Raw genomic sequence first — 114,475 nt, 5'->3', positions numbered from 1 at the left:
CTATGAGATCCATTTCCTTTGGTGTGGGCTGGGGACCTGTTGTGTCTGTTCAGTTTGTCACCCCAGAGTGCTCTGAGGGCTTGTGCTCTGTCACCTGATGTCAGCCACGCTATGTCTCTCCAATTGGCTCCAGAAATAATGGTAAAAATCAGATTATCGAAACCTTCCACGTGCTCTTGTGTGTTCTTTGTGCTGCAGGGTTTGGTGGGGATGGCCTGGGCTTGTGGGACTCTGTGGCCTCTCTCAGGGGTCATTTCCTGAGATCAAGATGATTTTCTTCCCTTGTTTTTTCATCTGTGCATCTTTTCTAAGAGCTCCCTGTGCAGGCACTGCCCCTCTTGCACTGAGAGTGTCTGTGGGATGAGCAACATTTGTTCACAAACACACCCTGGAGAATTCCCTGCTCAGAGAGGAAGAGCTGAGTCCTGTGGTCCTGCCTGAGAATTCTGGCTCATCCCAGAAAATCAGGAATCCCTGGGCTTTTATCCTGCTGCTGAGGTTGTGCATGGACACCAGAAACACCTGAGAATTCTGGCTGATGCCAAAAATGAGGGTGACTCCCTGGGCTTTAACCCTGCTGGGAGGCTGTGCATGGGCACCAAAAATACCTGAGAATTCTACTCATCCCAAACAATCAGGGTGCATCCCTGGGCTTTCATCCTGCTGCTGAGGCTGTGTGTGGACACCACAAATGCCTGCAAAGAGCCCCAAAAATTGTAATTTACACATCAGTCACTGGTTTTCATCCTTTTTTTTTACAGCCCTTCTCACCCCAGTGTGTTGATTTAGGGTCACTTCAGGCTGGAAGTCAACCTTTAAAAAGCCAGATCATATCCTGAATTACTGGGAAATACTGGCTTGTTTTCCCTTCTGAATCCATGGTGTCTCTGGAGAGAATATTTCCCTGGGAAATCAGCCACCTTACGGTTAATGTTTCAACAGAAATGCCTTCCTAGGACCAATTCAGTGATGAAACTGAATGTAAAAATAATCTCATTTAGACCACAGCCTGAGTGACCCACATTCACCTCGGCCACAGAAACCAGGCTGCTCCTTTCAGCCAAGGATGGAAGGATTTGGTGTCTGGAGTGAGGCAGGAGGAAACTGGCTGTGCTCAGAGCGTGCAGGTATCAGTGAGGGTGTGCACAATCCTGCTGTGCCCATCCCAGTGTGAGTGAGGGTGTGCACAATCCTGCTCATCCCAGTGTGAGTGAGGGTGTGCACAATCCTGCTCATCCCATCCCAGTGTGAGTGAGGGTGTGCACAATCCTGCTGTGCCCATCCCAGTGTGAGTGAGGGTGTGCACAATCCTGCTCATCCCGTCCCAGTGTGAGTGAGGGTGTGCACAATCCTGCTCTGCCCATCCCAGTGTGAGTGAGGGTGTGCACAATCCTGCTGTGCCCATCCCAGTGTCAGTGAGGGTGTGCACAATCCTGCCCATCCCAGTGTGAGTGAGGGTGTGCACAATCCTGCTGTGCCCATCCCAGTGTGAGTGAGGGTGTGCACAATCCTGCTCTGCCCATCCCAGTGTCAGTGAGGGTGTGCACATTGCTGCTCCTTCCCATCCCGGTGGGAGGTGAGATGTGTCTGTAGGTGATGCTCGGCAGTAGGAAGGAAATCCAGGTCGTTTCCAAATCTTCCTCGGATTTTATTCCAACTCCTCATCTCCTGATTTAGCTGTTTCCCTCCGTGCCCTGGGCATGGATCTCTCTCCCGGGCTGGGAGTGCTGTCGGTCGGTGCCGATGGATGTGGGAAGGGCTGGGCAGGGCCTGGGGCTCGGCTGGAGGGGCCCGGTGGGCTCCGAGGGCGCTGCTTGCCCAGGGCATCCCCCAAGGAACGGACCTTAAATCCCATCTAGTGCCACCCCTGCCATGGCAGGGACACTCCCACCATCCCAGGCTGCTCCAAGCCTGGCCTTGGGCACTGCCAGGGATCCAGGGGCAGCCCCAGCTGCTCTGGGAAGTCCCAACGTCCCATCCATCCCTGCCCTCTGGCACTGGGAGCCATTCCCTGGCTCCTGTCCCTCCATGCCTTGTTCCCAGTCCCTCTCCAGCTGTCCTGGAGCCCCGGACCCTTCCCCTCTCCCGGTGAGCATCCCCAGCTCTCTCCCAGCGCTCAGCGGGGCTCCGGGCTCGCTCCCCGCCTGGAACCGTGCTGGAACCGTGCCGGGGCCGGGCTCCGGGCTCGCCCCTCCGCTGGAACCGTGCCGGGGCCGGGCTCCGGAGGTTTTGCCGTCCCAGCCCCGCCCCGGGGCCGCCCCCCGCCCGCCGCCCCCTCCCCAGCGCGCTCCGCCCCGGCGGCGGCTCCGCTGCGCCCGGAGAGCGCCCGGGAGCGCGGGGAGCTGCGGGAGCGGAGCCATGGCCGCGGTGCGTGCGGGGCCGGGGTGGCGGGGCCGGGACAGGGACAGGGACACCTCCTTGATGCTTTGTCCCCGGGCAGGTGACGAGGGGCACCGCGACGCGCCGCAGCCGCCTCAAGCGCTCGGACGGCAGCACCACCTCCACCAGCTTCATCCTGCGGCAGGTCAGCGCCGGGGCTGGGCACAAACGGGGGGCTCGGGCACAAACGGGGGGCTCCGGGGCTCGGCGGGGCCGGACCCCGTGCGGAGCGCGGCGGTGCCGCTGCCCGGGGATGCTCCGGTTCCGGCTCCGGCACCGCTGGAGTTGCGGGCACGGCGGAGTTCGGGGCTGGGAGCGGCCCCGGAGCCCGGCTGCGGCCGGAGGAAAGCGCGGATCGTCCTCGCCTCGGGCTCCCGGCGGTGGCTGACCCGCTGGGCGTCTCCTCGTTATTCCCCGGGACACCGGGAGATGCTCTTGGCTTAGGGAATGGGAGCTGAGGTTTAGTGATCTCCTGACTTGAGGATTTCTGGAAGGGAAATGCTTTTAAGTGTGTCAAGAGCATCGGTATCTGAGGTTGGGCTGCTCAGAGCTGGTTGCACAGCAGCTCCGTGCACTGCAGGAGCACTGGTAGCCATCAGCGTGGAACCTCATGCTAACATTCCCCTTTTCATTCTCTGCTCCCCTTTTCCATCCCCGTTCCCAGTCTCCCACTCTGCCTGCCAGCTGTCCCTGCTCAGACACAGACTGGCATCCCGAGTCCCCTGGAGCATCACCCTCAGCTCAAACCCCTGTTTGCAGTAAATATTATCAGTTTCATTGCCAAGTCCAGCGTGTGCAGCACTGCCCAGAGCATGACCCTGCATCCCAGGTTGCCCAGGGACTCCAGAGGAATTGAAGGAGGCTCAGGGGAAGCAGAGCCGGGCCCTTGGCAGATCCAGGGACACTTGCCATGCGTGGCAGCGTGCTGTGCTCAGGCCATGGAGGTTGCCCTGTCACAGAGGGGGATTTAAATAACCCAGGGAGGTTTCATTTGCCTGCTGGCACCTCCTTGTCACAGCCCCGGCCCGGAGCAGCTGTTTGGGGCTGGCAGTCCCCGTTCCCAGAGTGACATGTGAGAGTCTCGGGATGAGTCTGACGTTCAGGGTGATGCGAGCCGTGCAGACTGGAGTTGAAGCAAGGATAAACGAGCAGAAAGGCAGTTTTGGGTTATGCTGGAGGGTTGAGGAGATGCTGCCGTGGGTGCTCCTGGGAGATGTCCTGGAGCAGCCCTCAGTCTGGCAGGGGAGCTGCTTCCAGAGGTGGATTTGTGATACCCGGGAATTCGGGGTTGGTGGTTCGGGCAGAGGGTCCTTGGCGTCACCTGGTGTCCAAGGCAGCAGGAATGACCTGGAATTTTGGAAGCCAGGCCTTTGTCTGGTTTGGGGGGACTCACTTCCCTCCTGACCCCATGGGGGTCATTTCCCCATCCACACTGGATGGGCCCTTCCAGTTAAGAGCAGGAAAATCAGGTGATGGGATGTTTTCCCTGTCCTTTACCCTCCCACAGGGAAGTTCTCCCTCATAACAATCAGGCTCTGCAAGCACAAGTGGAACAGAAAGTCCCACCAGCAGGGATCAGCTTCAGGCAGCACTGTGGTGCTTGTAGGTCTGATTTAAAAACAAATGGGAATTCTGTCAGTGGGATCTGTAATCAGTGTCCCAGAGGAGTTTAAATCTTTTGTACATCTTGTATACATGAAAAACTGAGCACCAGCTTCTCCCCAAACCCATAGTACCTATGGAAATGACATCCTTGGTTTCCTTCTGTGCCAGGAGAGAAGCAGCTCCCTGGGATTTGAACTCATTACTCGACTTTTCATTATGTTGCATTTAATTTCTGGTTTCGATCCGTTGCTCAATCTAATTTAGGAAGGGAATAACGTTTGGAGGAGCTTTTGGATTTGCATTTTTTTTTGTCCACACTGTGTGGTGGGAAGCAGGGAGGGTCTGTGGGGTGTGTGTGTGTCCACAAGGACAGAGCTCCCAGCTCCAGCCTGTCTGTGTGGGGAGCCAGCAGTGCCCTCTCTGCTGGGGGAGATGCTGCTCTGGAGGGCCCAGGGGGACTCCTGTATTGCCAGGAACAGCCAGGGGTGTGCTGGGAATCAGTGGGATGATGTTTGAACACCCTTAAAGGCAGTGGGGTCCCTGATGTCCTGGAGTGACTCCTGATGCAGATTCCCAGCTGTGCCAAATCCAAGGCTGGCAGCAGAGCTGGCACTGAAGGGGTCAAGTGTGGCCTTTGAGCAAGGAATGGGTGCACAGAACTGTTCCTCTGACGTGGCAGGTGCTGCTCAATTAGAGCCAAGAACCCCCTTAAGGGACAGGAGTCAATTATTAGACACTAATTAGGGCAGCTGGAAACATGTGCTTGTGATTCCACACAATGCTGGCATCAGAACTCCTCCTTGTGTTTTCTGGGGGTTTGTGACACAGGATTTGGGGTTTTCTCTTTGAATTGTGGCAGGATCAATTTATTCCCTGTGATTTCTGATGAGATTTCTTTCACTGACAAAAGCTGTGACCTGTGCAGGATAGCAGCAAGAGGTTGTGTCAGAGCATCCACCACTTCTTGGGATGCTGGGGTGGAAGTTCCCTTTCTCCTCCTCATTTTTCTCCTTCTCCTCCTCTCCAAATGTCTCTCAGAGGAATATTTACACATTTTGCTTTTTATTGGCCCAACTGTAGCCCTCATGCAGGGTCTCCCTTTGGAATGTTCTCCCTCACACCTCAGGGTCAGGAGGGGCTCAGGGAGCCGGGCCAGGGCTGCAGAATCCCTGAGGGACCCTGAGGGGCTGCAGAATCCCTGAGGGAGCCGGGCCGGGGCTGCAGAATCCCTGAGGGAGCCGGGCCGGGGCTGCAGAATCCCTGAGGGAGCCGGGCAGGGGCTGCAGAATCCCTGAGGGAGCCGGGCAGGGCTCACCTGGAGCACAGGAGGATCCCCAGGGATCTTTTCCCTCTCTGGAATTCCCTGCCAGGAGGGCACAGCCGGGGGGTCGGGCTCTGCTCGCAGGGAACAGGGACAGGAGCAGAGGGAACGGCCTCAGGCTGGCCCAGGGCAGCTCAGGGGGGATTTTGGGGCAATTCCTGCAGGAAAAGGTGCTCAGGTGGAGCCCCCATCCCTGCAGGGATTCCACAGCCCTGTGGATGTGGCACTGGGGACAGGGCAGTGGTGGGGATGGTTGAACTCAATGATTCCAGAGGATTTTTGGCCTTTGTAATCAAATCCCCTTGAAACATTGACAGGAATCAGTGGAAATCCTTCCCAGCTTGTGCCAGAGACTCCAAGTGAAGTCACTGAGTGTCCCTGAGCAGCCCAAGGACATTCAACTTCACACAAAACTATATTTAGATGTGCAGTTTATTTCTGGAACTTTTTGCTGCTTCTTTAGAGATAGTTGAGGTTAAAGCCAATTTTCTTTTGAGACTTAGTTACACCTGGTGCTGCATCTCTGGCAGCACTTGTGCTTCCCTTTTTTAAATGTAATTTTTCCTGTGTAATGTTGAGAGGAAGAGAAGAGCAGCATTTTGTGTTATTAGAGCAGCTCTCAGACTGTAACAACACTTCAAAGGTTGAGGACATTGTGACAAAAGAATTTAGAATATTTAAAAAGAGTTTTGTGGCCTTGTTTCCACAAGGCTCTGCTGGTCAGTGACCATTTCTGGATGAAATTTTCTGAATTCTTCCCAGAATTTTGCATTTTTTGGTCTCAAAATCCTTTTCCTCAGAGCATCACCTGGGGACTCTGGTCACCCCCGGAGCTGCTGGGAGCAGGGCCCATTCCAGGGGGAGCCTGCAGTGATCCAGGCATTCCTCAAAATCCAGCACTGATTAAATGGATAAAAATCGTGTCTGCAGAGGAACAGAGCAGAGGTTCAGTAATTTAGCTCAGGATGAGCTCAATCCTGCCATGAGTCATTAATTTCTAAAATACAGCTTACTGTCATGGAATGTGATTATTCCTTAGGCTGGGCTCTTATTTTCCTCTGTGCAGCACTCAGGAGCTGTTTAAGCATTTGACAGGTGAATAAAAGGCTGAGCCCTCTCTCCCCAGAGCAGCAGCCCTGGCATGGTTGTGCCTCATCCCTGCTGGAATCAGGGTGCTCAGCTCTCAGGGTGTGCCATTTGATGAAGAAACAGTGGATTTGGTGTGTAAAAGTCAAGATTTGACTTTGTAAATCCAAATATTTAGGTTGAATCAAAGAGGGGAATTAAGGCTTGCAGTGAAATGAGTGATCCCAGGGTGTCTTGATTGACTTTCCCTCAGGTTTATTCCCTCAGGTTTATTCCAGGTTTACTTCCCTCAGGTTTATTCCCTCAGGTTTATTCCAGGTTTATTTCCCTCAGGTTTATTCCCTCAGGTTTTCTCCTGCATTCAGCACCACAGAGTTCACAAAGGTTTTCCAAAAGGGCCTTGCTGCTTTGGGGGAAAGGATGTCACAGAATCATGGAATCCTGGAATGGTTTGGGTTCAAGGGACCTTAAATCCCCTCGCATCCCAGGTCCCTGCCACGGCAAGGACACCTCTCCCTGTCCCTGGGTGCTCCCAGCCCAGTGTCCAGCCTGGCCTGGCACACTTGGCCCCGTTGTTCTGTCAGTCCTCACAATGGCCCGAGGCCAATTCCAGGTGATTTTTGGGGCTGGTTTGCTCCCTGCAGGGCTGCACTGGGACAATCCATGGCAGGAATTCCCTGTGAAGGACTGGGGAGCTCCCATGGCATTGTCCCCTGGCAGCTGCAGAGGAACCGTCCCACCAAGGGGCAGGGCTGGGATTTGGGATGGCTGCAGTGACCTCGGGCAGGAAATCCTGGAAAATGAGGAGTCAGCCCTGCTTCCCTACACTGCCAGTGTGGAAGGTGCAGGTGGGCCCAAGGCCATGCAGAGGACATCCCTCCATCAGCTCCTGCAGGGTGCTGCCCGTGTGGATGGGGTCAGAGCCATGGGATGCCCAGGTGGGACCTTGCCCAGGGTTTCTGGAAGGAAATGGAAGCACTTGGAGCGTGTCCTTTGTGGGGCTGGGTCAGGATGGATTTTGGGCAAGGCTTTTCCCCCAGAGGGTGCTGGCACTGCCCAGGTTCCCCAGGGAATGGGCACGTTCCCAACAGCTCCAGGAGCATTGGGACAGCACTCCAGGGGTGCCCAGGGTGGGATTTTGGGGTGTCTGTGCAGGACAAGGAGCTGGATCCATGATGCTGTGACTCCCTTCCCACTCAGGAGATTCTGTGACTCCATGAACCTTCACCAGGCTGAAATACCAGCAAATGAAATGGATTTTTCCTTTTGCTTTTAATTATAAAGCAAGGAGTAGGAAAATTGGCTTCTCTCCTGAGTTCTGTCATCACCAGGGCCGGCAGCCTTCTGCACATTCCTGTTTTCCTCTGGAATGCTGCGTGCCCGGGAATCTCCGTGGCACCGGGAGGTTTAATTGAATGTTTCTTCCTGCTCTAATTGAATCCCCAATTAAGCTCTCACTCGGGGCTCTGCTGGGAGGCGATCCTGTGTGTGCTGTGTTTGCAAGCACATCCCCACGGTTTTCCAGGGAAAACCCCCCAGCTGTTGGATTTTGGTCCGGTTTGGAGCCTCAGGGGTGACGTCCACGCCGAGGTGTCCAGGATGGTGCGGCTGCCGTGGAACTGGGGCACCATCCCTGCCCCAGCACGGGCAGCAGGGGAGGCCGGGGCTCGGCAGCAGCTCCCGGCGCTGGAGCTGGAATGGCAGCTGCTGGAATGGTGGGGCCGGGCGGGATGGATCCCTGGCGCTGGGATTGTGCCTCCCCAGCCGGGTCCGGCTCCCGGTGATGTGTGACCGCCTTACATCGCCATGGCGGCCGGGCTGGGCTTTGCACGGAGCCCAGAGTCACCCAGCAAAGCCGGGTATTGATAGAGAGCGGCGCGGGGACGGAGGGAAAATGGGATCTGGCTGCTCCTCACCCCAAATTCGGGGGATCTGGGAGGGATCCGTGCGGCTGTGGCGGCGGTGGGTGTTTGTTTACGTGGCTCTGTGCAGCGTGACCTATAAAATGAATTCCCTTTGGTGGAGCTGTGTTATCCCGGCGAGCATCTCCGTGCTTAGAGCAGCAGAACGGGAGCAGGATGTGAATGGGGGAGGCTCGAGAGGTGACAAGGACAAAATACCTGCACAGACAGGAAACGCAGGGATTAAAAATGTATAATATTAATAGAAATATATAAATATTCAAATATATAAATTTATAAATTATATAAAACATATTTCTATTTTTATCTATAAATATATATATATAGGGTATGAATGCACAATGGTCTTGATGTCCCCCTTCAGTATTTAATAGGCAAGAAATACCTTTACAAACATGTAAATATATACATATAAAAGCATATAAATATATTTTTTAAAAATATATAGGGCAAGAATACATAAGGCTCTTGCTGCCCCTCTTCAATATTTGATAGATAAGAATGAAAAAATACCTTTGCAAACATGTAAAAACATATATATGAGAGTAAATATATATATGGGCTATGAATGCACAATGCTCTTGCTGTCCCCTTCAGTATCTAATAGGAAAGAATTAAGAATACTTTTACAAACATGTAACTATATATTTTAAAATGTTATAAATATATATATATGTATAAATATATATCTATATATATAGATATTGAGATATATAGAGAGATATATATACATAGATATATAGGGTATGAATGCACAATGGTCTTGCTGTCCCCTTCAATATTTATTAGGAAATAATTAAAAAAATACCTTTACAAACATGTGAATATATATATATATATATATATATATAAGGTTATAAATATATATATGTGTAAATATCTATCTATATATACACATTGATATATATATATATATATATATATATAGATAAATATACATAGCTATATAGGGTACAAATGCATGATGCTCTTGCTGCTCTTGCTGTCTCCCTTCAGTATTTAATTGGAAAGAATTAAAAAATACCTTTACAAACATGTAAATATATACATTTAAAAGGTTATTTTAAAGATATAAAAAATAGAATTATAGTGTATGATGCTCTTGCTGTCCCCATTCCTGCAGGGAGGAGCCTGGAATTCAGGAATCCTGCCCGACCTGGCTCAGCCTGAGTTAAATCCAGGACTGGCGCTGCCAGGGCAGCCCCGTGCCCAGCTCCTCCTCCCAGTGCCCCCAGTCTGGATCTCAGGTTTTCCTTTCCCAGAGAGATGGGGCTGTGGTTTCTATGGACACCAGCGCAGCCATGGGCTCTGGAGGAAGCAGAGATGGTGATTATGGGGAACTCTGTGCTCAAATGTGTTCTGTTGCTCTGAAAGGAACTGAAACAGCTTTTTATCCTAAACCCCTTGGGTTCTGGGGGGCCCACAGAGCTGGAAAAAAGAGAATTCCTAAATTCCTTTCCTTTGGTTTCAGGGTTAGGAGGGGAAGCCTGATGTGAATAATCTTCCAAATTGGCTTTAAAAAATAATCAAGCAGAGCTCTAGGAAAATAAAATCTAAAAATTCTTGAGCCACTCACAGTGTTAAAAAGATCTGCTGTTAAAAGGGGTTTTGGCTGATTTGGCTGATAGTCAAGTGGGATAAAAAGAATCCCAGAATCCCAGACTGGTTTGGGTTGGAAGGGACTTTAAAGCTCATCCAGTTCCATCAGGGAATTGTCCCAGGCTGCTCCAAGCCCTGTCCAGCCTGACCTTGGGCACTGCCAGGGATGCAGGGGCAGCCCCAGCTGCTCTGGCAATCCCAGCCCAGCCAGCAATTCCCAATTCCCAGTGTCCCAGCTAAATATTTTGGTAATGACTGATGGATAATCTGACAACTGAGGTAATTTAGAGTGGGAATAAGAACGTGTCTTTCCTCTGTTGTTTGAATTTTTGGCTGCTGGTAATGAGGTCTCCAGATAAAAAGGGATTGGGAACAGCAAGGCCTTGCCTACCTTTCCCTTTCCCTCTAACAAAAATGGGAAACTTTCCTAAAGGACAGGGAGGGAGGTTGGAGATCCCTGCTGGCCCCATTCTCTGCCCTGGTACAAACCCTGTGGGTTTTGGGACCTTTTACACCTCACCCCTTCTGTGGGAGGTGCTGCTCCCTGGGGCTGTTGGGAATTGTGGTGCCAGCATTGCCGTGGTCCCTGGGCGTCCCTGAGTGTCCCTGGGTGTCCCTGGGTGTGCCTGGGTGTCCCTGAGTGTCCCTAAATGTCCCTGGGTGTCCCTGGGTGTCCCTAAATGTCCCTGGGTGTCCCTGAGTGTCCCTGGGTGTCCCTGGGTGTCCCTGAGTGTCCCTAAATGTCCCTGTGTGTCCCTGTGTGTCCCTAAATGTCCCTGTGTGTCCCTGGGTGTCCCTGGGTGTCCCTAAATGTCCCTGTGTGTCCCTGAGTGTCCCCAGTGTCCCCACTCCCAGCCCTGTCCCTGGGGAGGGGGGTGTGAAGCACTGGAAGGTTCTGGGGCAAACACACCCTGGTGGTTCCACCCCTCCCATTCCCACTGAACAATAAATCCTCAGCATTCCCTCTCCTGGACACTTCCATGATGAGCAGCACCTTTTCTTGTCCCAAATAAGGGATTTAACATCCTTGAGTGAAAGTCCCTGGAATCCTGGCAGTTCGCAGCGCTCAGCTCTGGGCTGTGCCACCTTTTCCTGCCAGGAATAAGCAGGCAGGAAACCATAAACTCCTCCTGGCTTTCCCTAGATCCCATTTCTCCTGAGGTCTGTGCTTTATTGGGGTCCCTCTCCAGGCTGTGCTTACCCAGGCACTCTTTTCCCAGCTTACATAATGCATCATTTCCCATTTATCCCTGCAGACAGCAGGAGCTGCCCCCCTGTCTCCACATCTCTGCAGGTTTCTGCACTTAATGCACTTTGATATCGCTGCAAAAATCACAGATCCCCAGCCAGGCAGGGCACTAAAAGAATTCCAGGCTGGAATTTTCCAAAAACCTTCTGAAAACACTCCTTTGGAAATCAAGACATTTCTTTTATTGGGATAATTATTGGGATTTGCTGGGTGACCTGAAGCAGCAGCAGCAGGAGAATCCCAGCCATGTCCTGGAGGAAGATCCCAGTGATGCTCCTCACCAGTGACTCCAGTGAACCTTGGCAACTACAGAGTTATGTGTCTGTTCCCAAAGAGAAATGTGGATTACAGGAGGATTTTCCAACCAAATCCCATTATTGATTTGGATTTGCATTTTGCTTGCCCAGGTTCTTGTGGTGAATTGCATTCTCCACTTCTGCCTCAGGGGCTTAGGGGACCTTCTCCTGGATGGGACCTTCTTGGGGACAACACTTGACATGTAAACGTTCGCTCCCATTTTTATGAACTGTTTTTGAAGCCTTTTATTCCCTCCACACTTCAAAGTTCACAGGTGGAATTTTTGTACCAGGAGTTCATGGGGTGTCCATTCCCTGGGTGATCTCTGAGCACTGGGAACTGATTTTCCCATTAGGAGATATTTCATAACCTGGTGAGTTTTTTATTCATCAGATGGAGATAAAAACACCCTCAGCCCTTGGCATTTCTTGGGCCTTAATGAGCAGTGGAGGTTAATGGCCCGAGATGGTGGAAGCCCAGGCAGGCACTCATCTTCCAGGAGCCTGCTGGCAATTGGGGCTGGAATATTCTCCTGCTGCTTTGGCTTTGAGCACCCTGGGCCAGCAGGAGCAGCTTCTGCTCCCTCTCCCTGCTCCCCTCATGGGGAGAAACGCTCCATCCCATGGGACAGAGCTCTGCTCTGCTGTGGATAAAGGCGATGTGTGACCTGGGGGTGGCACAGGGACAGCTGGGCTGGGTGGGAGGAGAGGGACTCCAGGAATTCCAAATGGAACCCAGCTCCTCGGAGGAGAAGGTGGTGTGGGAGATGCTTAGAAGTGAGAAATGAGCTGGGGTTAAGGGAGGTGAGGAAGAGGAGGTGAGGGGAGAGCGTGGGAAGGATCCTTGTGGGATGAGCCATGGAATTGTTAAGGTTGGAAAAGACCTTTGGGATCATCCAGTCCAACATCAGCCAGCAGCACCACTGAGCCGTGTCCCCAGGTGCCACCTCCAGGGATGGGGACCCCACACTGCCCTGGGCAGCCCATCGCAGGCCTTTACACCCTGTCCCTGAAAAATCTGATCCTAACATTTACCCTAAACCTCCCCCAGCCAACTGGGGCTGTTTCCTCTGCTGCAGCCCATGGCCCTGCTCCTCTTCCCTTTCCTCTTCCCTCTCCCTTCTCCTCCAGGAGCTCCCTCTGGCCTTGCCTTGGCTGTCTCCTTTCCACCAGTGCCTCTCTTTCCTCTGCACTGAATTTCAGCAGCTGCCTCATTACCCACTCTTGTACCAGACAAAAAGAGTGGGAAGAGGGGAAATCCCAAATTTTTACTATAGTAACTGGTTAAATTCGGATAAGGACGGCGTGTGGGGTTTTTTGTTGTTTTGTTGGGGGTTTTTTGTCTTGTTTTGGTTTTTTTTTTTTGTTATTGTTGTTGTTGTTTGTTTCTGTTTTTCCCGGGAATGTTGTTACTCTCTTTTGTTTCCCATTGTGTGTGCCACAGCTTGTGTTTGTCCCTTAGAGGTGACAGTGTTGGGACACTCCCTCCCCAGACCATGAGAGCTGCCCAGTGGACAGGGTGGCACATCAGCCCAGTGATGGGAACAGATTGAGGGATAAAAAAAAGAGCTCCCCAAAACCTGACAAAAAACAGGGGCAGGGAAAAAAGTGGGAGGAAGGAGGAGGGGGAAAAAGACCAAGAAAGGGGAGGTGGAATCTGTCTCTGGTTGGTGTGCAGAGTCTGTGAGCACAAAATGTGGGTAGTGGCCCTAAAAAGTGGGTGACTCTTTCATAACTCATCTTCTGTCACTTCATTCCCCCATTCTTGGGTGTTCTGGAAGGAAAATTGTCCCTTTTCCTTTAGGGAGCAGTTGGATGTGTCCTAGCCACACTCACTGCTCCTGGAGCAGCTTCCTCTCCTTCCATCTCTTTTTTTTTTCCTCTCTCTTTTCTTTCTGGTTTGGTCCTTTTCCTTTTCCTTTTCCTTTTCCTTTTCCTTTTCCTTTTCCTTTTCCTTTTCCTTTTCCTTTTCCTTTTCCTTTTCCTTTTCCTTTTCCTTTTCCTTTTCCTTTTCCTTTTCCTTTTCCTTTTCCTTTTTTTCCATTTCCTTTGTCCCTGCAGAGTTTGGGTGAGGATTGGTACAGAAAGTGGCCCCAGGGGGACAGCAGAAAGGCCACCAGGAGTCACCTGCTGCCTCCTGCCACACCATGCCCTCTCCATGGCACTCTGCACATCCAGCCTCTGCCCCTCTCCTTTTTCCAAGGGATTTTTTCAGGGATGTAGTTTATAGGGTTTCTGCAAGACACTGAGATTGTTTTGATTTTCCCTGTTCTCTCAGTGGCCAAACCTTCACAAAGGAAATTTCCTTGGCCCCAAAGCCCATCCAACCTGGCCTTGGGCTCTCCCAGGAGAGAAAAATGTTCTCTGGATTTATTTCATGCACTCAAGGACTCTCCTGCTCCAAACCATCCACAAGTGGTGGAGCAGCTCTCATGATAAATCTCTTGATATTTTAAACTTCTCCATGCCCTGGCTCCTCTCTGTGCTCAGTGCAGGTGATTTAGGAGATTTTTGTGGGTTTCTGTAACCTATGCTGATAAATAACTGAGAATCCCCCACAGCCTCTCAGCTTCCCCAGTTCCTGGCACCACAAGTCCAACTTGGAAACTTTCACCTGCAAACCTTTCCTCTTCCTTTTTTCACAGATGCCTCTGGTTCCTGTGATGGGAAAATGAGAGGCAGGAACACCAGGAGCTGGGGAATCACAAGCTGGTGTAATTTATGCAGGAGCAGTGTGGGGGAAATTGCAGCCCACTCCTGTTCCACATAAATTATGGATGTACTTCCTTGGAAATAGCTACGGAGGGGGTTCAGGGTTTTTTTGGCTAATGAATCATGCCCTGAATTTCTACAGTATCTACATTGACTCAAATGTCTCCTTTTGGCCCCACCTTTCTTTTTACATCATCTCTAAACTTTGGCTGAACTCCCAGCTCCGGATGCTTCTTTATTTTCCTCACAACAGACCCCTTCCTTGAGGAATTCTGGAGAATTTCCCCCTTCCTTGAGGAATTCTGGAGAATTTCCCCCTTCCTTGGAGAATTCTGAAGAATTTCCCCCTTTGGAAAAGGGGCTCCTGAGTTTGCTCCCAGAGCCTTCCATCTTATGGACTTTCCATCTTGTGCTTTGGAGATCTCTGAAGAGATCCCTCAGCTGGTTTTGAAGGGAATAAATTAGGGTTTAGGAAGGTGCAGTCTGCTCTTGTGTGCATACATTCATGGATTTAGAGCCTTTGGAGATGTGGCCTTCAAGCCAAGGCCTTGGGCAACAGGAAACCTTTGGAACTGAGCAGGGAAATAAAGGAATTGGGAAGATATTCCTGAAGGAGGTGAAGGATGCTGCTGCTCACCCTGCATTTGGGGGTGTAAAATACAGAAATAATATTGATATTTCTGCAAGCTGAGGGGGGATTTAGAGGAATGCTGTGTACAGCCCTAGGAATTGCCCATGAGGAATATCTGGGGAAGATACTGGAATATCATTGGAAGATATTGCTGAAGGATGCTGCTGCTCCCCCTGTATTTGGGGGTGTAGAATACAGATATAATATTGATATTGATATTGATATTGATATTTCTGCAAGCTGAGGGGGGATTTAGAGGAATGCTGAGTGCAGCCCTAGGAATTGTCCATGAGGAATATCTGGGGAAGATACTGGAATATCATTGGAAGATATTGCTGAAGAAAGTGAAGGATGCTGCTGTTCACCCTCCGTTTGGGGGTACAAAATACAGATTTGATATTGATATTGATATTGATATTTCTGCAAGCTGAGGGGGGATTTAGAGGAATGCCTAGGAATTATCCATGAGGAATATCTGGGCTGGGATCTGACCTCCTCCCCTGCAGCAGAGGGAACATCCAGGAGCTGCTGGGGAAGGGCTTTGGGGAGGGAGTGGAAGGTGAAGAGAAGGGGTTTGGAACAGGAGAAGAGGGAACAGCTTTGGACCTAAAATGAGCCTGCTCCAAGGATACAGAACGTGGTGGAAAGGAGGAGTGGAAGTGTGATTCTCATGGTAATAAAGGAGCGGGTGGAGCGGCGTAGGCACCACGGAGAGGGGTGGAATGAGGAGATGCAGGGGGGAGGATCGTGGAAATCAAACCCAGTCCTGGAAAACCATTTGGATTTTGCCATGGATGCAGCAGGCAGCATTTCGAGATGCTAAAGAGAGACACTGGGAACCTTTTATTGTCTTGTGTGTGGAGCCTGCCTGGGCTATATTTAACCCATCTCATGTGTGCTTTCATGAGGAATCTGTGCAGTTTCCCCCGGTTTATGTCATCTTTTAAGCACAATCATTCTGTTCTGGTGGAAGGTGTCGCTGCCCGTGGCAGCATGGAACAGGATGAGCTTCAAGGTCCTTGCAGTCCCGACCAGGCTGGGGTGTGACTCAGTGCCACATGCACTCCCTGCTTGGCAAATACCAGAGCACTTGGGTTCAGACCCTGGCCACATGCTAATGTAAAATATGCTAATGAGCAGCTAATGAGCGAGCGGGGAGGATGCTCTGCCTGAATTCCAGCATCATTTCCCCGGGGTTTGGGGAATTTCAGCTAAGTCTGGCTGGGAGAGGGGTGGCTCTGCCATCCACAGCAGTTCCAAGCTGTGCCTTTCTCCCATTCAGGTCTATTATTAGAACCTTTCCTTGGTACAGTGTATTTTAATAAAATCCCTGGGTTTTTTCCTATTCAGTTCTATTCTTAGAACACTTTCTTGGTAGGGTATATTTTAATACAAGCCCAAATCAAAATGCACTGTGCTGATGGTTTCTGGCTCCCCTGGCAGGACTGTGCCCCTGAACTGGTCCTGCTGTGTCCACCCACATGTTACTGCCTTGGAGGGGGTCAAACCCTTTGTTCCTGGAAAAGCCCTTTTTGGGTTGGACCTAAAATGCAACACTTTGCAGTGGGATGAGCTTGCACTATTCCTATGGAAGCAAAATACTGTGCAGAGAAAAAAACCCCAAATTTCGGAGCATGACTGGAAATCCATGACCATCTGGAGGGAGAAGCCTGCAGGGAGGTGTCCATGTGTCCATCGCAGATGTTCATCACCACTCCTGGCACAGCAGATCCCAAGGGATCCCAGGGATCTGCCTCCCTGGCTTCCACCCTGGCCCTGGCAGCTGTGGCTTGGTTTGAGCTTGAGGGGGTTCAGCTGGGCTTGGAGAGCATCTGGCACATCTCCAGTTTGCCCTGGGCGTCCCAGAATCCCAGAATGGGTTGGCTTGGAAGGGTTAAAACCCATCCTCATCCATCCCTCTGCCATGGGCAGGGACACCTCCCACTGTCCCAGGCTGCTCCAGCCTGGCCTTGGGCACTGCCAGGGATCCAGGGGCAGCCACAGCCCAGGAATTCCCAATTCCCAGTGTCCCACCCATCCCTGCCCTCTGGCACTGGGAGCCATTCCCTGGCGCCTGTCCCTCCATCCCTTGTCCCCAGTCCCTCTCAGCTCTCCTCCCCACATCCAGGAGAGCAGGCACAAATGTCCCTGTGTTTCCAGCAGGCACCCAGCAGTAATAGCAATCTTCCAAAATGTAAAGTTTTGACCAAAATAAATCATGTGTCTTCCCTGGAATGATGGCTGGGACCATTTGGGCTGTGGGAGCACAACCATGGGGGATGGTCCTGATCGTGGTTTGGACCCCGGTCCTGGTTTGGATCCTGCCCCTGGTCTGGATCCTGCCCTGGTTTGGATCCTGGTTCTGGTCTGGATCCTGCCCTGGTTTGGATCCTGGTTCTGGTTTGGATCAAGATCCTGGTTTGGATCCTAGTTTGGATCTCAGTCCTGGTTTGAATCAAGATCCTAGTTTGGATCCTGGTTCTGGTTTGGATCAGCTCCTGCTTTGGATCTTGCCCCCAGCCCTTCCCTGGTTGTGTTCCCTCCCTCAGCCTCTCAGATTTAATGCAGGATTCAAGCACAAACCCCTGAGCTGCAGTCTGACCCCCCAAATGCTGGTTTGGGCTCCAGAGGTGCTGGGTTTGGTGGGTTTTGCTGCTTTTTGTCTCCTGGGGCCCCAGAGGTGGTGCTGGGTCCCATGAACAGCAGATTGCTGCAGTTTGCTTGTGTTGCTGCTGTCTTGCTTGTTTTGTGAGTCCTTCCACCCTCGTGCCATCAAGTGAAGCATTTTGTAGGGACACACAACACTAAATTTCATGGGAATTAAATATCTGGTCCTAGAAAAAATAGGAAATATGTTTATAAGAATGTCAGACCACTGGGACATGTATTCACTTACACAGAAAGTCACTAGTTACCTTCTAAACGCCCATTTTTACAAGATTCTTCCTTATCCCTTAGTTTTCCTTCAGGCAGGAGGAACCTGGCAAATCCTGGCTCAGGTGGTGAGCCCAGGTTTTAAGAAGAATTTGTGGGAGTCTGCTCCTTGGTTCTGGTGCAGTGTCAGGATGAAGATCCTCTTGATTTACTACAAGGAGTTTCATGGCTGTCAAACACACAATTCCCATTTCTGTACAAGCTCAGATCCATAGGAAAATCCTTTTCCAAGAGAATTCCAGGCAGGAAAGCAATTAAAAAGAAGAATCCCGTGCCCGGTGTGCATCTCGGCTTAGGTGGCAGCAGGAGCTGTTTCTGGGATGGAACTCTGCAGTTCTGGTCCAAGCCACAGGATGGGGATGTTGGATTGAGGCTCGCTGGAGCATCCCAGTGTTCAGCACCGACTCCTCACCACTGTAAGTCCTTTTCACAATTTAAATGTGGGTTTGATATTTTTATATCTTTATGTTTTCTATTTTTCAAAGTCCTGAGCACCTCAGCTCAGGTACAAATACCACAAACACAATGTGACTGATTTCCAGGGTTGCTCCTGCTGGTTTCTGGGGAATAATTTGCATTGCTGGATGTCTGTGAGAAGCCTGGGTTATCCCAGGAGAGATGAGTTGGAGGTACAAGGAATGCTGCTTCCAGGAATTCCTGAATTTTTTTAGCCATGCTAAGACAACCATGATGCTCTCTCTTGCCTTAAATGTAAATTTGTAGAATCCCAGGATAATTTGAGTTGGAAGGGAGCTTAAAGCCCATCCCAATCCACCCATTCTGTGGGCAGAGACACTTCCCACTGTCCCAGGTGCTCCAATAACTTGTAACTTATCAATAACTGGTAACTTATCAATACCAGAGGCAGGTTGGATTTTTTTGTTGGTTTTTTTTTTGGTTGGGTGGGTGGGTATTTTCATTTCTCTCATTGACACTTTCTGTTAGGCAGGACTGGATGAGATATTGGGACATTGGGAAGGAATTCCTGGCTGGGCTGGCATTCCCAGAGCAGCTGGGGCTGCCCCTGGATCCCTGGCAGTGCCCAGGGCCAGGCTGGAGCACCCTGGGACAGTGGGAGTGTCCCTGTCATGGAATGAGTGGATTGGGATGGGATTGAAGCTCCCTTCCAACCCAAAATATTCCATGATTTTCTGATCCCTTATTCCCTTTTTTGTCCTTCTATTTACCCCACAAACCACCATTGTTTTGTTGTGATTGGCACAAAGCACTCATTAATTTCTCTCATCTCCTCACAGAGCTGTTGGTTTATAAGTTGCATAAAAAGTTGGTTTAATTTGCATAGAAATATTTTGTCCTGAGAGTAGAGGATGGGAATTCCAGCACTTTTTTTTCCAGGAAGAAGGTTCCATGTTGTCAGCCCAGAAATAACTGTAAATACCCACTGAGGTTGTGGTGGGTGCCCGGTGGCACTGCTGAGATTTGGGGTGATGTAAATTAAAAATTTTGGCTTTTTAATGATAAGATCTTGGATTTTCTTACAGATTAAACTTATAGAAAATAACTGGGCAAGGCAGCCAGATTTGGTAATGCAAATGACCCCATTTGTGCTGCTTTGACACCATAAAACTGTGAGAAATGTGATAAAATAAAAAGAGCACTCAGGAGGTGCAGTTTTCCCAGCTGACTGGCCCATCCCTTGATGTTCCATAGGGAAAGGTCTTTAATTGGGAAAATGAAGTTATTCCCCCACCCTGCCCTTAGGATTTCTCTGGGGAGAGGCCCCTGCCCTATTGTCTCCCTGAGAGCTGCAATAAGAGCATGTGGCTGTGTCTGAATCACAGCTTTTCCCCAAAAAACATCTTCCATCTCCAGCTGTCTACTCCATAATATTATATTTTATACTTATAAATAATATATTTATACTTATATAATTTTTATATTCTATTTTATATTATTTATCTTTATATATTCAATTTTTTTAATCCAAGTTTGTTTGGAAATGTTCACATGGAAGCCAGCAGAGGAAAAGGTCTCCCAAGGTCTTCTCTATGGTGACTTTATAGATTAATAATTAAGTAAATAAAATAAAATGCAAATAAAAATAAAATAAAATAAAATAAAATAAATAAAATTTAATAAATAAATAAAATAAATAATTTTTAAAATTAATTCATGATTTCTAATAAATCTCCTGGGAATGTGGGCTAGGCTGTCTACTCTCCTTGTCCCAGACTGGTGGAACTGGGAGTGCTGGGGGAGATTTCAGAGCTGGCTCAGCCTTTGGTTTGTCTTCTCAGAGCCCTAAAAATGTTCTGCTGATGTCAAATCTCTGCTCTCTCCCCCTCACGTCGTGGAGCACGGGAAAATCTGGGAAAAGCTCTAAAGATGGAATAATTCTGAGTCACTGAGACACTAATAAACACTCCCACACGCTGGCACAGCTCGGGTTTGGTTATCCTAAATAACCATAATTGCTGAAATTCGTCATATTTGGTGATTTTTGGGTTTGTTCACTAAATCAGGAGCTTCAGGAAAGCTCCAGCTCCTGAGTCAAGCTGGGAGAAATAGTAAGAGAATATTTATTTATTCCCTTTGCCCAGAATTGTGCAGCAATTATGACAAAACAAATTTATTCTGGGTTCTGCCGATTGCCATGGAAACCCACACGGAAAATAGCAGTGCAAGGCCACTTAGCAAGAGACATCCAGAGGGCTCATCCCTGATTAACTGATTCATGCTAGAGATTTGGGGAGAGAAACCCCTAAAATGGAGACATTGCCCTGGTTAGTGACAGCTCTGGTGGGACAGGGGGAATCCTCCAGGGAAGGCAGGAGATGCTCTGGCGCAGGGAGTCTCTCCTGGGACACCCAACCCTCTGATTGCACAACTGTGCCACAGGGTTTGGACTTTTCCAGCAGCAGTCAGTGAGGGAGGACAAGTGGCTGTGCCAGGCAGAATTCCCAGGTGGGAAGCGCAGGATGGTTTTGGGTGTTTCTGGAAGGCAGAGCCATCAGTGCTGTGCTGGAGCTGCAGTGTGGGGCTCTGGGAGCCTCTGGGATGGGGGCAGCTGGGAGGGTGTGATGGAATTTGGGAATGGATTTAGGGATTACCCTGGAATCATTAGGGTTGGAAAAGTTCTCGGAGATCACCAACTCCAACCATTCCCTCAGCACTGCCCTGTCCCCAGGTGTCACATCCACAGGGCTGTGAAATCCCTGCAGGGATGGGGACTCCACCTGAGCACCTTTTCCTGCAGGAATTGCCCCAAAATCCCCCCTGAGCTGCCCTGGGCCAGCCTGAGGCCGTTCCCTCTGCTCCTGTCCCTGTTCCCTGCGAGCAGAGCCCGACCCCCCGGCTGTGCCCTCCTGGCAGGGAATTCCAGAGAGGGAAAAGATCCCTGGGGATCCTCCTGTGCTCCAGGTGAGCCCTGCCCGGCTCCCTCAGGGATTCTGCAGCCCCTGCCCGGCTCCCTCAGGGATTCTGCAGCCCCGGCCCGGCTCCCTCAGGGATTCTGCAGCCCCTGCCCGGCTCCCTCAGGGATTCTGCAGCCCCTGCCCGGCTCCCTCAGGGATTCTGCAGCCCCTGCCCGGCTCCCTCAGGGATTCTGCAGCCCCTGCCCGGCTCCCTCAGGGATTCTGCAGCCCCTGCCCGGCTCCCTCAGGGATTTTCCAGGCCCCTGCCTGGCTCCCTCAGGGATTCTGCAGCCCCGGCCCAGCTCCCTCAGGGATTCTGCAGCCCCTGCCTGGCTCCATTCCCTTCCCTGGACACGCTCCAGCCCCTCAGCCCCTTGTTGTGAGGGAAAACTCAAAAAGTGGGAGAAAACATGAGGGGGGGAAGAAATGAGGGGAGTCTGAGGAAGGCTTTGATGCAGAGCTTTTCCCTCCTGGATCCTCTTTTTCTCCAGGCCAAGCCCTTCCCAGCTCCCTCAGGAATTCTCCAGCCTCTTCCCCAGCTGGGTTCCCTTCAGGCTCTCTCCTGCCATGAGGGGAAAATCAAAAAGTGGGAGAAATTGTGAGGGAAAAAAGAAGTGAGGGGAGTCTGAAGGAGGTTCTGCTGCAGAGCGTTTCCCTTCTGAATCGTCCTTTTCTCCAGGCCGAGCCCCTTCCCAGCTCCCTCAGGGATTCTCCATTCCCTTCCCAGTTCCCTCAGGGATTCTCCAGCCCCTGCCCAGCTCCATTCCCTTCCCTGGACATGTTCCAACCCTCAGCAGTAAAAGCTGCCCTAATTTGTTCCCAAACCAGCTGCTTTGGAGCCACTTTCTCCCTGTGTATATTCATTTTTTAATGATTTAGCTATGATTGTTGAAACTTGTAGCTGTGATTTTATTGAAATCAAAGAGAATTTTGTTTTCCTCAACTGTGCTGGAGAAGCTTCCAAGTGAAAGCTGAGATTGACTGATTGATTGACTGATTGATATCTGATGTTCCTCTGCCTCCAGAAATGGAAGTGTTGAGGAAAGCATTCAGTGTTACCCTGGTGCTAAAGCTGAAGGACTTTGTCATGCTGTGCAGATTTGCACATCACTGGTGTATAAATATGAGCATAAATGTGAGCTCTGTGCTCTGAGTCACTCTGGGAGCTGCAGGGGAAGGCAGTGCTGGCAGTCCTGGCTGTCCATGGAACCACGGGAGTTGGGAAAAGGCTCTGCCACTGTCCAGCTGCCCAGGGAGCTCTGATCTGTGCAGGGCCAGCAGGGAGTGATGCAGGAGAGGCAGGCAGGGAACCACAGGAGTTGGGAAAATGCTCTGCCACTGTCCGGCTGCCCAGGGAGCTCTGATCTGAGCAGGGCCAGCAGGGAATGATGCAGGAGAGGCAGGCAGGGAACCACAGAATATCCACGGTGGGAAGGGACCTGTGGGAATTTTGAATGAATTAGAGACAAGAGCTCTGAGTTTTTTAGATTATGTGATTCATTCCTGCATAGGTAGGAAGGGTGAGTTGGGCTCACACCTTCACTGCATGGCTCAGAAGGTCACAAGACCCTGAGTCACAAGACTTTTTAAGGATCTATTGACCAATAAAACACTGCCAACAAGGATATTTATGGATTTGACCCAATCCTTAAATATTTTGCCTTATGGATTCATGTGTGAGCTTTCTTAGCCATCATGTTCTGACACACAAATCCACAGTGCTGCATCCTAAACTCCTTGTTCACCTCTGGAACTATTTTTATTTTTTCTGTATCTTAAAGTCTAAAACTCTAAACTTTCCTCTTCCTACCTTAATATGTCTCTGCTTTAAACTATAAATCCACATTCTCACTTCTAGCACCTGAGTTTAGGAGCCTTTTCCAAGGTTTCAGATCAAATCCTAGGTTTAATTCTGAACTTTGGCTTCCAGGCCCAAAGTTCTGAGAGTTCCCTGCATTTCAGATTCCAACAGGGACCCCTAGGATCATTGATCTGCCTCCTGCACAGACACCCCAACAATCCCAATGCCTGGGAATCCCAGAATCCCAGAATAGTTTGGGTTGGAAAGGACCCAATATGTCTGGACTGGTGTCACAGACATATTTTCTGAAAAATATGGTAGGATTAGCAGGATTTTTTTCTCCTGAGAAGCCTCAGAGGAAAATAAAAAGAATAATTATCTGCTGCTGTGGAATGCAAGAGGTGCATCTGTGATTGGTCTCATGTGGTTGTTTTTAATTAATGGCCAGTCACAGTCAACTGGCTCAGACTGTCTGGTCAGTCACAAGATTTTATTATAATTCCTTTTCCTTCCTTGCCAGCCTTCTGATGAAATCCTTTCTTCTATTCTTTTAGTATAGTTTTAGTATAGCAATAGAATAGAATAGAATCATATTAATATATATAATAAAGTAATCAATCAGCCTTTTGAAACATGGAGTCAACATTCTCATCTCTTCCCTCGCCCTGGGACCCCTGTGAACACCTGCACAGCCTGGCTCAGTGCAGGACACAGGGGAGCCCAGGACTGGCTTTCCCCACTTTGTGTGTGCCATTTCCTCCTCCTGGGAGTTTACTTTGTGGGATTTGTGGTGCTTTGTAAGAACAAAGCAGGGTGGCAGGTCTGTGTTGTCACCCAGAGCACAGCTTGTCGTGTTTGGGGTTCAGTTTTTGGGTTTCTGGCCCCCGTCCAGCCTGGGCTTACCAGCCTGTTTGTCCTGCCCACGTGTCTGTGCAGGAGTGCTGCAAATCAGAGTCCAGGTCTCCAGAGCTGCTAATTAATGCACCTCCATTAATTGGCACTTCTTTCAGGTGTTGGACTTCAACCAGCTCATTTGAATGAAGGAAATGCCACTGTGTGTGAAGCATTCCTGGGCCCCAAATGGCCATAACGTGCTTATTCCATTCATTACATGTATTTTTGGGATCTATGAATTGATTGGCTGCACTGGAAATTACTGTGAATTACCTGTGAGGAGGATTCTGGAATCAGACATTGCTTTTGGGTTGTTTGCTGGGTTTTTTTTGTGGTAGGAAAACGATTCCTGTGAGTCTTGCAACACAAGAGCTTTGTCTGGAAATGGCTCCTCAGATTCCTAAAGCTGAGCTTTAATCTGCATTCTGGATGTTGGGAAGGAATTTTGGAGCTGTTGTCTGTCAGTGCTCAGCAGGGAGGGGAGGAATTGTCTGCAGCAGAAGGAATATTCTCATTACCCTTCGTACCTGCTCATTGAAGATAAAGGCATTTAAGAGTCTGCTTTCAAGTAGAGCCATTTGGTATTTTAAGGAAATGCTTTCCTGGATGTATCAGCCCTGTCAGGAGCTGGATATTCCCAGTTGTGAGCACAATTCAGTCCCCTCTGCCCTCCCCACCCACTCACACCCCCAGGGTTTAGGTGGGCTCTGCAGAAGATGAATAAACCCAAATTATCTGCACGAGGAGGAGCTCAGGGCTCTCCAGCTCCGTGGGGAGAGTGGGCACGCAAGTGTGTGGGCAGGAATGAGCCCAGGGACAAAGGAACCTGTGAAATCCTTCATGCCTGCTTCCTGCTACTATGAAAAGTACCAAAGACGTTTAATAAAAACCCATTTATTTTTATTTTTTTTTTTCCCCATGACTAAGTCTGTAAAGCTGCTGTGGTTAAATCCTGTGGCTCTGGGAGTGTGTGAGCGCAGCCTGAAGGATATCCAGCCTTTGGGGGGTCACCTCACCTCTGATTCAGAGCTTTTGGCCCCTCCATTAGGCAGCATCAGGGCTATTTGTGGATTTTCACAGTGGACTTGCCCCAGCTCCTTTTGCTCAGCCCATTCCACGTGTGGCTGTGGGGTTCCAGTTTCCCTGCAGGTTTGCAGTGATGGCTCTGGGTGCTTTGGGGTGGGATGGAGCTGCAGCTTTCCCTGCGCCTGCCCTCCTTCCATCCCTGGGCTGGGCTGGGATCCAGGGGGAGCAAAGGGAGCCCAGCTGGAGTTGGGGAGGGCTCTGGATGCTTGGGAAGGGGTGGAACACTCCAGAGGGGTGGGATGGCTCCCTCCCCTGCTGCCGGGGGTACCCAAAATCTGACTCAGCTGTGGAGAGGAGGCAAACCAAAGGCTCAGAATCCTCCACTGGAACAGTTTTGCCAGAAACTCAGTGTGGAGTGAGTGAGAAAGGGCAGGGGGCTTTGCTGGTGCTAGACAGGAAGGGTTTGGGTCAGGTATTCCTTGTGGGGATCAGGAAAACAGAAACTCCCACAGACACGGGAGGGGTTCATCTGCAGCCTTGGGAGATTTGATGTAAAAATACAGCACACAGACATTGAGCAGAAACATCATAAACTTCTGCTTCTATAATTGTAGGTAAGAATGTGCTTAATAATTAAATGTGAGAAACTAATTATTATAAATATTATAAATAAGCGAGAAATAAGTAAGTGAGAAACTGTATGGGTAAGATGGTGAAGGGTTTATAGGGTAGGGGTGGGGTTGTATAGAGTAAAAGATGAGAGTTAAGAAGTTATAACAGAAACAGAGTTTAGAAATTATAATAGAAACAGATTTTAGAAGTTATAATAGAAGCATCTGTGTGTATGTGAGGCAGAAGCCATTGGACAAAAGAATCCACAGTGCAGCAGAAGTAAAGGTGATAGGTCAGAAAAGTAAAATGAATTCTGTGGCAGCTGTCTGTTAATTTAGAAAGTTTTATATTGTCTTGTAATGAAGAACTTGTGATTACTCTTGAGCTATGGCTGACTGCTTGCTCCTCTAAAATCTCACAGCCCCTGAGATTGATGCTTATCTGAGTAATAAATCATTTTTAGCTTGAAAATAATCCCATCCCTTCATTTCTAAAGCAACAATGACAATTCCTGACTCTGCCAGGCCACAAGGAGCCTTGGAGCCTGGGCACATCCTGGTGAAATCAGTCCCAGTGGGACATGGGTGGGAGCAAGGGACACTGGTGGTGCCTGCTGGATTTCCATTTATTGGGAATTTGATCTTTGTTGTTGTGGCCATTGGTGCAGCTCCAAGGAGGATTTGAACAGTAAAGTCAAATTATGGCTTTTTTCCCCTCCAAACTCCTCCATGCCCAGCCAATTTTCCTTCACGCAAAATCAACAGGGGTGATTTCAGAGTATCCCATTCCCAGCTGGGTTTGAAAAGCCATCCCAAACCCACAGGTTTCCAAAAGCCACATTTCTGAGTGGAGAAAGCACCCAGGAAAGCTCCACCTGCAGCTCTCTGGTTCATCTTACCCTGCTACTTTCATCCTGCTGAACCAAGAGGTGGCAGCAATATTCCCTGCTAAGACATTTCATGTGTTTTACATGAATATAATATTTCATTGCCATAATGAGCCATTTTATTTCTAGCCTGAACTGGAACAAACCCAATTTTTCATCACAGCATCGATGTATCTGAAAATTCTGCTTCTAAATTTCTGGTGTAGCCCAAAAAGTTTGGGTTTCCCTTGGCTGCACAGGATGCTGGGCAAAGCAGAAACTCCCAGAATTCAGTGAATTATTGTGTGTCTAAGCTGTTATTCTGCCCATCACAGCAGATATTTTCAGAGAATAAAATTAAGTGCAAAACAGATATTAAGAAAAAAAAAATCAACTTTAGGTCCCTTGCTAAACCTGTTCCTCCAAGGGATCCAGGCTGAAGTCAAAGCTTTGCCTTTATCCCTAAATTTTGCTAAGCACAATGTGCAGATCTGCAGCAGGTGTAATATTCCAATTCAGGGCCAATCTTTTTTCAGGATGAGCTTCCAAGTTCTTCATTCCAACAGAGCCTGGCCTTTTTCTCCATTTGGGATAAATAAGTCCTTTTATGAATTTGGAGTTCTATCACCTTTTAATTCCGTGCTCCCTCATCTGGACACTGAATTAAATGCTGAGAACATGAGGTTCTGATCTGCTCCTCTATTGCTCATCATGATTATAGGCAGGGATGGCAGAGCTGCCATTAGTTATTATTCTCCACAATTAGAATATTCTGTTTTCTGCTTGTAACTCTCTCAGGCTGAGCTGCTCAGGCTGAATTTTTCCATTTTTTGCTCTCATTTCACTTGAAATACAGTGGAAATAAAAGTCCCCAAACTTTTTTGGGGCCACAGAAAATATTAATGCTTTCCTAATTAAAACATTAATTAGGAAATTAATTAATTTCTTAATAAAATATTAATTTGTCACATAAAATATTGATACTTCATATTATTTTCCTAATTAAAATATTAATTATTTGGGGGCCTTTCTTTGCTTTCCTATTTACTCCTAATTTTTCCTTCCTGTCTCGTAGGTAGTTTTAGATCTAGGACAGAACTTTTAGCAGTTTATTTAGAGTTTGGGGATTTTTAAGTAATCTCTGTAGGGATGTTGTAGAAGACTGGAATAAACTAATGATTCTGGTCTTTTTTAAATGCAGGGTTTGAGAGATTAAGGAAAAATTCAGGTCTGAACCTGCATGGAAGAGTCAGAGGGGAAATATTAACATTTTATAAGTGTTAATATTAACATTTTATAAGCGTTCAGAGCATCAGAAATGACCTGATTTAATCAAGTTTCTGGGGCTTGGAGCACCCTGGGCTGTGGAAGGTGTCTGTGCCCATGGCAGGGGTGGGGTGGGATGGGATGGGATGGGATGGGATGGGATGGGATGGGATGGGATGGGATGGGATGGGATGGGATGGGCTTTAAGGTCCCTTCCAACCCAAACCAGGCTGGGATTCTGGGATTTTGGGATTCCATGAACTTCCATCCCAAACTATTCTGGGATTCTATGATTTTGGGATTTCTATGAAACCAGATCTGATTCCACAGGTCTGTAGCACAAGGATGGGCTCTGCTGCTGCAGGACTTTTTGAATGATTTTTTTTTTCTTTTCAAGGCAAAGGCAGGAGGTATTTCCAGTCCTTTCTGAGTGCCTGGGCTTTGTAAAGGACTCACACAGAGCTGTGGGTCCTGGGAGGTGCTGAATGAACAAAGTGGGGACTGCAGGTGTTGCTCACCCTGAGCAGCACAGGGATGGCTCCATTCATCCCAAATTCCCTCCTGGCTCTGGGGGGATGGCAGAGCCCAGGGATCCCCAAATTCTCGTCCTGTCCCAGGTCACTGCTGTCCCTGGGGCAGACCTGGCTCAGGTGTCCCTGCAGAGGGAGCACCAGGGGGATGTTTTGGCTTTGGGGTGTTTGTTTTGAGCCATCCCAGCTCGCTGGCAAAACCCTGAGTCTGTCACTCTAGGACATGAAATAACACACCATGGACATGCTGCTCTTTTCAAGGTAAATTCCTGACTCCAACATTTATAGATTTCCAAAAGTGGCAGTGGATTGGAGGGTGACAGTGCCACCTCTCCAGTGACGCTGGACAAACCAACAGTCCATCACATTTCTCCTCCTCCATAAAAGAATGCAAAACAATAAGTTATCTACATAAAGTGTGTGAGAAAGTTTGTTACAAGAATGGAAACATCTGAAGGCTCAGAAAAACTTAAAAAATCAGAGTGACACTGAGTCCTTCTCCTGGAAATCTTCCTTCAGGAATTGCCAGTGGAAGGGAATGAACCTCTCCAATGGGGAAACATCAGAAATACAGAAATAGGGGTTTTTACAAGTTTTAACAAGTTTCAAACTATGGCTTTGCAAAAAGACTAGATATTTTAGAGAATTAGAACTGTGAAAGATGCATTGTAGCAGGACCATGCGGGGTAAAAATATAGGTGATTGGTGTTAGAAAAAATATAGGTGATTAACAGCAGTATTGTGTGGCAAAAGCTACCAGGCTGAAAAACATTTCTAAGGGATTGTGACCAGGAAATAGGGTGGCTTCTGATGGAATGGTGCTGAGTTTTACATCTCTTGTGTCTCATCCTTCATCGAGACTGATAAGGGAATAAAATCTTTAAAAACACCTCTCAGTTAGCCCATCTCTGTGACAGCTGGGAAAAGCAGCAAATGGAGTTTTTACATGTTCCAGGCAGTCCTGTAAGGAAGATGAGGAGTCATCATTTTGAGGATTTTTCCACAGATTGTGTGTTGTGCTCCTGGGTGGTGAGAACATCCCAGAGTCATCGTTTCAGCAGGTACAAAAGGAGAGGTCTCCCAGAGACTTTGCAGGAAGGAGCACAGCTCACTTAAATATGCAGAGCTAAAGCCAGGAATATTTGTTCTTCTCAGCTCAGCTCCCAAGTACTCTGGCTACATATTTCAAGAAATCAGGTTGGACAAGTGGTTCCTCCTTCATTGATCTGTTATTTCTGGATCAGTTTCTCCACTTGGACAGGAGTCATGGAAATCTACTGCAGGGAGCTGAGGAGTTTCCTGCCATCCCCTGCCATGGAATTCCAAGTGCTGTGTTGCAGCCTGTGGTAATTGGATTATAAAGCAGAGGGAGAGGCAATAAAATCAGCATCCCTCATCAAGGCATCCCTGTAAAGTCCCAAGGGGAAGCAGCAAATGGGAATGAAGTTGAGCTGTGTCTGCCTAGTATTTATTTATTTATTTATTTATTCTTTTATTCTTTTAACCTCTTAACAAGAACAGCAAATTCTTCTTGGCGCTGAAATTAAAAGCTCTGTGTCTGACTCTCTTAAAGACGCTCCTTGCCCTACTCCTTGAGCCTAAAAACAAAATAAAATGTGTAGTTTTACTAGTTTAGGTGAAGAAAAAAAAATCTGCATGAGATCCTGTATTTTACAGAAGCTGGAGTTTCACTGTAGTTTGCAGGGTTGTCTTTTTGCTCACTTTGTTTTCTCCAAAGAACTATTACATGATAATTGTAATTTACCAAAAATACATTTAAAGCAACCTTTTCATGAGTGTGCACCGATAAAACTGCAAATATTTAAATGCATCTGGGAAATTAACCCCAACCAGGAGCTCTCTGGGCTGTTTGCCTGTTCTGAGACTGGAAAACCTTTCAGTTCTTGCTCTGTAGAGGTTGGATCTTCAGTGATGGGATGTCCTGGCATTCCCAGCACACTTCCAGAGCCCCTTCTGCCTGCAGCTTGGCTGTCCCCAGTCCCAGGGGGATGGCTGCAGCCCTGGTGGGTCTGTTCCACTATTGCTGGGGTTTCCAGCATGCCCTGGTGCCTTTCCCTGCTCGGGTAAAGCAGCAGCAGCTTCCCATAACGTTTGTAATTGGCTTTTAGAGAGCGTTTCCCATCATCCCAACAGTTGCAGGCTGAGGTGTTGCACAGAAACTCAGCATCAGCACTTATGGCAGCTAAGGAGATTGATTAGCATTCATAAGGGAAGCAGAGGAGCTGAAAATAAGGAATAAAACAAGTGCTTAATCCTTTGGCCCAGATGGTTTTTGGCAGGGCAGATGAAAACGTGGATCTTCCCTAAAAACAGAACCCCTCCCATCTCCATTCCAGCAAGGAAATCTGACACAATTCCAGCCACAAATCCACTCTGGCTTTTTGGGGTGTGACTCGATGTTTTGGACCTTCTCAGCAGCCTGGGAGCTGCTGGAGGGCTCAGTGTCCATGGATATCCCTGTGAGTGCCCATGGATCCTGCAGACCCTTCATTCCGTGCTCCCCATCTTCCAGAGGGGTCACTGTCCATGGATATCCCTGTGAGTGCCCATGGATCCTGCAGACCCTTCATTCCGTGCTCCCCATCTTCCAGAGGGGTGGGTGGCCATGGATATCCCTGTGACTGCCCATGGATCCTGCAGAACCTTCATTCCGTGCTCCCCATCTTCCAGAGGGGTCACTGTCCATAGATATCCCTGTGACTGCCCATGGATCCTGCAGATCCTTCATTCCAAGCTCCCCATCTTCCAGAGGGGTGGGTGGCCATGGATATCCCTGTGACTGCCCATGGATCCTTCATTCCAAGCTCCCCATCTTCCAGAGGGGTGGGTGGCCATGGATATCCCTGTGACTGCCCATGGATCCTTCATTCCAAGCTCCCCATCTTCCAGAGGGGTGGGTGGCCATGGATATCCCTGTGACTGCCCATGGATCCTTCATTCCAAGCTCCCCATCTTCCAGAGGGGTCACTGTCCATGGATATCCCTGTGACTGCCCATGGATCCTGCAGATCCTTCATTCCGTGCTCCCCATCTTCCAGAGGGCTCAGTGTCCATGGATATCCCTGTGACTGCCCATGGATCCTGCAGATCCTTCATTCCAAGCTCCCCATCCTCCAGAGGGCTCAGTGGCCATGGATATCCCTGTGAGTGCCCATGGGTCCTGCAGATCCTTCATTCCAAGCTCTCCATCCTCCAGAGGGCTCAGTGGCCATGGATATCCCTGTGAGTGCCCATGGATCCTTCATTCCAAGCTCCCCATCTTCCAGAGGGATCCCTGTGCTCACACAGGGCAGTTCTTGAGGCCATTTGGTATTTGCTCCACTCAATCCTGTGCTCCAGTGGAAGCCACATTTGGAGCTGGCTGGAGCTGTTAAACCCCTGGAGCACACCCTGCCTGCCCCAGGAGCTGGGATCATCCCCCCGTTCCCTGTGAAAAGCCCTCTGGAAGGCCTTGGCTTCCTGCAGGTCTCACAGTGCCAGGGAAAGAGGCATTTCACAGCTCGTTAAATATAGAGGGTACCTACAAATGTAGCCCAGTTACCTCTCACTGGAGGTGCTTCCAACCAAGAGGAAGTGACAACCCAGTCTTCACACTCTTTAATTATAGCAGCCTTTACATAACAGTGTCAGATAAATGTGTTTTAGGATAGGTGGCACCTCGCTTCCTCCAGAAGAACTGTCAAATTAGACCGGACTAATTTATTACTTGAAATTCCAAGGATTAAAGCACGCCGTCCACCCAGTCTGTTTGAATAAAACCCTGAAATTCACCGAATCCTCTGTGCCAGGACATATCCCAAACAGCACAACCTTTTGGAAATAAATCCCTATTCCTCTGCTGGCTTCAAGGACTTCCAAGTGCCAGAGATCCCATTCTGCTGGAAAACAGGGTTAGAGGGGATCTCGGGAGGTTCCCCTGGCTGTGCCTCCTCCCAGGGCAGAAGCTGCTGTCACTGCACCAGCTTCTTATCTAATCTCTATTATAAAATAGAGGAGGAGGGAGAGAGGCAGGGAAATTGCTTTAGAGAGAGAAGGGCAAGGAGTGGGGCTGTGCCAAGTAATTTAGGAGAGTGAGGAACTGGCCTCCTTCCTACGGATGGAGGCAAGGTGGATTGCTGGAGATTGCTGATGGTCCTTTCCCTTTCCATCACTGAAATCCATGCCCAGGTTCTTCTGCTGATGGCAACAAGAGCAGCTTTCCATAGGGGAGAGCAATTTTCCTTTAGCAGGGCCTGGAATCCAGGCAGGGCAAGATGAAACCCAGAGTTTGTGTTTGATTGGGAGGATGCTGATTGGTTTTGGATGGTCCTTTTTCTTTCTATCACTGAAATCCATCCCTGGGCTCTTCTGCTGATGGCAACAAGAGCAGCTTTCCATAGGGGAGAGCAATTTTCCCCAGGAGGCGCCAGAATCCAGGCAGGGCAAGATGAAACCCAAAGTTTGTGTTTGATGGGGAGGATGCTGATGGGGACTGTGGGTTTTGGAGCCCTCTGTGTGCTGGAAGGAGCAGATCCACATCCAAGGCTGCTCCTAATGCAACCACTAATGCTGTTTGCTAATGTGCCTTTGCCTTCTGGGGGGTTTTGCCTCATTATCCCTGAGTCATGTCAGGAATCCAGGACCGTGCGAGAGCAGGGAGAGGCCATCAAGAACGTGGCTGTGTTGGGGTTTTGCTGCTTCAGGTTTAACATTCCTGTGGCTCCCCAGAGCAGCAGGAAGGGAGGCAGTGCTGCTGCTGCCCTCGGTGACATCCCAGGTGAGGTGGAAGGGGGATTTGCTGGAGTGGGGAGCAGCAGAAGTTGCTGACTCCCATCCCAGTTGGCGCAGTGCGGTGCCGAGGCGTTCCCTCGCCTCGGCAATCTGGATCCTGCACATTTATTTATTCCAGCAGCTCTTCAGTGTGTTTATGCAAATAGTTCATTGCTCCAGCTCCTGAAAGAACCACACAAGTGCTGTCATTTGATTGAGGAATCATTAGATCGGGCTGGAAATAAAATTTTCTCTGGTTCTGTATTCACGCCCTCGGAAAAAACCACCCCAGTGCTCCCACATTTGGGTAGCTCAGGACTGACTAAATAATGGTATTTTGGGATAGATGGATGCACGTCTCAGAGAGATTTCCTTTGTACTCTAATTAAAAATAAAGAGGATGTGAATAATCTCTAATGGCAGCAGAGTATTTGGAGGAAGCCACGTATTTTTGGAGGATTGTGGATACTCAAAGTATTCTGACTTTCGAGCTCTTCTCTTTCCCCCACCTCCAACCTGAAGATATTTTAGTTTGGGTTATATCCTCAGTGATTTGTTGGGCATTAGAAGTTTTGGATGACTCGTGGTCTTTGTTTACATCTCTTTCAAAATCTCCTGTACCCTTGGAAATGTGGAGTTGTGGGCTCCAATTAACACCATCAGTGAATCCTATTAAAAAAAAAGGAATAATGCAGCAACTGAAGCCGTTCAAAAAATGACATTTTTTAAAGGTTAGACTTTACCAAGACTCATTTCAGTTCTTTAGCCATTGCATGTTTTCAGCAGGTCATTCCTGTAGTGCTGAACAGTGGAATTCCCTGCAGGATAATATCAGCTCCACTCAGCCCCCCGTTCCCTCAGCACATTTATTATATTTATATTACTTCCCAGTCAACTTGAAAGAGCTGGGTGTCTTCCTCCCTCACCTCGGTGTGTGTTTCTTGGATAAATTACCTCATAATATTCAAAACAGCCTTTGATTTAGAATTCCTCTCTGTTACAGGGGATTGTATTTTTATAGCATCTTTTAGGAGCCTTTGGAGTTCAGTCATTAAATACGTATTTTTAATAACTTATGTGTCTTAAAAAGGACAGTGTGAAATGTAAGGACTGGAAATCAAATGTGATTCCCCTGATTTCTGAATTGCTTTATTACAAATCTATGTGAAGTTCACTTCTTTCCCTTCATCTTGACCAAATTATTCTTATAGTTCATCCTTTCACTCTGGAACAGCACAAATCTTCAAGAAGTCTGTAGAACAGGCTGCAAAAATTAACTCCTGAATTGAGAGTTTTATAAACATTTTAAAGACCATTTTAGAAACTGAGAACCTCTTTGATCAGAATTAGTAAATTGGGAATAAGATTTAGTGTAACTTTGGGGGATCTTCCATTGAATTTGTAAGAAACTGTGAATATGGGAATATTCACAAGAATAACACCTTTGGCTTTGTTTCGGGTGCCTGTTGGACACTTCCCATGGGATTAGTGTTAATTTTGCAGAATTGATGGAAGCTTTTGGGAGGAAAAGTGGATGAAGCAAATGGAAAACACAAATAGGAAGCGTTTGTGAAACTGCAGTGGTGGATCAAATTGCACTGAAGATGAGATTTTAAGTAATTGTTTTAATAAGAGTAGGAAGTAAATTGTAAACTAGTTCTGTCATTACTGTTTAATTATTTATTGACTTTTTAATCACGTAGTGTTACACCAGAAGTTTAATTTGTAGAGCTCCAGGAGGAACCTGTTTAGAGATTTTGTTTCTTAATTTAGTTGTAAATCAGGTTCACACTTCTGTTCTTCTAATTCTGGGTGGTTAGGATTTGGTTTTCTTGTTTCCAGACATTATGTGTGTGTGTTTTCTGTCAATTCTTAGTATTTAGTCTTAGTGGCTTCGGGGTTTCCAAATATTGTTGGAGGGTGGAGGGATGGTTTTTTTGGAAACCACCTGCTGTTCTCTGGAGTCTTGAAGAAGAAAGGCTGTATTTAACTTCTGCATTTATTATTTTATTATTTTATTAAATCTTATGTTTATTGTAAATAAATCACAGGATTGGGCTGGAAGGGACCTCTGGAGACCATCCAGGGTGACCTGGAGCAGGTGGCACAGGAATGTGTCCAGCTGTTGGGAATGGAGACTCCAGCCCTCCCTGGGCAGCAGTTCCTGTGCCCTGCCCCCCTCATGGAAAGATGATTTTCCTCATGTTGAGCTGGAACTCGTGTTTTATTTTATGGCCATTGCTCCTCCACCTGTCACTGACGCCACTGAACGGAGCCTGGCGCCAGCGTATTTTGGAGATATTTGTATCCAATAATGAGATCCTACCTCAGTCTTCTCTAGACTATACGATATTGTTTTATTGTAAACCAGATTTATTACAAATAAGCAAGTGTCCGCCGCCGTGTCGGCCGCCCGCGGGGCACAGCGGCCGCCGCCATCAGCCCGTGAGGCGCCGTGAGGCGGCGCCAGCGCGCAGAGCTGCTCGCGGCCGGCGCGTCCCAGCCAATGGCGTGGCGGCACCGGCGCGTCCCAGCCAATGGCGCGGCGGCGGCGGCGCGGCTCAGCCAATGGGCGGCGGCGGCGCGGCGGGCGGGAAGCAGCGGGGCAGGCGGGGGGGCGCCGGCGGGAGGCGGCGCCGCCGCAGCGCTCAGGGAGCTCGGCCCCGCCGCCTCACCGCGCTCCGCCGCCGCGCTCCCCGGCCCTCCGGCCCCGCACCGGCTCTCCATGTACGACAACTTGTACCTGCATGGGTTTGAAGACTCGGAGGCGGTGAGTGCGGCGGGCGCGGGGCGGGCAGCCCGCACGGGCGGGCTGGGTGTCCGTGTGCGGGCGCGGTGCCGGGGGTGACCCTGCGCTGCCCCGGAGATGCCGGCACTGGCTGCCGTGGTTCCCTGGGGAATTCTCCCTCCCGGCACCCCTCACACAACGGGTCTGTGGCTGCACGGAGCCCCCGGTGCCGCGGGCGGACGCCGCCGTTCGGGAGCGTTCCCCGGCGGTGCCCGAGTGGGGTTTTTGGGGGTTTTTGGGCATTGCCGGGATTGCCGCGGCCATGGACACGCTGCTCCATATTAAGCAGGGATCCGTTACATAAGGCGGTGTGGACAGCTCGTAAAATACATAGATAACAACATAATATAGAGTGTACGTCAATGCAGACGTATGTATGGTATGATGTGGTGTCCTCAGGAGAATGGATGGGTCCTGGAGGGCTTCGGATGAGGAATTTTTTCCTGCCTGTGTCAGTGTTGGTCTGGAAGTGCGATCCCTCTTAAGTGTTACCTCGCTTGTTTTAGCATCCCTTTATTGCAGGCAGAGAGGATCAACAACCGGGCAAAATTGTCATTAATGCAGTGCACCATGTTGAGAGGAAATACTGTGTATTGCAATCCTTCCGAACTGGGTATTGCAATTATTTTAAAACTCTGCTGCTTAGAAGCCTGGACTGGTTTGGGTTGGGAGGGTTTAAAGCTCATCTCATGGGCAGGGAGACCTTCCACAATCCCAGGCTGCTCCAAGCCCTGTCCAGCCTGGCCTTGGACACTTGCAGGGATGAGGAAAGCTTTGGGTCAGTTTAGAAATCCCTGCCCTGTTGGTATGTGTGTGTTAACTCTTCCTTGGGTTCTCTCTCGCTGCTGCTCACAAGCTGCCAGGCTTGTGCAGATGAGTGTGTCGGTTCCTTTAGGGATGTGGTTTGGGATCCAGGTGGATGTTTTGGTAAACCAGGCAGATTGTGAGTCCCTGGGAGCTGTTCTCCATCCCGAGTCTGCCTGGTGCTGGTTTAATGTCTCTCAGCAAAGTCTGACTATGCTCTTAAGAAGACAACTTAGATGTGCAGAATTAGGGCTGAGAAAACTGAGCTGCTGGGTAGTGGTTGGTGTAGAAGAAATGTGTAATTTATAAAAGTTCATCAGAGAATGCAGGTAAATTTGTGCTGGATTTAAAGGTGCTTTTGAGATGCTCAACTCTGTGCATTCCCAGAATCCCAGGGGATTGGAAAGGACCTCTGGGGATCTCCCATTCCAACCCCCTCCCAAGACAGAGTCACCTGGAGTTGGTGACACAGGAACACATCCAGGGGGTCTGGAATGTCTGTGGAGACCCCACACCCTCCCTGGACAGAGTTCCAGTGCTTGGCCTCCCTCCATGGGAAGAAGTTCTTTCTCATGGGGAGGGGGAATTTCTTGTGGTTTAGTTCATATTTCAGTGAACCCCAGTGATCTCTTCCAAAAACGTTATTTGGGAAAAGCAGTTTTAATGGCACCTGTTGCACAAACATCTGGGTTAGGGTGTGTGCTGGAAGAACTGTGTTCATGGATGAGAGGAACTTGGTCTTTAGATGTCCATTGGAAGGACTGGGATGAAGAAGTCATTTCCAGATTCCCTAATACTCTGTTAAGCAGTTTATGATAATGCAGTTTTACAGCTGGTTCAGTTTTACAGCCTCTCTGCAATTGAGAATGCTTTTAATAGACCTAATTTCCAGAGTCACAGGAATATGTGAGGACCTCCCTTTTCTGAATAAAAACACCCCAAACCTTAAAAGCAATGTGGATCTCCCAGTTGTATGGAGAAACTGGAGGCAATAAACCCCAAAGGCTCAGGCACCAAGCAGTTAAAATTCCCCAAGTGTCTGTTTGCTTTGTGCTCCCGAACCACTGCTTAAAACATGAAACCTTATTATTTTAGCTCCTGACTCAGGGCCTGGGAATGCCTGCTGAGACAACAGCCTGGCAAACAGGTACTGGGGATGGGTCACATGAGAGAGAGGAGAGGAGGCCAGAGAGGAGCCAGGGAGAGGATGGAGACGGTGGCAAAGGAATTGTGGTGCTGGAATTCTGGTGCAGAGCGAGTAACTGCGAGCAGGGAGATGCCAGCAGGGCTCTGCATTGCTGGGTTAGGACCTGGAGGCTCATCCTGCAGCTGGAGAGCTGGAGCAGCCCCGGCTGGGATCCCCTGGAGCACTGGGAGCCGGCAGGGAGGGCTCCGCTGACTGCAGCCGGGAATAAAGCACAGCCATGAGTCACTGGCACGGGAACGGCTGCCTGGAGTGGGCATTTGTCCTCCTGAGCCCACCCAGCCCTGTGTGCAGAGCTCAGCCTGGAGTGGGCATTTGTCCTCCTGAGCCCACCCAGCCCTGTGTGCAGAGCTCAGCCTGGAGTGGGCATTTGTCCTCCTAAACCCACCCAGCCCTGTGTGCAGAGCTCAGCCTGGAGTGGGCATTTGTCCTAAACCCACCCAGCCCTGTGTGCAGAGCTCAGCCTGGAGTGGGCATTTGTCCTAAACCCACCCAGCCCTGTGTGCAGAGCTCAGCCTGGAGTGGGCATTTTTCCTAAACCCACCCAGCCCTGTGTGCAGAGCTCAGCCTGGAGTGGGCATTTGCCCTGAACCCACCCAGCCCTGTGTGCAGAGCTCAGCCTGGAGTGGGCATTTGTCCTCCTGAGCCCACCCAGCCCTGCGTGCAGAGCTCAGCCTGGAGTGGGCATTTGCCCTCCTGAGCCCACCCAGCCCTGTGTGCAGAGCTCAGCCTGGAGTGGGCATTTGTCCTCCTAAACCCACCCAGCCCTGTGTGCAGAGCTCAGCCTGGAGTGGGCATTTGTCCTCCTAAACCCACCCAGCCCTGTGTGCAGAGCTCAGCCTGGAGTGGGCATTTGTCCTCCTAAACCCACCCAGCCCTGTGTGCAGAGCTCAGCCTGGAGTGGGCATTTGCCCTCCTGAGCCCACCCAGCCCTGTGTGCAGAGCTCAGCCTGGAGTGGGCATTTGTCCTAAACCCACCCAGCCCTGTGTGCAGAGCTCAGCCTGGAGTGGGCATTTGTCCTGAGCCCACCCAGCCCTGTGTGCAGAGCTCAGCCTGGAGTGGGCATTTGCCCTCCTGAGCCTACCCAGCCCTGTGTGCAGAGCTCAGCCTGGAGTGGGCATTTGCCCTCCTGAGCCCACCCAGCCCTGTGTGCAGAGCTCAGCCTGGAGTGGGCATTTGCCCTGAACCCACCCAGCCCTGGCTCTGCATTAAAGGCAGGAGTGATGGGCAGTGAGTGCCACTGATCCCCACTAAACATGCTCACTTCTGCAAAGGTGCTGTGAAATTTGTACCTAATCTCTCCTGATTCACTGCTCAGCAACAAACATTTCTTAACAGTGAACAGATATTTCTGTGATTTCTGTAACAGCATCTCTTATCATGATGTGTTTGTGTGTGTACATATATATATAAAACAAGCAAAAATACCATTTTTATTGATGGATATATAAAGAAATGAGCGTGTGCACGGTATTAGTCCATTACCAGCTGTGATGATTAACGTGAAGTGGATGATGCAGTAGCTGGTGTGAGGCTTTTTGGAGGAGGAAAATTACATTGCTGAAGCTGAGGAAAACTCTAGTGACTGTAGACAAAAAGTAATTTCCAGGTTTAGGAAAAGAGGTGCAGGGATATGGAAGTGAACAAGTTCTGCAGAGACAGGTGTCCTTGTCAGGAGCACAGAAGGATGGAGAAGGCATCACCCCAGGGAGAAACATCTTCCCTCTGAAGGTTTCTCCTTGCTTGTTGTCCTGCCTTGTGATTTTTTGATTTTTAGGCCTTTTTTAAAAATTCTTTGGGTAGCTCTAATCAGGGTCATCCTTTTGGGAATTAAAGCTTGTAGGGAAGCATTTCACATTCTTGATCACAAGAGGATATAAATGCCCATTAGCACAGGCGCTTAAGGCAGGGAGATCCCCTGGGCAAGCAAATAATAAATTAATTTTGTTTTACCTCTCACAGCTGGGAACTCACTGTTGTGTGTCTGTGGTGGGGAGAGAATGGAATGCTGCTCCATAGCCAGTCCAGAGTTTCTCTTGGATTTCGGGGAAGACTCCACCTTTTTCAGAAACAAACTTCAATGAAACCTTCCCATAAGAAATAACTTTTTTCTTCTGTAAAATTACCCTTCCATTAAGGCAACATTTCATGAAAAAATTCTCTGCAGGAGTTAGCAACAAGTCCCCAGGAACAAAACCTGGCTGGGCTCCGTGTTTGCACCTGCAGAACTGTCAGAACAGCCCCTTTTGGGTCGTTTGCTTCTATTTATCCCTTGAACAACACCTGGGCATGTGAAACACCTTTCCTCGATCTGGGGGTGTCAGGTGCAGGCTTGGCAGCACGTGAGAGGCTTTATCTGGGCTGCCTCACTCCTTATCTGGGCTGCTTCACTGCTTTATTGGGGATACCTCACTGCTTTACTGGGGATACTCACTGCTTTATTGGGGATACTTCACTGCTTTACTGGGGATACTTCACTGCTTTATTGGGGATACTCACTGCTTTATTGGGGTACTTCACTGCTTTATTGGGGATACTTCACTGCTTTATTGGGGATACTTCACTGCTTTACTGGGGATACTCACTGCTTTATTGGGGATACTCACTGCTTTATTGGGGATACTTCACTGCTTTATTGGGGATACTCACTGCTTTATTGGGGATACTTCACTGCTTTACTGGGGATACTCACTGCTTTATTGGGGATACTCACTGCTTTATTGGGGATACTCACTGCTTTATTGGGGATACTTCACTGCTTTGTTGGGTATACTCACTGCTTTATTGGGGATACTTCACTGCTTTATTGGGGATACTTCACTGCCTTATCTGGGCTGCTTCACTGCTTTATTGGGGATACCTCACTGCGTTATCTGGGCTGCTTCACTGCTTTATTGGGGATACTTCACTGCTTTATTGGGGATACTTCACTGCTTTATTGGGGATACTCACTGCTTTATTGGGGATACTTCACTGCTTTATTGGGGATACTCACTGCTTTATTGGGGATACTCACTGGTTTATTGGGGATACTCCACTGCCTTATCTGGGCTGCTTCACTCCTTATGGGGCGGCTGGGGGGAGCTGCGGCCATGGGGATTCTCGGCTTGGGGCTGCCAGTGTGGGGTCAGTGAGGAGCTGCTGTGGGGTGAGCCAGGGGCAGGGCGGCGCTGGGAGGGGCCGGGAATGGAGGGAGGGCACGGTGCCAGAGCTGCACACAGGCGGTGCCAGCCCCGGGCACCGGTGCCAGCCCCAGCAGCCGGCCGGTGCCAGCCCCGTGCCTTTCCCCTGGTCATCCCGCGCTCCCCAGGCGGGGCAGCTCTGCCCCCTCCTGTCCCAGCCATTCACAAAAGCATTTCTCTCATGTCTTCCTCTTCCATCGGGGATTTAGGACGGGAAGTTCTATTGATTGGGTGTCCACGTGGTGTCTCTGACCCTACAGATGGAGAGGTGGCTTTGCTTGCCCTGTGTATCCCTTTTGTAGTAGATGTTTTCAGTAACTGCTTTGACTCGCTTGCTCTTTCCCCAGCAAATCCTCCTCTCCTGAGCCATAGGAGCTCCTTCTCTCCTCGACCTCTTTTATGTGCATCTACCCCTGCCTGGCTTCCCTTGGCCATTCCCATCCCTGCATCCACAGCTCCCTGCCCCTGCTGGTACCAGAGCAGGCTCTCGGGGAAGCAGGGCTTTGCTGTGGGGCTGTGAGCCGGGGTGATGCCCTTCTGTGCAAGCTCAGACTGTCACCAAGGGTTAGACAAACCCCTGGGGTGGGATTCATGCCCACAAAAGTGTTTGACATTCTGGAAGGGGTCTTTCCTCTTTCCTCTGCTGTTTATAGGGACTAAGCACCAGTGAGATCAACCCAGGTAATTACTGGTCCCAGTTTGCCCTGAGCAGGACAGTGAGTGGTGCTGCATTATAACAGGGTTTGTCTCCAGTTGCTCCATACAGTTCTTGAGAGCATTGCTGGGAATTTTTAGGAAAAAGGTGATGGGAATAGTGGGGAAACACATTCTGTTCACTGTGTGAGTGGTCAGCACAGCATTTTGAGGACACAAAAGCGCTCCCCTGCTTTTTCAGAGACATTGCTCCCCAAACTGCCATTCCTTCTGCTGCCAGTGCACACTTTTCTCATGGCACCTGAGACAGGAACATCTCTGTGTGCTGCTCAAGCAGAAAAAGTGATTATAGGAAAACAAACCTTGGTAGGGAAGTTCATATCCAAATATTGATTGGATTTGTGTCTGGTGCCTCTGTGATTGCTGAAGGGGGAGGAAAGGTGGGCTTTGCTTGCTCTGTATGCCTCAGTTGTTGTGGGTTGAGTAACAATCAAAATGTGTATTTAAAAATGGTTTTCATGCTGTCTCTTCAGTGATCATGTGCTGGGTTCTGCAGCACCCAGTTCATTCTGTAGAACATCTTTGTACAACAGGCAGCTGAGAGCAAGCAGAGGCTTTATCCAGCTGCCAGATAAATCCTGGGACTTCAGGGGGTTGGTTAGAAAGGTGTCAGTGGTTATTGGGTCTGTCATGTCCACAGGGCACCTCCGAGATTGTCAAGGTGAAGGTTGGTACTTGAGATCTGATGGTTTATTTATATGTCTTGATGGATTTTGCAGGCAGGGACACCTTCCTGTATCCCTGGTTGCTCCAAGGCCTGCCCAGCCTGGCTTTGAACATTTCCAGGGATTTGGCAGCCACAGTTTCTCTGCACCCTGTGCCAGGGCCTGCCCACCCTCCCAGGGAAGGATTTTTGCCATGGATAGGAATGTGAACTGGGAGGAGTTGGCAGTGCTGTTGGTTTGCTGGACAGCCTTCTCTTGCTTCTCTTTGGGCTTGACTGTTCTGGATTTGCCCCTTCCAATTAGTGCAGTTCCTGATGTTGAATCCAAATGGGCTGAGGGATGTCAGGACCCAGGCATGCAGCATCTTTTCCCTAAGCACTTATCTGCTTGCTGCTTGTTTATGTAGGATTTTTCCTTTCAAATGTGTGCTAAGCTCTGCCTTGATTGGGACAACAATCAATATTTTCCAACAAAAAGAGATCATCCTCTGCCCATTATGTCTCCTGGATTCTCATTGCAATCTGGCTTTTACATGGTCAGAGCTTCTGTGTGTTTTTGACAGTTCCAAATCTGTTTTCGTGTCTATTAGCCCCTAATAGACTGCCTTGGCTAATGAATCATCAGCTGCCTGATATTTATCTTGTGGAAAGGGCTGCCTGAGAGGCTGCAAGGTGCTTTGTTTGGGGGTTTGCTGGGGTGGTTTTGCTCAGATTTTCCTCCTAAAATACCCAAAGTTCTACTACTACAGCATTAGGTATGCCTGCCTTGCTCTGTGCTCTTGTGAGGATGGTTTTCTGTGTGACTCAGATCTTCTGTTCCTTAAATGCCACATTGTGATTTGATAGTATAGTAGTCAAATAAAACACTCAGGAAGATTCATAAGTCATTTTTATAAATTGCTGCTTGCTGTTTCCATAGAGGTGCTTGCTTCTTTTATACTGGAATACCAGAAACACATGGAAATTAAATGGGAAAAAAAAAAGAGAAAAGCTTCAAGGATCAATCAAGAAAAGCTGCTGGTCCAGGGTGTGGTTGCTAAAACTGTGAGTTCACATGGAGCACAAGGTGTGTGATGAGCTGTGGCTTTATCCTGGTTTGGATTGCTCGTGCTGAGCTCCTGGCTGGCTGTGGGTGCAGCCAAAGCCACCGGGCCCTCAGCCCCGGCTGCTCCTGGGCTGCAGATTGACTGCAAACTGCCCGGGCCTTTGGGAAATGCTGCTCTGGGGAGTGGAGCAGCTCTCCCCGGGCTCAGGGCCATCGGGGGGAGCAGTGTGGCTCTTGGTGCTGAAGGAGCACATCACAGAAATAATAAATAACAGGGGAAGGAGCTTAACCCAGGATTTGTTGATGCCATGGCTCGCTTCCCTATCTCCCAAAAACATGCTCTGCCTGGGAGACCCTGAGCTGTTGGAGGCTTTCCCTTGGAGCATGCATTAATAAAGATAGGAGAGGCTGATTTTCCCAATCAGCACTTTACCCAAATGCAGATTGCTTTACAAACAGGACAAGTGCTCATGGTCATTTGGAATCCAGTGCTGAATTCCAAAATGTCACTGAGCTGGCGGGGTGCTGAGTTCCGTAGGGATCACAGGTGGTGTCAGGGTTTGCTTGCAGCCTCTCCTCAGCTCCTGCTTTGTATTTTTCCACAGTGCTTTGTCACTGGTTTTCATGCCAACAGCGAACTGGTTTCAGCTCTAGAGTGTCTGCTTTTGCCATGCTCTTTCTCCTTTTCATATCTCAGCATAAATACCCATTCAGGTGCAGTGTGTGGAGCACAGCTTTGTCTGCCCCACGGTACTGATCAAGTGAGCTGGATTTTGGATTTGGAGGATATTCCACTGTCCAGAGCCAGCCATGGAGAGCTGGAAGAAGGCAGCAGTGCCTGAATTTGTGAATGCACAACACAGGATGTAAATCTGCTTTTTCTGTTGCTCTCTAAAGCCTTGTCTGAAGGGGATTGAAGTGTCCTGAGGAAAGGACTCAGAAAGGGCAGTGATGGCCACAGGCTCTGCTCTGCTCCTCAGGAGGGTTTTAACTTTCACCAGGGCAGGGGAGAGGAGGACAAAGGGCTGCTCTTCTGATTTGGTTTGTTTGGGTTTTCTCTCCCTAAACAGTCCCACAGGACAAAGGCTCCATAAGTTACAGAAATGGAGCCATTTGGCTGTGCTGCTGCACCAGCACGGGGAATGCAGCCTGGCAGGGATTTGATTTATTACAGCAACAAGGCAGAAATCATGAGGAAAAACCACTTCCTATCATCATGCTGAGTACTGGAGGAGTGAAGTGTGCTTCATATAAAACTTCACAAGCCTTTCTGTTCTGGGAGAGTTCAGTTTGAACTGTTAGGAGAATTCTGCTTATACCAAATACCAGATTATACGCCATATTTTCCCTGTGAATCCTCCCTTGGTTTTTCCCCAATGTGCTGGGACATTTCCCTGCAGATGGACTCTGCTCAGCTCATTTGTGCTCTGTGCTTCCTCCCAGGGGCTGTGTCCATGCACGATTTCTTGGCAATATTGTGACCCCCATTCCACTGTGGTTGGTGGATTCCCTGGAGAATGTCTCTCTCTTGCTTGGGAAAACAATGTGTTCTGACAAATCACCAGTTAATCTGTGATATATAGGTCATGAGACACCGTGATAAAAGTTTATTTTCCAGGACAATTAGTGCTGAGCTCATCAGGTCCTGACAAAACAAGCCCCAGCATCACCCTTGGGCAGGATGTTTCAATTCTGACCAATAACTGGAAAATCTCAGCAAGGGAAAAAAGCCAGTGGCAGCTTGGCCCAGCCCCTGGCAGCTGTGAGAGGCCTCTGTGATAAAGCTCAGGAGCAAAGCTGCCAGGAGTGACAGATCCACAGAAATCAGTGTCCAAGGGCCAGCACAGAGGAGCTGCCTGGGATTCTGTGGCTGTGCTCCCCTGCCCACGAGGTCCAGCTGCGTTCAGGGTGGGTTTCTCCACTGTGGGACACAGCCAGGCTGCCAGCTCATGTTCTGTGAGCGGTGTTACCTGAACTAAAATGTGCCACTGAAGTGTCTGTTGGAACAGCAAAACTGCTTCAAAGGATATCTATTTCCAAAGTTTCTGACAAGTAAGAGAAGTAGCTTTATCCCCACTGTGGTGATGTTCTGGTTGAAATGTTCTCCAGATGTTTTTGCATGCCATAAACCAGGAATGTTGGAGCTCTGCATGTGTTACTGATCTCTTATTGGAAAATGAAGGGGTATTGACAGCTGGAAAAACAGACATATGAGTTACACTTTGCCCCCCTCCATTTTTCCATTACAGCTATTTGTTGGTTTTTCTTGCTGCCCCAAGGAGCAGAGTGGTAGTAAGTGCAGGAGTACATTGCTGAGTAGCTGCTGTGTTGTGCCTGGAGCAGATTGATTCCAGGAATGCATTAAGTGGTATTTCCCTTGAATAGATCAATGTAAACACCCAGTGGGAGTGGGAGCTGGGAGGAGAGGAGTCACGCACTGCAATGTTTCCCCTTCCACATTCAAAATTCATGCACTGCTGCTGGATACATGTACAGGTTGTTTTGAGAAGTTGGCTTGGGCCTTCAGACCTGCCATTGGATGTCCTTTGAGTGCTGATGCTGAAGATGCTCTGTCTGTTAGAATATTTAAGAGCCTTGTTGCATGTTCAGCCTCCCTGCTCTGTACTGAATATACCACACAGGAATCTTTCCTTTTTGTTGGCTTTCTCAGAACCCCAGATTGGTTTGGGTTGAAAGGGACCTTGAAGCCCACCCAGTTCCTTGGGCAGGGACACCTTCCACCATCCCAGAGCCCTGTCCAACCTGGCCTTGGACACCTCCAGAGACAGGACGGCCCCAGTTTCTCTCAGCAGCCTCTGCATGTAACACACAAACCCATCAGATTCCACAGACTCCGTGCTGTCTGCAGGAGGAGGCTCTGTCCTGTGATTTCTTATTCAGCTGCTCTGCATGCAGCCTGTACCTGCTGAGGGGGAGCATGCCTTCAAAGGGATGTGGCTTTGCACAGATATTTTGTGTCTTCCTTCACAAGCGAGAATTTAATTTATAAAAGATGTATGAGATCTCTTTGGTATCAGAATTGGATGTTTTACATTCCACAACAACATATAATTATTCATAAAGCTTGTCTGCCTTTCTTCTGGATGTTCTGATCTCATACAGGTAAAGCAATCCCAGCTGTGTTCTCAGAGTAACAACCACAACAGTGCAAATAAATACAAACACTGCAGTGTTGTTTTGCTGAGAACTGTCAGTGAACACATCTCTCCGAAGGCATCACAGCTTTTCAGGCTGGTTTTGCTGAACATTTTCAAACCAATCTAAAACAGAAATACGTGTGCCTTTAAATCTGGAATTTGGGGCCAGAACTGAACAGAGGGATAAAACCAAATGTAGCTTTCAGAGGAGCTGCACTGATGTATTTCAATGAAGTGCAGCCCAAAAGTCCTGATGGCTGCACGTTCCTTTCAGCTGCTAAATAATTCCTCCCTTTGCCTTTTCACCCAAGTGCAGTTGCTGCATTACTTGCAAAAATAAAGAAAGGAGAAGGAGGCACTTGGCAGCAGCTGGAGCTGAAGCAGCTCTCTCCCATGGCAGCACTTGAGGAGGGCAGCCAGCAAAGTGCTTTCCCAAGGGGCTGCTGCCTGCCTGCCTGGGTCCTGCTGCAATCTCTGGGGAGCTGAGGGACTTGGGGGGGGTTGTGTTCATTTTGTTTTCACCCCTTTCTCCAAGAGCCAGTCCCTGTGTGCCTGTGCCCAGCACTGCGATGGTGCTGCTGCCCCAGAGCCTGGCTGAGAGGGGCTGCAGGGCAGCAATGAGCCACGTCCTGCTCCTCTCCCGCTTTCCAGACCCAAGGGAGCTGGCCAGGCTGCACGGACAGGAGGAGCAGCCCCTCCTCCCCAGGGCTCAGCGCGTTTTTCTCTCATTTATTCCACTAATTTGGGGGTGTCAGCAGCGTGCCTTCTGCAGCTCTGTGCACGTGTTGGGATGGAGGTGGGGAAGGGGCTGTGTCAGGGCAGCTCCAGAGAGACGCAGACACAAATGTGTCTGGCAGGAGCCAGCTCGAACCCTGGCTGTGCCTGTGGTGCTCTGTGCTCACCCTGCCCTTCCCTGCTGGGAAAGATGTGCAGGGGACAGGAGCTTCATAGGAATCACAGAACGGCCTGGCTTGGAAGGGACCTCAGAGCTCTTCTCCTTCCACCCCATGCCATGGGCAGGGTCACCTTCCACTGTCAAGGGATGGGGCAGCACAGCTCCTCTGGGCAGTGCTCCTGGGGAGGGGGCACATGAGCTCTGCCTCCAGGGAGAGGGGACACAGGATTTTGTACCCTCACTGTGCTGTGCGTCACTGTGGGGCCGGGGAAAATCCTCCTTTGGGGCTGGAAGCTGAGTCTGGGTGCCCAGACCAGACCTCGTCCTCACATCCACGGAATGGGACGGGGGCACCGTCCCCTCCCTTGCCGTGTCCCAGGAAGGTCTGGCTGTTCCCGAGGGGGAGGCGGTGCCCCATCCCTTGCGGGGAGCCCTGGGGATGCTCATCCCTGCGGGACGGCGCTGTGGCACCTCCTCCTCCTCCTCCCCGGCATTGCTGCCGCTGCTGCCCGCGGTGTCCGCGGCGTTCCCGCCTGCCGGGCGCAGGAGGGGATGCTGCGGCAGGGGAGCACCAGGAGCTGTGCCCTGCTCACGCTGGAGCAGCTCCAGGGCGGCAGGAACCGGATCATCCTGCGGCTCTGTGCCGGGGGAAGCGGGATGCGCGCAGCAGCCACTGCGGCTGAACAGCCCCGATCCCACAGGGCTCCCAGGGAGAGCTCCTGGCACGGGGAACGCGCGGAAAGGAGGAAATAACGAACAGTTCATGCTCAAAGGCACAGAGAAAGGCGAGCTGGGCAGGAGCCTCTCCTTCTGCCGGCAGCCAGGGCGCCGGAGCTCGCCGGGAATGACTGTGGAGCTCGGAGCTCCCGTGAGCTGTGTCCTGCAGGGAGTGCCAGGGAGCCACTGGCACATAACCCGTGCCTGCTGCACCCCCAGGCCCTGCTGTGTGTGTGCCTGGATCCCTGGCACACTGGCACACGGGACATCTCTGCTCCGTGTCACACAGGACATCTCTGCTCCGTGTCACACGGTCACACGGGACATCTCTGCTCCGTGTCACACGGGACATCTCTGCTCCGTGTCACACAGGACATCTCTGCTCCGTGTCACACTGGCACACGGGACATCTCTGCTCCGTGTCACACGGGACATCTCTGCTCCGTGTCACACAGGACATCTCTGCTCCGTGTCACACTGGCACACGGGACATCTCTGCTCCGTGTCACACGGGACATCTCTGCTCCGTGTCACACGGGACATCTCTGCTCTGTGTCACATTGTCACACAGGACATCTCTGCTCCGTGTCACACAGGACATCTCTGCTCCGTGTCACATTGTCACACAGGACATCTCTGCTCCGTGTCACACAGGACATCTCTGCTCCGTGTCACATGGTCACACGGGACATCTCTGCTCCAGCATGCAGTGCCAGGGGAGGGCTCTGGCCAGCACCAGCAGCTTGGCACTGGGATTTGCCTTGTTCAGGGCAGAAAGGGAATTTGGAAGCTCCTGAAGTTCAGCCCGGTTTGTGACTGACATCCTTCCCCCTTCCCTTCCTTAGGAAATGCAAGGAATGGCTTTGGCACTGAGGCACTGCCCTGTGCAGGGGAGCTCGCCTGGGGTAATGTCAGCCAGCACCTTCCGTTTTGGGATGGGTTCCTTCCTTGGGCCTTTTCTGCTCTGCCTGGAACGTTTTCCTTCTTCCTGCTGGATGTTTTGCTGTACCTTTGCCCAGGCTCTGCCTTCACTCATCATCCCCATTCCCTGCCTTTTGGATTGCATTTCAGTGCAGATTTACAGGGCACCAGCAGAACCTTTGACATTTTCTTTTGGAGCGGATATAGCTCTGCTACAGTATCCCACAATAATGGCAAAGCTTTTTTAAAGGTTTAAATCTTGTCAAGATTGACAGATTCCTCTCCTGACAAGGCTTTTTTTACCTTCTTTCAGCAAAAAACAATATCCAGGTGATTAAAGCTGTCCTGTTTGCTCCTGCAGATTTGTGTGTGCTGGTGCATATGAGAACTGTGATGGAGAAGGAGATTTTGCACAGAATGAGACCACCAGGGTCCTTCTCAGTTATTGCTTATGCCAAATCAAAAGGGTTGTGAGTAACATAGTGATTCCTAATGGAGTTTTTCTTGATGGGAATGCTTGTTGGTTGCTGGCAGGAAGGAATATTAAACTATTGTTTCTCCTAAGATATTTCATTAAGAATCCATTTTGTAGATAAAACTGGAGGCAGTTATTAAAAATTTTAAAATTGTCTTTGAATTTTTAATGTTTAATTCTCTAAATTACTGTCAGTCATCAGAATGGGTTGGGTTTGAGGGCCCTGATGACCAGAAAGTCACAAGAATTTGGGAAAATATCTTCACACTATGTAAAAAAAAGGTTTCTAGTGGCTGGAGTTGAGATGTAGCACAGAGTTCTGGCTGTTCCCTCCTTGTGGGTTTGTGTTTCCACCTATCATTACCACCTTCCCATTTATCTCAGCAGGGAATACATGGAGAGACTATTTTGCCAGTGGCATCCCCAGGTTTTTTGAAAACCTTGGGTATTTATTTGTTGCTGCTTCTCATTTCCCAAAATAACAGGTGCTTGGTTGTTTGTCCTGTGTTCTGTTGGTCCTCACAAACCTCCTGGGAATACTGATAACAACAAATCCTCTCACAGCAGTGTTTTGTTTTCAGTGTGTGGAGCAATATCAGAGTATGAGCAGACATGGGAACAACAGAATTATCAGTGGGGGATATTTCCCCCATTTTGTGCAGCAATGATAAAAACCAACCAGTTTGGGGGAGCTCAGAGTGCTCCCAGGGCTGCTGGAATTGGCCCCACTGAATTCCCAGCCCCATCCCTGTGCATTCCCAGTGGGCAGCAAAGTCCCAGAAAGTCCTTGGGCTCCCTGGTGGATTACAGCAGTTAAGTGTCACTCAAATATGAGCTCAGCAGGTGACAGCAGAATGTCCTTTCTCTGGTACCGGGCTCTGGGCACGTCGAGTTTTTGGATTGCAAGGGCTGGGGGAAGGAGCTGCCATTTGCAGCCTGCACAGCCCGTGGGAAATCAGGGCTTTTCCTTCCTGAGACATCCCTAGCAGTCCAGAAGAGCTTCTTGTACGTTCAGCAGTCAAGTGATTTCAGGATTGGCTGCAAGAAAAGTAATCAGAGATCATGGGAAAAAAAAAAATGTACAAAATGTTAAAAAATAAAAATTCAAATTCTCTGTTTGTAAGCCTCATTTATCAGTGTTTAAAGCAGCTTCTAAGCCTCCTGCTTTGGAAGCTTTTGGAAGGAAGGAGCTAATTAAAACCATAACATAACACAACATACCCAGCTTAGGCCCAAACTCCATCAGTTGCTTGGCTTAAATTAAGCAGCATGAAATTCATTTCAACAATGCCCTCCCAGCATGTCACAATTCCTTCCCTTTCACTACCCAGTGTGAACATTTGAAACAAAGTCATTTTCCTGTGATTCTGTTGAGGATGGGAGTCTGGTTCTGTCTGATTCTGTGACGTTCTAAACCACTTCTGTTGAAAAAAGTAAAATAAATATTCAGGGTTATTTTGGTTGTGTAAAGCCTGATGGTGTGGGAAGTGGTGACACCACTCTAGAAGAAAATCAGGACACTGTAATCATCAAAATCCTTAAAAAAAGATGTATATTCTTTAAATTAGCTGTTGGAATTAGGAAGAGCATGCACTGAAAGCAGACAGGTGGCAAGGATCTTCTCAGCACTGAGGAAAATTCCACTTCACTCCTCACATGTAGAATACCCTGAGGGTTCTTGTGCTGCACATCCCTGCTTGGGGAACTGAAGTGTTCTGTGTGCTTGAAAGTGATGGGCTGGTTTTATTTGTTGGGAAGTTGAAAAACCATTTCAGCTAATGAAAATGAAAAATCGTTTTCAGCTAATAAACTGAAAAATTTCAGTTTATTCTCCCAGTGCTGCAGGAGAATAAACTGAAATTTTTCCTTTGTTCAGCCTGGAGAAGAAAAGGCTTTGGGGACACCTCTCTGTGTCCTAAAGGGACACAATCCCAAAGGGATTGTAAAGTGAGGGAGAGGGACTGGGGACAAGGGATGGAGGGACAGGAGCCAGGGAATGGCTCCCAGAGCCAGAGGGCAGGGATGGGTGGGACACTGGGAACTGGGAATTCCTGCCTGGGCTGGGATTCGGGGCTGGAGCACCCTGGGACAGTGGGAGTGTCCCTGCCATGGCAGGGGTGGCCCTGGAGGAGCTTTAAGGTCTCTCCCAACCCAACCCAGGCTGGGATTCTGGGATTCTGTGGGGCCTGAGAGCAGTCCCAGCTTGGCACAGGTCATCCTTACGGGGATTTGTGAAGGAATTCCAAATGAGTTACAGATGGGACCTCTGAGTTTTTTCGATGTTGTGGTTTATTTTTCTTTTTCACAGGTAGGAGGGGTGAGTTGGGCTCACATCTTCCCTGCAGGGCTCAGAGGGTCCCAAGGCCCTCAGTCACAAGACTTGTTAAGGATCTATTGACCAATAAAATACTGCAAGGATATCAATAAATATCAAGGATATTTATTCTTTTGACCCAATCCTTAAATATTTTGTCTTACGGACTTATGTGTGAGCTTTCTTAGCCATCATGTTATGGCACACAAACCCACAGTGCTGCATCCTGAACTCCTTGTTCACCTCTGCAACTACTTTCATTTTTTCTATATTTTAAAACTCTAAAACTCTAAACTTTCCTCTTCTCAAGTTGACTCTGCTTTAAACTATAAATCCACATTCTCACTTCTAACATCTAAGTTTAGAAACCTTTGCCAAGGTCTCACACCAAATCCTGTGTTTAATTCTCAGCTTTGGCTTCCAAGCCCAAAGTTCTGAAAGTTCCCTGCATTTCAGATTCCAGCCCATCCTGGTTCTCCCAAAGGTGACCTGGTGACAGGAGAGCCCTGGGCAGAGCAAACCAAGCCAAGCTACATGAAATAAAGAGGGAAATAGAGATAAACTGGAACAGAGTGAAATAAGAGGAGAAATGGGAGCTGATCCTCCTGCAGATCCCAAGTCAAACATCCCTGGTGCAGCAACAAGGAGCTGGCTGGAGGTGTGATTTATTTTTGTTAGTGATCCACCCTGTGATCAGGAGCTCTCCATGCAGCACAGGAGGGTGACTGGAGGGTGGTTTAGGAACACACCACGATATCCCAGCACTGGCTGAAGGCTGCATGTCTGAGGGAATGCTGTGGCAGACCACATATGGCAGCCACAGATGCCTGTGTACTTGGGAGGATGATTGAGTTTCGTTTGGGGGCAGTATTTGTAATTTATTTTTTGTTCCTGGAGACTTATGGAACGTTCTTGCCTTCCCAACGTGTTATGTGGGACAGACGCAGAGCATCCTCCTCACAGCAGAGCTGATTTAGGATACCAGGTGCACTTTTATTATCAGGTTTCATCAAACCCAGCAGCAGCAGCTTCCCCAGAGCCTTGGGAAGATCATTCAATGCTTTCAAGAGCTGAAGTAATTAGACAAAATAAAGCAGTGTCTCTGTGCCGTGTCAGCTTCAGTTTGGAGCCTTTTATCATGGAAAAGCAGCACCTTTTTTCCTCTCCTGGGACTGCTGAATAGCTTTCCTGAAAAAGAGGCACCAGCTGCAGAGGGTGAGGCAGAATTCAGGCTGGAGGTGTTCAGGTGTGGATTCAGTCCCAGGTCTCACAAGCTGCATTTGGAATGAGGCACAGATCAGAGCGTTCCCAGGCAGGTCTGTGCTGCTTTGTGGCTGAACAAAACCGAGGAATTTGAAAGGTTTGTGTGTTCAAATTTGGATCACTTTGTGGGGTGAGAACCACCTGAGCCTGTGGCTGTCCCTCTGGCTGTGATCCTCACCTGTCCCTTGGCTCTGAGGCTGCAGGAAAAGAGCTTTGGGTGTTGTTTTGTGGGGGAAGATCTGGATTTTTCACCTGTGAAAAGGAAAAGTTCAGAGCAGCTCATGTATTCTCTAACCACTCCCTCAGGCTTTGTGTGTACCTGCAGTGCCTGCTAAGCAAAATCCTGTGCCTTGCATGTTCACTTGAACATTACCAAAAGAGATGGGAGTGTTTTGGCAGTAAATAGAGATCTATATTACCAGTATTTTTTTAAACTCTATTTCTTAAATGTAGCAACACAATCTGTGCCCAACTGAAGGCAGCTGGAGAAAGGAGATAGACTGCAAGATTTGAAATCCAGGGGAGAAAAAAGAGATCAGGAAATGTTGGAAGAATTGCCCTATTTTCTAACAATTAGTATTCCCAAAGAAGAAAAACATGTTCTAACTACCTAGTAATTTCCAAATTGCTGAGACACCTAATGAGTTGTCTTAAATAAATTTACCAAACATATAGAAGGAAATAATTGCTGAGCATTTGATTCTGAAATCCCAACTCGGTGCCAAGCGGTTGTGCAGCTGCCTTGTGTGTGTGCTGGGGATTCAGCAGGAAAATCATTTCCTTGGGGACTGAACCTTGTCCTGGTTGGGCTCCCAGTGCCACATCCACGTGGAAATACTGCCATTATTTCTGGCAATAATTTTGAATTTGTGGAAAAGTCCCACTGAACTCTCTGCTCCTGGAGCTCCCTGTTTAACACCGCAGTGGCTGGGATGGATTTTGTGGTTGGAGGGGGATGTGAATAATTGCAGGAACAGGGGCTGTGCTGCAGGTGTGATCTGTGCCCCCCTTTCCATGGCAATGGGGCTGTGCTCTCCCTGCTGCAGCTCCCATGGAAGCTCCCCCAGCCTGGGCAGGGCTCTGCAGTGTTTTGCTGGGCACACACAGATTTTCCTGGCCCTGGTTTCCATTGCAGCACAGCGAGGTTTTCATGCCAAAGGAAGAGATCCCCACTGGTTTGTGTTTGCCTTTTAATTAATTACATCACCTGGCCAGTAATTAAATTTAGCTGCCCACCCTGAGTGCTGGGGTGAGGTGAACGCCAACTGTGGTGGCCACTGGTATTTAAAATGTGGGGGGTTCTTAAGTCCTCAACTTCTGGTTCTTGTTTTCAGGTGAAAATTAATTAATGCTTTTTTTCTGTGGCCCCCATCTCCATGACATACTTCTGGTAGTAACCTGTGAGTTAAACCTGCTTTGTGCACCTGGACCAGGGAGATCTTTGTGTTGGGGCTTGGAGTGAGCCTCCTAACTCTGCTGTGGGTTTTGTGGGGTGTTTTGGGTGGTTTCTGGAACATCCCTGGCATATGGCAGCACATGGCCCTGCAGCCATGCCTGTGCCTGCCTGCTCTCCTTGTGCTGTGTCAGGAGCTCTGGGACCTCGGCAGGGAGGGACGTGGCCTCCATTCTCCCAGGAGCTTGCACAGGGCTGAGCACTCCTGGGCTGCTTCTGAGCTCAGGCTCCAGTTGGTGATGGAATTGTCTTGGGAGAAAGGGAGGATGGGCTGATGGAACCCCTGGAAGGGCTGGGAGGGCTGGGGGTGTTCAGCCTGGGGAAGGGAAGGCTCTGGAGAGCCCCTGGCAGGGCCTGAAGGGGCTCCAGGAGAGCTGCAGAGGGACTGGGGACAAGGCATGGAGGGACAGGAGCCAGGGAATGGCTCCCAGTGCCAGAGGGCAGGGATGGATGGATGGATGGATGGATGGATGGATGGATGGATGGATGGATGGAACATTGGGAAGGACCTGTGTTCTGGGAAGGTGCTGAGGTTCTGGCCCAGGTTTCCCAGAGCAGCTGTGGCTGCCCCTGGATCCCTGAAGTGCTCACAGCCAGGTTGGGCTTTGGGCCTTGGAGCCCCCCTGGGCCTGTGGAAGGTGTCCCTGGCCTGGAAGGAGATGAGCTGTAAGGTCCCTTCCACCCCAAACCAGTCTGGGATTCCATGATCCCATGTCTGCTCAGATATGTTTAGTTGAGCTCCTGACCAGTTTCAAAGCTTTAGAGTGAACTCTGGTTCAGCTTGGGTGATCTGTGAGTTTGGCATCAGGACAGGACCTTTGGGATCTCTGGGAATTTATTTGGCTCCCTGGGTCTTGCAGGATGAGACTGCCCGAGTATCCAGCAGCTGTGGGGAAGCTGGGAGGTGCCAGCTGGGGCTGGTGCTGGGGAGGAAGGGAGAGGGTGGGACAGAGGGTGAGGCCGTGCAGGCTGTCCCCAGCTGGGACATTATCCCAACTCCACATTCCACTCATTGGGTGCCTGGGGAGCTCTGAGCTGTGCCCTGCCGTCCCCCCTGTTCCCAGCAGAGCAGGCTGGGCACAGAGCTGGCACAGCCCCTGCATGCCCAGTGCCTGCTCATTCCACAGCGCAGCAGTGCCAGGGAGGGCAGGAGCTCTCTGTGAGCAGGGATGTGTCCCCAAAGCCTCTCTGGGTTGGGATGGACCCGCAGCACCCTAAATCTTTTCAGGAGAGGCTGCCTGTCATCTGGCTGATTGGAGCTGCTAATGGATTGCTGCTCTAATTGCACTAGCAGTGTGACAGAGCATTCCTCAGGGATGGAGGGAGAGCTGTGGATTTATGGCACTTGGGGGAAAATGATTTGCAAGCTCAGTAAGTCTTTATTTTTCAGCTGTAACAGCTAAAGGTTGATTATTCCTTCAGTGGGCACAAAGGCTGGATGTGGCTGGGTGTTGTAGTGTCCAGAAAGAGGATTCAGTCTCCTCCTCCACCCTAAAATGCTGGGATATCCCCCTTCACCAGGAATATTGTGTGACCCTTTCCACCTCAGCACATCTCCAGCAGCCTCATGTGCAAGAGCAGTCAGTGAGCAGGAGAATAAAAATGAGCAGAGCCACTGTTCCTTCTGCTTTACCCTTCTCCCTGGTGGTTTTGGGATTGTTTTTAGCTAAGCTGAATTACATTAGTTGATGAGAGAGGGAGAAATAAATAATAAATTGCGCAAAAAATGAATTCACAGGAGCCCAAAGTATAAGGGCTGTGAAGTAAGCAACAAGTCTTCAATTGCCTTGAATAATGTAATTATCTGGAAAAGCCTGTTTCTTTCAAATTGCCAAATCTGGTGTCAGCTGAACTCACTGAAGCCCCACAAGGTTCCTCTGTCTTCCAAAGGGATTTGGGTTAGATAAGGGTGGGATTGGTGATTTGTCCTCAAATGTTACATATGTGAAACTGTGGGCACAGGCCCCAAATGACCAGGCTGCTGCTCTAAGCAGTGGGAAAACAAAGAAATCAAAGGATCTTTTTAGAGAATCCCAGAATCACCAAGGCTGGAAAAGCCCTCCAAGATCGAGTCCCAGCTGTGCCCAAAGCCTCCCCTTGTCCCCAGCCCAGAGCAGAGCGTGCCACATCCAGTCCTGCCCTGGACACCTCCGGGGATGGAGACCCCACCATTCCCTGGGCAGCCCTGCCAGTGTCTGACCTCCCTTTGTGTGGTGTTTGCAGGGGGTTTAGGATGAGGGAAGAGATGAGAATGTTGACTTTGTTTTAGAAGGTTTGATTTATTATTTTATTATATATATTGTATTAAAATTATACTAAAAGAATAGAAGAAAGGATTTCATCACAAGGCTGGCAAAGAATAGAAAAAGAATGATAACAAAGGTTTGTGACTGACTGAGACAGTCTGGACAGCTGGGCTGTGATTGGCCATTAATTAGAAACAACCACATGAGACCAATCAAAGCTCTACTTGTATTTTACAGCAGCAGACAATCACTGTTTATATTTTGTTTTTGAGGTTTTTTAGCTTCTCAGGAGAAAAAATCTTAAGGAAAGGATTTTTCAGAAAATATGTCTGTGACACCCTTTCCATTAACATATTCGCCCTTTAGGAACATCTTGGTGTACAAAAAAAGATAGGAAATGGCTTTCCTCTTTCTGTATCTCTCATTCCCTCTTGCAGTTTCAGCAAGTAGGAGCTGTCAGAGCAGAACTCATTGCTCTTGGTGCTGAGCAGACAGCAGTGTTTGTGTTGGATTGTTGGGCAATATTCTGTCAATATTCCACAATATTTCTGGCAATAATCCTGTCTCCAATCAAACATTTCAAACAGAACCCAAAATTCAGTACGAGTTTGGCTCCTTTTCTGCCCCTCTCGCTGCTATTTGCAGAAGGGTGCCTGATTTTGAGTGTGATGCTGCAGCTCAGCACCCTGTGAGTCACAGTCCTGGGGCTGCAGCTTCCAGATAAGGCGCTGGCTGCCGGGAGAGCCTCGGGAGAGCGGGATCATGCGGCTGGGATGTACCAGTGCTGGCACTTGGCACACGGGCACCGCTCAGCCTGGCACCCAGAGCAGCCGGGGGTGGCCTGGCAGCAGCAGCTGCTCTGCCTCAGCCTGAGCTCTCTGACAGCAGCAAATGAGGCACTGCTCAGCACACACCAGTACAAACTAGTGTGGGCACTGGGTGCCCAGCACAGGGGTCTGTTCTGCTCAAATTCCCTCACTGAGCTGGGCTGGAGCACCCGAGTGACTAAAAAGCCAGCAATGCCCCAGGGCTGCCCAGGTGGGTAGGAGGTGCCTGGGCTGTGCCAGCCCCGTGTGACACAGCCCCAGGGCACTGCTGGGGCACCTCCCGGGCTGGGGACAGCTCTGGGACAGGAGGGACCCTGAGGGAGCTGCAGCGGGGCCAGGGAAGGGAACGGAGCAGGGAACGGCTGCAGAATCCCTGAGGGAGCCGGGCCGGGGCTGCAGAATCCCTGAGGGAGCCGGGCCGGGGCTGCCGAATCCCTGAGGGAGCCGGGCCGGGGCTGCAGAATCCCTGAGGGAGCCGGGCCGGGGCTGCAGAATCCCTGAGGGAGCCGGGCCGGGGCTGCAGAATCCCTGAGGGAGCCGGGCCGGGGCTGCAGAATCCCTGAGGGAGCCGGGCCGGGGCTGCAGAATCCCTGAGGGAGCCGGGCCGGGGCTGCAGAATCCCTGAGGGAGCCGGGCAGGGCTCACCTGGAGCACAGGAGGATCCCCAGGGATCTTTTCCCTCTCTGGAATTCCCTGCCAGGAGGGCACAGCCGGGGGGTCGGGCTCTGCTCGCAGGGAACAGGGACAGGAGCAGAGGGAACGGCCTCAGGCTGGCCCAGGGCAGCTCAGGGGGGCACAGCAGGAATTTCCCCATGGAAAGGGGCTCAGGGACTGGGAGGTGTCTGGGTGAGGCCTGGCCCAGCGCTGTGAGTTCCCTGCTCTCTGCTCCATCCCCGAGGAGGCAGAAGGAAGAGCAGGATGTGCAGCTTCCCAGCTGGGAAGAGCTGAGCTGCTGCCAGCTCCTGATGCCACTGCTCAGCCTGGGCATGCTGCGCTTGTTCCAGCTCAGGATCTTGAACTCTGCATCTTCCCAGCCCTTCCCAGCTCTCCCTGGGTGTGGGCTGTCCCAGAAGGAAATTTCTGCTGTGTTTAAAATCACAGCTGGGGGTGAAGCTCCTGTTGGCAAATCCTGTTCTTGGCCTGGAGCAAATCTGCCTTTCCCCGAATGAGTATGGAACAAGGAAAGAGCACAGGGTCACCAGTGGTTCTGAGCCAGCAGAATCTGGGTGGATGTGGATCCACAGGGATGGATGTGGATCCACAGCAGTGGCCATGTATTCACAGCAGTATTTAAGAATATGTGACCTTACATGGACAGTAAGAATATTGAATTCTACAGTGTCTGTGCTGCAGGATATAAATCAATGTAAGAAAAAAAAAAAAAGAATAAGGATATAATGCTGTAGAGTGGCTCTGTTGGAACACACAGAGCCACAGACTGATCAGGAGTAAATATTCTTTGTTTTGCAAGGTTAAAGCTCTGTTTTTCCACTGGCCCCAGTGGGATGCTGGAGTCAGGCTGGTCTCTACAAAGAGAAGAGCCACTCCACACTTCAGGGCTTGCCAGGTTTCCTGAAAATGTCCAAAAAATGGCAAAAATCCAACTGTGGCAGCACCTTCTTTTCCCCCAGCAGCTCTCTGCTGCTGCCTGAACATGCTGCTTTCATGTCATATCAATACAGAGCTGTTGAGCAGCTTTAATAATGTCATTTTTGCCACTTTTCCCCCCTGGAAGCCCAGAAGAAACCTCTGTGTGAATGGGAACAAGCTCTTACACAACAGAGCATATTCGTGGGGAGGGATGATTCAAACCAAGCTTTATAATTCCTTAATTATATTTGATGTGACCTAACCCTTGACAATCCTGAGTCTGAGGCTGTCAAACAGGATGTGAATATTATAAAGACTTTTGGACAGTGCCCAGAGCTGAGCTGGATTTTTACTGTGTCAGTAAGAAAGTGAAGGAGAGAGGTTTTCTCAGCATTTTTGTCTATGTAAAAATCACTCCAAAAATACAAAGAAACCAATTACATGTAAAGTATTTTCAGAATTTGACTGGGAGGGGTTTTCTGCTTGTTACCTCAGTGTTTTCTCAGTGAGCTGGCTTTCCTTTCAGGGCTCAGCAGATTCGTACACGAGCAGACCCTCAGACTCTGATGTGTCTCTGGAAGAGGACAGGGAAGCAATCCGCCAGGAAAGGGAGCAGCAAGCAGCCATCCAGCTGGAGAGGGCCAAGGTGTGTGCTGCTCACTGACCATGGAGGATCTTCTGCCTGCTGGTGACATCCACACTTCTTCTGAAATGCCTGGGCAGTTCAGTCAGAGTATCTGCAGAGAAGGTGTTTGGGGAACTTGGTGTAAATCCTCCTCTAAATGGGGATGTTCTCCAGGGAGCTGAGCTCTGCTGGCCTGGGTGAAATTATTAGGGCTGCATTTTTATGGATGAGAAGTTCCCAGTGTTTTTGATGGTTTTTTTTCTGTTTGTAGTCCAAACCAGTAGCGTTTGCTGTCAAGACCAACGTGAGTTACTGTGGGGCTCTGGATGAAGATGTTCCTGTCCCAAGCACTGCCATCTCCTTCGATGCCAAGGACTTCCTCCACATTAAAGAGGTAAAACCCAGGAAAAGGGGATGGGAAAGGGCTTTCTACAGGCCAAGGGCTTTGATTTGAACAGCTGAGCCTTATCCAGGAGGGCACAGTGAGGATGAGCTGGTTCTTCATCCCTCCTGGAGTTCCTGCACCCTGGGGTGCTTATCCTGCCCTTTTGCAACACTTGGTGTTACCAACATGTTGGAAGTTCATCACACAGGAAGGAAATAATGCCCTTTATTATTGGAGTGAGCTGGGAGGAGGAAAGTTAATTATTGCACTGAGGAGAATAGCAGGAACTCCATCCCAGGGCTCAGGGAATAGGAAGTACATCCCACCCTTTATTACAGTGGTGGGTTCAGATTCTTTTCATCAGAGACAGTTTGTGGTGGATCAGAGATGGTGCCGGAGAAAGGGATTCCATGGAGCAGCACCAGGTCATGCCAGGTCTTCAGAAAAACACCAGATAGGCTCCCTTCCAGAGAGGAAGTAACACTTAGGATAATGCAGTAAGCAAAGAAAATCCTGAAGAGGACAGATGCAAAAATAAGGGAAAAAATGGAATAAATGAGCCCTGAGTATGGGCTTTGGTAGAGAAAATTGCATTTTATTGCATGCTGAGCATATTTTATGCAATTTTTTATCTGAAGTGAGCCCTCCACATTTGCATAACCCCCTGTTGTGCTGTGGATTGGTACAGAGGCTTGCAGCTTGCAAAAGCACTTTTTCATCTCTGCATTTTGGGTTTATTTTGGGGTGTTCAGTGCTCATCTGCGTCTTTCTTTGAACACGTGTTCATCATCACTCCAGAGCACTGATCTCCCTCAGACAGAGCACATTCAGGAGGAAAACACCTGCTGCTGCCCCTCCTCTGGTGCTGGAGCAGGGAATTGCTTCACACCCCCTCTCCCTGACAGGGAAAGGCAGTAAATTCCCTTTTTCCAGTTTTTAATCTTGCTTTTCCTGGACGTAGCCACCTTTATTGTCAGGGCACTGATTGAGTTGCACACTCCAAGCTCCTGTCATGCTGCCCTGTACATTTTTGCAGACAAGTGTCCCAAATCCATGCCTTGGCATTCCATGAGTTATGTCCCAAGGTCTAAAATCCCAGGATCACACTGCCACATGAGCTGGAAACCATCTGGGTGCTGGTGTTTGTCAGTTCAGCCTGCCTGGAGCTGGAGCTCAGCAGGATTTGGGGAATGGCTCCCCATGCTGCAGAGAGGCTTGGCAGGATTTGTTTTTTCAGTGATTCCAGGATTTGGAATGTTGCTGAGCTGGGTACAGAGTCAGGTCACCCTCTGGCAGTGAGTGAGGAGCTGCTATTTTCAGGCTGTGTCCTGTATGTCTCATCTGTCTCCTCCAAACTATACATTGTGTGCCTGCCTAAAGGATGAAATGGCAACAATTCCTGACAGAGCAGAAGGAACCATGGGCATGGCAGCCAGGGGAGGGAACGTGCTCCTCCCACACACAGACTAACAGAGGGGAGGGGATGACCTAATGCAGATAAATCCGAGTTCCTCACTGCAGCCTTGGCATTTGTGTGTTCAGGTGCTCTCAGCACAGCCCAGACTGCTTTGGGATGGAAGGGACCTTGAATGGGCAGGGACATTTCCACTGTCCCAGGTGCTCCAAGCCCTGTCCAGCCTGGCCTTGGGCACTGCCAGGGATGCAGGGGCAGCCCCAGCTGCTCTGGGCACCTGTGCCAGGGCCTGCCCACCCTCACAGGCAGGAATTCCTCCCCAGAATCCCATCCATCTCTGCCCTCTGGCAGTGGAAGCCATTCCCTGTGTGCTGTCCCTCCATCCTTTGTCCCAAGTCCCTCTCCAGAGGGCTGATTCTGATCCCATGTCTGGAGGCATCACTCAGAGGTCCATGAAGAAAGATTCTCATGGTCAGGCTGTGCCTTTGGAGCCAAAATGGAGCAGGCAGTGCCCTTGGAACTCGGCTTTTGTAGAGTCAGACTGGTTTGGGTTGGAAGGGACCTTAAAGCCCACCCAGTGCCACCCCTGCCATGGCAGGGACACCTCCCACTGTCCCAGGGTGCTCCAGCCTGGCCTGGGACACTGCCAGGTCTGTCCCTATTGATGTCCCACAGCCTCTCAGTTCACCGATTTCCAGCAGCAGGATGCTGAATGCTGAAGGATTTGTCTGGTTCACAGACTGGAAGTAGTTCTGTAACTTAACATACTTCAAATGAAGCTTTGCTCACTGCCACTGTGTGAATCAAGGTCAGAACAGCAGGAGGAATAAATACTTAGTTGGAATGATCAACTGGAACCTCTTGCCTAAATATATAAAAGAGGATAAAGAGGTTTTTCAAGGTATGAGAGTTGCATTCCCTTAGTTTTTATTACATGTTCATATTTATGATTGGGTTCATGCTCAGAAATCTAGGTTGATAAAAACCCATTTATTTTTCAGGGCTGGGTCTCTGTGTTGCAGAGCCATCCCCAGGCACTGCTGCACCTTTGACAGCAGGGCCTGGGTGTTTCTGTGTTCCTGCAGGAGCTGAAGTGCCTGCAAATGTGGAGCCAGGAGCAGGGATATCTCGAAGATGAGATCTCTGTGATGGCTTTTTCCTCGAGGCAGCAAACAAAACCCATTCACTCGTGCTGCTCTTAATGACTCCAGAGCCAGTTGTGAAAAGCAATGTTTCTTTTGAACACCGAGCTGCCTAATGAAGCAGAACAGAGGAGAGGCTTTTCAGATACTTTTCTTCAAAAGCTCTGCTGGCAGCAGCTACAACAAATCCTTTTCCACTCCAATATCTACCAGGATCCTGCTTTTCATTTTGCCATCATTAGGGACAGACCAGACTTTCAATAAAGCAGAAGAATTTATGTTACTAAAGGTCAATGATAAAATGCTGTGCTTTAGGTATATATTGAAGTTTCTTCCTAAAGGTGAATTTCTCTTCATCTGTCATAACCTGTTAATAATATTCCTACAAATACCTGGAGAGGAGGAAGAGAAAGTGGTGATCTTTTGTCTAGACCATTAAATGTGACAAGCAATATTTGATGGGAAGCTGGAGGTGTTATTTTTGTGTTTGCTGCTGGGAGGTTGTTTGGTGGCCTCAGCCCAAAGAAATGAGTTCTGCTCATTAAATCAACCTTGAAATTAAATCAGCAAGGGCCAGGACAAGGGGAAATGGCCTCGGTGCTCTGCTCTCACACTTGAGGCTGGTTCATTATCCAGAGTGGAGTTAAGGAGTGTGGGTAACTGTTGGGAAGGATGGAAGTTGGACAGGAAAGCCTCACCAGATATATGTGCTTGGCAGAAAGATCTCTGAATGTAGAACCTGAGAACGAAATAGAGATGGAAGCAAGTTCTGATGTAGAAGAATAACAGATGTGTAAATTGAGGATTGCTGAGCCTGTCTTGCTGGATAGCTAAGAAGGGAAAGGTTATGTCAAGTTGGAAAGAGTCTTTGATAAGCTGACCACAAACAAAAAGATGTTTTTACCAAGCAGAAAGATGCCACAGGCAAACAAGACATGTCCATGTGGCAAGTAGAAAAAAGGTTTAAGAATTTTCCACTGCAAGAAAACTGAAAAACAACTTTAAGCTTAAACTGTGCCACACTAACTCGTGTGATTGATAGTACTGACCATAATATGTTAATGACAGTAATCATGATAGGCTGTAGGGAAAAGTAAAGGTATAGATTGGTTCTTATGTGTTAAGATGCTCAGCAAAGAAAAGGGTATAATGCAATGGAGCCAAAATTAAAGGGTTTTCAGGCTTGGCTGCAGCTGGGGCTGACAGGCTCTGTCACCCGTGACCCTGGGCTGCTGTACCAGCTGTAACAGTTCGTTACCTCCTCTTGGAGGTGACAAAGGGAGGGAACTGGGGAGCTGAGTGGGCAGGAGCCTTGCTGTGTTGCAGAAATACAACAACGACTGGTGGATAGGGAGGCTGGTGAAGGAGGGCTGCGAGATCGGCTTCATCCCGAGCCCGCTGCGCCTGGAGAACATCCGCATCCAGCAGGAGCAGAAGAGGGGCCGCTTCCACGGGGGGTGAGCACAGCCTGCCCTTGCCAAGCACCCCAAGTCCTCCCTCAGGCCAGGCAGTACTTCCAAAGGTCACCTGCTGCTGCTGACTGCAGGGCATTTGCAGTGTTGGGTCTGGGATCCCCGCTGCACGTGCGGATTTGTGGGGAGCGGGAGATGTTGGTGATGAGAAACAAAATGGGTTTGACTCAGGAAAGAGCAGTGAGGGATAATGACAGGAATTTCTGAGAGTTCTGTGTGCTCGTGGCCTTAAGTCAGCTTGGGCTCAAAGTCTCCCAGATTTTTCCCAGCTTTTCTTCTTTTTTCTTCCATTTTTCCTTTTTTCTCCATTTTGGCCTGTGGTGGTGTTCACAGGGATCCCAGGATGAGGGAAGAGATGAGAATCTTGACTCCACGTTCCAGAAGGCTGATTGATTATTTTATGATATACATTATATTAAAATAAAATTATATATTAAAACTATACTAAAAGAGTAGAAGGAAGGATTTCATCAGAAGGCTGGCAAGGAAAGGAAGGAATGATAATAAAATCTTGTGACTGACCAGCGAGTCTGAGCCAGCTGACTGTGATTGGACATTAATTAAAAACAACCAACATTGACCAATCACAGATGCACCTGTTGCATTCCACAGCAGCAGATAACCATTGTTTACATTTTGTTCCTGAGGCCTCTCAGCTTCTCCAGAGAAAAAACCTAAGGAAAGGATTTTTCAGAAAATATCATGGCTACTTTGGCCCAAACCAGACTTTGTAAGATCAGCTTTGCCATCCTTTATTCTTCAGCTTCCAGCCTGAGGTTTTTGAGTCTCCACCCTGCCAGACCTGGAGATTGCAAATCCCTGGAAAAAGGTCTGGGATTTAAACCTGGGAAATGTTTTAAGAATAGTTGAACAGCATCCAAATTTCTTCTATAACTTTTGACACAACTTCAGGGGCAGCCAGTGGGTCTCAATATACAGAGAAATTACTGAGTTCAGTGACATGCTCCTGGATTTGTATGATAAAATTCCATATTATAATGATAAAACAGTTAATATTTAGCTTTTTTAGTTAGAGTCATTTATATTGGTATGATCCTGTGATTCCTCATGGGACAATTGCTCCCCAAAACCCCCCACATTTTGGGGTGCCTGCTGTTAATGGGGTCTTTCTGCTGCTGCAGGAAATCCAGTGGGAATTCTTCTTCCAGCCTTGGAGAGATGGTCTCTGGCACATTTCGAGCCACACCTACAGCCACAGGTAAGGCAGGATTTATTCAAGGAAACCCTTGCTAATAATTCTGTCTAGAAACCCTACATGAGAAATGCAGGTTATCCCCTTTGCTGAGTTACTGAGGTGTTTTCTAACAAAGTGCTTGTATGCACAGGGCAGGAGGACAGCTATTCCCAGCCTGCAGGAGTTGCTGAGGGCTGAGAAAAATCCTTGGGAACAGTGGCAGCTGCCCCAGTGTAATGCACAGATTGTCCAGTTTAATATATTATATAGAATGCCCAGTTTAATGCATGGATTGCCCAGTTTAATGCACAGATTGTCCAGTTTAATGTATAGAATGCCCAGTTTAATATATATAATGCCCAGTTTAATATATATAATGCCCAGTTTAATGCAGACTGCCCAGTGCCCATTTTAATGCACAGATTGCCCAGTTTAATATATATAATGTCCAGTTTAATATATATAATGCCCAGTTAAATTCACAGATTGTCCAGTTTAATGCAGATTGCCCAGTTTAATGCACAGATTTCCCACCTTAATGTAAAGAATGCCCAGTTTAATGCCCAGATTGCCCAATTTAATGCAGATTGCCTAGTTTAACATATATAATGCCCAGTTAAATGCACAGATTGCCCAGTTTAGTATATATAATGCCCAGTTTAACATATATAATGCCCAGTTAAATGCACAGATTTCCCAGTGTAATGTATAGAATGCCCAGTTAAATGCACAGATTTCCCAGTGTAGTCAGGCCTGAGCAGAGGGAGGTGCTCAGACAGAAATCAAAGTGCTTTGGCAAAGGGATTTCTGCTTGCCTGGGTGTGTTTTAACCAAGTTCTCATTTGGTCTTCTAGCAAAACAGAAACAAAAAGTGGTAAGTAATGCTTTTGTTTGCATTTTATTTCCTCCAAATTCATCATTGCCAGGATTTCCCTGTGGGTTTGTTTGCCTGATGATCTGAAGGGTTGTTTTTTCCCTCTAGACAGAACATATTCCCCCCTATGACGTAGTGCCATCAATGAGACCTGTGGTGTTGGTGGGCCCATCACTCAAAGGCTATGAGGTATGGACTGAGGTGTTTGCAATTAATTCAACTTTCATTATCTCTGATCATCCTCAGTAGTTCTGTGTGTGGCTCAGTGCAACTGGTTTATGATAATTTCAAGTGATTTAGCTTAAATAATTGCCAAAATGTTCTGTAAGAGCTGAGGGTTACTTGTGACTTGTGCTGTTTTAAACACAGTGCAAATCCATTCTTTTCAGTGCACTCATTCCTGATTAAATCTAGTAAAAAAGAGAATTTGTGTCTGCTACAAGAAGTCAAATTAATGAGCTGGACTCTACACATGAAAAATGTTCATCAAACCAGCCCATGCTTTGAACTTAATTAGCAAAACATTTGAAGGAGCTTCCTTGTTGATCTCCTTTTTTCACTTTATTAATAAATTCAGATATTTTGCAAAGGAACCTTTAACCCTCCTAAAAGATTGCCCAGGTGGGAGTGGGCAGGATAACGTGCCCAGATAACCAGGACAGCCTTTTTTGGGCTGCTGCAGGTTCAAGTGAGCATTTACCTCGTGCTAAAACAAGCAGAGACTTTAGCAGGGCAATTCAGGGAGCTCAGCCATCTGGGAAGTGCTGAACCGGGAGCTAAATGAACATAAAATCAAAGATACACTTCATTAAGCTTAATTAATGTTGTCAGTAATTGATAGGATATTATTAAACATATTGGAATGGTTCTTTTGGGGAGGTGGCAGCCCTGGCATATTGCAGTGTTCTGGCTTTGTTTATATGTGAGAGTGGCTGGAGGTGCAGCTCAGCAGAGCAGGTACTTCATGTTCTGCTCTCTGCCTTTTCACTTGATGGGGAAGTTTTCTGACAGGAGTAAATTCCCTCTGTGCTGCACCACAGATCAATTTACCTCTCGAGTTTGGAGGGGAGAGAGGCTGTTTGTTCACAAAAACCTCTTCAAATCTGCCACCCTGTCTCTTTTTTTGAATAAAACAACACCAAACACAACACCTTGGACATATAAATGTGTGGAAATGGTAACACAGAATATTAATTTCAATAATAAAAATACTTGATCTTACTTGGGGGAATTTATTTTGGCTGTTTTTTCCTGGCTAAATGCTGAAGGAATCAGTTGGAAGGAGGAAAATAAACTGGCAGAGAGGCCTGGGGGCTTCGATGAAGCTGCTGCCTGGCCTGGCAGATAAAAATTGTCAGCCTGAGCTGTCCTGCAAAGGACAAGGAGCTGCTCAGTAAATCAGAGGAAACTCCAGGGATTTATTGCTGAGTGCTGTGGTGGCAGGATGTGGCACTGGGATGGTTCTGCCCAGCAAGGGTGTGGATTGTTGGCTGTGTGCCTGCCTTCTACTCACCTCTTTCCTTCCTTTTGGCTTCTTTCTCTCCCTGTCCATCCCCCTGCTCAATCTGCTCCCCTCTGCCAAGGTGACAGACATGATGCAGAAAGCTCTCTTTGACTTCCTGAAGCACAGGTTTGATGGGAGGTGAGAAACTCTGTCCTTCTCATGCTGCTTTGCCCATGTGTTACTAACATTTCAGTCAATTATTTTATTTTTTTTTTAATGCCAGAGGGTTTGCTGCATGATCAGAGCTGATTTTCTGGCTTTGTGTCACCACTGAAGAGTGGGACACAGCTCATGTGTTACTAGGGGTGCACATGTCTGCATTTCTGCCATGGCTGGGCTAGGATTTCTTAGTTCAACACAAGAATTCTGTCTCAGTGTCTTCCCTAAGAAAAATCAGCTCTAAAATATTCCTTTTATGAGATTTGATTTTGACTGCATTAAGTAGGCAAAAATACTGAAAAGGGTGGTTGGAAGAAGGAAATGCTGAGGAATAAAGCCCAGAAAAAGAATTGTAAGGAGGGTTCATCTTCATCTGGAGCATTTCCTGGTGAGCTGTAGGGGATATTTGGGATTCCCTTGCTGGGAGCACAGGTTTGGTCATGGCATCCCCTCAGTCCTTGGAGGTGCCTGCTGCATCTTTGGGGTGTTCTGCCCTTCCCAGTCAGTTCAGATATTCCAGCTGGGAAAAGAGGTTCTGGTAACACCTAACACTGAGTCAGGTTTGAAATACCCAAACCACCAGGGCAGGGAAAAGGATGTTCTGTGGAAGAGCTGCAGCAGGATTTATGGATTTTAGGAGTGAGGAGGTGGCAGTGCTGAACCGGTCCATGAGCAGCTCACAGAGAACATTTAATGATCAACCTCTGTGCAAAGCCTCTCCTCTCCTGGCCTGTCCTGAGCTGCTCAGCTCAAGTGATTTTCTGGAAGTGCTGATTCCCTTAGCAGTATTGGCAGCTGGATCAGGTGGGAGTGTGAAATTCCAGCAGAGGAGAGCTCAGTGCCACCAGCAGCCTGGCACCATTGATTTTAGCTCTGAGGAACTCAGGAAAAAGCTGCTTCTTGGTCCTTCTGCCAACTTCTATGGCTTTGTGGTCTTCCCCCTCCCTCCCTTTTCTTTCTTCTTTCTTTCTTTCCATCTCCTCTGCAGTTCTGGGAGAGGTCCACGTTACCAAGGAAGGAGCTGGGTGTCCAAGGAAGAGCCTTTCCAGAGGCATCAGAGAGCCCTGACTCCTTCCCTGCCCCTGAATTCCCTTGGCTTTGCCAGCTCCTTCCTCTGTAACTGCAACCTCCCCTGCTGGCCACTGAGCCCAGACCCACAGTCCATTCATTTCTGTTTTAAACTCATTTTTACCTTTGGCCTCCACTGTGTGCATTTATTTATATATTATGCAGAAAAATAACTGCACTTCTTTTTAACCCTGCAGCTGAAAATTTCACTTAGAGCTGCATAAATCTTGGATTCTCTGCAAAAGCTGCTGGTCATTCCCAGCTTGCTTTGTTTCCATTTTTCCTGCCTCCTTGGCCCATCCCAGGCCTCCTAATTGGATTTTACATAAAGGGATTGTGTGGTCTTTGCTTTGTAACATTTTGTGTCTTTCTCACTCACTGACAGATGAAGTAAATAAATTGTCCATACGTTAAAGAGGTGCAGTGAAGTTAAACTGAGTTCAGGCAGCCCAGAGAGCTCCAGTTCCTTTTCTCCTGCTCATGCCAGCCCCTGGCACAGCTCCCTGTCAGCTGGGCTGGGTTTACTCCTGGTGTAACTCTGGGGAAGAGGAAGTGCTGCCTCACTGCAGCTCCCTTGTTCTGGGTGCCCCAAGCCTCACATAACTCCCAGCATTTATGGCACTGTGTAAATTCATGCGGGAGATGAGTGAGCTGGGAGGAGGAAAGTTCATTAATGCACTAAGGAGAATGGCAGGAACTCCATGCCAGGGCTCAGGGGATAGGAAACACATCCCAGCCACCCAGCACTTCTGTTCATTTGTTCTTTAATGGTGCCAGAACTCATCTGGAAACGTGCCTGAGCGTGTTTGGTTGTGTTTGCCCTTTGCAATGGGCTGTGCCTGTGGAAATCCCACTCGTGTGTTTGTGTGTGCTGTGCTCTCCTGGCAGGATATCCATAACCAGGGTGACAGCTGACATCTCCCTGGCCAAGAGGTCAGTGCTCAATAACCCCAGCAAGAGAGCCATCATCGAGCGCTCCAACACCAGGTCCAGCCTAGGTAAGGCCCTGCCACAGCTGGGACTGGGCTGGGCTTGCACAGGGGGCAGGACAGCATGCCAGCCTTCCAGTCTGAGCTGGGAGGGACCCACAGCATCATGGATCAGCTGCTGGCCCTCACAGACACCCCAGAACCCCACCCTGGCATCCCTGAGCGCTCTCCAAGCTCTCCTAGAGCTGTTGGGAATGTGCAGTGCCCAGCACCCTCTGGGGAAGAGCCTTGCCCTGAAATCCAGCCTGACCCTGCCCTGGCTCAGCTCCAGCCATTCCCAAGATCAGATCTCAGCAGAGGTGCAGATTTAAATGTGTCTGCAGCATTTTACTGCACAATCCTGAGCTGGCCTCTCGGCTCCTCCTCCTTCCTCTGCTTTTAATTCCACATACGAGCAGCCAAAGAGCTTTCACTTGTCCAGCCAAGGAAATGTCATTCCTGACCCTGGGACCAGTTGTGTGTTTAATTTTGAGCAGTCACAGCTGAATTTTGCTGTCTGGCTGTGAGGCTTTGGGTCCTGCTCCTCTCCTCAGTGTCAGGACTGCTGGGGAACAGTAGCCCGAGGAATTTTTATTTGGACTCCATGATCCTCGAGGTCTTTTCCAGCCTTGATGGTTCTGTGATTGTGTGATTCTTCCTTCCACAAGGGTGGAAATCTGTGTATCATTTGCATTCCAACATCCTGCTCTCTGGGACACCTTCCCAGGATCTGACAGGAGTTGGGTTTGGTAAAAAAAAACCCCAAATTCCAAATCTCTGCCATCCTGAGTGAGTGCTTGCCCTAGAGGTACAGGTAACAGGTTATTTCATGAGTCTGTGACAGTAAGAGGGTGAGGGTTTTCATCCCAGTGGTTTCAGCTGCTTTGTTTTCCTTTGCAGCTGAAGTGCAGAGTGAGATTGAAAGAATCTTTGAGCTGGCCAGGTCCCTACAGCTGGTTGTCCTGGATGCAGACACTATAAATCACCCTGCACAGCTTATCAAGACATCTCTAGCACCAATTATTGTCCATGTGAAGGTGTCCTCTCCAAAGGTAATTCCTCACCTGAAGATCCAGGAGGGAGCTGGAGGGCAGGGTGGGAATGGGCAGTGTGGAATCTGTACCTGAAAAGGAGAAAAAGTGACATAAAGCACTGCTGGTGTGCTACAGTCCATCCAGCAATCCAGATAATTCTCTATAAATATAATTTCCACACTTCTCTATTGTCACAAATAACTTAGGACTTAAAGTGGGATAAAGCAGAAATGCAATTGAAATTTTTCAAGGGCTCAAACATGATCCAGAGGGAAATGTTCCCAGTTGTCACAAGGGTTATCACAAAGGTTTGGGATGTTCAAGGGCAGCGTTTTATGGAGAGTTTCTGCCCTTGGTAATCCCTCAGGGGGATGTCAGGCTGAGCTCTAGGGAGATCAATGATCCTGAAATTCACCTTCTGCCCTTTCCTGCTGGCAGGTCCTGCAGCGACTGATCAAGTCCAGGGGGAAGTCACAGAGCAAACACCTCAACGTCCAGTTGGTGGCAGCTGATAAACTTGCACAATGCCCCCCAGTAAGTACAGAGCAGAGGCTGAAGGGCTCCTGCTTGGTGGAATTCTGCTGATCCCTGTGCAGAGCTGGCTCCATCCATTACCACTCCCTGGTGCTGCTCACACGGCCCTGCACTCGTGAGGCACAAAGGGCTGCAGACTTTCATCCTGCCTATCTCCTGCCCTGGGTTTGTTTTGGTCTTTGGCAGGGTGACAGGGCAGGAGTGACGTGGAGGGGACAACAAATCTGCTCATTAGCAAATTACATCATCTGTGGAGCTGCAGCTCCCAGAGGGACAAAGTCTGGCTTTGGAGAGGCCTCCTCTCCCTGCACAGGAGTGTGTGGAAAGGGAAGGGGAGTGAGCAGGCATGTGAGCCCTGCTCCTGATCCTGCAGGCCATCCAGTCCCCTCAGCAGAGCACAGCCACTGCTCTGCCAGCTCCTGATCAGAGCTCCTGCCCCTCTCCTGGAGTGCTGAATTCATTCCTGCTGATGGAGCAGAGCCTGCAGGGCCCATGGGCAGGGCTGGGGGAGAGGCTCTGCAGGGGCTTGGACAGGGCAGCTCAAACTTTTAGTTTTGAAAGGCACACCTGGTTTCTGGGACAGAGGCAGTGGAAATGGCCTTGGATGTGGCTTTGTGTGGGATCTCTGGGATGTTGGGATGGGAGTGCAGAGTGCAGCGGTGCCAGGGCAGTGACAGCCCCTCTGGGCAGCCTGTTCTTCTGCAGAGCTCAGCTGGGTTACATTTCTCACTTGGAATTTGTTACTGAGTTGTGATCTCCTAAAATGCTGCTGGGTTATTCCTGTGAGCCATCCAGGTCCCACTAACCCAGCCAGAACTGGAACTGTCCTGGAGAGCAAACTGATCCTGTAACACACATCCCTTCCCAACTCCTGATCCCTGTAACACACATCCCTTCCCAACTCCTGATCCCTGTAACACACATCCTTTCCCAACTCCTGATCCCTGTAACACACATCTCTTCCCAACTCCTGATCCCTGTAACACACATCTCTTCCCAACTCCTGATCCCTGTAACACACATCTCTTCCCAAGCTGAGCTGTGGAACTGGAGTGCAGCTGCCCCTGTTTGTGGTGTTTGCCCTGAGCTCACACACAGAAGAGCCCTCTGCACACTGTCCTGTGTGAAAGGTGTTTCCTCTGGCACCTGCACACAGAACCCTGGGAGTTTCACAGCCTTTTTTTGCCCTTTCTTCGGTGATTTCCTCTCACTCAGCTTCACTTTGCTCACATCAGCTGAAATGAGAGAAGTCACCAGAGCAGCTGTGGCTGCCCCATCCCCTGGAGGTGTCCCTGGACAGGGCTTGAAGCACCCTGGGACAGTGGAAGGTGTCCCTGCCCATGGCAGGGGGTGGATGGGATGAGATGGTTTTAGGTCCCTTCCAACCCGTGGGATTCCTAAATTCCATTACATAATCCATGTGGGGTGCACTGGGGCACTGGGATTGTCCATCCCCAGATTACTGAACTCTGCCTCAACACTGGGCCTGGAATTGCACTGCAGTGCTGGAGGCCTCACCTGGACCAGAAAAGCCTCTCCAAATGTCAGTGCCAGGTTCCAGCCTTGAGCCCAGCCCTGCTCTGAGGCTGTCTGCAGCCTGCCCTGCCCAGGAGCTGCTCACAGAGAGCTCAGCACTTTGCGCTGGTGATGGGCAGGAAACGGGGGCAGTGCTGACTTCGAGCTCTCCCAGGGAGCTGACAGTCTGGCCTGGCTTGAAATTAAACTTGGCCCAGGGTTTAATTAAGCAGAAGTTCATTGCTGAAAGCAAAGGCACTACTCCCTCTCCTGCTCATCCCTTCTGCAGCTCAGATTCCTGCAAGAGGAGAATTTGGAGTGTTGGTTTAAAGGGAAGGTCCTTGCTCAGGATGCACTCCTCACTCTGTTCCTCTGCTGAGAGCCAGCCATAAGGAATGAGCTGGGGCTGCTTGTCTAGACACTGTAAAAATAGCTGGGCATATTTGAGCTCAGGAACTGCTTTCATTATTAATTCCTTGCTAATCTGCCCCTGATTGCTGCTGTAGCCAGCCTTGGGCACTGCAGGGCACAGGAACATTGCAGGACAGGAGGAATATTGCAGGGCACAGGAACATTGCAGGGCTCCATGAACATTGCAGGGCTCCATGAACATTGCAGGGCACAGGAACATTGCAGGGCACAGGAACATTGCAGGACAGCAGGAATATTGCAGGGCTCCATGAACATTGCAGGGCTCCATGAACATTGCAGGGCACAGGAACATTGCAGGGCACAGGAACATTGCAGGGCACCAGGAACATTGCAGGGCTCCATGAACATTGCAGGGCTCCATGAACATTGCAGGGCACAGGAACATTGCAGGGCACCAAGAACATTGCAGGGCACCAGGAACACTGCAGGGCACCAAGAACATTGCAGGGCACCAGGAACATTGCAGGGCACAGGAACATTGCAGGGCACAGGAATATTGCAGGATACAGGAACATTGCAGGGCACAGGAACATTGCAGGGCACAGGAACATTGCAGGATACAGGAACATTGCAGGGCACAGGAATATTGCAGGGCACAGGAACATTGCAGGGCACAGGAACATTGCAGGGCACAGGAATATCGCAGTGTTTAATTTAAATATTTTCCAAAGCAAAATATACATAAGCAAACCACATTTTTTTAAATTTCTAATTTAAGTGTTTTAATTGATAACTTCTTCCACAAGTGAGTGATGGACTGGAATGTGTGGTGCCTCAACATGTGGGTGAATAGCAAAAGAGTAAAAGCAGTAAATAAAGAGAGGAGCAAAAGAAGAGCAATAAACAGTGAACTGCACCAAGGGATGCAGTGTTAGGAATATTCTGATTACAAGGAAACTCCTCCTTGCTGGCAGAGGAGGAAACTTTTCTCTGCTGTGCTGGGAGGAGAGAATAAATGAAAAAATGAAGAAAAACTGCTTTATCATTTTAAATCTTATTCTGAGAGCTGCAAAAACAGGTGGAAGAGAGCAGCCTGTGGTTGGTGCTGGTTGCCCTTTACACCCACAGCACCTGCACTTATTTGCCATTTCCTGTGCTGTTCTCACAGTATTTTGCAAAGTTAAGATTAGAGATGAGATAGGAAGTTGAACTGCTGAAAATAGGGTTGTGTTTCTCTCGAGGGGCTCTGCTGGTTCTGGCAGGCTGGAGGACAGGCAGGGATGGAGGTGGTTTCAGCCAGCACACGGAGGAGGTGTCTGGAGAGTTCCCTGAGGCAGGAATGCTGCTGCTGTCAGGACTGCCTGCTGCCTTCTCTGCTGGGGGAATGGCTTTAGGGGCATCAGCACTGGAAATGAATAAATAAATTGAAGAGTTTTGTGCCCTGGAGCAAAACAGGGCTCATGCAACACCCAGGGACAGTGCCAGGGCTCATGCAAAACCCAGGGAGACAACTCTTGAGGGCTTTGGCTCTTGGTCACCTTCTAGAAATACTTGTACCATTTTCTGTACTAGACACAGAATCATGGGATGGTTTGGGTTGGAAGGGAAGTTGAGGATCACCTAATTCCTTCCCCTGCCATGGGCAGGGACACCTTCCACTGTCCCAGGCTGCTCCAAGCCCCATCCAGCCTGGCCTGGGACACTGCCAGGGATCCAGGGGCAGCCCCAGCTGCTCAGGGGCTCACCTCCCTCCCAGGCAGGAATTGCTTTGCAGTGTCCCATCCCTCCCTGCTGCGTTCCAGTGTTCCATCCGTGCCCCCTGTCCCTGCCTGCTCTTACAGGAATCCCCCTCCATGCCTCCAGCACCCTCCCCTCTGCCCTGCCCTGATTCCCCTTCACTGGCCAGCTCCAAGGCTGTGACGGGCAGTGTGTGCCACCCCAGTGTGTGCCCCCCCCAATGTGTGCCACCCCCGTGTGTGCCATCCCCCGGTGTGTGCCACCCCCACTGTGTGCCACCCCCCAGTGTGTGCCACCCCAGTGTGTGCCACCCCAGTGTGTGCCACCCAAGTGTGTGCCACCCCCGTGTGTGCCACCCCCATTGTGTGCCACCCCCAGTGTGTGCCACCCCAGTGTGTGCCACCCCCCGTGTGTGCCACCCCCCAGTGTGTGCCACCCCCGGTGTGTGCCACCCCAATGTGTGCCACCCCCGTGTGTGCCACCCAAGTGTGTGCCACCCCCGGTGTGTGCCACCCCCGTGTGTGCCACCCCCAGTGTGTGCCACCCCCGGTGTGTGCCCCCCCCCAATGTGTGCCACCCCAGTGTGTGCCCCCCCCAGTGTGTGCCCCCCCCGGTGTGTGCCACCCCCGGTGTGTGCCACCCCCAGTGTGTGCCACCCCCCGTGTGTGCCCCCCCCCAATGTGTGCCACACCCGTGTGTGCCCCCCCCAGTGTGTGCCACCCCAGTGTGTGCCACCCCCAGTGTGTGCCCCCCCCGGTGTGTGCCACCCCCGGTGTGTGCCACCCCCACTGTGTGCCATCCCCCAGTGTGTGCCACCCCCCGTGTGTGCCCCCCCCAATGTGTGCCACACCCGTGTGTGCCATCCCCCGGTGTGTGCCCCCCCCAATGTGTGCCCCCCCCGGTGTGTGCCCCCCCCAATGTGTGCCACCCCCAGTGTGTGCCCCCCCCCAGTGTGTGCCACCCCAGTGTGTGCCACCCCAGTGTGTGCCACCCCCGTGTGTGCCCCCCCCAGTGTGTGCCACCCCCAGTGTGTGCCACCCCAGTGTGTGCCCCCCCCAGTGTGTGCCACCCCCCGTGTGTGCCCCCCCCAGTGTGTGCCACCCCAGTGTGTGCCCCCCCCAATGTGTGCCACACCCGTGTGTGCCATCCCCCGGTGTGTGCCCCCCCCAATGTGTGCCCCCCCCCGGTGTGTGCCCCCCCAGTGTGTGCCCCCCCCAGTGTGTGCCACCCCCCGTGTGTGCCCCCCCCAATGTGTGCCACCCCCAGTGTGTGCCCCCCCCAGTGTGTGCCCCCCCCGGTGTGTGCCACCCCCAGTGTGTGCCACCCCCGTGTGTGCCCCCCCCAGTGTGTGCCCCCCCCGGTGTGTGCCACCCCCGGTGTGTGCCACCCCCAATGTGTGCCACCCCAGTGTGTGCCACCCCCAGTGTGTGCCCCCCCCGGTGTGTGCCACCCCCGGTGTGTGCCACCCCCAATGTGTGCCACCCCCCAGTGTGTGCCACCCCAGTGTGTGCCACCCCCATTGTGTGCCACCCCCAGTGTGTGCCACCCCCCGTGTGTGCCCCCCCCAATGTGTGCCACACCCGTGTGTGCCATCCCCCGGTGTGTGCCCCCCCGGTGTGTGCCCCCCCCAGTGTGTGCCACCCCAGTGTGTGCCCCCCCCAGTGTGTGCCACCCCCGTGTGTGCCACCCCCGTGTCCCCGGCCGTGACCACGCTGTGTCCCCTGTGCCCAGGACATGTTTGACGTGATCCTGGACGAGAACCAGCTGGAGGACGCGTGCGAGCACCTGGCCGAGTACCTGGAGGCGTACTGGAGAGCCACGCACACGTCGAGCGCCGCGCCCATGACGCCCCTGCTGGGCAGGAGCCTGGCCCCGGCCGCGCTGTCCCCGTACCCCGCCGCCATCTCCGGCCTGCAGGTAGGAACGGGCCCCGGGCCGGCAGCAGCGCCTGGGGCTGCCCGGGCTGCCGGGGGCTCTGCCGGGCCCCGGGGAGGAGGCAGCGCCTCTGGGAATCGGTGCTCTGCCTTTAGTGGGAACCACGCCATTTCCTAGCCGGCAGGCAGCTCTGTTGTGATCCCTTTTATTCTACCCTCGTAACTTCACCAAACCTTGGCTTATGGGTGGAAAAGCTTGTTCTTTGAGTGTGAATAAAAGGCTGCTTTTTTTTTTTTTTTTTTTTTTTTTTACCCATTGAAAAAAATTGTGACCCTTTTTTTCCACAGGGATAGCTCAGACTCGGCTGAACTTTGACACTTCAATCGTGGCATGTAAATAGTCCTTAATGAGAAGTACGTGCTTTATTAAGTTTGAAACCAGAAACGTTTGGGGCTGATAACTGGGGATGCTTGAGGGGCTCAGGAGTTGCAGGGAGCTTTAAGTCCTGCAAGTTTCAGGGTGTGTGGGACTCCAGGAGTGTCACTTGCTAATGTACGTCAGAAATAGAACTGAACAAATGACGTTTAATGAATAATTCACCTGACAAATGTAACAAATGTCTGCTCTGCTTGTGGAGTGTCTGGAAGCAGGTAACAGCTTGGGAGGAAATGACTGTTGTTTGGTGTTTTCAGTTGACATCCAGCTGCCTTTGCTGTGAGTGAGCTGCACTTCCCTGAAGGTGCTTAATTCCTGCACTCACCTTTCTAAAGCCCTGCTTGGTTTTATTGGGACCAGCAAGTCACTGTCTCCTGAGTGGCTGAATGCACAAGCACTGTTCTGTTACTAATAATAACATGCACATGTAAACTGTTGTTTTCATTTTCCACTTGCCTTAAAATTTCAGTTTTCCATCCCTTCATGCCAATAAAATACCATCTGCAGAACTTTCACCTCTTCAGTTTCATTTTGAGAACTGGGTGTATCCACAGAATTTTTTTCAGGCATTTATTTCTCTCTGATCAATGGACACCAGCAATAACTGTGAAATGTTGCTCCATTTACTTAGGGAAAACTCACACTGAAGATGAAAATCACCCCTGTGCAGTGGGCTGGCTGAAGGTATGCATCACTTAATCCCCACTTCACCCGAATTCCAAAGGGTTTCGGTGGGATCAATGGTGCTGGTGCTCTGCAGAGGGGTAAATTTCTCCCGGAGTGATCCATGCCCAACCAGAGCTGCAGGTTTTCTGTGCCACCAGGGCTCAGGCCCTGCTGTTTTCCATGGGTATCTCACAGTAAGGACCTCCAGCATCCCTGCTGCCCACCAGGAGGTTTTATGCCCATTCAAACCTGTGAAGGATTTGCATCAGCTTTCACTGTGATGATGTGTGTGGTAATTAAAAGGCACTCAGGCTAATTAAACTAGCAAAGGTGCTTGTGGTGCAGGAAGATTTTATATTCCTTCTGCCCTTGGTACCTTGGGGACTGAAAAGCAAAAGCCCAAAGGCTACATAGCAGTGAGCCTGATAGAGGTGTGCTGGGACAGGCTGTCCCTGCTTCACCAATTCCACTTTGGGAGACTCCCATTTCCACCTGGCCGTGGCCTGGACTTTGGCTTGCTGAGAACTGAAAGTTCTGCCTGAGCTCCTGACTCAGGGACGTCACGAGGGTCACAGTCTGTGGCACAGATCCAGAGCAGTCAGAGAGGGCACAGGTGGCACTGCTGGCTCTGCCACACCTGATCCTAGGGAACTGCCTTCCTTAAAGGAAGAGCTCGATGCTGAGCTGAGGGCGAACAGTAAATTTGGTCTTTGCCAGAAAAATATGTATTGCTCTGAGAAGCTGAGGCTGCCCCTGGATCCCTGGAAGTGTCCCAGGCCAGGCTGGATGGGGCTTGGAGCAGCCTGGGACAGTGGAAGGTGTCCCTGCCCATGGCAGGGGAAGGAATTAGGTTATCCTCAGTTTCTCTTCCAACCCAAACCATCCTGGGATTCTCTAACTCCTTGGCACCAGTCGTTTCCCTCTGACTGGTTGGCTCTAAACACATCTAGCCTCGTTTCAGTGCCTGGATTCAACTCCTGTCGCTCAGGTTTTGGGGAGATGTGTTCCTTAGGCTCCAGGGGATTGGGGTTTCAGGTCCATTCCTGCAGGCAGTCATCCCAGTCTCACAGCAGATCAGAAGTTACCTGGGCCATCAGAGCCAGGTGTACCCAGGCCAGGTGTGTCCCATGCTGACACCCCAGGAGCTCAGCAGGCCCTGGGATGAGCACACAGCCAGGGAAGCAGGAAGGTTCCAGGAAAGCACCAGGATGCAGCCCCAAAGGTGAATTCCCACAGGGGAGGCAGAGGGGTGAGCACAGAGATAAAGCTACAATTGATGAGGGGATTGTACATCCAAACTGCTTTTGTGTCAGATAAACATGAGGATAATTCATCGTGGAATCAAGGAACCCCAGAATGGTTTGGGTTGGACAGGACCTTAAAGCCCATCCATGGGCAGGGACACCTCCCACTGTCCCAGGCTGCTCCAGCCTGGCCTTGGGCACTGCCAGGGATCCAGGGGCAGCCCCAGCTGCTCTGGCAATCCCAGCCCAGGCAGGAATTCCCAGTTCCCAGTGTCCCACCCATCCCTGCCCTCTGGCTCTGGGAGCCATTCCCTGGCTCCTGTCCCTCCATCCCTTGTCCCCAGTCCCTCTCAGCTCTCCTGGAGCCCCTTCAGGCCCTGCCAGGGGCTCTGAGCTCTGCCTGGAGCCTTCCCCAGATGAAGGCTCTGTCCCAGCCTGCCTTCCATTTCTGAAGCCCTTTGCCATAATCCCCACCAAAGCCTGGTGCTGTGAATGGGGATCCCCTGCAGGAGCTCTCCCCGGATCTGGGCTGAGGTTGCAGAGGGGTCCCTGGCTCAGGGCCCCTCTCCAGGAGCCTCCCTGGCAGCAGCAGCCCCGAGCTGTGAGCACACAGCCCTGCTCCATCCCTGCCCCGGCCCCGGCAGCCTTGGACATCAATTATTCAGGAAACAGTCGCCAGGCAGAGGCTGTAGCAGCAGGAGGAAGGTTTTATATCCCAGAGAGCAGGGGCTGGAGTTTCAGCACAGAGTTTGTCCTGAGAGATGGGTGCTGATGCTCCTCAGAGGTTTAATGTGTGGTGAAAGCAAACAAAATGCTTGTTTTAGGCTGTTTCTTCACTGTGCCATTAACTGGCAAAAAAACCATGAACTAATTTTGTTCATGTGACAAGTGAGGGGCATTGTCATTATGGGAACGTGAGGAGAGCTAAGGCTTCTAATTAATAAATTATCTCAGGAAGGGATTTTCTGTCCCCATATTTAAATACTGTGCTTCAGTTGAAAGAATTTATTATCCAATGATTTTAGCCTCTCCTTGGCCAACCATCAATGGTTTGGTCATAGGAAGGGTTTTAAATGAGGCCCAGAGCTGCACCTTTAAAAACAGCCCGAACATCTTCAGATGTTTTCCAGAACCACAGAAATGGATGCTTAGCCATTCCCTAAGCAGAGTAGCAGCGTGGATGTTCTGTTCCTGATCAGAGAAAAGTGATAAATGCTGACTACATCAGCTCACTTTTCATGCTCGGTGTAACACTCAGCAGGGCGAGGAGCTGCAGCAAGCAGAGCTGCCCGAGGCCGGCCCTGCAGCAGCCGGGCCCTGCTGGAACGGGAGAGCCGGGAGCTGCTGCGGGGCCGGGCCGGGCCGGGCCGGGCAGAGCCGGGAGCTGCTGCGGGCCCGGGCCGGGCAGAGCCGGGAGCTGCTGCGGGGCCGGGCCGGGCCGGGCCGGGCAGAGCCGGGAACTGCTGCGGGCCCGGGCCGGGCAGAGCCGGGAGCTGCTGCGGGCCCGGGCCGGGCCGGGCCGGGCAGAGCCGGGAACTGCTGCGGGCCCGGGCCGGGCAGAGCCGGGAGCTGCTGCGGGGCCGGGCCGGGCCGGGCCGGGCAGAGCCGGGAACTGCTGCGGGCCCGGGCCGGGCAGAGCCGGGAGCTGCTGCGGGGCCGGGCCGGGCGGGGCCGGGCCGGGCAGAGCCGGGCCGGGCCGGGCCCTCACTAACTGCGTTCTCTGGCCCCGCAGAGCCAGCGCGGGAGGCACGGCGCGCACTCCACCGAGAGCTCTCCCCTCGAGCGGCGCAGCCTCATGAGCTCCGACGAGAACTACCACAACGAGAGGGCTCGCAAGAGCAGGAACCGCCTGTCTTCCAGTTCCCAGCACAGCCGAGAGCACTATCCCCTGGTGGAAGAGGAGTTCCCCGACCCCTACCAGGACTCGTACAAACCCCACCGCAGCCGCGGCTCCCCCGGCGGCTACAGCCACGACTCACGGCACCGGCTCTGAGCGCTGGGACTGGGGCGGAGCGGCATCCCCCGCTGGTACCTCGCCATAAGTAGCTAGGAGTAACAATTACACCACGTTCATTTGGCAGGTGTGACCGTGACACCGCAGTCGCACCCTGCTGTCATTGATGTTTAATTAGGGGGCAGCAAAACCCAGCCCGGCCCTTCCGTTTCTGCCCGATCATAGAAGTTGTTTTTGGGATTATTTTTGGGTTTCATACAGCGTTCGCATTTATAGCCATATTTTTTTCTCGTCCTTAGGTATTAGACACATCCGTTTGTAATTTTGGGTACTTATCGAGGCACTTATAAAATAATTTCCTGTGCTGGAAATTCCAAATGACCAGTTCCAGTTGGAACCAATTTATAAACCAATTCCTGTTGGAATTTGGGTGAATTGACTGGAAAGTCGATGTGAGCATGTTGAGAAAAAAAAACCAAACACGAAGAAAAATCTGAAAATTACAAACCACTGCAAGTCAGAAAGTCAGCTCCAGTATTTCTTTTGCTGGGAGCTCAATTTCCATTTCAGGTTGGAGTAAAAGGATTTATTCTAACGATTTCTTTCCAGAATGGCTTTTTCGGACAAACCAAATGTAAACTCTCGAGAGTGCCAAATATCCCAAATTATTGCAGCAGTTACAAAACACTTTCCAGTTCCAAATTATTTTTAGACCTGGCATGAATGTTGCAGCCAAATGATTCTTGAGTTCAGCCAGTCCTGACAGCTTTGTTGGGACCAGCAGGGAGGAGCTGCGACAGGAGACAGGAAGTAGGGACAGGAAAAGGAACAAACTCCATCCTTTGTGTGCTTGGGGGTCGGGAACAGTCTTTATTTTTTCCCACTCTTTTACCTGAATACAGCTAGAAGTCCCATAATGGAACAGGAGTATAGAGACATCAGATTTTTCTCCCATTTTTATCCTGCTTTTTAAATGGAAAGCAATCCCCTCCTCTGACCCTGTGTTGAGGTCCCTACATCCCAGCACCCCCAGTAGCTGCCCACATGTTCCATCTTCCCGAGCCCACCTGGGGATGCCTGACCATGTCTGACCGTTCCAGCAGCGCACAAGAACCCTCCAGAAAATCCATTCCAGCCATGAAACCCAAGGGGAGGGAGTGGGCTTCACCGGCCATCACTGACAAACATTTCAAACAACATCTCGGTCAGAATTGCAATAAAAAGGGAACATCAGACAAAAATCTGCTCCCAGGGAAGTCGTGGAGCTGATTCCAAGCTTTGCATTCCAAGAGCTATGATAAATCCTTGGAGATACTGCTGCCTTACTTCCTACCAATCATTTCTGTCACCTGCTGAGTCCTGAGTTCCTTCCAAGAGATGAATTTCTGTGGTTGGACCTTGTGTTTTACATCATCTGTGAAGCCTTAGATCCCATGGGATTGAAAATTGAGCCCCATTGCCCATTTTGTACAACCACTGACATCTTCCAGCAGAGCCTCACGAAATTCCCACCGCACACATTCCCTGGAATTCACAGTTATGATGCTGAACGTGCATTCGTTTGTGCAGGTTCACGTCACAACTATGTTTTCCCCAAAATAAGGATCATTAACTTTTTTATTTGCTTGTTTTCCTCCCAAAGCCTGCTGAACCCAGGCTTTGAAAGCATGTAGCACTACAGGAATTTCTGGAATATTCTGGTTCATTCTACATCCTGGACCAGCTGGCAAAGACCACTGGTGTTTCCAGCATCCTGGAGTCAGATTATCCTCTTGAAGTTGCTGGGAAAAGCAATCCATGTCCTTTGTGGAGCACCCAAACCCAAACCATCCCCAGCAGCATTAAGAGGTGGCAGACACCTGATTAATTAATCATTTTAATGACCCCACTGCCCAACAGGCAGCTGCAGCACCACTGGGTGATCCCAATGGAGCAGTTACCAAGGGAAATGTGGAAATCTGTGCATCCACAGAGTTGTGGATGGATCTGCCAGACCTGATCCTGCCCATTCCCTCTGGCTGCAGCTCTGAGGCTGAGGGGACGTGGCAGGACCTGGCTGTGGCAGCTCCTGCAGGATTCTGTGCTGCAGCACAGGGCAGCATCCTCCAGCAGCTTCTCCAGCCCCTTTTGCATGTCCAGCACACAGAAAGGACAAAGGAGGCCTTGGCAGCCCCTTCTTCTCTGAGCTTTCCTTGTTTGTGCATTGAAGTCCTGGCTGCAGGGCAGCTGTAGAACCCTGGGCAGCAGCTGCTTCTCTTTATTCTGCACTAGATTAGGGATCAGCTCGTTAACTGCTTGAGGAGATTTGCATATTTGCAGTCAGATACTTCCTAGAGCCTTTTGGAGCCTTGTTTTCAGTCTTCCATGTCACCCCAGGCCAGGGAAGGATCCCCAGCCACCGCACTCGGCACAGTCCATCACCTGAACATCTCAAGTGCCAAAACTGCTTGGGTTTGACAAAAACAAACTTGTGAGGGAAGCCAGGGATGGCCTGAGCTCCTTCATGCCCTGGGGTTAAGCTGCCTTGGCTCCTGGCTGTCCTGAGTTTCTCCCAGAGCCCATTCCATTGTCACCAAAGGGGCCCTGCAGGTCTCCCTCCTCACCGCAGAATTCAGCTGCGGTGCTGAATTCTGTGAAGAGAGATACTCCTGAAGTACAGAAACAGCAGCCAGGCTGGCAGACTCTCCATTCATTGCAGATCCTGTGGGCAGGGTTTGTTTGAAGAGGGGATTTCTGTTCAGGACACAGTCAGGAGTGAAAGCTGTGCTGGGGATCAGGATTGGTGATTGCTGGTGGGATTCCAGCACTGCTCAGCAGCTCTCTTGTGGTTTAGCTGAAGTTGAGGAGTTCATGTGTTCCTGAGTGAAGCAATCCAGCCTCATTCTCCAGTCCTCACATCATTTCTTGTTGTTAAAATAGTACTGAAGACCAGAGCTCTGTTGGGAGCTCTGGCAGGGACAGAGGGTTTACAAATGTTTATAAAACAGGGAGTTTTTTTAAGTTGTGTTGTTATCTGAATTTCTCATTCACACACTTTGGGATTAACAAGGATTTAACCAATCAAGGTGATAACAACAATCTCTACAGAGAAAATTCAGCACATTCTTATGTTTGGGAATCAATTATTCTAATTGTTAACCTTCAAATACTTTCTCCCTGGAGTTGTATTTAACATGTACAGATTCTTTTCCTGATGCCAAACACTTCTCCCATGGGATGTGCAACTCACAACTGCTGATATTTGTAACTTCAGTTTGATGCCAAATCTTCTGAATTCAGTTTGATCTCAACACCACAGAATTCCCTGGAGCTTCCAGACTCTCCTGTCTTTACTGACCTGACCATTCTAAAACAATATTGTTATTCCTGTTGTTCACAGCACACTGAGTTGGGTAAGTCAGGGGTTCTGACACTCCTTTTTTCTTTAATAATCCATTAAATGTGTCCTCTGCTGTATTTTCTTTCACAGGTTCAGAACTTCTGAAACTTGCCCTTGATCCCACATTCCTGATTTTTTTTTTAAGGCAAAATAATTGGCGACTACACATGACAAAATCAGATGTATATTTTATAAAATGCCATTTATACAAACCTGGGTTTGCTCCTAAAAATGTGCATTTTAACATCAGGTTCTGTTACCCTTGTTGGTGCCAGTCCAGGTTTGGATCCATGGGATTCTGCTGCCATCATGTATTTTGTTGGAGTTGCCTCTTATTCCTTCAAATATTAGTCCTACAAAGGCTGCAGGATCCTGTAATGCAGCCAAGCTTAACTCTGGGGAAACGGAGTTTAAATGATCCTAAAAGAGAGTGTGGTGTCATTTTAAGAGGCATTTTAATAACCTTGGTGAGGATGTTACCAAGCCCAGTTTATTTTATATAGAAAAATAAAGGCTTATCTTTAAAAAACTCAGAAATTTTAATAAAGTTGTAAAATACATGTAAGGAGTTAACTCAGAGAAAGAGGTGAAAATGCTATTTAGGAGTGAAAGTTCAGATTTCTTTCAGTGTGTGTGGAATCCACTCAAGAAGTCAGGAGAAATATTGTGATTAGATCCATCAGAGAACTTGGGGAGGAGGTGGGATCATTTCAGATGCTACCCAGTGTCACTCCTTTACTCCTCTGGAAGGAGCAGCCTTGCCTTGGTCCCAGGAGCGTTTATGGACCTGCCTCAGGAATTGGGGAACCCAAATCCCTTGGCAGTGGCACCAACTCCTGTCTGGTCCCAGGGCAAGGTCTGCACCTCCTGATCCTCCCCTGCCTCACCAATATTGCCTGAAAATACTCAGTATTGAAAATATTGAAATATTGAGCTGTAATTAACTGGGACATGCCCGTGGTGGATCTGCTCTGCAGCAGGGAACCCACAGAGCTCAGAGTTCTCCTTCTGCCAGCGGTGTGAAAACAGCCAGGGAAAAGAAGCACATTTGTAATAGCACAAATTTACCATAATTCCACTCCTGCATCTGGCATCGTGGGTTTGGAACCAGGGGGGAGATTTCTGATCCAGCTTCAGTGGATTTATTGCATTTTTGATCTGTTTACTCGCTGCCTGATACTTCAGCAGTTGATTTTGGCATTTTGCACATGGGATTGATTTTTCAATAACTTGTATCCCTTCCATATGAATTAATTAATGACAACAAAAAGAACCTTTCCAAATCACAAAGCCCACTGCATTCATTTCTGCTGATTTCCTCCTGGAAGCTGAAATCACATGAGTAACTTTAATTTTGGCCAATGTGTAGATCTGGGATGGGACTGGTGAACCCAGCAGCAGCCCAAGGTCAGGAATGAAACGCTCCCAGGAAATGTTTGTGGGGATACAGAGCTTGGAGGGGGTGGGAAGAGTCACAGCACCCCAAATTCCAAGAATTCCCTGCGAAGGGAGGTGAGTTTGAGGAACTGTGTGTGGGCCCAGGCGTGTTTGGGTTGGGACACACCTGAGTGATTCCCTCCTGGGGCAGACAGGAGAGTCAGGCCAGCAGATGCAGACTGTGTGCAGGCAGAGCGGGGAGAACGCTGGGATCTGCCATTCCAGCTGCACACTCCAGACCTTGGGCTTCTCACATCCTGGCAGATCTCTGTTTCTCAGCCAAACTGGCTCCCAGGGAGAGCCTGGCAGCGCTGCCTCGCTGGGAGCCAGTTCAGAGCCACACTGGTGAAGACATTACTGCCTTTACTGGGACAGAGCCACCCCAAATTTGTGTTTTCTGCTGATTTTCCCTTTGTTTTGCCCTCTAGACCCCGTGTGTGTAGCACCTGACCAGGCATGTGGGTACCATATACTATGCAATGTGTACAGTGGTGCATGCTCTGCTCTCCCTCTGCTTTTAGTGGCTTTCAAAGAAAACTACAAAAATTGGAAAAAAAAAAAGAATTTAAAAAAAAGTGGTGTTATTTTTGTGACCAGGATCATGCAGACTGCATGCCCATAGTATCCTCATTTCTATGGATTCGTTTTCTGGAATTTAGATGTACAAAGATGAACTGCATTACAATAACTTTTCTACAATAAATGAAAAAAACTACCAAGCGTTTAAAAGTCTGTCCAGTGTCTTTGTGTCCTGCACTAAGATTGGGAGGATGCTCAGGAGGAACCCGGAGTCCTGTGGCATTTCTGCCGTTTGCCAATAGATTTTGGCAGCAGCCTCACGTGTTGCGTTTTTAGGAAAATTTAATGAGGTTCTGAAGAAGGAGATGCATCTGCTCTGCGAAATAAATGATGTTTATTTTTGTAACGAGCTTAAATAGCTGTGACCCAGAAGTACAGAAATCCAGATAATTCCTGCTGATCCAGCAGGGAACGAGGTACTGGCAGCCAACTGCTCCTTTGAAGGATTCTCAGGAACGTTCAGGGGTCTGGAGCTGGTCCTTGGTGGGATCTCCTGGTTCCTAGGCAGGAACAGGGGCAGAATGATGGGAGGGATTAAGGATTAGATAATTAAAGGTAATTAATAGTTTATCACAGGATGATGAAGGTTGGAAAAGACTCCAAGGCCATTGAGTCCAACTGTGACTGATCCCCACCTGAGTGCCACCTCCAGCCCCTTATGGTGTCTTGGAAAACTGAAAGCACTGGAAGATGCTGCCTCTGGAAGATTCCATTGGAATCTTGAAGAAGCATTGGAAGATTGCAGCCTCCGCTTCCCAAAAAGGAGAAACAGGAACCAGCAACCTCCGGAGATGCTGTGAGCAGCCACACCTTGCCTTGGAGGGACAGGAGCACGGTGGCCAGGTGAGCTGCGCCCTCAGGCAGATCTAAAGCTCTTAAAATTCTGTGTAATAGGACTTGCTTGGCTGTGGCTTCAAAATCAGATCTTAAGGCATGAGTTTTCATCTAAGCTGTTAATGAAAAGCAGGAGGGTCTTCAAATAAATGTAACTGAGCAAAAAATGCCTTTTGTGTGTTTTTGTATGATCCTAGGGGTTAAAATTTCTTAAGCTGCTTAAGTTGCCTGTGTCCTGGGGAAGGGGCTGGAGCCCCAGGAACAGCTCAGGGTGGATTTTGGGGAAATTCCATCAGGAAAAGGTGCTCAGGTGGAGTCCTTATCCCTGCAGGGATTTCAAAGTGGATGTGGCACTTGGGGACACGGGGCAGTGCTGGGAATGGCTGGACTCAAATATCTTAGAGGCCTTTTCCAGCCTCAGCCATCCCATATTCCCTCCGTTTGGTTTTTTTCCTGCACAGAAGCATTTCCATGATGAAATCCTTCTGCCGGCATTCCAAGCACTTCCCCAGCACAGACTCCCTGACCCTGTCTGTGCTACAGCTGGAACAAAACGTACACGACCCGAAAAATCCCTCCCAGACTTCCAGGAGGGAATTGCAGTACACGACCCGAAAAATCCCTCCCAGACTTCCAGAAGGGAATTGCAGTACACGACCCGAAAAATCTCTCCCAGACTTCCAGGAGGGAATTGCGAGGCTGTACCAGCCCTGCCCACTGGAATGCTTTCCTAGAAAGCTTCCAGCAGCACTGGGAAGCCATAAAAACCAGCAGTACGATCCAGGTTCAGCCAGGCTGCCCTAGGGAAAAACCCAAACAAATGGCACGGGGGGGAATCCTCTGAGTTTTTTATTTAAATAATCAGAATAAACGGTTTAATTGAACTTTGGTAGCTCTCCCACAGCTGTGCAGCCACCGAAGCCTGCGAGAGCTGAAAACAGAGAAGAACGCCGAGTGCTTCTGAAATTCCAAGCTGAGGACCGGCAGAAAGGGGCATAATTGCCAGCTAATGAATAATTAACGCCATTGCAGGCTGGATGCTGAACCTGTGGAATGTTTTACACCGGAGGAACTCACCCGTGGTGCGGGATGGACTGGCACAGTGGGCTACCACGATATTTCTCTTCTTAAACTATTCAGGGCCATGAATTCCCCTCCAGAGCAACAGGAAACACAAAATATCTGGACACAGAAGACTGGAGATTACTCTGGACTTGCTGCTTTGGTTCCGGACCAGCAGGGAAAATTAAACACAAGAAGCTGCTGTGGGAATAAAAACTGCTTGGAGGAAAGGTGGAAAACCTCTGGAATAAGAAAGGCGATTTCCTGTCCCATGCCAGGCTGGACACTGGGGCTTGCAGCAGCCTGGCACAGTGAAAGGTGTTCCTGCCATGGCAGGGAAAGGAGTCAGATGTTGGTTTTCTTAGTTTTTACGGAGATGCGGTAACTGAGAGGTTTTAAAAGATTTTATTCTATTATTAGTGAGACACAAGAGATGTAAAACTTATTCTATGCATTACCCACATCACAAATTATTATAGTCAGGGCCAGGACAAGTGAGAGGGCAAATACTCCATGTCTTGTCTAAGGCAGCAGCACAGCTGTGCACAACCTAATTATTATTGCCCGGGATTTTCAAATCCATGAGGGTTTAAACTCAGTGGAGGGTTTAGACAGAGAGAAATTTATCTCAGGGAAGAGAAGGCTCTTGGCAGATCTTGGAACCCACTCCAGTGCCAAAAGTACCCTTGTGCAAACTCACCCCCAGCTACTGGGGAGCAGCTTCACCCACTTTATTCCCGAGTTTTCCGCAGAGCACCAAGTTTTAGTGGGGCAAAGTGAATGTGGGGTCTTCATAAACTGCAGCCAGGCTGGGAGAGCTGGGAATGTTCCCCTGGAGAAGGGAAGGCTCCAGACAGAGCTCAGAGCCCCTGGCAGGGCCTGAAGGGGCTCCAGGAGAGCTGCAGAGGGACTGGGGACCAGGCACGGAGGGGGAGCACACACAGGAACGGCTTAAACCTGAAGGGACGGGGTGACTTCGATGCGGTACCGAAGAGAAATTCCTGGCTGTGAGGGCGGCGGGATCAGCTGTGAAGCGGGAGGTGCCCGTGGCAGGGCCGGGATGGGCTGCGGGTCCCGCAGAGGCACCGCGGGCAGTGGGTGAGCGGAGCCCAGCGCTGTGGCACCGAGGGCAGCGGGTCTGACGGAGCCCGGCGCTCTGGCACCGCGGGCAGTGGGTGTGCGGAGCCCGGCGCTCTTGCACCGAGGGCAGTGGGTGTGCGGAGCCCGGCGCTCTTGCACCGAGGGCAGTGGGTGTGCGGAGCCCGGCGCTCTGGCACCGCGGGCAGTGGGTGTGCGGAGCCCGGCGCTCTTGCACCGAGGGCAGTGGGTGTGCGGAGCCCGGCGCTCTTGCACCGAGGGCAGTGGGTGTGCGGAGCCCGGCGCTGTGGCACCGCGGGCAGTGGGTGAGCGGAGCCCGGCGCTGTGGCACCGCGGGCAGTGGGTGAGCGGAGCCCGGCGCTCTGGCCCCGCTCCGCCGGGCGCGCTGAGGCGGTGCCGTGTAATGGCGGCCGCGGTGCCGCCCCCGCGCGTCAGCGCAGCGCGCCCGGCCCGGCCCGGCCCGGCCCGTCCGTGAGGCGGCCGCGGGCGCTGCTCCGCTCCCGGTGCCGCCTCCGCCGCCGCTGCCGCCCCGCTGCCGCTGCCGAGCCCCGTCCCGAGCCCCGTCCCGACCCCGCGGCGATGTCCGAGCGGCAGCGGCCCCGGCGCGGCCCCAGACGGCACTCGGGGCGCTGCGCCGGGCCCTGAGCGCCCGCGGCCCCGCAGAGCCGCGGCCGGCGAGGCCCGGAGCGCCCGGCCGAGGATGGGGATCCTCTTCACCAGGATATGGAGGCTCTTCAACCACCAGGGTGAGGCCCGGGGGGATCCGGGAGGGACCCACAGCCGCTCCGGGGCGGCCGCACGGGCTCCTGGAAGTCGGGGGCTTTAACCTTTTTTTTTTCCACCTTCTTTCAATTACTGAAGTGCTCATTTCCTGACAGCCGCCTGTTCAATTATTAATGTGTGCTCCTCAGAGAAGCACAGCCGTGGCGCGGCGGGTGGGTTCGTCCTGCTGTCGGCAGAGTACGGGTTTAAGTGGCAGTGCTGGATAAGTGGTTCCTTCACGGAGTAAATGTTATTTATAGCTTCGGTTGTGGCTGCCCCTGGATCCCTGCCAGTGTCCCAGGCCAGGTTGGACAGGGCTTGGAGCAGCCTGGGACATGGAAGGTGTCCCTGCCCATGGCAGGGAGATGGCACTGGATAATCCTTGATTTCTCTTCCAACCCAAACCATGCTGGGGTTCTGGGATTTTTAACACCTGTCTCCTTACAGCAAGGTGTTCACGAGAGTTGTAACTTTAACTACAAAACACCTCCCGATGCTCTTTCCATGTTCCTGAAGTCCTTGGGATTTGATTTAGAGTGAAGCTCAGTACTCTCACACCTGCTGGTTGAATGTCCCAGTTATGTCCCCGTTACCGTGTAGTGCAAATACAGCAAAATATTTTTGTCTTGTAGCGTCCAGCCCCACCTCAGAGCTTCTGTTCCAACTGATTTTCTAACATCCACTATGCTGGCAGCATCCCACCTGAAACAAAAGTTCCTAGTTATGTGGGGTCAGGTAAGCAGACACTTTTACAATATTGTGCAGTTGTGCAAAGTTATTAAAGCTGGAATTTGTATTGGAGGGCATGAAAGACAACTCTGCAAAACCACACAATATTGGTAAAATCAAACCCCAGATGGCCCCACTTACCTGACCCCTGTCCCCTCCTTCTCCTGTGGGATAAATCAGTTTGCTGGCAGGGATTGATCTCGGTGTCTGAAGCTTGGGCATGTTCTTAATGCTTTTTGTTGCCCTTGAGGAACACGGGTAAGGAGGGGAGAAACCCCCTTCTCACCAAGCTTTTACTTGACTGCTCCTGCTTGGTTGTGCAAGTGAAAGTTGTGTAAGAGAGCTGTGAGCTGGCTGTGCTCTCCCAAACTGGGAATCATCCGCTTGGATGTGCTTGACACCACCGGTTGTAGAGTTCCGAGCCACTTCTGTGATGCACAGGAGAGCAGGTGCTGAAGGGAAGCAAGAATTGATGGGACATTGAGCTCCACAATGTCAGAGGTGGGGTGTGGAGCACCTGGTGACTTGTCCAAGGCCAGGCTGGGTGAATGTGTCCTGTGGAATGTTGGGGGCACAGGGATCACCCCAGCCTGGTTGGGTTTTACCTGTTCTTTGCAGAGGCATCAGGAGATTGCCTGGGTGAAGGGAAGGTGGAGTTGAGAGCTGAAAAGTTCGCAGTGGAGTTGAGAGCTGTTGTGGCTGGGGGGGTGCAGCGTGACACAGGCTGCACAAGCCTGCAGGAGCTTGGGAGATGATCCCAGCGTGACCCTGGCAGTCAGGGATGGAAAACATCCTTCTGAGATCTCTCAGGAACGGTTCTGTGCAGGGGGAGAGCTGCCAGTCCCTTCCCTGCCCACACAAACTTCCTGGGCTGGCCCACAAACACACCTGGCCACGGCACCTGGAGCTGGGCACTGTTGGCTCAGGAAACCAGAGGCAAACGTGGCACCGACTCTGATCCAGCCCCACAGCTGTGACTTACCAGTGCTGTTTTCATTGCAGAGCACAAGGTGATCATTGTGGGCCTGGACAATGCAGGGAAAACGACCATTCTGTACCAATTGTAAGTAGCACCTGCGGGGGCATTTCCAGGTGTGCTCCGTGGCTCTGGGCGCTTCACTCTGAGCTTTCCAGGTGCCACAGGGTGCCTGGAGTTGGGAAGGGCTCTGCTGGATGAATGAGGGTTTGTTCAGGGGGTTTGGATACATCACCTGCTGTTACCATGCCCTCCCAGCACCCTTGGTGTCACAGCCCTGGCTGGCTCTCTGCCAGCCCCATAAAATGTGATTGGAGTGAGTGCTGGCCGCGGGACACTGTTGCAAAACTGATCCACGGCCCGGACTTGAACAGCACACAGATCACTCTGTGAGTGGCAAAGCACCTCTGCCTGCCCTGACTTGTGTCCCCAGCGCTGAGATCAGTTTGTTTGTGGATGGCATGAAGGAGGAAGGCTGGACCAGCACAAGCCCAGGACAACACCCCCGCGCTGTCGTGCACCTTCTGCCTTCCACAGCAGCATTGATTTGTGTTTGCTCTGCATTAACCTTGCTCCTGGTTTACATGGAGCTCAAATGAGTTTCATATCTCAGTTCCCAGCTGCAGTTTGATAGAGGACACCAATCTGTCCACAGGCTCAGAAGCAGCTCAAGGTCTGTTTGTGCTGGGGACAGATTGGCCTTTCCCACATGCAGTGTGTGGCACAGGGGAGTGTTCCTGAGTCAGAAATAATTCCTGATAAATGATGTGGCCGTGCTGCTCCAAGCCCACATGTAAAATTGGCTTTGTGGAATGGTTGGGGTTTGTCACATCCCAACCTGCTCTGCTTTTCCCCAGACATTTCTGGCTGCTGGTGGTGCCCTGCCACGCTGCAGGGAGAGTGCAAGGTGAAGGTGATGGTGATTTATAGAGGGAGTGAGAGATGTTCAAAAGCACAAACAGAGTGAAGGGTATTTCTTAAGTCTGGAAAGTGCTGCAGCTGAGGGCCATCCTTGGTGGTTTTTAATCCACTTCCTCCACAAATGTCTCGCTGTTCTTCCCTTTATTTCTGCAGTTTCAGTGCTTTCTTTTCCCTCTCATACAGATCTCTGTCTGTCTCCTTTTTCTTTGTACCCACTCTGACTCCACAGGACTTTCCCAGCTTCCTTATTCTCCTGCCTTACTCCTCCTTAACCCTGCCCCATCTTTGCAGATCCCATTTTTCCTCTTGCAGACACTTCCTTGTCTCCCATTCTCACACTCAGCTCTCCTTGCACTGGCCCAGGGTAGCTGGGATTGTTTTTCAGAGCACTGCACCATCCCTTTATCTCCTTGGCTCTCTGTATCCTCTTCAGGAAATATCCCAGCACCATTACAAGTCTCAAATTGCTGTCACTGTAACTAAAAGCTCTGCTGGAACTTCAAAAAGGTTCATACAAAACGAAAAGCTATATCAAGATGATCAGAAGAAAAAATAATTAAGTTCTTTTGAACACATGGTTTGCCTTGGAGCTACTGTTAATTTTTTTGCCTGTTACAGTAGAGTTTAAATAGTCTGAACTTTTGGAGAATCCAGAGCACACATTTGGTGTTTGATGTGAAACTGGTGTTCTTAGTGACAAAGTCACACTCAGTATCACTAAACAGTACATTTGAAATGTTTGATGGCTGCATTTGTCTCCAGAAAGTTGTGTATGGGCTGTGCTGAGGGGAGAAGAGGAGGAAGTAAGGACAGAAGCATTGTGAAGAGAGTCTGGTTTTAGTGGCCTGCCCTGGAAGGAGAGAGGGATGGAGTGGGTGAAGTGCTTCTGGTGGAGCTGGAGGATGAGCTGTTGTTTTTCTGAAACCTTGGAAATCTTGTGGCTTAACCACATTCTTGAAGCAAAACAACTGCTCTGTCCCATGTCAGCCAAAATGGGCCTGGAGAAAGAAGAGCTGAGTGCTCCCAAAAGCTTCTGAAGCAAAAATGCTCTCAGCTCCATGGTTTAATTAATTATAACACATTTTGTTCACAAGTGCTCTCTCAGCTCTATAATTTGATTATTCCGTAGTTCACCGAGTCCTTTTCATTGCTGTTTTTATTTACATTTCTGCCCCTTCCACCACCACCCCTTGCCTTGGCCGCCCAGGGAGTGTTGCTGAGGTTCTGTCCCTGGGCTGCAGCTCCAGGGGTGCCTCTGGGTGACTGTCCTGTCCCTGTCCCTGTCCCTGTTCCCTGTGCAGCTCCATGAACGAGGTGGTTCACACCTCTCCCACCATCGGCAGCAACGTGGAGGAGATCGTGGTGAACAACACGCGCTTCCTGATGTGGGACATCGGGGGGCAGGAGTCCCTGCGCTCCTCCTGGAACACCTACTACACCAACACCGAGGTGACAGCCCTGCCACTGCCACTTTCCTGCCCTGTGGGGCTGGCCTTGTGCTCTCACTTCTCTGGGAATGGCACGTGCTGTGTCTGGGAATGGCACAATCCCCTTGTGCACGCTCACTCTCCCTGCAGTGGGTGCTCCAAAACCTGCCTGGCAGCCCCAAAGTTCCCTCCAAACCCTTGGCAGCTCTGCCTCACAAGCTCCTGTCATCACCAGCTTCAATGAGTTCTCAGAACTCTTAAGAGGTGCGGTTGCAGTACACACACATGTGTGTGTATATTAAAAAAAAAAAAAAAAAAAAACAGTATATAAATTTTATCAACCACACAACTTCATAAAAATAATGCTTTAAGTCAAGCTTTCCTATATGTTATCAAACAACATATTTCTTATATTCATAAATAATATAAATATAAATATAAATATAAATAATACAAATATTTAAGTATTTGATTTATATTTAAATATTTATATTATACAAATGACATTTTGTACGGTTAAATACAATTATCACAATGATTACCTTTGTTCTCCAGTTCGTCCCCATGAGGTGCTGGGATTCCTTAAAGTTCTTTTCCAGCCTAAATGAAGCTGGGAGGGTGTTCTTGGAGTTTGGAGCTTCGGGACTTTTTAAGTCCCATACAGATATCTGTTTGCATGTTAGTTCTTGACCTAGACAAAGAAAAATTATTAATTTTGTTTTAAAAAACTGCAACAAATGATTTGAGGGATCTCTGTGATGCCTCAGCTACACCAAGCAGAGAACAAAACCAGATCTGGGATTACAGAGAATTTTCTTGCTTTCAATATGAATTTTTCACTGAAAAATGGAGAACAGAAAGTGAAAAGTTGTGTCAGAGCTGCCTTGTCCCCAAAGCACAGCACAAGAGTGAATAACTGTGGGATTACTGGGGCTGGAGGGAGGTTTGGGAACAGGGATGGGGTCTGATAATCCAGCTGGATAATGGGCTGGGAGTGGGAACAGCAGGAGTTTCTCTGCCTAATAATCTCCCTTTTTGCAGTTTGTGATAGTTGTGGTGGACAGCACAGACAGAGAGAGAATTTCTGTGACTAAAGAAGAGCTGTATAAAATGTTAGCACACGAGGTGAGTGCACCGCGTCTTTCATATTTGTTTTAATATTTATTTTAATGATCTGGCTGATACACACCAAGGGAAGCAGATTTACACCCTGAACTGCCTTGTCCCTGCTGCACTGTGTTCTGTGACACTCCCAGCAAAGCTGTTAATTAATACTGAATTACAGGAGTAGCCTGTCACATTGCTCCAGTGAAACAGCAGCTGGGACCTGTCAGGGACATCTGTGGGTTTTGTACTTCAATCCATGCTAATATCTGAATTAGAGACTTTAAATAATAAAAAAAATTCCTGCTATAAGTTAATAATTATTTTGATATCTTCATGGTTGCCTGAGGTTTTAGAGCCTTTACAGTGTGTGTTAGAGCACCCAGCTCTGAAACCGAAGGAACTCCAGCCCGTGGCTGCAGCAGCCACTGCTCTGGGGGTATCTGGAATTCCAGAGTGGGAATTCCTAAATTGTACAGACCCTCCTTAAATCTGAGCCCTGGGTCAGCTCTAAACCTGAGCTGGGCTGATGTACAAGCCAGGCAGCATCTGTGGCATGACCTGAATGCAAACTGGATCAGGGTGTGTGAGCTGACACCGAGCTTCCAAATTTAAGTGTCAGGATAAAAAAATATGCATAAAAATGATGGAATTATAGCCTAAAATATTCAATCTATATTTAACCTATAGCCACGGTTTGGGAGCATGCAGGAAGGGCACAGCCTCCTATGGATTTCCTTTGAGGAAAAACAAGGGCTTTGCTGAGGATCTTTCGAGTTTTAATTTTTTTGTGGGTTTTGTTTTATTTTGGTTTTGTTTGGGTTCTTTGTTGGTTTTGGTGGTTTGTTTTTTTTTGTTTTTTTTTTTTTTTTAATTTTGGATGTTTCATTTAAGTTGTTTTTAATAAAGTAAATTCTAATAGAGCAGGTCAGGCTGTGGGATGTTAAATGTGGCACGGGGGGTTTGGTGCTGCTGCCCAGGATTGGGATTTCAGAGCTGGGCTCCTCAGGCTGTTGCAAAAACCTGCATCTTCTGTTTGCTGCTCTCTCAAGGAAGATGAAGTTGCTAACGAGCTGATTTTGCCGCAGGGAAGGTCTGGAATTCGGGCAGAGTGGAGCCGATTTGGGAGCAGTGAATGTGCCCTTTGTGTCCTGCAGGATGTTCCCAGGCTCCCTCTCCAGACGTGCCTGTGACGTTGGGGGAGAGAGCAATGAAAGTCAAATATTGATTTTAAATCGCTTTTCTTTGCTCCTTGAAAACCTTTTTTTTTCTCCTAGCCGGTTCCATGGACTTGCTGTTAAGGCAGAATTAGTTGTCCAGCTCAGTTCCATCTATTTTCTGGAGCAGTTGATTATTAGGGAATTAATTTGGCTGCTTGCAAACAGGAGTGTGCCTGATAGGCAGCTCAGTGCTTGAGCTGGCCTGGCTTCTGGGAACACCTTTTTGCTTTCCAAAGGAAAGATTTTCAATAATATTCCCAAGCCTTCGTGTAATCCCAGGCAATTTGAGGTGAAATAAGCTCATCCCTGGAGTCACTGTGCCAGATTGTCAGTGCTGCTCAGATGTGGTGCAGGGGTCCCAGGATGAGGGAAGAGATAAGGCTTTGACTCCATGTTTTAGAAGGCTGATTTATTGTTTTATGATATATATTACATTAAAACTATACTAAAAGAATAGAGGAAAGGATTTCATCAGCAGGCTGGCTAAGAATAGAATAGGAAGGAATGATAACAAAGGTTTGTGGCTCGGCTCTCTGTCCGAGCCAGCTGACTGTGATTGGCCATTAATTAGAAACAACCACACGAGCCCAATCCCAGATGCACCTGTTGCATTCCACAGCAGCAGATAACCACTGCTTGCATTTTGTTCCTGAGGCCTCCCAGCTTCTTGGGAGGAACAATCCTAAGGAAAGGATTTTCCATAAAACATGTCTGTGACACTCAGGTACAGGGTGCACAGGGCTCTGACCTCATGGAGCACAGCACAACGTTGTGCTGAGATTTTACCCCTCATCCATGGCAAGAATTGGCTGTTTGCTGAGCTGGATCAGGGGATTTCCTGCAGCTCCTGCCAGCCTGCAGCACTTTGCTCTGGAGCACTGTTGGCTGGGGCTCTGTGTCCCCTCCTCTGCCTCCTGGGGCTGCTCTGCTCTCTCATGGCCCCCTCTCCTTTCTCCCCAGGACTTGAAGAAAGCAGGGCTGCTGATCTTTGCTAACAAGCAGGATGTGAAGGAGTGCATGACAGTAGCTGAGATCTCCCAGTTCCTGAAGCTGACTTCAATTAAGGATCACCAGTGGCACATTCAGGCCTGCTGTGCTCTCACTGGAGAGGGGTAAGAGGGATTTGTGTCCTCAGGAGGGGAAGCTGGAATTATTCTGGGGGTTGTATCGTGGTGTTTGGGTTTAACACACATTCCTGCCCTGTCCATAATCCCAGAATCCCAGAATGGTTTGGGTTGGAAAGGACCTTAAAATCATCCCAGCCCTGGCATGGCAGGGACACCTCCCACTGTCCCAGCTTGCTCCAAGCCCTGTCCAGCCTGGCCTGGGACATTCCAGGGATCCAGGGGCAGCCACAGCTGCTCTGGGCACCTGTGCCAGGGCATCATGGCTTCATAATCTTGATACTTAGAAGATTTTTAGGCTCAGAACACCAAATCTACATCAAATCCACAGTGGCACCTCACAGCAATAAGACTTGATATGATTTCGGTTTAATGAGGGTGGGATGAGGTGGGGGCAAACTGAAATGTGGTTTATTAAGAATAATCCTAATTAGGGAGAACTTAATGTCTTGAAGATCTGGGATCTGAATTCTCTGGCCATGGATGATGTAATAAGATTGAGCAAGTGCCATGCAGAGAGTGAGGAGTTTCCAGAAATGATTGAGAGTTCTTGGGAAGAGTTTAAATTGTTGGTGTGCAGTTACCTTTGGAGTTATGCTGAGAAGTGCCAGCATCCCCTAACTGTTGTCTCCTGTGTCCCCAGGCTGTGCCAAGGACTGGAGTGGATGATGTCCCGCCTGAAGATCAGATGATTTTTAATGACCTCTTTGCACAGACATTGCTGCAGCAGAGCTGTTCCAGTGGCAGATTGGTGGGGTGGATGTATTTATACTGAACTGATGGCAACTGTATTTTCTGCATAGCTGCACACACACACACACACACACACACACACACAGACAGACACACACAGACAGACACACAGACAGACACACGGACACACGGACAGGAGCTGGGAGCAGGCACAGAGCACAGGAGCTCTCGGGGCTCCAGGTTGGGTCGGGCTCCTCGAGGACACGCTCAGAGCTGTGACCAACCTTCTTTCCAAGCTGCCCCTCGGAACAGCCCGGCCTCGGGCCTGGGGAGGATGGAGAGAGGGGAAGGAGCTTTTAATGCAGAGTTTTCTGGTCCCATTGTGGCCCTCTCCAGTGGGAGGTGCTGGTTCATTGTCCCAGGAAATCAGCGAGCGAATCACTGGCGCAGGGATCGACTCTCCAGCGTTTCTGAGGTGGCCAACGTTACAAAGGCAGAACTCTTTTCCTGTATGTGTACTGTACATATTTGTGTATATTTATACCTCAATCCTAGGTTAATTGCAATCTGCTCAGCCCAGTGTAAATCAGTATGTTGGCAGTAGTGCTAATCTGTGGCACGGCCACATCCCCGTGTCGCCCGTCCCCGCGTGTCCGTACGGCTGTAACGTCAATCACACCTGATCGACAAACTCTCTCTTAGCCCATTGCTTGTTTTTCCACATGATTCTTGGATTAGGGAGGAGGCTGGAATGGATTGAGGCACACAGTTTGAGCTTCATATTCCAGGGTTGGCAAACAGAACAAATTTGCCAAAGAGTTGCAGATGAAATGGGTTTTCCTTTTTCATTGTGGTCATCACTGGATTGGGTGATGCTGCAGGTCCTGTCCACTGCTTTCCTTCTCTGCTGTGCTGGTTGATTCAGGTCTGGCAGAAATACCTTTGGCTGTCAAAAAGGGAAAAGTATCTTTTCTTTTTCTTAACCAAAGAAGAGGCACAAAAGTATGTTTGAAAGTGTCACTGGAATCGTACAAGTCAGACTCTAATGAAGTGTTTTTCAGAGGAAAAACTCTTTTTGCTACATAAAATGTGCAGATACTAAAATGTGCAGATGTATCAATATGCAGTGGAGGGGACTGGATAGGGACAAAGCAGATGACACTACTTGAAAAGCTCCAGGTGACCCACACGAGTTCCAGGGCAGAACTCTTGAGAGCAGAGCCCCCTTGCATGGTGCCCAGGCAGTGTGAGACCACTGGGATCACCTCTCCCTGCTGCAGCTCCTGCTGGGACGGCTGTCCCAGGCAGAAGGGGGTCACAGTTCCCACTTTAGAGGACCCAGGCAGTTGGGGAGGCAATGGGATGGCTGGAAATGTCAGGCTCTTCTGTGGGAGATGCATTGGGAGTTCAGCAAAATGAAACAAAACTATGTTTAAAGTGTTCTTCCCTTTCTCAGCCCTGTGCCTGGTAAGGATGGAAAAGGTGTTTTAAAGACATTTTAAAGCTTAGTTTGAACTTTTTAAGGTGCTTCTCTTTGGTTCTGGGATAATCTGGTCAGCTCCTGCCTTGCTGCCCACCTGCCTCCCTGGGAGCATGGGAATCCTGGGGAAAGGAGGGGAGGCAATCTCTAAGTCTGTATTTAACAAAGGCAGGTAAAGAATTTAACTTTTTAATCTATTTTTGGTATCTCCAACGCTCCCTGGCTGGGGGATCTGCTGTCTTTGTTAAACATTAAGGTGTACATGCATATATCTCTAGTGCATGCACATAGATCTTGGTATTTAACTGGTGTATTGCAAAATGTATCAATGTTTGAAGAATTAACAATTTAATGCAAAGACTCTCTCAGTTTCTCTGACAGTATCTACAAGCAACGAGCTCTGTGCACACTTGCATATGAAACGGAATTGTACATTTTCTAGTCTAAAAAAAGAAAAAGCAGACTTGCTTCTAAACCCAAGTGTTTGGTTTTTGAGTCTTATGTCTTCCCTGGGCTGAATCCACGCAGGGTGGGTGAGCTGGGGGCTGGCTGGTGAGAGAAGGAGCTGCTGCTGTTGGTGGAGCAGTGCTGGGTTTCTGCTGCTTGCCTGTGCATTTGCAGGAGCTCTGTCAGATGCTGCAGGTGTGGGTTGTGTTACAAGCAGATACTCTGTGTTTACACAGCCCTTAGGTTGGTTTTCCTCTGTCCCTCCCCGTGCCGCTTCCCTTGCTGTGGCCTCTGAGGTTCACCTTGTCTTGGTTTCCCCAGTGGCCACAGCAGGGCCTGGGAGTGCCTGCACACCTCAGGGCTGGCTGTCACACAGGGTTTTCTGTGCCCTCAGGGGTTTAGCATGCCAACATTCAATTGTTCTGGGTGTTGGTCAGTGAACAACCCAGTGTTAGCCTGACTGCAGACATCTCCTGGGTCACTGGGAGCTCTCTGTGTATTCTGTGTTCTTCAGGGCAAATGTAGCCAGAATTCAGTGGTGGCTGATGTTTCCTGACACAGAGTAGTGTTGTCCAGGGCTTTTGGGGTGTAAATGCTGATGTTCAGTCTGTGGGGATGGTCAGCAGAGGTGACAATTCCAGATTTACCTGGAGTGGTGTCTGTGATCAATCCCAGCCTGTGTGATCATTTCCAGACTCTCACCTGGAATATTTGCTGTGATCAGTTCCAGACTCACCTGGAGTGGTGTCTGTGATCAATTCCAGCCTGTGTGATCATTTCCAGACTCTCACCTGGAATATTTGCTGTGATGGTGCTTTGAAGTGCACGTGTGTGAACTCAGAAATGTTCTAAATTTACTCACTGAGAGGAGCAGCCAAACTTCTGATCTCTCAAGCCCTTTGTGTTGTGTGTAAGTGCTCCTTGTTGACAGCTTTTTTCTTTTCCCTGCAGGGGAATTCCCGTTTTTCTCCCAGCCCAGTGCAGGGAGCTTGGCCTCAGTGCTGCTCCCGCTGGGGATTGCTGGGCAGGGCTCCTCACCCTGGCTGGGACCTGGTGTGTGATGCTGCTGTTCCACCCTCGGGGTTCTGCTGCCTTGGCTTCCAGCTGCAGCTCGAGCTTTGCCTTTGTTCTCCATGAAATTCATTCTTAGCAAAAGGGAGGGGCCTTAAAAATGGTTATTGAAGTAATGCTGCAAAATGGCATTTTAGTAGCAAAAAAAAGAAAAAGGTCGTATTTCAATAATCTGATATTTCTTTTGGTTCAGAAGATCATCAATTTGGTAAATCATCTCTGGATATGCTGCTTCTGGCATCTGGGAATTATACAGGTCTTTAATTGTGAGGAGAGGTAGAAAATAAACTTGAGGAATGTGAACAGCTTCATTTTTTAATATCTCTTCTTTTTGGGAGGCTGAGCAGCTGCTGTGCTGAGCACTGTGTAGGTGTGGGATGGTAAATGCACCTGACCAGCACCTTCCACATCTCTGCAGCTCAGGTGCCTAAATCTAATTCCATAATCAGCTTTATTTCCCATTCCCTTAGAACAGAGATACAGATCTATGAAAGCCTCCCAGTGTGTGGAAGTGAGTGGGTTTTTCCCATTTTTCCCTCCCCACACCCAAGTTTTAACAGGATTTGTGATAAATTTGTTCCAGTTCTCCTATCCCTGCCATTCCAAGCACTTTTCCATTTATCAGGCATCACTGAGTTGGGGACAGGAAATACTGAATTTGTCCTTGTGTCAGGGTGGTTGACTGGCATTCCTGTTGAGGGACTGTTTAAATAACTCAATCCAGGAATCCTTGGCCTTGGGAAGCTCCTGGTGGCCGTGCTTCCTTCCGTGCTGCCTGGTGGAACACTGAAGTTTGTCACTGTCAGATTAATTAGGTCTGAAAAGGAATTTTCAGCTAATTGAGATGAATGTGCTGGGCAGGGCAGGGCTGATCCCGTGGCACCAGGAGTGGCACTGAGGGAGGAAAATGTGATAATCCAGATGTGGATAATGCAGATGTGGCCTGGTTATAAATCCAGATTGACTTGAATATATTGTAGTGGTGAATACATTCAATGGCCAAAAATAATGAATTATAAGGGATTGCCTCTGTAGCTTTTTATTTCATGTGTGAGAATCACTCCTTGCCTTACCAGTGAAATTTTTCTATTGTAGCTTTATCCACAGTGGAGTCACTTTACCACCCTGAGCCTTTTAAGCCAGACTTTGGGTGAGGACAGAGCTGGGCGGGGTTTTTAAGCTTCTCCTATTTGTAAATGTACAAAACTCAGACCGGATGAAGCAGAAAATGCTGCTCTGCCTGGGAGGCTGGGAATCCTTCCTTGGACATCTTCAGCTCCGTGCTCTCCTTGTCTGACTGGGGAGGGGGCCAAGAAAAGCTGGATGCTGTGGAGAGGGTAAAAAATAAAGCAGCTCAGGCTGTGGGACGGGGGTGTGTGACCAGGAATGGGGACAGCCCCGGTGTCACCGTGTCCCTGCCGTGTCCCTGCCTGTTTCAGCACCCTCGGCTCTCTGCCCCAGCCCTCGGGGCTGCCTCAGGGTGCAGGGCTGGGCTCGGGGCAGGTTTATGGCCAGAGGTGCTCCAGGCAGGTGCTGCTGTGTCCTGGCCGTGCTTGCAGAGGGCAGGAACAGCCCCGTGTGCCCACAGCAGGGTCGGCTTTCCTCGCATCTCCTTCGTGCCTCTCTCCCTCCAGACTGTGCCATCTTCCCCAGGAAACGCAGCCAGGCCCTGGCCAACGCTGAGGCTGCAGGGAAAGCCAGTTCAGAACACATAAAATGATGAGTTCAGAACGTATAAATGACGAGTTCAGAACGTATAAAATGATGAGTTCAGAACGTATAAAATGATGAGTTCAGAACGTATAAAATGATGAGTTCAGAATGTATAAAGTGATGAGTTCAGAACGTATAAATGACGAGTTCAGAACGTACAAAATGATGAGTTCAGAATGTACAAAATGATGAGTTCAGAATGTATAAAGTGATGAGTTCAGAATGTACAAAATGATGAGTTCAGAATGTTTAAAGTGATGGCTTCACATCAATCCCGAGCCTCGGGAGGGCTGGCAGCTCCCAGCTGGAGCACCCCTGGGGCTGCACTCACGCATGGGTATTAAAGTCATTTAGCCCAAACATTTCATAGAGCTGTTTATTATAGTAAAGGAAACCCAGGATTCTATTAAGCAACTTTTTTTTCCCCCCCTGAAATTTGATCAGAGCATTCCTTGAATTTTTTCCCCTTTGCCACTTTCAGACTCTGTTTTTCATGCAGCTGAAGGGAACTCATTCCATTCTCTTAATTCTTGTTGAAGTGGAGCAAATACAGATTTGGGCTGGGGAGCTCTGTACCATCATATTTATGCATTTATAGATTATGTCAATTGCTAATTCTTTAAAACCTACCAGTATTTATGATTTTAAGTTGAAAACACTTGTAAAAATGTGCCTGTTTGCATTAAACTTTGTGTGTGGGAGTTGCAGTGAAAGTTTTCAAGCAAATACATGATTTCTGATCTGCTTTTTGGGGCTGTTTAGGTGTTTTTGGGGTGAAATGTGCTGTTCTGCCCAGCCTGTGATGGAGACGGTTTGTTTGGGGCAAGTTTGGTGATAAGTCTGTGCTGGTTGGTGTCAAGAATGGGAATTAAAATGAGTGTGAAATGTTGTTCTCCTGTCAGAAATGCTGAATCCCAGGGATGTGCCCCTCTTCCATACCCACATATCCCACACAGGTACCTGTGAGCGCTGGGGGCTGCAGGAAACTTCTCAAAAAGCAAAAGAGATGGAGCCAAAGCTGAGTTGGGAGATCAAATTCCCAGATTTGTGTCTGTGGGCTGGATGTGGCACTCAGCGCTCGGGGCTGGGTGCCAAGGGGGGGTCGGGCACAGGTTGGACTTGGTGACCTTGGAGGGCTTTTCCAGCCTTGGTGATCCCTGGGTTTGTAAAGGGAGTTCCTGAACAGCTCTGCAGCCCCACCAGCCCTGGGTGGGCATTTGGGGCTCCTTGGGCCCCTTCCAGCTGCAGCAGCTGCATCCATGGGGTGATCCCGTGGAATGACCCCATGGAATGACCTCCTTGGGTCCCTTCCAGCTGCATCCATGGGTGATCCCATGGAATGACCTCCTTGGGTCCCTTCCAGCTGTAACTGTGGGGTGTTCCCATGGAATGATCCCCTTAGATCCTTTCCAGCTGCATCCATGGGGTGATCCCATGGAATGACCTCCTTGGGTCCCTTCCAGCTGCATCCATGGGTGATCCCATGGAATGATCTCCTTAGATCCTTTCCAGCTGCATCCATGGAATGATCCCACAGGATGACCTCTTTAGATCCTTTCCAGCTGCATCCATGGAATGATCCCACAGGATGACCTCTTTAGATCCTTTCCAGCTGCGTCCATGGGGTGATCCCATGGCACGACCTCCCTGTAAATAACGCACAGAGTTCTCGGAGTTCTGGGGAATGAGGAATTGCAGCAAACCCCCCCTGTTGGGACGGTGCAGGAGATGCCAAAATGCCTTTGCACATTCCTTATCCTCCCACCTCCGCTTGGCTGTGCTGGAGCTGTTTCCTTTGGGACAGGCTGGGCTCTGCAGTTCCTCCCTGGAGCTGCTGCTCTGCCTGCCCAGAGAGGCTGGGGCTGCCCTGGATCCCTGCAGTGCCCCAGGCCGGGCTGGACACTGGGAGCACCCGGGGCAGTGGGAGCTGTCCCTGCCATGGCAGGGAGTTGGAATTAAATGATCTTTAGGGCCCCTTCCAACCCAAACCAGTCTGGGATTCCGTGGTTCTCCTGGGACGTTTCTGTGGCAGTGAAGGAATGCTGAGCTGCCTTAAAGCCAGGTCCTTTCCTGCCTGTCCCTCTTAACTCCATCATTCCTTGGCTTTGATAGAACTTCTGAAAACTGCTTTTAGTTTTCTTGGAATCCAGTTGAATATTAGGTGATTGAAAGAGAAGCCACCGTTCTCACACTTTATTTTTGTCTGGTTTAGCCCAACTGTGCATTCCTTGGGCCTTTGTGCCTGATGTATGGAACTGTGAATAGGCTTTTGAACAGAAACTGTTACTTTTTGGCTCTTTTTTTTGAGTGTATAAAAAAGTTAAGACTGCTGACTTCTCCTTCATTGTTATTTTTTAATAATACTTTTTAATTAATTTAATAATTAATATTTTCTTGATGCTATTACCACTTTTTAAATTACAGGTTGTGTTGCTCCTCTCTTGTTGCACAGTCTGTATTGAGTTATTCTGAATGTTTTTATTATAATATGGGGATGAACTACATGTAAAGCTACAGAATAGTCAACAATACCGACAATAAATACAGTTTAATTCTTGTCATTAATTTTTCAGTTCTGATGGGTTTTACCTTCATTCTTCAGAACTGGAAGGGTTTTTTTCTGTTTCAAATATATGTGTGTATATATATGTAGGCAACTTGTGGGGCATGCAAAAAGGTCATGCAAATTTCCTTGGGAAATGAAGGAAATGAAATGAAAATGGTCTAAATTTTTGTACAGAAATAAAGATTCAGTGTAAATGTTGAAGAGTTCTGAGGGAGGGCCTCGTGCTGTGGGATGCTCACGGATGTTGTGTCATTTTTGTGTGTTTGGCTTTGAAACCTGGGTTAATGGGGGAAATCAGAGCTGTGTGAGCAACAAATAAACCAAAGTGTCTCTGTGGAGCTGGCCAGGGAATTTCTTGGAGATCCACCGTGCCTGGGAGGCCCAAGGTGCTGCAAAGGTTTAGGGGATGAAAGGAGGAAATCCTGGATTTTCCTTGATGTGCAAATCTTCCTGAGAAATCCCAAAGTCTGCATTGTCCTGCAGGGATGGGCACAACCCTTTCAGGAGGAAGTTTTCCCTAATATCCAGTTTAACCCTTCCCTGGCTGTTTTGATGCTGTTCCCTCTCATTCCCTGGGAGCAGGTGCTGAGCCCCACCTGGCTGCACCCTCCTTTCAGGTAAGTTGTAGATAAAAATAAGGTTCCCCCGAGCTTCCTTTTCTCCAGGATAAAATCCTGCAGTGCTGACAGAGCTCAGCAGCGTGGGCTGTTCCCTGGGGACAGGACAGGGAGAGCAGCCCCTCTTTGCCATCCTGTGGGCAGGGGCAGTCTGAATCCAGGCACAACAATTTTCCCACCATGTGCTGAGACCATTCATTCCTGGTGTTTCCAAGAGAACACTGGGATAATGCATGAATTGTGCATATTGGTAAGTGAGGTCTCTTTTAACTGAGATAAGGTGGGAAAATCCCATTTTTGCAGGGTTTTCCTGCTAGGAGCAGCAGCAGCACTGTTCCAGGCTGAGCCCAGTGAAGGAATGACAGGGTGGCTGGAGCAGGGACAGGGGGAAGGGTTTGGGGGATATCTGGGCTTCAGAGATTTAAAATGGAACCTTATTTCTGCTTCTCTGTGAACAAGAGAAGAATGACCCAGCTCTGAGGCTGGGTCACTTTGCCAGAAGGGGTCTCTGCCTGGCAGTGACAGGGAGCCTGTGGGGTGGCAGGGATTTAGGGAGGCAAAGGGAGTTAAACCATCGTTGTTGTGTTTCCTGGGGGTGGGCACAGCTTTGCTGAGGGCACTGTGCTCCCTTGGCACGCCCTGGCAGATGGCAGGGTGGATATTCCCACAGTGGGACCCACCTGCACCCCAAACAAGCGCTGGCAGGGCTGGAGCTGCTCCAGGAGGGTTCTAATGATCTCCACTTGCCTGCCATCCACCTGCACCCCAAGCTGGAGTTACTGTTTGTTCTGAGCTCAGAGGGTGGCTGGGACACCCCAAGCTGAGTTACTGTTTGTTTCTGAGCTCAGAGGGTGGCTGGGACACCCCAAGCTGAGTTACTGTCTGTTCTGAGCTCAGAGGGTGGCTGGGACACCCAAAGCTGAGTTACTGTTTGTTTCTGAGCTCAGAGGGTGGCTGGGACACCCCAAGCTGAGTTACTGTCTGTTCTGAGCTCAGAGAGTGGCTGGGACACCCCAAGCTGGAGTTACTGTCTGTTCTGAGCTCAGAGGGTGGCTGGGACACCCCAAACTGAGTTACTGTTTGTTTCTGAGCTCAGAGGGTGGCTGGGACACCCCAAGCTGAGTTACTGTCTGTTCTGAGCTCAGAGGGTGGCTGGGACACCCCAAGCTGAGTTACTGTTTGTTTCTGAGCTCAGAGGGTGGCTGGGACACCCAAAGCTGAGTTACTGTCTGTTCTGAGCTCAGAGGGTGGCTGGGACACCCAAAGCTGAGTTACTGTTTGTTTCTGAGCTCAGAGGGTGGCTGGGACACCCCAAGCTGAGTTACTGTCTGTTCTGAGCTCAGAGAGTGGCTGGGACACCCCAAGCTGGAGTTACTGTCTGTTCTGAGCTCAGAGGGTGGCTGGGACACCCCAAGCTGGAGTTACTGTTTGTTTCTGAGCTCAGAGGGTGGCTGGGACACCCCAAGCTGAGTTACTGTTTGTTTCTGAGCTCAGAGGGTGGCTGGGACACCCAAAGCTGAGTTACTGTTTGTTTCTGAGCTCAGAGGGTGGCTGGGACACCCCAAGCTGAGTTACTGTTTGTTTCTGAGCTCAGAGGGTGGCTGGGACACCCAAAGCTGAGTTACTGTTTGTTTCTGAGCTCAGAGGGTGGCTGGGCACTCAGTGCTCCCATCCAGCACTCCCCAGAGACGCTGGGAAGGATTCCTGGGGCTGTCCTGTGCAGGGCAGGAGCTGGATTGGGTCATCCCTGTGAGTCCCTTCCAAAGCAGGATTTGCAGCTCTGTGAATCTGGGATTTCTTGCTCCAGCTGTTCCCTTCCAGGGAGGCCAGACGGGGGCAGGATCGTCCTTTTTATAGCAAAACTTCAAAGGAAGAGTTTTGTTGTGCTTTATCCAAGGGAATGAAATTCTTTAGGCCAGTGCAGCCACCAAAAGAAATCCCCTGCCCCCCTCCTTCCCTGTAGTACCAAATCACTTGGGTGGGGCTTGGAGAATTAATTGTCATAGAACTGCTGTCACACAAGGGAAATGTGGAGCAAGGAATCACAGAATCACTGGCTTGGGAAAACCCTCCAAGGTCATGGAGTCCAACCATCCCCAGGCCACTCTGCCCCATGTCCCCAGTGCCACATCCACAGGGCTGTGAAATCCCTCCCGGGATGGGGACTCCATCACTGCCTGGGCTGGACAGGAATTGCAATGAAGGAATTTTCCCCAGTCTCCAGCCTGACCCTCCTGGGGCACAGCTCGAGGCCATTTCCCCATCTCGCTGCTGCCCTGCTGTGGGGTTATCCCTGTCCAGCTCTCCCCTGGTGGTTTTGTGAGCATCATCCATCCTTCCTCTGCCCCATCAGCTGAACGTGCTGCTAAACCCCAACCACCTCTGAGCCCGGATTTAATGAGCTGTTTCACAGACCAGTAAACCCCTGAAGTTCGTTTTTATTTCTCAGGATGAGCTTCTATCACAGACAGTCACAGCAATTTTGTGCTGTTTCACTGGGCTCCTGCCGTGCCTGGGACAATCTAGCTTTAGTCTCGCCGTAGTCTATCCTGTTTCTGCTTTTTTAAAAAATCCTCCTTCTGTAAATTTGACATTTTTGTGTTTTCTGGTATTTCTCCATGGTGAAGGGATGGGTTGTTTTTTGTTTTTGCACATATTGTTTTGCTGGCTGTCAACAGCAGGAAAATTGTGTCATTGTAGGAACAACTCCATTCAAACCTGAAAATTATTTACTTGATTTGCAGTGTCACAGCCAAAAAATTTCAGTACACAAAAATATTTGTTCCATGTTTGCGGCTCAGAAATCTGTGGACTGACAACACTTCTGCAAGAGTTAGATTGTGTTTTAATCTTTATTGTGCTTTTCAGCAAAGCTATTCTTGCCAGGGAATCTCCAGCGCTGAAAAGGCTCAGCGTGGTGTAACCTGTGTTAGATGAACACTGAATTTTCAGGCTGTGAAGGGAAATATTGCGTTAAACCTTCAGCAGCCCCGATGAGCAGACACAGGGGATGTGCTGGAGATGTGTCACAAGGCATTCCCACATGGAAGGTGAGTGGGCTCCTGCCCTGGGGACCAGCCTGTCCATGAGCATCTCACTCCTGGCACCCATGGGATGATGGATTTGCTGAGGCTGTGGTGCTTGGGCCACCCCTGCCCCAGCCAGGGAATTGTGCAGCTGCTTCTGTCCCTCCACTGCCATTATCTCACTTTATAAAAAGCCCCATGAAGTCATCAGGAATGGCTTTCAAAGAGCTGAAAGTCTGCCAGACCCTTGGAAATGAAAACTATTCCATGAATAAAGGTTTCTCCCCCTGACCCCTCACTGCAGAGAAAAAGTGCATTAAGAAGCCTGGATCACTTTGGACAGGTGAGGGAGACCAAGGTGAGCAGCTGTGTGTGGCACTGGGGAGGGACAGAGGTGTGGGATGGGCAGGGTGGGGGCACCTCCAACCTTTCTGCTGGCAGGGGGAGGGCAGCAGCACAATTCAATTCCACAGCTTTGCTTAGCAAGGGTCTGGGGCTCATCTCAGAACCATGGAACCACAGAATGGTCCACAGGGACCTAAAGATTCCCAGCTCCAACATCCACAGGCAGGGACACTCCCACTGTCCCAGGGTGCTCCAGCCTGGCCTTGGGCACTGCCAGGGATCCAGGGGCAGCCCCAGCTGCTCTGGGCACCTGTGCCAGGCCTGCCCACCCTCCCAGGCAGGAGTTCCCAGTTCCCAGTGTCCCATCCATGCCTGCCCTCTGGCACTGGGAGCCATTCCCTGGCTCCTGTCCCTCCATCCCTTGTCCCCAGCCCCTCTCAGCTCTCCTGGAGCCCTTCAGGCCCTGCCAGGGGCTCTGAGCTCTGCCTGGAGCCTTCCCTGCTCCAGGGAACATTCCCAGCTCTCCCAGCCTGGCTCCAGCTGTCCTGTGTGAGTTTTCCAGGTGAGATCCCCGTTCATGTCACTGCTGGGGTGTCAGAGGGGGCAGCTCAGTTTGCAGAAGTCTCTGCTGGCTCAGGAGCTCCTGCAGGGTGCCCCACTGAGGAGATGTCCCCTAGGAGAGCATGGCCCAGTGCCAAGTGAGTGAGGGGAGGTAATTTGTGATGTTATCATTCCTTACTGACATTAAATGTCCCTTTATTGGTGCAGTAACAAAGTTGTATTTCCTGGGTTGTATTGTCTGGAGCTGCTGCAGGGCAGTGGGAGCCCAGCAGATTCCTGGTGGCTGCTCAGTGCTGTTAATAATAGTGCAGAGAAGAATTACTCCTGGTGGCTGTTGTGCTGGTGACCTCAGTGCTGTGTGAGTGACCTTTCACAGAGCATTCTGCCCCTGGGAGCTGCTGCTGCAGAGTATTCCTGGCCACGGCCAGCGAGCAGTCTTAATATTTTATGGACTGCTGCAGATTGTATTTCAGGGTATGAGATACCACCCCAGGAATGTGAAGCACATTGCTTTTCCCCCTCGTTTTACAGTCAGAGGTGTTTGAACCTTTCACAGAAATATGTCCCTTTTAAATCAGCACAGTGAGAGAGAATATTTTAAAAATAAGTCTCAGACATGGGTTGCAGTTTGCTAAAGGCTGTGACATTGGACATGTGAGCTCTGGTTCAGCATCCTGCAAACTGAGGAGACTCAAGGTGCATGGATTGTCTGTCAGTGGGAAGGTTTGGTTATTCTGGGACTTCTTGAGTAGATTCATTGAGCTTTGATCTAAGTCTTGACCTTCTCTTGCAGCAGCTTCTGTGATCTGGGGACAATTCCTGTCACAGCCCATGAATGGCACGTTTGATTTTCCATAGCTGTGGGAGCTGCTCTGCAGCGTGGGGGAGTCAGAGGGGCTCGGAGGGAGAGGGATCCAGGCAGGGAGGTTGTGAGGCCTTTTCACTGCGAACTCCACAAAGGAACCCTGCGCTAGTTGGAAAACCCTTGGAATGGGCAAGGGGGATAGTAACACTTTTCCTTCTTTTGCCCAAGGAGAAAAAAGGTGCAAGGGACTCGGTCACAATTTTACCTCAATCGCACCTTTGTGTTCAGTCTGTTCCCTCTAGGAATGAAAGCATGTCCTGGGTGAAAAAAGGCATGGAGGCCTGGGGAGTAAATACTGGATTTCTTCCCTCTGTTCTCACACAGGGCATGAACATCTGCCAGCAGCATCAGGGCAATGTTGAACTGCAAAAGCAGCAGAGGGGATTGCAGGATGAAGGTGATGCTCTGCTCATGGTTTCAAAGGGAGTGCTCAGCCCTGTCTTTCCACCCAGAGGATTTACAGCAGGAAATGCCTCTGTGTTAATCCACCCCTTTGTTGGTGATGTGGAAAGTTGGCAGGGCTGTAGAATCCCATGTGAAACCTTCCTGCTTTGGTAGAAATGTGAAGACTTATGAAGATTTATCTGGGATAGAAATGAACCTGGCGTGGGTTATGGTTCTCCATAAATTGTTTCAGCTTGGTTCTGTGAGCAACACCAACTCTGCTCTAAATTCAGTGCAGGGAGTTCAGTGAGGAGCCAGGGGAAGGAGGCAGGAGATGGAAACCGGTGGGTTTGAAATCTGAGGCTGGCACTGAGTGAGCAAACTGGGATGTGCCCTCATGGCAGCAGCACTCGGGGCTGGGGTGGGACAGCCGTGTGCGGGCACCTGGGGGGAGCTCCCAGAAGGGATTTCTTCCAAGGAGGAATGCTCCAGGAAGGAATTGTATTTCCTCAGCAATAACCCACCCTGGGGAGGGGAAAGCACCATCAGAGCAGCAAACCAGGCTGCTCCCGGCCCCATCCAACCTGGCCTTGACACCCCATGGATGGGACAGCTCTAAACACATCAATCTGCTTATACAGTAACAACTCTCACTGCGGTTCTGTAATGATTTGCAAAACGGTGCTAATAATGAAAAAGTTTTTCTTTAAAAGATAAAAGAGCTGTGTTATTTTATTGAAGGGTTGTGGGATCTCAGCACCTCAGGATGGAGGTGCAGAGTGACCGAGACCACCCTCGGGGGGCTCGGGAGTCCTGGAATGTTGCCAGGAGTGTCTGGTGGCTGCACTTTGATCCTGCACGGGAGACGACGCCTGTATGAGGATGGGAGGATTTCACTGGGTGAATGGTGAAGGGATGAGTTAATTAGAGTGTAAGACACAGGGTTTAGGATTTCTGTACAGGGGGGTCTAAAGAAGTAAGATGGTGGAATTGGGGCATGTCCTGTTCTTCTTCTTCTTCTTCTTGGCCTCCATCTTCTGTGGTGATGTTGGCACTTTGGGATTGGTTATTACTAAAAGTGCACTGGTCAATAAGGGTAAAAGGTATTGGGGAAAAATGATAAATATTGTGTACGTAACTTCGAGTATAAAGATAGGTGACCGCCCCGGGGGCTCGCAGTGTGCCCATGGCTGGCTGCTGTGCAGACCTCTGTCGGGTCGAGAGAAAATCTTTTAGATAAACAATTAATAAACACCAAGACCGAGACAAGATCTGGAGCCTCTTCTCGTCCTTTGAAGCGCGAGCTCTTCAAGGCCATCCCCGAGCCTTTCCAGGCCACCTAAACAGCCGAGAAAGCGACAAAGGGTAGTGAGGCAGAGGCTTGTCCAAAGGACAAGTGTGGGAGGCAGGGTAAGAGCTGAAACTCTGGCTGCCAATCAGGGCTTTTCACTGGCATTTACAGCTGATATTTGTACCTCTGTTCTAAAAATACAAAAGTTTATTTGCCTTAGAAACAGCAGGAAGAACAAAAGGCTGGAGAAGAACTTCACCTTCCTTTCCTAGTTTCTAGGAACTGATATTAATATTCCAAAACCTGAATATGTTGAGTTGGGTGCTGAATCTCAGTTTCTCTCACCAGGAAATCTGATCAATACAATCAGAGCTGGCTGTGAATTCCTGAGGACCTTTGCCTTTGCTGTATCTTCTTTCTGATGAGCACCCGTGTCTAAGGCCCTGTGGCTGTCTTGGGAACATTAGCAGGGGAGATAAATTGGGCTGTTTGACATCATCTTGTGGATAAATATTTTCTTTTCGGATTCTCAAAGGCCCCAAGTAAAGAACAGGGGAGGCTGTGACAGATGCTGTCATGTGAGGAGAACTCTTCTTGTGCCAATGGCCCCAGTGAATATCTTGTGTCGATACATAGGATCTTTTACACTCTGATTTTATATCCTCAGTGCTGGGGGTTTAAATATTAACCTAATTTTTATGTTTCTACAACCAGCTGGAGGAGCATTTGTTCATGTAATTTCTCTTTGCTTTATCAAATCTTACCATGAAAAAAGTAAACCAATATTTGGCACCTTGTTCTTCTTCTTTTAAGTTTGAGTTTATTTGTATTTTTTCCCCACTTTAAATCGTCTTTTGATTCAGTCTTTGAAACATTCTGGTGGGACACTTTCAACACTAAAAAGTTGGGCCTATACCCAAACAATGGGATGGGTGAGGCCACAGTTCCTTCTCTGTCCAGGAATGTTGGGAAGCATTAAATGAATTTTGGTTCCATATCAACCATATCAATATTCCTTTATTCCCCCTCTTCCAGCCAAGTCTTTTTGAGTCACAGCAGCCCATCAGCATCAAAAAATAAACCTGAAGACAAGACACTGAGGAGATACTCACAGCACCTTGATTCACTGCCCCCAAGAATATTATTCGGTATGATCTAATGCTTTCTATTAATACTCTGAGAAACAGGATGAGCAGCTCTGAAGTAAAGGTGGAATTCTTGTTAGAATATGGTTTTCCTAAAAACCAGTTTGTTTGTAAGGCAAGAGCCAATATCTGACAAGGCCTGTGCTCCCAGCCTGGTTTCATCCAGAAGAAAAAGGATTGGCCAGCTGTAAAAATGGAGGGGTTGGAGAAATAGATGTGTATTTAATTTGGAGACAATCCTTTGCATTTGTCCAACCAAACCCTTAATTTGTTGGTTTTTTTTTTCTTTTTTTGTAAAAGTGCTCTCCACAGTA

The 114,475-nt window shown here is 49.7% G+C and overlaps 3 protein-coding genes across 8 annotated transcripts in view; all 3 read left to right on the top strand.

The window, feature by feature from the left end:
- Positions 1 to 146, top strand: part of STAM2 (signal transducing adaptor molecule 2) — a 22,518-nt gene extending 22,372 nt beyond the window's left edge. For all 4 annotated transcript variants that reach the window (XM_058809128.1, XM_058809127.1, XM_058809130.1 and 1 more), the window contains one exon: positions 1 to 146. This exon is cut by the window's left edge and continues 2,513 nt beyond it. The gene's annotated coding sequence lies outside the window, so the exon portion shown is untranslated.
- Positions 147 to 35,486: 35,340 nt separating this feature from the next.
- On the top strand, positions 35,487 to 83,877 carry CACNB4 (calcium voltage-gated channel auxiliary subunit beta 4). 3 transcript variants are annotated; one of them, XM_058809103.1, is made up of 14 exons: positions 35,487 to 35,642; positions 59,660 to 59,779; positions 60,030 to 60,152; positions 64,026 to 64,156; positions 65,314 to 65,390; positions 66,221 to 66,240; positions 66,349 to 66,429; positions 67,824 to 67,882; positions 69,860 to 69,969; positions 70,840 to 70,991; positions 71,412 to 71,507; positions 76,863 to 77,048; positions 78,073 to 78,125; positions 81,084 to 83,877. In XM_058809103.1, exons 1-13 carry the CDS (start codon positions 35,598 to 35,600, stop codon positions 78,121 to 78,123), a joined length of 1,251 nt encoding a protein of 416 aa, XP_058665086.1. In that variant the 5' UTR covers positions 35,487 to 35,597; the 3' UTR covers positions 78,124 to 78,125; positions 81,084 to 83,877. The 3 variants fall into 3 exon arrangements, with proteins under 3 accessions (XP_058665086.1, XP_058665088.1, XP_058665087.1); XM_058809105.1 differs by lacking the exon at positions 78,073 to 78,125; XM_058809104.1 differs by lacking the exon at positions 81,084 to 83,877 and having other exon boundaries at positions 78,073 to 78,815.
- A 6,333-nt stretch (positions 83,878 to 90,210) lies between these two features.
- On the top strand, positions 90,211 to 104,074 carry ARL5A (ADP ribosylation factor like GTPase 5A). The gene is made up of 6 exons (XM_058809985.1): positions 90,211 to 90,440; positions 92,188 to 92,248; positions 94,384 to 94,531; positions 95,551 to 95,634; positions 97,794 to 97,945; positions 98,601 to 104,074. Exons 1-6 carry the CDS (start codon positions 90,395 to 90,397, stop codon positions 98,647 to 98,649), a joined length of 540 nt encoding a protein of 179 aa, XP_058665968.1. The 5' UTR covers positions 90,211 to 90,394; the 3' UTR covers positions 98,650 to 104,074.
- The last annotated feature ends 10,401 nt before the right edge of the window (positions 104,075 to 114,475 follow it).

The sequence above is a fragment of the Ammospiza caudacuta genome, chromosome 8 (genome assembly GCF_027887145.1).
Source record: "Ammospiza caudacuta isolate bAmmCau1 chromosome 8, bAmmCau1.pri, whole genome shotgun sequence".
NCBI lineage: Eukaryota > Metazoa > Chordata > Aves > Passeriformes > Passerellidae > Ammospiza > Ammospiza caudacuta.
The sequence above is the reverse complement of the archived record's forward strand: the minus strand, read 5'-3'. Positions and strand labels throughout refer to the sequence as shown.

Coding starts and splice junctions, on each gene's coding strand:
- CACNB4 (XM_058809105.1), top strand. CDS start 35,598: ATGTACGACAACTTGTACCTGCATGGGTTTGAAGACTCGGAGGCG. Junction 35,643..59,659: donor GGTTTGAAGACTCGGAGGCG/GTGAGTGCGGCG, acceptor CTTTCCTTTCAG/GGCTCAGCAGATTCGTACAC. Junction 66,430..67,823: donor CATCACTCAAAGGCTATGAG/GTATGGACTGAG, acceptor CCCTCTGCCAAG/GTGACAGACATGATGCAGAA.
- ARL5A (XM_058809985.1), top strand. CDS start 90,395: ATGGGGATCCTCTTCACCAGGATATGGAGGCTCTTCAACCACCAGG. Junction 90,441..92,187: donor GAGGCTCTTCAACCACCAGG/GTGAGGCCCGGG, acceptor TTTTCATTGCAG/AGCACAAGGTGATCATTGTG. Junction 95,635..97,793: donor ATAAAATGTTAGCACACGAG/GTGAGTGCACCG, acceptor CTTTCTCCCCAG/GACTTGAAGAAAGCAGGGCT.